This window comes from Hydra vulgaris, chromosome 03, assembly GCF_038396675.1.
Source record: "Hydra vulgaris chromosome 03, alternate assembly HydraT2T_AEP".
NCBI classification, from domain to species: domain Eukaryota; kingdom Metazoa; phylum Cnidaria; class Hydrozoa; order Anthoathecata; family Hydridae; genus Hydra; species Hydra vulgaris.
This window is the reverse complement of record NC_088922.1, coordinates 17,551,735-17,695,913: the sequence shown is the minus strand read 5'-3', so window position 1 is coordinate 17,695,913 and position 144,179 is coordinate 17,551,735. Positions and strand designations below refer to the sequence as shown.

The following is a 144,179-nucleotide window of genomic DNA, read 5'->3' as shown; positions in this document are numbered from 1 at the left end:
CCGCTAGCTTTCAGGTGAGGGCATTAAAATCCCAACCCCATGCTAATCAATACATATACATAAAAGCTGCTCAAGTGAAGAAACACTTGGTAAACGCGCTTTAACGGGAAAAATAGAGCATATACTTTGACGGCAAACACATTGGTGGCTTCGAATATTAGGCAGTGGTCCTCAAGAATGAAGCAAAAAAAATAAGTTGACGTCGCTCAATGTTTGAAGAAAAAGGTTGCCACAAACCCAAGTTCATCAATTATTAAAACCATGTGCTGGACAACATTCTTTGCGTTGTCATGGACGATGAGCTCAATGGATTGATTAAATCACCAAACATTGAATACTTCTTTGTGTAAGATTTGATGATAAACTAAAATCAGCCTTCAGCCACGGTAAAAATAAAATTAAGGAAATCTCAACTGAACACAAGCTTCACATAAGTCACTTATGTGACTTATGTGAAGCTTGTGTTCAGTTTTGTAACTGTTTAAAGTGACCTCAAAAATTAGGCGAAAAAGCTAATAAATAAAAAATTTTAAATCATTTTGTGACATTTTTTTTATCAAATCACCTTGAAAGTAAGATTTTATCAAATCACCTTGAAAGTAAGATTTTATCAAATCACCTTGAATGTAAGACTTTATCAGATCACCTTGAAAGTAAGATTTTATCAAATGCTTAATATCTTTCATAAAGGAAATTTTTAATCTCTTTCATAAAGGAAAAGACGAATAGCAAAGGTTATCTACTTAGTATGAGATATATTGAAGGTAGAATCGACTATGATTGTGTTGTAGATACCATTCTGGATTTCTTCGACAAATGCACTTCAGATGACTTCACCAATTCTTTAATGAACTTATTTTGAGATGATGGAGAGAAGTAAGGGCTCTCATTCCGGAGCCCTCTTGATGATGATGTCTTATATTTTCCAAATGGGATGTAATGATTGGGTTGTGGCAACCAATAAGCTTTATACCAGCCAGAAAGTTTTCATTTATCATTCATTTCTCATGTGTTATTTCACCTGCAAACATAGTTGTATATAACAATTATAATTAAATTATTACAATAGTTATATAAATTATTACAATAGTTGTATAAATTAAAATTAAATTAAAATAAAGTTAAAATTGATATTGAGAGAACTTTATAATAAGTTTGCTAGAAAAGTTAAATTCCGAGAAGCCAAGAAAAGAGTAACATCCGAAATTCCACGAAGAATTATCCTCCATTTAACAGTCCCAGATTTGATTCAATTCTCGAGCTCTGAATATACACCAGTGGAGCTGGTATATATTCCAGAGCTCCAGAAGTGAATACAGGCATACTGAATGTATGCCTCTTTTCAAACCATGTAGAACTTTTGGTGCCACCGACTGGATTGATGCTGCTTCACAAGATCTTTGAGTTTCCTCCATTGATTCCTAGCTAATCCGTTCCAACGAAGAAGGGACAATTACCCGCATTTAAATAATGCTTTTGTGCCGGGGGTCCCTTTAAAATAACTACGGCTCAATCTTTTTGACTCAAAACATCTAGCCACAAAGAGGTATTAGCATTGATTATATCAAGTCAGGTCGAATATCAAATTATCCATTATTAGATAAAATTTTTCCTTCTGACTCTGATGAATCACTTTGAAATTCATTTAGCTCAGCTTCAGGGGAATTGTTTGAGGCCCCCAATGATCTACAGTCCTTTGAATCACTCATTTCGAGTGCAGAAAACTACACATAATGAGTGCAGCAAAGATGCAAAAACTCAAGTATTTAATAACTGGCCGGGTCCTGGTAGAGGCAGGTAGCTTACTTGCCTAGGTAGCTTACTTGTCTGAAAAGTGCGACGCTATGAATCTCTCTTTTGCTTCATCAGTTAAATACTATTTGTTAAGTAGTGCTCATCCATAGTACGCACTACCTAACGAAGTTGTCAGTGCTATCAGTGTCAACTGCTTCAATGAGTTAGTGTTGACTGAGACAGCTACCATTATAATTACTACAGCGCATCATCTTCCGTGCAATCGAGCGCGAGCTAGCATTGCTAACTGTTAATTCAATAAAAACTAAATTATTTATTATTTTTGTAAAAAATAGTTTATAATAAATAGAACATAAAATTTAAAGTATTTTATTCATGCACATTTTTATTCCGAATACAAAGTTGAGATGATTTCAAATACAAAAATTAAGCATATTTCACGGTGTCAATCATTGAAATGTTTTCTATTTATTGTAAAAAAAAAAAAAAGACCGGCGCCCCTTCAAGTTTGGCACCTGGGTCAAATTGCTCTCTTTGCCCCTCCCTCTCAAAGTGATTTTAGCACTGATTTTAGCTCTGTATTAATTCAGCTTTAGTCACGATAAACTATGAGTGTTTCTATTTATACATGTGCTGGCCTTGCCTTGGTTTTAAAAGTTAAGTCTTGTTGTCTTGTCTTAGTGTTAAAAATTGTCTATTATTCACTGGTAACTCTTTGTTAATACATTTTTTGTTTTTTTACTTTCTCCAAAACAAAAAACAAATAAACAAAAGAAATATGTACCAACAAAATAACTACAGCAACAACAGCAAAATAAATGACCCATATGTACTTACATGTACCAACATGTACCAATGTACTTACATGTACCAACATGTAACTATATATATAACCTAAACAAAAATCTAACTACATATACTAACACTTTAAATATACTTTCACTCACAAAGAAAAAACAATTAAAAGTAAAAAAAAATAAAAAAGTATAAAAATTTATTTTTGCTTTTAACCATTGTATTTGTATTGTATTAAAAGTTGAAAACCTTTTTGTATTCTTGTCTTAGTTACTTCAATCAATAAACATTTTTTTGATTAAAGATCTTGTTCTTTAAAGTTCTATTTGACTTGGAACAAGTATTATGGCTTTTCATCTGTTAGTGTTGTTACTTTTTTGTACAATTTTTTTTTGAGTCATTTATTTATAGTGAAATTTATGCAACAAATATAAACTTAAAAAAGTTATTTCTCTCTATGGATAATGTAATCGAATACCTAATAATATCTATGTATAATGTTTGTTTAGAAATACATCTTAATTATATAACCTTTTTTTTCCTTATATGTAAATATTACAGTATTTAATTTGCTATGACAACAAATGCAAAAATATATTTAAATATTAAAAAAGACTACGATATTCTAAAACTATTTTGATGCAATAAATAGAAATTAATGAAGTAATAAAAAAAAAATTGCACAAACGAAAACATGACATTTGCGTTTAGTGTTAAATAAGTAATATAATATTAAATTTCTTTTATTAAAGAAAGTTTTTTTAAAAGAGCTTGATTATAAATATTCTTGTGTTGGTCCAAAATATTCGTAGTTAATTTTTTCTGCCGACACATTCATTTCCTCTAAAGCACCTTTAACAAAATGAAGGAAACGCGACGGACCACATATGTAATAATTATGATTTGAAGGCACTGATACAATAGATTCTAAAACTTCTTTGGTCAAATGGTTGTTGTGCGTCTTAAAACAAAAAGAAAGATTTTTACATTGTATGTAAATAAGTTAAATTATGTAATACATAAAAACATTACTTTATATATATATATATATATATATATATATATATATATATATATATATATATATATATATATATATATATATATATATATATATTATATATATATATATATATATATATATATATATATATATATATATATATATATATATATATATATGTGTGTGTGTATATAGCAAGGACTATAACTAGGACTAGATGCAGTCAGTAGATGATCATCATTAGGACTAGATGCAATTACATTTTAGCGGATTTACATCAACTGACTGTAGATGTAAATCCGCTGAAAAATAATTGATTATTTTGATCCGGACACATTTCCGTTTTTAAAGTTAAAATTAAAATCATTTTTTATCTAACTTAATAGTTTAACCTTAAAGTTATAGTGGGAACAATTTCAAGAGTTTTTAGTAGTTTAAGTGCTGGACATCAAATCCAAAAATCTGGAACGCAAATCTGGCTTCATTCATAAAGCGTTGCAAGTGAGAAACTCATTTAGAATTTATGTCATTGAAATATAACCAAAACTAAAATTGGAAACTAAAAAAACTAAAATCGGAAACTAACTAACTAAAAAAGGGTAACTAAAACTAGTCGAACAAATTTTTAGTTCAAAAAAAAAAAATTAGCTAAACTTTATTTTCTATGTTTTATGTTGCCAAAATAAAAGTCCTTATACGTAGAAACAAAACTGAACTCCTACTTAATGTATGTAATTGTGGTTAATTCAGATATGGTAGCCATATAACATAATATTATCCAATTTTGTATAAAATTTTTATAACAACTCTGTCTATTAAAAGGAATAAAAGCATTCTCATAATCATTTTATAAGATCTTCAAAGAATTCTTTTGTATGTATGCCACAATAACCCAATCAGTCATTTGGCGCCAAAGTAAAACGTTATAATAAGCTGTGTAATTGTATGCTATTTTAATTACGATTCAGTATTTTATAAATTTTCTCTTAATTAACAACTTTTATTAAATTTTATGTTACTCTTTAGCCGAAATAGTCTACGAAATTATCGAACGTTCACAAAACAAACTAGAAATTAGCGAACTAATTAACCAAATATCTTTTGTTAAACTAAAAAGTCAATTTGCTATTATAAGTTAGCTAAAAAGTCAATTGGCTATTATAAGTGAGACAAAAAGTTAGACCAGTAATTTTAGTTAAGCAAAAACTTATTAAAAGACTTTTTCCTTGGTGAAGCTCAGTGGTGTGACCGCAATGGTCTTCATAGATTATCCTTGATAATATTATAATTTTCTTTATTTCTTACTGCAAAAAATGTTTTTCACAATTTAATTAGATTTTGAGGGAGGAGGAGATTAATTATATACTTTAAATGTTTTATTTAATATTTTACATTTTTTACTGTCTAATTAATATGACTCTGTTTTAATTAAATTATTTCTTTTTGTTTTTGTTAAAAATATCTGTAAACTATTTTCACAAAAAAGTTTATTCTAGGTATATAAGATAGAGAAAAAGGTATAACAACAGAGAAAAGGTAAAAAAAAAGAGCAATCACTTAGACTATATAGTGGCTTTTTTTCGGTTTTGAAAATACGTCAAGATAGTGATCTGTAGTTGTACAGATAGTTTTGTAGATAATCTATAGAATCACCTTTGATAATCAAAACATATCTAATAACTAATCAAAGGCTGTATTTTCATCATTTATTAGTTTCTTGTATAACTAATTACCGATTATTTCCTTAATTGGATTCTCTGATTTTATCGTGAGTTAAATGTGAGTTGAAGCTTGACAGTTTTTTTTATTTTAGTAAAAAATGTATTTTCTTTTCCGAATAGACAAAGAAGCAGGTCATATGACTTATCAACGTCATGTAATTGCAATACTAGATTCGAATTACCTCTGTTTTTTTAAAAGAATTTAAAATTGTTGAATGAAGTTTTCATTAACCTTTCACTTGATTCAAGAAGATTATTATCAAGTATTACATTATTAGTAACTAAGGATGTAACTAAGGATGTAGGAGAATTATATATAATATATATATATATATATATATATATATATATATATATATATATATATATATATATATATATATATATATATATATATATATATATATATATTACTAAAAACGTTTTTTAAAGATGGAAATAATAATTTGAATTAAATAAATATTGTCTTTGTGTTAATAATCCAAAACAAACATTTCAACGAAGTTTACAAATGTTATCAAACATTTAAAAAGTATCGCCAGCAATTAAAAGATTATGCATATGCTAAATAAAGTCTGGAAAAATCATCCTACAAGGTTTTGTTTTCCTGACTGCGCACGACCATGTTCATTAAAATTGGATTATTCATGTCAATTTAATACTTTTGATTATATGAATTTATTATTACAATTCCGTCAAAATATATACATCCTATTTAGAGTCATCAAATATCAAGGGAAATAGCTACGTTTTATCATGACGATGTAAACTTTTTTGATAAAGATACATTCAAAAAAGGCTAGACGTCGATTAGAAATGTTTTATCTTTATGTGGTAAAATTACAAAAACCGCAATACAAAGTCTAACAAAGCTTAAATTCATCAAATATAAAATTTAAACTTTCAAAATTTTTGTTTAAACATTGAATAATAATGTTTAAAATTAAAATTGCTTTTATTTTTTCGAAAATATTAGGATCAAAAATTGAGTAGCATTTACTTTAAAACATTTTTTGAATAAAAATTAGTTCATTATCACTACGGAATTTTGTCAGAAAGTTCGATTATAAAGTTTTCATCCATTTCAAGTTTTCATTTATATTTAAAATAATAAAAATGAGTACAAAAAAATAAAACGAAAACTTCTCAACCCTTTCACTTCTTTTTTTTTTATGTTTCGTTCTGTATTCATGAGCAAACTTTCCCAGTTGCTGCTCAGCTGTCATCCTTTTTTTTTCTAAGTCTTTTCTAATTGGTTGTTTCAGAGTTTTTGGTTTAGGAGTTTCTGGTTGTTTCGGAATATTTATGAAAATTACTTAAATAGGCTAATAAAAATATTTTTAATTAAATTAAAAATTTTAAAAATTTTAATTTACTTTTTTTAGTCTAAAAGTATTATTTTTTCTTTTCATTTCCAATGTCATTTTATATACCTAATAGTTCTTTAATTTATTTATTTACCCTACTTTTAGCCCGCGCAGGTTTCATTTTCTTTTTTTTTTTAAAACCAATAATGTTGTTTCTTCTGGATCTATCTTCCATTTTTCATTCTCACTCTTTTGTTAGGTTAGCTAACACAAAAATAAATAAAGAAGTTTTTCCCAACATGCATATTTACAATCGCTGTGAGTAACCTAGATAAATAGAATCAACGGCTAGATTACACATTAGTTAAGGTACAATTCTTGGTTGATGTCCATTTCACTTAATCTAACTTGGATTTTATTCACTTTTTGATGAAATAGATAAGCAAGAACTTTCAGCTCGTATTTTACATATTTTTTACATATTTTTATATATATTTGTCATAATAATTAACATCATTAACATCACTACCATCATTAGGTATCCAAGTATTCAATAAATAAAGTCAAGACCAGTTTGAAGTAAATCGCTCAATGTGTAAACGCCACCAACAAACTAATATTTTATAATTTAAATTATTTTGTAATAACTGCTTACATTTTGATAAGCTAGATGTTGTCCAGAAATTCTGTTTGTTCGTTTTTTTTATTTCGTTTTCAGTAAAATTATTCATAAAAAATAGTATATATAGTAATATATATTTATATATATATATATATATATATATATATATATATATATATATATATATATATATATATATATATATATATATATATATATATATATATATATAGTAATGTATATTTCATTCATATTTTCTCAATATTCCCCAAATGGTTTCAAATGGTTTCAACGGGTTTTTGAATAGGCTAAAAGTAAGTTTTTTTGCAGCTTTTATTTCCAAATATTTTAGCTTCTAGTTGAACATTTTTGAAATTTGAGTCCTCTACTTTAAAGCTTTAATTAGAGATATTTAAGTGCTTCTTTTTATTCTCTCAAGTAATTTTTTTAATTCTCGGCATCGAATATGTCTAAAAATACTTGATCTGAAGCAACTTTACTAGAAGCACTTTACAGAAGTGGGCGGTAATTAGGTTTAATTTTTGTGCAAATGTTTATTTGACATACATAAATGCAAAGTTTATTTTTTCAATTGGTGCAAGTAAATGTTACTTGTAGTAAGTTAATCTTAAGATAAATTATACATCATAAATTGTAATATTATTATAAGTTATAATAAATTATAAATTACTCATCTATACGAATAAAGAGAAAGCTTATCTTAATAAAATTCTAACACAAAATTACAAAAGTATTAGTTTAAATTTAAAAGTTTAAATTACTTACTATTATTTTTGATTCAAGCTCTTTAACTTCGTGTTCTTTTGAATAGAATACATGAGTAGTCAACCTGGTATTTTTGCATAGTTCTTCAACGTGTTGCTTCATTGCAAAATGAGCCTCGCTTTTTGCGCAATGAATAAAAAGTATTTGATTGTAATTATCGTTAGTAGAAAGCAAAGTTTCTATCATACTGATCATTGGAGTTAATCCAACTCCTGCAGAAATTAAAATATGAGACGATAAATCTTTTTTTAAAAAGAATGTTCCGCAAGGGTTTCCGACCTAAAAATAACATCTCAAAATAATAAGTTTACATAAATTGATATTTTATTGAGTTCCATAAGCAAACATTTTTACTTAAAAAGAATAAATTGGTTTTGATTTAACATTTTTGGATATTTGAATGTGAACCCTGTTACTCAATAGAAATAAATATTTTAAAGTCACAACTTGTGACGGACAAGCAGCGGCCGTGTCGCAATGGGTATAGCTCTTGCTTTAGAAGCAAAAGATCCAGGCTTCGAAGCGAGCTCTGGACATACTTTGCGCCATCGGTAATGAAGAAGGTGTGAACTTCCTTGTTAAATGCTCTTTCGCGGTGCTTTATGTCAAAACCGTTAGATTTTTTTGGGGCACCTAAACAATAATTTGAAGGAAAAAAAAATTTATGACGATATCAAAACGCGCTATAATGAAATCAAAGATAAATTGTATATTGTTTGAAACCAAAACGCATCCGACCAAAAGTTTATATTAACAGCTCGCCGAAGCATAAATTGGGATTTAAAACTAAAAACCCAGTTTGCAAGCCAAAATTAATTGGAGTCTTTAAAAATAGGGAATAAATAGCTGTTTATGTTTGAAAGCCATTAACAATATTCTGTAGTAGTGTAGTGTTTGCGTACTTGTTTTACAAACAAAAAGTACTCGGTCAGTGCCGTCCCGAAAAGGTCTTTAATAAGGGGTGGGGGGAGGTGTTTTATGTGTTTTTTTGCCAACTAGAAAAAATAAAAAAGGTCCTCAGTATTTGCAATTTTCCAACTATGGTTCATAACTTGCTCAATGTGCCAACTTATATATTATAAAACGGGGTTCGGGGGTGGGACACCCCCTACCCGTTCGGGACGGCTCTGGCTCGGTTTGATTCCTACCACGTCCCTGGCAGTACTGAGTTCAGCTTATTTCTTTACACCGCAGTCTTGTTTGTCAAAGTTGTTTCAAAACTGTAGAGTGGAAAGAGTTATAGAATGCAGAAGAAAATAGGGTAGAAAGAGTTGTAGAATGCAGAAGAAAGTAGGGTAGAAAGAGTTGTAGAATGCAGAAGAAAGTAGGGTAGAAAGAGTTGTAGAATGCAGAAGAAAGTAGGGTAGAAAGAGTTGTAGAATGCAGAAGAAAGTAGGGTAGAAAGAGTTGTAGAATGCAGAAGAAAGTAGGGTAGAAAGAGTTGTAGAAACCAAAAGAAAGTTGCTACAATTATTAAAAAGTTTGGTAACTTAGTTGCACCAAAACATTCAGTGCAATATAAAAACAATGCGGTACATGTACGTCACGTATCAACTCGAATGGAATTTTATTTATGTTTGTAAAAAGTAAATTGCTAAATAGTAAAATAATTGTAATATTACCATCTTAAAAGTAATATTCATGTCTTTCTTTTTTTTTTAAACATTAATTATCATTATACTTTAACATGTCAAATAATATTAACTAGTTTATATACTAAATTTAATAACGTGAAAAATATATAAAACAGTCTAAATAATTGTAGGTATCTGTATGAATCAATTTGTCAATCAATGTGGGTTTCTATCAATCTGATTCTGTCAATCGGAAATAAGAAATCTGAATAAAAGTTAGTAAAATTATAGAATTGCCATGGTTACATGGTTAAAAAATTAAGGTTACAATTATATATTGGTATTGCTAGTGGATTAAATCTTATTTGAATAGACAAGTTTTGAAAAAAAAAATTAGAAATCAATAAAAATGTGTTTTAAATTTTACCAAAACTTCATTTCCAACATTGACAATATTATGAAAGTAGGCTGATGCAATTCCGTCAGGTGAAAGCAACTTAGATGAAACTTCTTTTTTTATTGATATTTTAAAGAACTTGCGGCAACACATACTTGATAAGCTATAGTTACGAACAATGTCATGTTCAACTTTTTCAATTTTTCCATTAGGAATTCTTTGAAAAGAAAACAATATTTTAGAATTTTTGTCTTATAAAACATATATTTGAATTTTAGTTTGTTAGAATAAAAATTCTTGCCTGATGGAGATATACTGCCCAGAAAGGAAATCTGGTAGATCTTCTCCATTTGGAGCTTTTAAAATAAATGAAGTAATATCTTCTGTTTCTTTTATTTTTTCAGACACAATCAATGGTTTAAAGCCAACCCATCCTCCTAAATTTTTTAATTAATATATAATTTTTATATTTTTAATAAATTATATATATATATATATATATATATATATATATATATATATATATATATATATATATATATATATATATATATATATATATATATTGATATTTAAGCCTGGGTGTGCAACAGTTGTCTATTCATTTCAGAAATAATCTGGAAAAATATCAATGCTCTAGGAAATTATCTTGAGGTGCCTCAAGACCTTTAAAATTTTAATGGGTCCCTAATATTATGTAAAAAAAAAATACTTTTTTCAAAAGTATGTCATGTTGGGTCTCAAATGAAGCAAAATTTTATAAAAATTTCAAAAATAACAATTATTTTTTAAAAAAATTATTATTTAGGATTTTTTTGAAATTATAATTTAAAAAAATAAACTTTTTTCATTTTTAGTTTAAAAGGTCATTTTTTCTGCAATAAACTATAAAATAACAATTTTTTTTTTTAAATAATTGTTATTTTTGAAATTTTTATAAAATTTTGCTTCTTTTGACACCCAACATACTTTTGAAAAACTTTTTTTTACATAATATTAGGGACCCATTAAAATTTTAAAGGTCTTGAGGCACCTCAAGATAATTTCCTAGAGCATTGATATTTTTCCAAAGTATTTCTGAAATGAATAGACAACTTTTGCTCACCCAGGCTAAACGAATTGTAAAAAAAACTAAAATTCACTCCACCCTAATATATATATGTATATATATATATATATATATATACATATACATATATATATATATATATATATATATATATATATATATATATATATATATATATATATATATATATATATATATATATATATATATATATAATAGTAGGTATGGCGGTTCTAGCATTTTTTGATGTTTGAGATCAAAAAATGCAAGATCCGCCATACCTACTATTTTATATTTATAGTTTGATCCCCACCACCTTCCTGGTAGTACCGCGCTAAACTTGTTTCTCTGCGCAGCGGCCTTGTTCGTCAAGTTGAGAGACAGTTGTAACCACAAAACAAACTTCAAAGGTTTATGTGTTTGAAGTTATGTCAAGTAAGAATGCTTTTCAAAATATGCGATGATTGGAGTCTGGGAACAAAAAAAGCCCTATTATGACTATATAAAGTTTGAACCCTACTAAAATTATGACTATATAAAGTTTGAACCCCTCTCAATTAGAGGGGGGATCTCAAACTTTATGACCTTAAAAACGATGGGTCCGCCCCTACATATTGCTAGGGATGTTTCAAGACAAATTTTCTTTATTTAATGAAATTTAATTAATTATAAAAGTTGTATTATAAAGTTAAAGAAAATATGAATTAAAATATCTATAAGCTTAAATACAAAAACGTTTACATACATAAAAAAAAGTACTTTAAACAAAATATAAAATTATTAGCATGTTTATTCGATTATAAGCGTTTTCATTCGATTATTTGCGTGTTTGTTACTAAAAGTTATAAAAAAATTTATATTAAAGATAATAATGCAAAATGATTTTTGTTTGTGATTTTTCTTTGAAGAGTTGCATTACGTAATAGATGATCCCATTGTGTATCTTTGTTATATAACAGCTTTTTATCAAAGTTTTTAATATATATACAGTGGTGGAAAAAATAATAAATACGCTATCTAAACATTTGAAGAAATGCGTTTTATTCACAGCAATTGACGTTAACTGATATTAATTTTTATGTTTTTAGAAACTTTATTGTTAAAAGTTATATTTTTTTTAAAATTAAGAAGTTTTTTTCAATTTTTCTCATGTTACTAACAATTTTGTTTAAAGTAACCTGATATTAATTGGAAAAATAAAATAATAATTACGGTAAATAAAATAATAAATAACAATAAATACGGTAATGATTAACCTTTTTGTTTTCTTTAACTTTCAACTGTTATTAGTTTTCAAATATGTTTGACTCCGGTTATTATTAACACCTTGTAGAAAGAGGATTTGGAGGGGGTAATAGCCTCTTTCCCCCATATTTATTCAAGAGGAGAGTCACTTCTCTCGCCTTCCGTTTCAAATCTCAAACCCTGGCTGTTTTAGTCACTCCCCCTCAAACTGATATGACCTTTCCACGCTACTCAATGATATTTTACTTTATATTTTGAAACATAGTTCAATAAGTTTTCTATGTATGTTCAGTTAATTATTTACAGTTTACTAATATATATCATAATTTCATATAATTTCATATAACTATCATTTCAGTTAATTAATTACAATTAGAGTAAAAAACATTGCTGAAGTTGAAGTTATTGCTTTTTACTTTTCATCTGTAAGTATTTTAAATATTTAAAAATATGATATGGTGGTATTAGTATGTATATTAGTAAATTAATTCATAAAACAGTTTTAACTTAGGATATTATGATTAGAAAGTCACATTTTCATAAATATTCTGCATGGACAAATAAAAAATAGGGCTCAGTTTTATTTCAGATGAATCTAAATTTAATATCTTTGGATCAGATGGTAAGCAGTTTGTCCGCAAACCACTAAATAAAGAGTTTGACCCACATCCCAGTGGGCACAAGATGTAAAAAAGACGTCTTTTGAATGTCTTTTGAACGTTTTGGACGTCTTTTGAACGTTCAAAAGACGTCTTATTTAGGTCCTGTGCCCACTGGGATTACACTAAAAAAACAGTTTAATTCGGTGGTGTAAGCATTATGGTGTGGGGATGTTTCTCGTCATCTGGTATTTGTCCTATCTATTTAATAACAGATTCTATGAAAGCTGATATTTATACTAATATACTTGAAGAAATGATGCTTCCTTATGCTGAGGATAACATGCCGCTGCTCTTGATATTTCAACAAGATAACGATCCAAAATATACAGCTTCTATCACAAAGAGATGGTTCCAAAATAATGTTATGAGACAATTGGACTGGCCAGCATAATCGCCAGATTTAAATCTAACAGACAATTTATAGAAAAATTTAAAGAATGAGGTAGGAAAACAAAAGCCACGGAACAAAAGGGATCTGTGGTAGGCTGTGAAAACATCATGGTACACTATTCCAATATCAACATGCCATAAACTAGACAACAGCATGCCCAAAAGACCAATCAAAGTGAAAAAAAATAAAGGACATGCAACAAAATATTAGACAATTTTTGTAAATATTGTATGAAGTGATTGATAAACCTTTTTCAGAAAAAAAGAAACGTTTGTTTTTGTTCTTAATTGGTTTTAATTATTTTTGCTAAATATTTGTTTTATAAACATTGAATTTTCTTGATTTTTTCAAATATAGAATCAAATTAACCATTTCTGTATTTATTATTTTTTCCAGTAAATTTCCGGCTACTTTAAACACAATTGTTAGTAACATGATTATATATATATTATTATTAATTTTAATATGTTTGCATTATCAATAAAAAATTGATTATTTCAACCTAATTAAAAATTACTTGTAAATACATTAACAATTGTTTAAGGTTTTTGAAAAACTTTATTTAAAATTGATTTACGCAATCAGGATAGATTAAAGTATCAAACTCACTCAATGTTTAATTAGAACAAATTCCTCTTTCTCGATCAACAGTTCTACGCAAGAGATGCAATATAAATACAAAGGTGTTTAAAGTGCAATCTTTTGATACAACTAACCTTGCGGGCACTAGATGTTTTAAACACGTCTTGTGTCCATGTGCAATTCTCTCTTACCTTAATAACTCTCCGCATTTCTGCAAACAAAATTTTGCAAACTATTTCTTATTTTTGAGCCGAATAATGATTCCTTAGATTTTTCAAAAAAAAAAATCTTTAAAAAGTAACTTGTGACATTTTGTTTGGCTCGTCTACTACAGGACATTGCAATCTTTTTTGCACAATTTATCCCAATTTAACCTATCAATCCCTAATAAAAAGTGGTTTTCTGAGTGATGGGTCGAATTTTACCTTCCTTTATCTAAGTTTTCATAATCACATATACTAACACTATCCAGTGAACACGGAACGTAAAAAAGACGTCTTTTGAATGTTTAAAAGTCTTTTTTAGGTTCCGTGCCTACTGAGTAGCCAACATGGTATAAAATGTATAGAACGGTATAGAAATTGAGTTAAAACTACATTTACCAGTATAAGAATTATTTTTACAAGGTTGTTTAAAACATTTTGGTAGAAAATCATTTTGGGTTACCAAGGAAACCAAATGTAGTGTTAGTTATCATTTTGTATTTTTTATTTTTCTCACTTATTTTTCTCACTTATTTCTCTGGTTTTCTAAAAAAATTTTACTTTTCTCACTTGTTTTTATATTTTCTTACAGTTTTTACGTTTTTGAATTTATTTTATAATTCACTTTTGTCGTGTAGATTTTATTAAAAATAAACCAAGAAATTTCTACTTTGGTTTATCTGATTCCTTTTTTGGTGGAAAATATTCGTAAAGTTGTATTGCACTTTTTAAATATAAAAAAGTATTGCGTTCAAAAAATATCAATGCTACAGTCATAGGGTTTATGGTGAAAATAAAAATCACTATCAAAGTTTACTAAATGGTGTAACAACACGCACGATAATGAGCTAAATTTTGTGGTAATTTGATTTAAATGACGTTAAGTGTCATGTGGTTGAACGCAAAAAAATTTTCCCAGTCTTTTCTTTACTGCATATAAACAGCAAGAATTATAAGATTTTAAAGCAGTGAGTACTGAAGTTTATCAAAATACCGAAATGCACATTAAATTGCTTAAGCCAATTATGTGTATAGTATGAATTACACATTCTAACATCTCATGCAATGTCTTTCCGCTTTCTCTATCCTATCTTTCTAACTCGACTTCTTCTGACTTTCACTTTAACTTTCTTCGTTCATCCTGTACTCACTTACTCTTGGTCAGCAAAGCGGGTGATGATGCTCTTTAGTGAGCTGAACTGGCCCGGGTATGTGGCCTCTATACGGCAATTAGTCGGAGGATAAGTCACAATACCAAAAATATCGAAAACACGTTTTAAAAATGTAAACCCAGCCAGAACCAATAAGTCTTTTTGGAATCTAAAATGTTAACACCTTTTAGACGTCTAAATTCAGATAACTATAAGACATCTAATTGTATTTATCTTTGAGACAACGAATAATAGCTGTCTCAACCCGTCTAAAAAATGACTACTATTCGATGTCTTATATTTATCTGTTTTAGACATGAGATGTTGACATTTTAGATGCGAAAAAAAAACGTCTAAAAGACGTGTTTGTGCCGGCTGTGAAGGACTATTTAATCACCAATTACTATTTTTAAAATTCTAACGATATAAATGAGGCAATAAAATGATCAATTTACTTATTAGGCCTGGTGAATAAAAAAAAGCAATTACTTTTGGTCAGTTTTACGTGAACAAAAAATTCAGCAATTTTGCCTAAGTTTTTATTCAGGTAAAGCTGAGCAATTACTGAGTAAATTGCTTAACTTTACGTGAATAAAAATTTGTGCAAAACTCCTGAGATTTTTATTCACGTAAAACTGACCAGTTACTGAGTAAAAGCAATTGCCTTTTTTTATTCACCCGGCCTATTGTTTCGTAAATCTTCAGCTTATCAAAGTAACCAACAAACACGCTATAAATATATCTTCCAATATATCAAGGAGGTATAACAGCTTAGCTATGATAACTCCTTATATTATATTATATATTATCCTTATATATTATATATATATATATATATATATATATATATATATATATATATATATATATATATATATATATATATATATATATATATACATATATATATATATATATATATATATACATATATATATATATATATATATATATATATATATATATATATATATATATATATATATATATATATATATATATATATATATACATATATATACATATATATATATATGCATATATATATATATATATATATATATATATATATATATATATATATATAATATATAGGTATAATAGCTTAGCTTTGATTACTCCTTAAATATATTTAGTTTCAGAAAAAAAAACTTAAAGAAAATAAAGAACAAATTTTAGAACTTTTATTTAATTATAGACGAACAAACGTTAAATTTAAATCTTTATTAATATCCAATTATTTTCAAATGATTAGCAAAACTGTTTTTAAAAGCTTTTTTTTTAATTTTTTTTTAAAGCATTATAAGTGGAAAAAAAAATTTTAGAATTTTAATTTTATTTATTAGATTTTAGTTTTTGGTTTTATTCCATTATTATTGATTTTTATATGTATAAATCATATAATCATTTCTTAGGGATCATCCATAAATTACATAACGCGAAATTAAACTTTAGACAAAAGACAAAGGAATAAAAATTTTCCCTCGCAGTGTTATTGATTAAATGAAGTATATAAACAGCCTTTAAAGTCCCACAAAAATCGCCTAAGAGCAAAATGATCTCTAACTTAAATTTTTTAATAAGTCATGCGTTGCGTAATTTACGGACGATCACTTATCACACGACAATGACTTCTAATAAAAATTAGTCGTGCCATTAATAAATAAAATAATAAATAAAAAAAATGAATGATGGTTTACAGTGTAATTATTTATGATACGGGATTTTTTTATGTTTGGAAATTTTTTATAACAGTGTTGATATTGTAAATCTCTGGCATATCAAAAAAAATAATGATGTTACACATCTACTGCAAATTATAACACATTTGTTATAAAGCAATTTTAAATACAATATGTTTATTTGCATCAGAAACTTAAATGAATTCTTCTATGATTCTTCCAGTTTTTTCTATGATTAAAAAAAAAATAGTAACTTACACGTTTTACTAGCAAAACAACTAAATCATATTTTAACGTAGTTATAATATTTTAACGTAGTTATACATGATTATAAATGATATATATTATTGATTATCATGCATATATATAGCTGGGCTCGAGGAATTTACCAACATAGAGGTCGTCCATAAATTATGTCACGGAATTCTCGACTGCTTTTAACAGTCTCCCCCACCCCAATCCCCTCGTCATAATATCGTAATACTTTAGTAACAAGTCTCGTTTGAGTCGTTACAAAACCACTAACCCTTTCCCCCATAGCGTGACGTAATTTATGGACGACCCCATACCTACTATTTTATATTTATAGTTCAGTTTCCAACACGTCCCTGGTAGTACCGCGCTCAACTTGTTTTTCTGCGCAGCGGCTGTGTTCGTCAAGGTTAGTGTTTCGGAGGTAAATTAACATAAAAAATATATATATAAAAAGTATCAATAAAAGTATTATTTCTAAAAACTTGTTGAAGTGTTTTAAATATAGTATGATTAGGTGAAGCAACTTACTAGAATTGTTTGAAATTGTGGTGGATGGGGGGATGGGGGGAAAGGGAGGTAAGGTAAGTATTACTGTTTTTGTAAGTTTTGTAAGTTTAAAGTGTAGCAACAGTTGCGTTGCCAACATTTCGGAGTCGTAGAAATAGTAAATACATTGAAATTCATGTTAAAAAAATTAAAGAATTAGATATATAAAAAAATTATAAACATTTTTGAAGAGAATGTCTGCAAAAGAATAAAACAATTGAATTGTTTTGCGCGATACAACATCATTATAGTAAAATTAAAATAATGCCAAAAAAGCTTTATTTAATATAAAGCTTTTTTGCCATCTTTAAACTTAAAAAAAAAACTATTATATCAGGCTTTTTTCTAGAGATTAAATGCCATAAACTATTCTAGAATTTCCTCTAACGAAGTTCATTTGTTATGTGGTGAAGATGTTTGCGCTAAAAATAACAAATAAGCAAAAAAACTTTTAGTGAAGAATTGAAAGAAAAAATTAGGTTTTTTAAAAATTTGAATCTTTTATGGAAAATTACCTTTGTGAAATGTTAAAAAAGAAAATAATTGTCTTCTATTGACATAATTGTTCATAAAAGTTGAATGATTCATCAAGATAAGGCTAACCATTAGTTTTGATTTACTTAATATATTGTTTATTGTTATATATTGTTATATATTAATATATTGTTTCAAAATTATTAAAAAAATTTTTTATAGCATTTTAGAATTTTTATCTAAATTAGCAAAACTCGACGCAAATACACAAATTGAAAAGACTCATTTTTTTATTTAAAGTTTGAGTCTACTTAATGAAGTTTCTTACCTTTCATTTTGTTTTGTTCTTTTATATCATTTTCCATTTCAATAAACAAATCTGCCAAATAGTCGTAGCCTTCCCGCCAAGCTTCCATTACTTCATCAGTTACTGCATCTTGAAGAACATCTTTAATAGCTCGAAGAAGACAGTTTCCAACTATTGGGTAATGTTCAGGTAGTATGTTAAAACTGACATGTTTATGAGCTATTAGTTTTAACATGTCTTGAAGTGCAGTAAGATTGTCTGCGTTGGCGGCAAACCGAAATACAGCGTTTGCTAATGCTTGGGCCTAAAATATAATAAAGAAATGGAAAAAAAAAAAATATACGAGCACCCAGACATCAAGATGCAACTGACGTTGTACTGAGCTGTACTTTTGTTGTATTTTATTTGCACATTTGTATCGTATTTTTATAATGTTATGATAAATGCTTTGAATTGCAATCTTTGAAATCAAAAATAATAAACACCTACTTGAGGAGAGACTGCGTTGCTACCACCGTTCATATGAATATGAGAAGTATTAAACAGGTTTTTAACAATCGGATAATTACTGAGCATAATTTCATACATCCTTGAAGTCACTTTGGTGCCTTCAGTTGACAGGGTAGCTGATGTTGATTTTAACAACCTTATAGAAGATTCGCTGAGGCATCGTGGAGATTCATTGAGATGCTGTGACATTATCATTCAGTTTTTGATATTTAATATAGCTCGTTTTTAGTTACTTGAATTAATTCTAAAAGAATTTTTAAAAAACGCAAGTTTGCTTTTAAGAAATCTTATAATCATATTATATAAACAAAACGATGTTAAAACAAGTGTTTTATAATTATTACTTAAATAAATATTTACGTACGTAAATAATTACTTACATAAGTATGACGTTAAAGAGATAAATGTCGTGTTAAATCTAAAACGGTAAGTTTAACACCCTAAATACTTTCCGTGTAAACCCTTAAGCTTTAATAAGCCTTTTGTCCGCCAAAATAATTTTATAGATGGTTAATGAGTTTTTCGAGTATGTGTTCAAAACAATGCTAGGTTTTTATAAATTTTTGAAAAATTTAAACCCTGGATAAGTTTGTTAAAAAATAAGGGGAAGCATAAAATATTACTAAAAATTATTGTAAAAGTTTATCGTTGACTAAGAGAGCACGAGAGTAAGTCAAATCGGGGAGAAAATAACATAGCATGCGAATGAGATCGAAATGAGTATTCGAAATGTTTTTTTTTGCTTAACACAGTTCATAAAGTTCACTAAACATAAAACTTTTAATATTTTGATAATTTTGTTAAAAAATAAAATGCAAGTTTCTTTGATACATTAAATAAAGTTTAAATATTGAATAAAATTAAAGTTTGCATTTCAACAATTGAACTTAAGTTCAATTTTTGAAACGTAAACTTTAATTTTATTCAATATTTACTGAATATTTTGAACTGATATCAAAAATATTCAAAAAAGACGAAAAAAATTTAACTGTGACAAAAAGTTTATAATAGAGAACTTTAATACTTTTTTAGGCAAAAGAACATTTTAGTAATAAACAGCAATCAATAAAAGAACTTTTGCTTCATTTGACAAAAAAGAAAAAAAAATTCCTTAATTCATTCATTAAAATTACTGCATTAGACAAAAATATTTCATTACTACCGCCGTTTCCTCTTTTAAAAAATTAAGTTCGTAAAAAGGTTTAATAAGGTGCATACGCAAACACTAACAATATGTTTACCTGATAAAAGAACATGCTGAGATATCTTGCTGTAGAATTAAAATGAAAATGCAACTTTTAACAAAAATGTCATTAAAGTTACCATAGTGATTGTGTTTATATAGTTATCTTTGCAACTGAATTGATCTTGCTTATCTACCTAAACTTTTTATCTACCTAAACACAATCAACATAGTAGCTAAGATTAATAAACACAATCGCTACTGAACTTTTAATATACTACCTATGGGTTCGTCCAGGATTTTTTTATGTTTGGGTTAATTTACAGGTGTAGTTTAAGTTATTTTAACATTCTAGAAAGAAAAAATTCCGAATTCAAAACTAGCCTTGCTAATTTGTAGTATAATTGTAGATAATTATAATAATTGTAAAAATTTTAAATAATTATAGTAAATAAAATGCAAAACTACAACAATAAAAAACTAGTTATTAAATGATTGGTTGAAACTACACTTTTTCAAGATGTAATTAAATGATTGGTTGAAACTACACTTTTTCAAGATGTAATTAAATGATTGGTTGAAACTACACCTTTTCAAGATAAAAGTGAGAACTTGAAAGTTGAGATAAAATTGAGATAAAATTGAGATAAAATTGAGATAAAATTGAGATAAAATTGAGATAAAATTGAGATAAAATTGAGATAAAATTGAGAAAGTTGAGATAAAATTGAGAACTTGAAAGTTGTAATTAAGAAAAGTAAGATGTAATTGAGAAATACAACATGCAATTTATGTAATTAAGAAATGTAGTTGAGAAACCCAATATGTAAATAAGAAATCGCAATATTTAATTAGAAAAGCAAAAGTTGTAATTAAGAAATCGCAATATGTAAATGAGAATACATTATTTGTAATTGCGAATTCACAATGTAAGCCTAAAGATCATTATAAAAGATCTTTTTGGACATGCATTTTAATAAGTTAATAATATCAAATTTAGCATTTGTATGCACCAGCAATACAGTAATACAGTAATGGAATTGAAAGATCGTTGTGTTATTTGTCAATCACTATGAACAGAAAGTCTGTTTTTAAATTGAGTCTGTGCAAGCATTTATTTCACCAAATTTGTTTACATCCACTTCTGGAACAACCAGAACCATCTTGTCCAATTTGTAGACATGAAATACATAAAACCGAACAAGTTGAAAGAAAACATTATGTTTTATATTCGTCGAATGGTAAAAGAAGAGTTATAGAATGTGCTGAACGAAATGGCGATTGGGTGACTCTGCTACAAATTTTAGGTGTCAAATATAAGACAGCATACAATTGGGTCCGCAGCGGAAATTTAAATATCATCGGAAGAGGTGTAGTTACCTCCAAAACCACAAATGGCTTTTTCATCATTTTTTTATTTTATTAATAATATATTATTATTTATTGAAAACCAACTCATATGGCCATCTTGGCCAAATTAGGATCCAACCTAAAATTACATGGTAAACTAAGGCAACAAAATTAAAAATACATGGAACGAACCCATAAATCTTGGAATATTTTAACACTATTTCCAAACTTGATTGTTTCTTTAGGATTCCTTTCAATATTTCTCAATAAGATTTATTGATTATACTCAGGAAAGTTATGTGGATTAGCATCCTTCAGTCAAATCACACCAAACCGAAATAAAGTTGACAATTTATGTATTTTAATTAGAGACAAAAGTCATTTTTCCAAGTATTAAGTTGAATATAGATCTGATGTAAATGTTTGATTTTTTATAAAAAGAGATCTTTTAAAAAGATTATTTTAAATAGCCCGCTTTACAAAGAACTTGCAAGCGAATGTTTTGACTTGAATATATTTAGATGTGTCCGATGCTTTACAATTTTTTGACTGGAAATAGTATTGATTACCTGGAGGCAACGACTGATCTTTTTTACAGTAAGTTTCATGATGCACAAATTTTTATCGTCCAAAATGGTTCGGACGTCCATTCGACGTACTATATGAAACGACTTTCGTTCGTCCATTCGGACCTCTAAAGCACGTCCTAGGACGTCCAAAACAGTCCGTTTGGAGATCCACAATAGACGCAATTGGACGTCCGACGGACGTTAAATTTTGTTCGTTCATTCAACGTTTAATTTTATTCAACTCATTCTCATACCGACTCCATTTCTAACAATTATAAGAAATGGAGTCTTGATATATGAAATGATGTCTTTTTTTCTCACAGTGTCTAAATTAAATATACACGTATTTAAGGATTCAATACGTGTGGCAACCCTCATTAGGATAATAATAAGATTATTGCATAAATAATTAAATCCCAGTATTGACACAAATCATTGCAGAAAAATAAAAAGAATAATATTTTTGACAATATTAATATATAAATACAATCTCGCAAAAACATTACTTTTTTGCTTCGTTTTAATATAGCACCAATAGCAACCTCGATGTTGCTTGCATCATAACCAACTTTGTCACCAACAATAGTATCTAAAGAAATAATATTTATCACATAATTGTCTGTCAATCATAAAGCATGTTTTAGGAAATCAAAAATCAAAAATTAAATTCAAAAGCAAAATAAAGAAACTTTGCTTTTGAATTTAATGCCAAAAAGTCAACAAACTATCGACAATAAATATTTATATAAAAGTATTTGCTATCAGTTTCGGAAGGTCATACAGAAAGGTAAAGTAAAATGAAAAGCAACCACAAATGTATTTGCAAACAATGAATAGAAGAACATGAGCAATGTACTTCTGTTTTATGTTCTGCTATTTACTGTTAACAAAAATATTTCAGTCTTATATAAGATGCAATAGCTACAAGCTCGGATTCAATGGTCACCTTTGATGGTTTTTTAATGAGCAGTGCTTGTAAATTTTCTTTTTCCTTTTCTTCCATCCTTACTAAATAATGCTTGTATACCGTGATAGCATTCAAAAGATTTTAAACTGTTTTTCGTGGAGTCGCTTCTTCCACTCCTCTCATTTGAGTAACCATAAAAATTAATAAAATAAATTAAAATCATGATTAAATATTTAACCAAATTTAAATGCCATATTTAAATACAAATTGTGAGCTCATATCATTGTGATCTTATTCTACAAGTTTTTATTAGTACTATAATATATATATATATATATATATATATATATATATATATATATATATATATATATATATATATATATATATATATATATATATATATATATATGTATATATACATAACTTTTAGCTTTTAAGTGAACACTTAACTTAAACACCGACCCTGGCAATCATGGCCGTTGTGGTTCTCCAACTCCTTCATTTTAAAATTATTTTATATTCACGCATGCGTAAAAGTAGCACACGGAGAAGAGAATAAATCTCCTTTAGATGCGAACGTCTAATAGACATCGAGGACGTACTATTTTGGACTAGCACATTTTAAGACGTCCCTAGACGTACCATTTTTGACTTGGACGAATGGACCTAAACAGTACGTTCTACGGACGTCCATTGGCAGTAGTCGACGTTTTTTTTTATCTAGTCATATAAATAATAGCTTCTCACTCGTAATTTTTTTTTAAAGGTGCCCCAAGAATCCTTACGGTCTTATCACAGAGCACCGTGGAAGAGCATTTAATAGGAAGTTCTCCACCTCCTTCCCAACCGATGTTGCAAAATTTGCCCAGAGGTGTTATTTGAACCACGGATCTTACGTTTCTGAGGCAAGTGCGCTACCACTGCGCCACGACTGCTCATTTCATAAACGATTGATCTTAAAGTCTTATCGTATAAAGGGATAGTTGCTCTTTAAAATAGACCTAAAGTGAATAATAAATAACCCCGAAATTTAAAAATATCGATCACTGGACAACATCTTAAGATTGACGTTTTTGTTCTCCAGTATTCGACACTTATGAACTTTTTAAAAAGTTAGGTACTTCTTCAAACACAAGTACTTAAATGACACGTAGCAAAACAAAAAAGTATGTTTTTTATAATTTAGAACGTAAACTATAAAAAATATACTTTGAAGAAAACATTTAAAAGTCTGTTTCTTGTATTTTACAGCGTAAGATAAAAACTTACAATTTAAACTAAGTTAGATTATTTTTATTATTTTTTATTTAGTTACATTATTTTTCAGCTTTATTTTTGTGGCTTTCTTGGCATCACAGCTTATCTTTTATTTAACACTATCCGTAGGTGTGTTTTTCTTTTTTCTCTTCAGTTGCCAGTCGTACTTGTTTGCGATTTTCTTTGACAGCATTAGCTTCTTTCTTTTTTGTCAGATATTCCCAACCATGGAAACTATTTAATCCCTTGAGTAATATGAGAAAATCGGATTTTCGCGCATAACTATAACAAGTTACAAAATTAAATGAAATAATTCTCTTATTAAAAACATTTTATATTCTGTAAGAAAATTTTCTGGCGCTTTCTGGATTCCGTGCAATCCTTAAACTACTTTAACATAATATCAAAAGAAAATATTTTGCCCGAAAAGCCTTTTTAATATTAGTTTTATTGCTTTTATTTATTTAATTATTTACGCTTCATTTATTAAAACTTTATATTAACTTTGATGGCTATTAACTTTGTATAAAACCAAAGAACTCTAATTCAGTGTGCTTATTCTTTATAATTGATTTGATAATAAAATGAATTATATTCTTATATATATTTTGAATTTTCTTATTTTGATCAAAATTTATTTAATTTGTAAAACAACTAGTATATTTTAAGTAATTGTCATTAAAACTATTGCTACAAAGGTTATACCAACAAACTTTAGCTCTTTCATTTTTCAAACCGCTTTAAAGTTTTTTGCTTTACCAAAATAGCATGCACATTCGCTTACGATAAGTCGGAAATTTCCCGTACTGCTCAACGTTTTTAAACAAAGCCTGGCTGATTCTTTTTTTTTTTTTTTTTCTTTATTCTTTTTGTACTTTATTACAATAATTATCGCCAAATTTAAGATAAAGATAAAAAAAAAATTGCAAGTAATATATCGTAGTACACGCTTATTTTTAGAGTAAATGGTTCTGCGATATCGTAATATCGCGGAACCATTTACTCTAAAAATAAGCGTGAACACGCTAAACCTATAATGAATGATACGAAAATGATGGATATTCTTGAAATAAATATCCACCAGCATTTAACTTTTATAGAAATGAAAACTATTATCTAAGAGAAAATATAAGTAACATATATAAACTGCCTCAAAACGTTAATAAATAGGGAAAGTTGGTGTACAGTGGATCGAGGGGCACAGTGAATAAGAGGCATTTACTCAAAGTTTAGAATTTTATTCGTTTTGATAATATAATCATTTTATATGCTCATATATCAGTAATCTTTATTCATAGATGTTACTACATAATTTTTGACTACCGGTTTTTGGCAGGTGATTTTTGTTTTTAGCTAACTAAAGTAAATTTTCTTACCTCCCTTATGTTTATTATGGAGATCATGGTTGAAATAATTTTAAGAGCTGAAGTTTTTCATTCGGATTATTAATATTTATGCTTCCTTTCAGTAGTTTAGCTTTTCCTCTAACAACACTCATGTCCCAAGAAATTAGACTTAAACTTAACTCGTTATGGTGGGGCACAGTAAATCGGGCTACAGTGAATAGGTTAATTACGGCCTATTAATGATCTTAAAGATTAAATTCATGCATTTTCAACAAATAAACTACATAAAAATGAATTTAATAGTTTCAAGTTATAACTAATAATATTTGAATAAATTTTTAATTTTTTAATATTTTTATGAGTTTTGTTACAAATAAAAAAATTTTTTTTATTCTCAATTTTTAAAATATCAATTATTTCAATTTTATACTAATCTAATTGATAAAGGTATGCCAAAAGTATAGTGTACAGTGTCTTTACTCCCTCTGCCTCAAAGTTATTTGGCTATATCTCTATTCACTATTATTAATTCACGGCTGTTTTCATTAATTCATTGTTCCCCAGTTTAAGGGCACAGTGAATCACGTAACACAACTCACTTTAAACCTTTCTGTTTTCTGTTATATTTATTACTGTACCACATTACACGTTAATGTGGTACAGTAATAAATATAAACAATTGGAGCCTAGGAACAACAACAAAAAAAATGGAGCCTGGGATCAAAAAAAGTGACCCTATAGTTTTAATAATTATGATGAACACTGTGATAAGGCCGTAAGGACTTATCACAGAGCTCATGGACTTTATTTTTTATGGTTATTAAGGACTGAGAGTAGGGGAGACCATGACTAGTTGCAACAAAATTAAAAAAACTGCATTTATCTCCTTAAACTTTAATATTTTCGAAATTTTTTTTTCAGGGTTATGAAAAAGATCTTAGCGACATGTTAATCCAAGATTGATAAATATAATATAAAACTTAGTTATTACGCAATAGTGAAACAAAAATGAAAAAAAAATGTTGCAACTTACCCCGCGTCGGGGCAAGTTGCAACAGTGAACGGGGCAAGTTGCAACACATTACTTTAAAAGAATAAGCCTTGTAGAGTTCACAGAAAAATTACTAGTCAATCTGTAATTTCTATTTGGCAACAAAAATTTTATAATTACAATAAAAGAAAGTTGTATTTTCCTTGAGTTGCAATACATTTATTATGCTAGACTTCACATATACCTGACTTGTTTAGTAAACTAAAAACTGTTTTTGAAAAAAAAAAGTTCTCTTGGTCAAATAAACAACAATTAAGTTTAAAAAAAGACAAGAGGAGTTTTTAGGATATTTAAGTTCTGTTTTTTTCTGTTTTTAGGATATAAAAACACAATAACAATTTGTTTAAAAAACAACTTTGTTAATGCAAAAAATTAAATTAACTCCATTTTAATTCACCTTTATGTTTTTCTTTTTGATTGTTGATGTGGAAGTATTAGACTTTCTCTTTTTAGAACTAACTTCTTTTTCAGCCATAAGTCGCTGTTTTACTGGAGTATCTGTAAGAATTTCTGCATACTTTCTCTTTGATCTAGTGAGTATTTCTTTCCTAGGTTGTGCTTTTGGCAGAAGTCTTACATTCTCTGGGGAAAATTCTAATGATGCCAGAGATGGAATTGCATCTGAGATTGAAATTGATATACTAATATATCAATACCTGCTTTAGATTGAGTTTCTGGACGATCAGTAACAAATGATGGAGCAAAATCTGCATCTGAAAATATATCTTTATCATATGGGAATATTCCTGCCACTCTAAAACCAGATGTTATGTTTTGTTGTGTAAGAGAATGCTGTAAGGCTATTTTTGCAATTCCTGGCAAATCATATATACTCATTGTTTTTCCTGGCCATTGCTTCATCCATGAGTCTTGTGCATTAGCTACGTATTTTTTGAATGGTCCGAATACAGATCTATCTAGAGGTTGTAACTTATGTGGGCAATGAGGAGGGAAGGAAAGCAAAACTATACCATTATCTTTACACAATGTTATAAATTGAACAGATAAATGAGACTGATGGTTGTCTAAAAGTAATAGCACATGACTTTCTTTTGTGGGCTTGACATGCCGAATAAAGTGGTTTAAGTAAGTGTCCCCCGTTCTTGAGATGTTAATGCTCCAACTTGCTTAATACCTTTACGAGCAATTACCTTGTTTGGTTTTTGCACAGTGGTGATACCAGTCTCATCAACATTGTAAATATTAGATGCAGAAAAATGATTTCTATCTAAAACATCTGATAATTTTTGAAAAAATACACCTACATTAGCACGACTAAAACTAGTTGCTCGTGCAAAACTTGTTGCTTCTGGAGTTCTGATAGACAATCCTGAATGTCAATTTAAAAACCCTTTCATCCAGTCAGGACCAGCCATTGAAAGTTTTAACCAAGATTTTGGAAAATTAAGGTTATACTTTATAGCACATTCAAATGCAAGTTTTCGTGTTTCATAAGGTGATAATCCAAAATAAATATCAGAAGCTGTTGATATATATGAAGCAATAGCTTTTTCTTGTTCTTAATTGAAAACTTGGCGTGACTTTTTATAACCAGGAATAGCTAGCGGCATTCCCATATTAATAGCTTTTTTTACTTTATTTATGTAACGAAAAAGAGTTGAGTAGTGGATTCCATACTTTTTTACTGATGCTCTAATCGATATTTCTTTTCCATCAATAACATGGTTTGCTGCCTCTATTACCACTGCTGTTGGATAAAGTCCTTTTTCAGTTTTTCTCTTATAAGTTCTTATTTACAATTTTTACTTAAGCACAAAATAACAGTTTATTCAAATTAAAAAAAAAAAAAAAACATTAACGTCATTTTACACAACTTAACCTACATCATTATTTATTTATATATGAATGATTAATGTATCTTTGCATATATGTATACATGTATAAATATATATATATATATATATATATATATATATATATATATATATATATATATATATATATATATAAATTTATATATATATATATATATAAATTTATACATAATACACATATAACATATATATATATATACATATATATGTATATATATATATATATATATATATATATATATATATATATATATATATATATATATATATATATATATATTGTATATATATATAAATTTAAAACAAAATTTTATGATAAAAATAAGTTTAAAAAAATTAAAAAAAATAAATAAATAAAAGCTTATATAAGTTTTATATGTATATATTATATATGAAGCGTATTTATATATATATATTTATGTATTATATATTTATGTATTATATATTATGTATATATACATATATGCTATATGTATATTATGTATATATATATATATATATTTATATATATATAAATATATATATATATATATTTATGTGTGTATATATATATATATATATATATATATATATATATATATATATATATATATATATATATATATATATATATATATATATATATATATATATATATATATATATATATATATATATATATATATGTATATATATACATAATATGTAATACATAAACATATATACATATATATACATATGCTTTATATATATTATATACATTTACAATTTATTTAAACTTATCTTCATCATAAAATTTTTGTTTTCGTTTATATTTGTTTGCGCTGTTACATAAAAAAAGCGTCCATTATTTTAGAAACAACTAGTTAAGTGCGTAAAATCAACAAATCCCGCAGCTAATTTATGATTCAACTTACCCTAAGCAATTTGACGCAACTTACCCCATGGGCATCATTATCATTCTAATCATTGTATATAATTATTTTTATTGAAATTTTTTTTTTCTTTTGACATATCGTGTTTGAAAAAGATTTTTTTAACTTACCATAACTTTATTATGGTCATATACCTCTAAGTTTAAGGTAAAACCCAAAAAAACTTCAAAAACGAAATTTAGAACTTTATATCGAAAAAAAAAAAACATCAATAACTTTTGAAATTTTTATTGAATAACTGTAAGTTTTTTACACCTGAGGCGTTAAAGTTATAGTTATATTATTTAAAAAAAATTTAGGAAAAATATACAAAAACCATTCTTTAAACCGCATTGTTGCAACTTACCCCTGTTGCAACTAGCCCCGGTCTCCCCTACCTTAATAACCATACAAAAATAAAAAAATAAAATAAAAAAGTCTCTAGAGTATTTTAGGCTCATTGGTATAAAAATTATATTGATTTTTATTTTTTAAAGTAACCAGATGTGTTATAATAGTTGAAAAAGGAAATCAAAATAAAGCTCGGTTTTTATATTAAACATAAAAATAAGCATTTGATATAAGTTAAGTTTTTCCAAGTCCTATAAATATCATTGATATAAATTAAAAACAACAACGGTTCTATGATTGGTTCCTAAGCGATCCTACGCTCAATATTGAGCGTGGGGCCGCCTTATTGCAATATCAATCCTTATTGCAATATCAGAAGTACTTGACTTCTTTTTAACAAATTGCTTTCTATTTATCAACTTGTTTTTTTGCCATTCATACATTAAGTTTTTGATTTCATAATGATTTAATTTTGATACTAAAATACCGTGATCCACTGAATCAAATATCATTCAAAGATTTTTAAAAACACCCAATTTCAATTTTTTTGTTACCCTTAACAAAAAAATTGAAATATTTTGTTTGTGAGTCCAATTATAGCATGCTAAGTAAAGAAACGTTTTTGAAACCAAATTAATTTTTATATAAAAGTTTTTATAAGTAAGTATGTATTATTATGATTACTTTCCCATAAACCTTAGAACACAGGTAACCCTAAATCTTAAACCCATAACTTAGAACACAGGTAGAATGGGACGGTAAAATTAGAACGCAGATATAACCTTTGAACACAGGTAGAATGGGACGGTAGAATTAGACGGTAATTGGACATGGCATAGCAATCAACATTTTTGTAAGCAGGATTAACTTCAGCTACATTTATTTTTTTTAAAAGCGTTATGCCTAAAAGAAGATGTTATCAAGTGTTTTCTAACGCATTTCATTCAAACAAGGGTTGCTACATTAATAATATTGCCGTTCTACCCACACAATTTATTTCGCTTTATTTTACTATTTCTCTATAAGATATTTGTTTGATATACAAGATAGAGATTTGTCTCCTATAAATTCTTCAAATTTTTAATTGGTTTCTCTATTTTTGTAAATAGACTGGGTTCAAATTTACAAAGTATGAGTTGATTTTATGGTAGATTTCTTTTTCTTCTGTAATATACTCATTATTATTTTAATAATAATATAATAATAATATTACCGAATACCCAGTAATATTACTGAATACTCAGTGGATACAAAACGTTTGAAACGTCTGAAAAACTTTTTTAGTTGTCTTAAACTCTTCTATGTTAAAGATTTTTTATTTCTTTACCTGTTACTTTGTTTATAATTGACCATACTTTCTTTTTGTCTATATTTATTTGACTGATGAAAAAAATATATTATTTTAGCTTGTCTGATATCTTTTTGAAATAATTTTTTCAGGCTTCGCACTCTTTTTTTGTAACCTTGATCCTTTGAATTTAAAAATTTTATGTAGTTGTATTTTGTTTTCATTTAGATGATTTTATAATTTTATTTAGATAGCATTCTCAGATTTTTTTATCTCTTTTTTTTTTTTTTTTTTACTTTAATTGCTTTTGCTGGAGAGACAGTATAAAAAATCTAATAAAAAGAAATAATAAAATTATCAAGTGCTCGATTTGGATCCATATGCAAGTATGTTTTACCAAAACTGTTGACCACTAACATCTAGTGGATGCAGAATGTGACAAAGGAGCTAGTAAGTAAATTAACAAGATATTGTATTTAATGCAAATAAGTACAACCCAATAGACAACAAGTAACAATGGGCAATCTTTTAAAATATGAATCCATTGACTAAAATATGTTTTTAACCTATAGTTTAATCGACTAAAATTAGATTTATTTAATAAATAATTGTTTAACAAAGCCCCATTTACCAAATTAATATTAGCGCATTTTTTTTAACTTTGTAGTTCAACGTTTCCGTTTTTAACTCATAACCTCGCCATTTTTACTCGTAACACCACCGTTTTTAATTCATAACCTTACCATTTTTAACTCGTAACATCGCAGTTTTTAATTTATAACCTCACTAATTTTGACTTGTAACATCACTGTTTTTAATCATAACTTCACCGTTTTTATCAGAAATAGTTAAGGTAATAATAACCGGAGTAATGCTCCGTTATTATTACCTTCTCTACCACAACTATGCACTCAACATTAGTCACACATACTACTTTAGGTAGCATTATTATGAATACTGTTTTCGAATGCAAGATCATATTTTTAATGTAAGTTCATTAGCAATAACGTCACGATCGATAACATCTGTATCGATAGCATGTTAAGAAGCAGCAACACTTTTAACAAAAATCGTTAGTCTTGAAAACAAGTACCACCTAGGACGCGTGCATGCCTTGTAATGTAGACTCTAGAAGTTATGATGGCCTCGCTTGACGATTATTAAAAGATTAATACATAATATATTTTTTGATGTTGCATTGTTTTCAGTCTCATATTCTGAAAAATCATTATCTATATCAAGTTAGAATCATCAAGATCTATATCATTATTGCTATATAGCTATAACTTATTTGTTTTCTTCAAGTCTAAAATCTAAAATATGTTAAACCTATTTGTTGTTATTTTTTTAAATTTTTTAAAGACTTTTCAAAAAGTGATTTTTAGTTACATCAAACATTCTAGAATATATTAAGAGCGCTTATATTGTAAACTTAAACATATTTTAGCTTTTTGTTAATTTTTAGCTGTTTCAAAATCCTTACCGTGATATTGCATGTATATATATACTGCATAAAGTAAAGCAACAGTATAAACTTTTCAAATATATATCAACCTATTTTGATGTAAAAATTTTAGAGTTTTCTTAAAAGTTATATTGACCTTTCCCAGAAACCTGCTGTAAATGTAATGATACAGTAAACTTGAATCTCATTTTAGAGAACTTGGAGATACAAGTGTATCCCGGTTTAGAAACTATTATGCCTGTAACTTTGGAAATATACCAGTTGCATTAATAAAAATGAATTTATGAATATGCAACCTCCTATGACTTTAAAAAACTTAATTTATTTGGCAATAAAATCTATGAAGCATTGGAGACGTTGCTCTTTATAGCACGACCAGAGCTACTACTTGGCTAAAAGGTAGACATCAACTACAAAATAGAATTCTCATTTGTAAATGCTATTTCAAAAGAGAATGCTTAGATGCTATTGTTCTTTCCGAAAAATGCAGAGGTTGTTTTTTATTGAAAAAATAGACCACCTGAAGCCTCTAAATAATTTTATTAAAAATCTAAGAGCTGCTAATAATAAAAACTGCAGAAAGTTTTATCGGGGTAATGGTACTATAATTTTGTTTGTTATTTATCAGGGTAATGGTACTATAATTTTGTTTGTTATTGAAAAGTAACTTAAAATACACTTCATATATTGGGGATGGTGACACCTTGTTTTGTGATGTTATTTTTCTCAAAACAAATTGGTGATAAAATATTGGGAAGCTTCAAATATTGAAGAGTGCCAAACAAAAAACAGTAATGAAAGAATGAAAGCTTGAAAACTGATATTTGGGAAATATGCCTCTAGATACATATGTTAGTAAAAAATCTTTAGAATTCATTAAATTCATTTTAATTCATTTAATGATGGCGTTTAATTGCGTAGTCTAAATAAAATACTCAGATAAAATAAAATACTCAGATACGTAATAGTATAATAAATGTATCATATATTGACATATAACGAATCTTAAATATTAAAATTAAATAGGAAATGTTTACCCAAATGCAATAAATTATCAAGAAGTTTCACTAAAAAACGACATTTTTTTTACGATAAGTGATATTGATATCAAACTAAAAAAGCTTAAAAATATTCTAACATCATGAATAACAATAATGATTCTCAATAATAAAAATAGAGTTAAATAAACCTATAAAAAATAATATCAAAAACATTTAAAACCAAAATTGATAAAAATATTAAAAAACACTTTTGACCAAAAAAAATTAAACGCATGAGACAAATATAAAATTTATACTTTCGCCATTATTAAATTAAACTTCATTTTTTCTCAAGTCCGAACTTGCTTCCTCGATCAGACTTTGAAACAATTGTAACAAACCGCATAAATGCATATACTAAAAGTATATTATACCGAATAAAAGAAATATACATTTGGTACAACTAGAAAAAACAACTATCATAAAATATACTGTAATAAAATAAATCAAAATTTCGAAGGTATTCTTATTTCAGGAATGTGGGACAAACTTTTGCATATTACACTCAAACCTCTTTTTATGCAGTCCTTTTTTATGCGATACTTTATTTGTGCGCTTTGTTTTATGCGATTTTTTCTGTGCGATCTCATATAATTTACAATTTATAAGCACAATAATTTCAATCTCAACAATTAAAATGTGTAATATGTATGTACATACGTCATTATATAGTTACTGTTATGAACATGCAACCACAAATTGCGTTACAACGTTAACTTTTAAATATTTTTTATATGAGAGTTGAATTGAATTTTTATGTAGCAATGCAAAGAGTTTTTTTATGCGGTCCGTATCTAACCGCATAAAAAAAAAGTGTTTTTAATATTGTTTCGAAAACTATTTATTATAGGTACTCCTGAAGTTTTATGTGATTTTTTTTAATGCGTTTTCTTTTATGCGGTCCCTACCTACCGCATAAAAAGAGGTTTGAGTGCATAAGAAAATTTTTGCCGGTTTTGCCGAAAATAGAAAGAAAAGTTTTTATTTTGATTACAAGCGTCATTATTTTGATTACAAGCGTTATTGTTATTTTGATTACAAGCCTTATTGCCAAGGCCTGTCGACTCACGTAAGAACAAGTAATTTGTTTACAGAGGATTGTGGAATGCCCAGGTAAAAAAACATTTAAAAACAAATAAATATTATGTTGTTATAAAAAACCAAATGCTGTCAGTGATTACTCTCAATTCATTTTGTAAACTATTTATAGAATTATTCTTTTTTTTTATACTATTTTGAAAATATTTAAAAAAATTCCCCATTAGAATTATTAAACATTAGTTTCATTAGAATTAGGTTTCTTGTTCATTGTTCAAAAGAACAGCAATATTAGCAAATTATTCCTTCAAGTTTCATTTGAAGATCATCAAATAGACTAACTATTATGATTCGATAAGTTTTCTTAAGACATAATATATTTATCATTGTCCATTCAAGTTTAAACATACATACGTACATATATATATATATATATATATATATATATATATATATATATATATATATATATATATATATATATATATTTTTTTGAAAGATGACATCTTGTATGAGAGTATATTATATATTATTTTAAAACATCAAGAAATACAGTTTCTCTCAATACAAATAATATTATTATATAAGAAATTTTCGCTGGGTTATAGATACCATCATCATCAGCTTGTAAAATATTACAATAATTTTTAATCGTTATAGTTTATATAAAACTGTTACTATTGACGTCAGCGGTTGAATGGCTTCTTTTGATTTTTAAATTTTAAAAATGGCGTCCAAAACATAGTTTTGACATATTGGCCTTCATCAAGGTTAATTCCGCCGTTTCGCGCAGAGCACATGTTGTTTTGTATTTCTAACGCCTCTCTAATTTTTCTTTCAAACTTTTTATTTTCTACCTTTAACGTTCTTGTTTTTTCCCAAATAATATTTTCTTTGCAAAAGGTTTTATGAAATGCTAATGCAGATTGATTAGGCTTGTTTTCATTAATGCTCTTCTGATGTTGATGCATCCGCGTACTTACCTGCATTTTTGTTTCACCTATGTAAACTTTGGAGCAGTTGCATTTTATTATATACGTTCCAGGTTGGCTGTTACTTGGTAGTTTTGTTTTGTTTTTTGATGTTAATAAAGATCTTAAATTTGGGTTTGATTTAAATACTGCTCTGTACCCTGCTTTCCGGAATATTTTTCGAAGTTTTGGTGAAAGGCCTGGTACCCAAGGTAAAGACACTACAGGAAGATTGTTGCATTCTGATGGAATTTTGTTTTTATTTTGTCTTTTTTGATGGAATTGGTGTGTAATATTCCTCAATAGCTTTTCATCGTACCCATTTTCAATAAACATGTCAATTAAAAAATTTATTTCGTTTTGCAAATGATGTTTACTACAGATGGAGTAAGCTCTGTGGAGAAAACCTTTAAATATAGCTGTTAAAATATAAATGATTCAAAGAAACGATTCTTTAATTTTATGAATGATGTTAAAAAACTTCAAAACTTTCTTAAATGTAAACTTGATGAAGAAGACTATATTAAATTAGAACAAATTACTGAATATTCAAGGGAAAGCATGTTTATTAAATCGAAAGAACGATTAATAAAAAAGTTTAACATACTTCAAAGTGAACATGCAAATGGAAAAGATATTGCGAGAAAAACAACAAAATATAAAAAGGACGCAGTTTTAAACCTTTGCGATACCGATATTTCCATAAGTCACAATGATTTTCTAAACCTTGGTCCAAATTTTGTACCATCTTTAAAGTCGATACCATACATGGATATTATAACAACAACAGAGTCTTCTGCGTTAAAATTAGAATACAACAACAAAGTAGAAAACACACAAAATTTAAGGAAAAATATTTTAAGAATACTAAAAATGGAGAAAAAAATAAATAACAATCTGACAAAAGAACAGAGGATATCTTTTAGAGAAATAAAAAACGATGAATATACCCGTTTGACAAAGGAACAGGTTTTGTAAGAATTGAACATTCTAAAGCCTTAGAAAAAATCCGTGAACAAATTGGTCTGACAAAAATTATTAGTGAAGACCCTACTGCCAGTTACGCGGCAAAAATTACAAGATTTCTTTCAAAACTAAATAAAAAACAGCGTTTTTCTAAAGAGGAATACTAAAAAATATATCCAAGTGATCCTATCCCACCTCGAATGTATGGAGTAATAAAAGCTCATAAACCAGAAAAATCGTACCCTATGAGAATAATTATCTCTACCATTGGCACACCAAACCACGGAATATCAGAATTCTTAGTTAAGATAATACAACCAGTCTTAAATGAAAATCCGACACGATTAAAAAACTCTTTTGACTTTATAAAAAAAGCTGAAAATTGGAATGTCGCCAACAATGATATTCAAGTGTCTAATGATGTTGTAAATTTGTACCCGTCAATTCCGTTAAAAGAAGCCACCGTTATACTTTTAGAACAATTAAGTAACAATTTATCATATAAAAATTTAACAAAACTAAGTATACCTGAAATAAAGCAACTCATAGAACTTTGCTTATATCAATGTTATTTTCATTGGAACAATTAGATTCACGTAATGGAAAACTCAGGACCAATCGGACTTTCTTTCATGGTTGTTCTCGCGGAATCTTTTCTACAATTCCATGAAAATAATGCAATAAAAATGGCTTTGACAATAAATCTTACACTTAATCTAAAATCATTTTTACGATACGTTGACGATAGTCATGCAAGATTTCCTAACATCAAACAAGCAAAACAATTCCAAGACATTTTAAATCAACAACATCCTGCTATACAATATACAATTATAGTTGAAAGCGAAACAAAAACGCTTAACATTCTCGATTTAACCATTATAAATAACACATAAGGAAAATATGAGTACAAAGTATATCGAAAAGAGGCAATCACTAATATTCAAATTAAACCACATTCAAATCACGATCCGAATATTTTAACGGCTATCTTTAAAGGTTTTCTCCACAGAGCTTACTCCATCTGTAGTAAACATCATTTGCAAAACGAAATAAATTTTTTAATTGACATGTTTATTGAAAATGGGTACGATGAAAAGCTATTGAGGAATATTACACACCAATTCCATCAAAAAAGACAAAATAAAAACAAAATTCCATCAGAATGCAACAATCTTCCTGTAGTGTCTTTACCTTGGGTACCAGGCCTTTCACCAAAACTTCGAAAAATATTCCGGAAAGCAGGGTACAGAGCAGTATTTAAATCAAACCCAAATTTAAGATCTTTATTAACATCAAAAAACAAAACAAAACTACCAAGTAACAGCCAACCTGGAACGTATATAATAAAATGCAACTGCTCCAAAGTTTACATAGGTGAAACAAAAATGCAGGTAAGTACGCGGATGCATCAACATCAGAAGAGCATTAATGAAAACAAGCCTAATCAATCTGCATTAGCATTTCATAAAACCTTTTGCAAAGAAAATATTATTTGGGAAAAAACAAGAACGTTAAAGGTAGAAAATAAAAAGTTTGAAAGAAAAATTAGAGAGGCGTTAGAAATACAAAACAACATGTGCTCTGCGCGAAACGGCGGAATTAACCTTGATGAAGGCCAATATGTCAAAACTATGTTTTGGACGCCATTTTTAAAATTTAAAAATCAAAAGAAGCCATTCAACCGCTGACGTCAATAGTAACAGTTTTATATAAACTATAACGATTAAAAATTATTGTAATATTTTACAAGCTGATGATGATGGTATCTATAACCCAGCGAAAATTTCTTATATAATAATATTATTTGTATTGAGAGAAACTGTATTTCTTGATGTTTTAAAATAATATATATATATATATATATATATATATATATACATATATACATATATATATATATATATATATATATATATATATATATATATATATATATATATATATATATATATATATATATATATATATATATATATATATATATATATATATATATATATATATATATATATATATATATACCTTGCCTAACAAAGAAAACACAAAAATTTTGAAAAATTTATTTTTATTTCTCAACATAGTCCCCTTTTAGCTCGATACACTTTTCCCGGCGTTTATAGCAAGTACCATCGAACTCTGCTATTTTGCAGATTTTTTGATTATTTTGCTATTTTTCGATGGTTCGATGACCCCAGACTCTACCTCTTCGTTTGTAAAAAATCTTCTCTCACCAAGCCATTTTCAAGTTTGGAAAAAGAAAATAATCTGAGGGGCCATATCTGGTGAAAAGGGTGCGTGAGAAAGCAATCCAAACTTTAATTCATTAATTTTAGCCATGGCAATAACAGATATGTGAACCGGTGCATTGTCTTGATGAAACAACACTTTCTTCATCGCCAAATGCGGATGTTTTTCATTTCAAATTAAATTTCACAGTTAAGCTTTCAAAGGTTAAGACTTTCAGCCATGGTTGTTTTTGTTTTTGTGTTTTCTTTGTTAGGCTAGGTAGTTCTGGGATAACCCTCGTGTATGTGTATATATATATATATATATATATATATATATATATATATATATATATATATATATATATATATATATATATATATATATATGTGTATATATATATATATCGTGTATGTGTATATATATATATATATATATATATATATATATATATATATATATATATATATATATATATATGTGTGTATGTGTATATGTATATATATATGTATGAGTATATATATATGTGTCGTGTATGTGTATATATATATATTGTGTATGTGTATATATATATATATATATATTGTGTATGTGTATATATATATATATATATATATATATATATATATATATATATATATATATATATATATATATATATATACATACAGAGGTGTGAAAATTTTTGGATTAACTAGGTTTTTTTCAATAAAAATAGTTTTTATATTCTAAAAAGAATTTATTGAGCAATTTAAAGTTACATTAATACTTTGTATGCATGCCTTTAGTATTTAGTAACTTGGTAACCACGCATAAGCTTGGTAGGTTGTCAACACTGCTATAAACATAAAGGTGGTCAATCAGCTGTTGTAAAAAGAATTTTTACTGTAAATACATTCATCAAAATAAAAGCTGAAGGTGAGTTTAATTAAATCATTAAGGTTAACCATTAGCATATTAATGTTTATTAGCTACAATTCTATTTTAAAATGTATAAAAAGTCTGATTACAAATTGTTTTGTTTTTTTCTACAGATTTTGAGGTTATGGGGAGAACCAAAGATCTTTTACCTAGAAAAGTTGCTGTTACTAAAACATTGCTTGAAGAAAAAAAGTATTTATAACGAGAAATAGCTTCAAGACTACAAATTTCACAGAAATCTGTAAGCCGTATCAGCCAGGCTATTAAAAATGGGCAAGATAACAATTCTGCACAACAAGGAAATTGTGGACGCAAGTCCAAAGTGAGCCTGAGAACCCAACGCAAACTTATCCATATGGCTAAAGTGAATAAAAGAGCCACTAGTGAAGACTTAAAAAAGTCCTTGGAGAAGTATGGTGTTTATATTTGCAGTTCTACGATTAGGAGAAGGCTTATTAATGCAGGTCTTCCAGCACGTCGGCCAAGAAAGAAAGCCAAAATAACAAGGGCAATGGCTAAAAAAAGGGTAAACTGGGCCCATGAGGTTAAATCTCGCTTTGGAAGTGATTGGAGTAAGGTGAGTAACTTAAACATTTCAATAGTTTTTCTTACACATGCTTCTTTAAACAAAAATCTCTACCCTAACACCAACCAACCCATGTTCCTTTTTCTTTCACACTTAACCGTCAATTTTCAAGATCTTTTCATTACTCATCTGCCAATTCCGGTCAATACTCAGCTGTGTTATTGCAGTGTGTTATTGCAGTCTGTTATATTATCTGATTACAGGTTTGTTTCTCTGATGAATCCATGTTTTCGATATGTGATGAAAGCAGTCAATATGTGAGAAGATCTTCAAACGAAGAGTTTTCTGAGACTTGTGTTGCTCAGACTGTGAAGCATCCTACCACAGTTATGGTGTGGAGTATCATTTCAGCCAAAGGCACAGGGCGTTTATATATTGTTGAAGGCACAATAAATCAGCACCAGTATAAGAAAGTTTTGGAAACAAGACTGCTGCCCCAATTGAGACACTTATTTCCTGATGGAGACTGTATTTTTATGCATGATGGTGCATCATGCCATAAAGCCAAGTCAGTGACAAAGTTTTTGACAGAAAACCATGTACAAACATTGCCATGGCCAGGAAACAGCCCAGTATGAACCCCATAGATAATTTATGGGCGGTTGTTAAGAAAAGGGTAAAGAAAACCAGCATTACCACAAAAGTTCAATTGATTGAACAACTTATCAAAATATGGCACCATGATGAGGAAATAAAAAATAAATGTCCAGTTCTTGTAGAAAGCATACCAAAGCGTATAGAAATGTTACTTAAGGCTAAAGAAATGCATACAAAGTATTAATGTAACTTTAAATTGTTCAATAAATTCTTTTTAGAATATAAAAACTATTTTTATTGAAAAAAACCTAGTTGAGTCTAATAATTATATATATATATATATATATATATATATATATATATATATATATATATATATATATATATATATATATATATATATATATATATATATATATATATATATAGAACCCTTAGATGTTGTCCGAAAGTTTTTTCCATATTTTGTTGACAAAAAGTAAAAATTAAAATGCAAGACCGGAATTTTTTTTTTTTAATAATGATAGACTGCCTGCCCAAACCAAACCCTCAGTCGATGTAGCAGCACTCCCTTGCGGGTCAGGCTATTTGTCAGTCGATGTAGCAGCACTCCCTTGCGAGTCAGGCTATTTGTCAGTCGATGTAGCAGCACTCCCTTGCGAGTCAGGCTATTTGTCAGTCGATGTAGCAGCACTCCCTTGCGAGTCAGGCTATAAGATAGTCGATGTAGCAACACTCTGCGCATGATTTACAGTAAAAAAAATAAAAATAAAAACATTTTATTAAAAAAAATAAAAATAAAAACATTTTATTAAAAAAAATAAAAATAAAAACATTGTTTATATTGTTAAAAACATTCAAAATGTTTTAAAAACATTCAGAATGTTTTTAAAAACATTCTGGTCAATTAAATTTGCGTTTTTGTGGTTTTTTTAAAAAACGATTAATTTGTAATTAAATTAATGGTTTTTACTTTCGTCCAACACGGAAATGTTGGACGAAAGTCAAAAGTAATTAAAAGTGACGTATATGTTGGCGTAAGAATCACTTTTTTCCTTCTGCTCTTCCCAAAGCCAACAAACTTTAGATCTATATATATATATATATATATATATATATATATATATATATATATATATATATATATATATATATATATATATATATATATATTGTGGAGTGGAGAATATATATATATATATATATATTGTGAGTGGAGAAACTATATTTATAAACAGAAAATATAAGTTTTTGATGTTAATTTTTGAAAAAGATCAACCCCATGCTGAAAGTAATTTTTCTTATCTTTTTAGTGTTATCTTGATGAGTTATAAATAACATAATAGACATACAAAAATGGCTAAAAATGGTCTTGCTTCAGACAAGAATAAGAAAGTTTGTAAATTAAATTTAGTGAGCTTTAAAAAAGCTAAGACTTTAATAAGATGTGCTGTTGTTAAAAAATATTGGTGAAATGAATAAAATGCCAGCAGAACAGCATATCATTGATTTAAAAGTTTTTCGTCAAATGCGAAAAGCAGAAAGGAGAGAGTTGCAATTTTGGCTAAAGAAACTAAACTACTATGGAGAAAGTTGAATATTCCAATTCTGCAAGGGAAATCAGCATCAGAAAGAAAAATTGAAAATATATTGAAAAAACTTGACAAAGATAGTCGAAAACCCGGAACTCAAAATTTTACCTAATTGTTTAACATAACTGATGAGAAAGGTGAATGGTTGTGTCAGAAAGATAAAGAATGTTATGGTCTACGAATGTTAACAAATGGAAGAGTTAGATACTGTACCACAATTGAAGATACTGAAGGTATTCATACAAGAAAACTAGTGTTGATAAAGAAACAAACGTCCATCAGCCAAGACCAAGATTTTGATGAATTAGCTAGTGAAGGAGGTCATTTTGAAACTGAAGAGTCGTGTTCCACCAATGATACTGAAGCTGAAGATGTCGAAAGTTTGTAATCATCATCGAAAAGACGAAAAACAAATTTGGCTGTGAATTTAGTGATTTCTGCGAAGATTAGTACTGAAAAAGCACATAAAGTTTGCAAAACTCTATCAAAAGGTTGAATTTCTATTCATACACCAACTCAAAGTGGCATCTACAAAGGTGTCATGAAAGAAGGAGAAAAGTTGAAAGCAAATTATATAGAGAACTTAAAAAATAAAAAGTTGTCTTTACACTTTGATGGAAAGCACATAAAGAAAATGGAATATCAAGTAGTTGTTTGGAAAAATGAAAAGAGAGAGGTTAGACTTGTTGTTCTTGAGCTGATGAATGGAAAAGGTGAACAATATTTAATGGGATAAAGCTTGTGCTGGATGAATATGAGCTGTGGCCAACTATAAAAATGATTGTATCTGACACAACAACTGCAAAAACCGGAATAAGAATTTATGTAGTAACACTGTTACAGAGACATTTCAAAACCATTGGACTAGAAAAGCCTACTTTTATAGGATGTCAACACCATACTTTAGATACTCTTTTAAAACATGTCATGAATGATCTTTTTGAAAGATCAACAAGACCACCAATTCTTCATTACACTTTTGTGACAAGATTACTGCAAGAGTACGAGAACCTGAAGTTATTATTCCAGGAAATCCTTTGACGAAAGTGAATTGCACACACTGGCAAAGATGACATGGACTTCCTGCATCACTTAATAGATTGTTTTAGAAAGTTTAAAATCACAGGTACCTTTCCAAAAGTGAATTTCAAATCACTTCCTGCTATAAGCAATGCAAAATGGAGCTCAAGAGCAATTTTTGTTCTTCTTGCTTACATTCTAATACCAGACTATCAAGAATCGAAATCTGCTCAAGCAGCATGCGACTTCATCGCACGCTGCTTGTGGTTTATGGGGTGATAAGTTTTAGTGATCACTACTTCAATCCTGCAGATTTTGTTAATCTATTAAAAGCATGCAATGAGCATCCAAAAGCATTAAAATCATTGAAGACGTTTTGGTCCAGAGCCAACACCGATTCCAATACAACAGTCAAATATATATGCAGAACATGCGGTAAAAGTGATGCAAGATTTAGTGCCTTTATGTCATGGCATAGAAAAACTTAACATTAAATACTTATTGTCAAATACACTGTAAATTTATTTTAATTATTCGCGTTTATAGGTTTTCAGTAAAGTAATGGAACATGTATTGCAAAATTACATTTCTTATATTCCATAAATCTTCTTTTTAAATGGGGGTGAACTTTTTTGAGATATAGTATAAATGTTTGATATTTTCTTGATTTTTGCATAAAAACTCCACTAAATTGAGTATGGGGATACAGGGTTGCAAAATTGTCATACCCTTAATATATATATATATATATATATATATATATATATATATATATATATATATATATATATATATATATATATATATATATATATATATATATATATATATATATATATATATATATATATATATAAACACACACATATATATATATCTGTTTTTTAAATAGTTTTCTTTATAAGAACTGTAACAGTAAACCTGTTAAAATGATTTTTTTTGTCAGCAAAAAAAAAAATGATTGTTTAAATAAAGCATTATTATGCAGTACAAAGCTAGAATCTGTTTCTATAAGAAAATTTATGCGGTAGTGGTGTAGTGATAGAGCGCTCACTTCATAAGCGAGAGGCTCCGAGTTTGATTCCCACCAAGTCCCTGGTAGTACCGCGCTCAACTTGTTTCTCCGCGCAGTGGCCTTGTTCATCAAGGTTCGTGTTTCGGAGTTATAGAGTTGAGAGAGGGTTATAACCACAAGTAGCCTCCTCATCTGTAGTGGCCTTCTCGGACTTGGGGAAGTGAATTATAAAAAAAATTTAAAAAAATTAAAAATTGTTTTTAGACCTGCTAATTTCTATTGGCAACAAGAATAACGCATTCAGGTAAGCTAATTCAAAATTGAAAAAGTCTGTCTGTCATTTCAACCTTCTTTGCTCTGAATAGTTCCAATCAAACTTTCTAAACATTCTTGCTTAAAGTGACTTTCAGTATACTAGTTATGTAACATTTAAACCACAAAACATACATTTCTTAATCCAAAGTTTAAATAATCTCAACAGTAACATGTTATTTGCTATTGTTGTTACATCACATTGAGCAAATTTATTAGCATGAAACTTTTTTGAATTTACTAAATAAAAAATAGTACCAATTTTATCAACTAATTAGTTGGTCAATAAAAAGTCAGTATAACAGTTGACAGTAACATTCATTTAAAAAAATGCTCCAAGATCAAAATGTCAATCATCAATTTTGGTGCAAAAAGGATAGAATTATATTTGTCTATCTTATACAGCGCCTGAATGTGATGTCATGAGACTATATTTAGAACTTAAATACTGTAGGGATGAAATTATGAAGAAGGCATTTTCCCCCAATAATTGCTAAATTAAATATTGAACTTTTAAAATGATTGATTCACAAACAATAACATAGGCCAACAAAAAAAAAAAAATTTTCTGATGCCAAGCAAACAATTTGTTTTTTGGATTGCATTTCACATTTTGATTTCAAATATGCAATTCATTTTTTACCATCACGTCAAGTTGTAAAGATATTTGGGTTCAGATCTTTAATATTTGGGGTAAAGTCCCTAATATTGTCAAAAAAAAGTTGTTCAAAAGTATGTCAACTTGGGTCTCAAAAAAAGCGTATTTCTATAGAGATTTTATAAAACATAAAAATTTTTCCTTAAAATTTTTTGGCAAAAAAATTATTTGAAAAAATGCTAAAGACTCTCAAAAAAATGTTAACAAAATGTTTTTTAGCAATAATACAAAAAATACTTATTTTTATTACAAACGAATAACATCTTAAAATCTCTATGAAAATACACTTCTTTTGAGACCCAGGTTGACATACTTTTGAACAACTTTTTTTTCGACAATATTAGGGACTTTACCCCAAATACTAAAGATTTGAACCCAAATATCTTTACAACTTGACGTGATGGTAAAAAATGAGTTGCATATTTGAAATCAAAATAAGAAATGCTACATAAAAAACAAATTGTTTTCTTGGCACCAGAAAAAAATTTTGTTTTTGTTGACCTGTGTAATCATTGTTTAGCATTTCAATAGGTTTTCCATCAAGATCTCCTTTTGACCTGAAGAAATAAAAACAATATATAACTTTTATATTTGGATAGTGAGTTAATCATTGAAGTAACTTAATAACTTGATAATTTTCATTAGTAATTCCACTCATACTTGTGCAGTTTATTGCAGCACAGTATGAAGGCATTTCTGAACAATGAAGAGTATTATTTATTAAAGAATCAACATACAAAATCCAGCTTTTTTGACCATGGCAATCAAAAAAGCACCATTTACCTTGGCATTACCTTGGCAACATTTTAAAAATTGAATTAAAGTTTTGCGCTTTTAATAAACTATTTTCTTATAAATTTCATGAATGAGATTGAATGAAAAATGGTTTTTATTACACAATATTATATTTTGTTTTTGAAATTTTGTTAGAAAAGTTCTCCTTTTCTTAAAGTTATCAAAACACTAAAAAACCTTCGACATATGCCGAATGCTGAGGTTAACTTTGGGCGCTGTACACACACACACACGCACACACACATACACACAAACATATATATTGTGGAATGATGTGCATAATCCCATTGATCATTTGATCAAAGTTGAGAAGCTAAATTTTCTCAAACAGGTTTTCAATTTCGTATTAATTTTAGATTACAATCCAGTATTAAAACAAAAAATACAGTTGTTATTTTTTTAAATAAAAAAACTTTTATAATACGCAAAAATTAATAAATTGTTAAATTAAGCTTCCCAATGTTTTTAATACTTAAAATTTAAAAAACAGCTTACCAACAAAACAAGTTACAAGGATTGCTAAACCAACAAATCCAATTCCAAATACAATGACACAATAACTTATCCAAGAAATAATAATAAGGCCTACTAGAACATTAACAGCTGTAAATAAAACTAAATTGTTAATTTTTCTAGGAAGTGGAACCAAGGTACCAGGAAACTTTCCTGTCTGCAGAAATGTCTCATATAACACATCCTAAAAATATAAACATTAAGTTGAAAAGAAACGAGAAAAATATATATAAAGAAAAATATATACATTTTCAGTTTATTTTAAATAAGCATGAAGCATGATCCTTGAATTTAATAGCTTTGCATTATTACGTGATATTTTCATTATAGAGCCTTTTTTATTTCAAAGTTCTATATTCTTAATTATATATAAATTTTAACTATATATAAATTACCATTTAAATGAACTTATTATTTGTTAAAAGTAAAAAAAAGCTCCAAAAAAAAGTTTTCTTTCATTTTTTTAAAAATCAAATGTTTTACTTGGATTGTCAATATAGTAGACTATGCATTCTATTGTATTATTTTTAAATATGGTATGGCAATTTCATTCAATTTAACATTCCATTTAATGCTGTTGAAAATAAAGAATTTAAAAAATTGGTGAGTTTTTTAAAACCTGGTTATGATCCTCCTAACAGAAAGAAATTTTCAGCAGAGTTGGATAAAGTTAATGATGAAGTTATTTTATCAATGAAAAGTGAATTTGCAAGCAACAGGAGTACTACTACATTGATACAAGATGATTGAAGGAATGTCAGAAGTGATCCAATTATTGCTCTTATATGAAACGGAAGATCCCAGATTTAATCCTCTGAATATTGTGCGAAATTAGCTATTCAAGCAATAAAACACATCAAGAAGGTTTATAAGCAAGATGTAAATAACACTGCACTGTACCATAGGAATTATTTTAATTTGAAAAAACCTAAAAATAACAGTTTAAGAAAACTTGATTGTCTATTTTAAACAGATCTATACAAATGACAATTTGAACAAAATAAAAAAAAATAAAAGAAGTTATCGAAGATGTGTATGTACATATACATCCACATTTGTGTATAAAGCCTGTTACTCAAATTTAGTTTAGAACATGTGACACCAAATTTTCTGCAAATTTGATTGAAGTTAATAAATGCTTTAGAAATCATCACCAAAAATATGTAATATTGTTTATAATAAATTATTGTATGGTCCCTTATACAGTTTAAAATGTCATTGCTCTTCTATTAAGTGAATTTCTGTCAATATATCAACTAATAAAGTTAGTTCTAAATTTTAGGGATGATAGGAATGAAGCTATGCTGCAACTTCCCAAATGATCTACATTGGAACTCTTAGATGGACTGCTTAAAAAACTGCCTATATTAAATTGACTACTACCATGATATTAGAGAAAACTACAAAAATAATATTAAACATAATATCAAGAAAATAATTGATAATGCTAGAATTTTCTGAGAAGCTAAAAAATTTTAAATTTAACTGGAGAAATATGAGGTAGCTTTAAATTATTTTGTAGCTTTACTAGATAAGTCAAATTATTATTCATTTAAATATTGTAAATTATGGCTTCAATGCAATGTTAAATGATGTTTGAAGGAATTTAAAAACCTATTTACATTTATAGCTTCAAAGTGATTCAACATCATTGTCAGATCCATTTGAAATTTGGTTGTCTTTCCTGAAGGATGAAGATTTGGAGCAATATTATATTGAAATTGAATTAAAATTTGATGAAGTAATAGAAATCTTTTATTTTTTGTTAAGTTTTACTGATCTCATTTATAAAATATAAAACAAGAATATACCTTACTTTAATTTTAGGAAAATTTCGAATATTGAACAAGAAGCTGCTGCAGAAACTTAGCTATGTGACAGACATAATGAATACTTGGCTGAATAGTATGATTTAAGGTTACTATGGATACTACGCTTTTAGGCTGAGAGTAATACCTGGATATAAATAATCTGGAAAAACTTTTCCACATGTTTAATGATAACTTTATCCCTAACATTTCAAGTGAAAGATAGTGGGTTGTAATAGATATGAAGGGAAGGCGGCAGCAAAAATCTTAATCACTACCAGAAGGGTTGGCAAAATTTTTATCAACCCCTATATAGTTGTTCTGCAAGCAATGGCTCCATAGCAATAAGTTTTTTGTTTTGTTGAGCAAAAAAAAAATGTTAAAGCAGATAGGGACAGATAGGATCATTGCAATCTTTTTATAGGGCCCCTTATTTTGAGGGATGGAGGATGTTTTTTCAGGGGTGGCGGATGTTTTTTTCTAATGGAACAGTAAAAGAAATTTAAATACGAAAAAAAGAAAAGTAAAATAAATATTTGATGAGCAAATAGAAAATAAATAAAAATAAATAAATAAAATGAAAATAAATAGAAAATAAATAAAAAAAAAAAAAAAGAAAGAAAAGGAAAAAGTACATACTTTCAATAAATAATTTCAAAAATAAAGAAAAAACGTTTATGAGTTAACAAAAGAATTTCGAATTCAAAAAAGATTTAAACCATTCAAAATAATCAATAAAAATCACAAAGAAAAAGAGAAGTAAAAATTATCTATTAAAAAAGAAAAAGAAGAATTTGATTAAATATAATTTTTATTTAATCTGATTTTGTTGTATCTTATTTTATTTAATTATTTTAATTTATTACTAGTATACATTATTATATATATATATATATGTATATATATATATATATATATATATATATATATATATATATATATATATATATATATATATATATATATATATATATCAGGGCTCGAATTAAGCGTATCACAATTACTTTTTGCACCTTCGCGATTAGTTTTTTCTTAAAATTTGTTTTTTCGCGATCTTTCTTTTTTTCGTGATTATTCTTTTTTTATTTTAGAAGATTGATACTCTATTCGCGAATATTTAGTGTTCTTTTACAGTATAAAACTGCAGTGACTTCTGTAACGATAATTTTTTTTAAAGCGGAGCATAAATTAAAAGAAAGAAAAATAAAAGATTTAGAAAATCAATTAGCAAAAATGTTCAAATGCAGGAAAAAGACCGATTGTTTAAGGAAGGAATAATTTATAAAAAACAAACGATTAAATACCTATTTGAATAAAGAGTACAAGCTAATTATTGCAAATATTATTATATGTATAGAAAGCCGTTTTCAATCTCTCCAAAAATCACCATTGTTTATACATTTGGTAGCTTTACTTAACGTTTATAACTGGCCGTTAAATGTGAATGATGGAACTTTTGGCGATAAAGAAGTTGTTGATGGAACTTTTGGCGGTGAAGTTGTTGAACATTTTTCTGAACTTTTAATTGGTGTAGGATGTGATTTGAATAATATACTTCATGAGTGGATCATTTTAAAAGCATACATGTTTCCCATCATAAGTAACAATCAAAATGAGTATTATTTGAAAATTTGGGAAATTGTTTTTTCCAAATCAAATTTGGTCAAAGAATGCCGAAATATTCTTGATATTTTTGAACTATTTTTAATTTGTCCTTTTACAAATGCGAAAGTAGAATGAATGTTTTCATGTATGAATCGTGCAAAAAATAACTGGAGAAGTTGTCTAAACGAGATCTCTTAGAATCTCTACTTCGGATAAGTGAAGAAGGTCCTGAGATTGACAAATTTGAACCTGATACTGCTATGGACAAATGGTATAATGATAAAGTTAGACGATTGTCAGCAAATTTTCATTGCTATCCGAAAAAAAGAAAGTCAGGAAAAACAGACATTGATATAGCGACAGTTACAATATCAGATTTGGAAGAAAATGATACGATCTAATCTTCTTTAAAAATTCTTGTTTGTGATTGTGCGGGTTTTCGTGAAAATGTTAAGTTTTAACATTTTATCATGATAAAGTTTTCATTATTTTTAATAGTTTTTTATAACTGTTTCAAATTTATAGATTGTTTTGTTAGAGTTTTAAATAATTTTTTTTATTGTTAAAAACTTATAGAAAATTAAATATTCTAGTTGTTTTAAACAGTTTAAAATATGTAAATAAAATAGAAAATGAAATAATTAATTAAAAGAAGATTATATCAAGTTCATTGATTTTACAAAAATACAGCCGTTAGATTTAATGCAATATAATAATAGTAATAATGTAAATTATAACTAAAGCTACTTTACAACCGCTGAACGTAAATGTTATGACATCTTATGCAAAAATGAGACTTATTATATATGTTACTATAAATAAGTTAAAATAAATAATGCCCCCTCCCCTCTGGCAGGAGTGGAGGAGGGGTTATGAGCAAGAAAAAAATGGCGATTAGATTTTTTTATGTTAATTCATAAAAAAATCTAATCGCGTATATATGTATATATATATATATATATATATATATATATATATATATATATATATATATATATACATATATACATATATTTTAATTTTATTTACTTTTGTTTTATGTTATTTCTGTTTTCGTTTATAATATATCTATAATATTAGATAAATTTTAATACAATTTTCTATTTAATTTTTATTTTTTTATTTAATTTATAATTAATTATATATTCTTATTTTTGGTTAGTAATATTTTGGTTACTTATTATCCTATTGTTATATTATAATAACTATTATTTTTTTATTTGTTTGTTCATTAATACTGCTTAATTTATGGTGGATATTAATATTATTATTACTATTATGATTGTTGGTATTATAATTACTATTTATAATATTGTATTGTTATTATTTTTCATTGTTATTTTCATTATTATTTTCTTTTCTTCTCCTTTAAAACTTAACAACTCCAAGCTTTCTTCTGAATTTGGCAAATTTTTTTCTTTTATCTTTCTCATTAGTTTTACTATGACCTCTAATTTTTGGGGAGTATGCACTTCATGTACAAAAAAAGTTAGCATAAGTTGCCGTGCAACTCAATATGATGTATGTTTGTTTTGGACTCATTCAAAATGTAGCAGGCTTTATGATCATGTGTACAATTTAACACATTCAAAACGTTCAACATGTCTGTCCTTCTCCAAAAAATATCTACTGAAATAAATCTGTCTTTCTACTTGGTAATTTTAACATGGATCTGGTACAGTCAAACTCTGACTTTGCAACCTCTGAGTTTTTAAACTTCTTTATTTATTTATACCACGCCATCATAATTTATACCGCAGGAACTTTAAAAACTATAATAAAGAATCATTTAAATCTGAATTATTAAAAGTTGAGTGGAATGCCATTACCAATAAAAACGGTATTAAATCCAGTTTTAAAGCATTTATTTCTCAAACAACATTGTTGTTAGATTGTCATGTGCCACTCAAAAAAATTTGTATTAAGAGCTGCAAGCTCTCATGCAAGCTCTCATGCAAGCTCTGCAATCATGGAAAACTAAAAGAATAATAAAATCAATTTAAATTCGAAATCTTATTCAAAGGAAAATGTTCCAACAAATATAATTAAACTAAAAACTATCTTTAAACACTATAAATTATAAACCATAATTAATCTAATAAAACTGAGTAAATCAAGAAATTTAAAAAAATTCTTTTTAAAAAATGCAAAAAATCTTTGTGAAAAAGGAGAAGGCATAAAAAGTATAATAAATGTCAAAAATGTCAATAATGTACCTCTAAATTGCTTACAAGTTAACAAAACATACATAACTGAACCAACTCAAATCTGCGAAGAATTCAACAACTTTTTCACAAATGTAGCTCATAAACTTAATTCTAAAATTCACTCATCTTACATTAGCTATAAAAAGTATTTTAAACATCTTCATGATATCTCCAACAAACCATTCTGAAATCTCATCACTTATATATAAATTGAAATTATCTTGTGTGATTCCAGTATACAAAAATGGCTCAAAGCTCTTGTGTACTAACTATAGACCAGTTTCAATTCTATCTAACATTAACAAGCTCCTTAAAAAACTCATGTATTCTAAATTGTACTCATTTTTGAGTTCCTTTAACTGTTTAAATGATTTTCAGTTTGGATTTCGATCAAAGCACTCTACTTGCCATGCTTTAATAAGTATAACTGAAAAAATAAAAAAGGCACTGGATACTGGTCATTTCGTTGGTGGTGTTTTTATCGACTTACAAAAAGTGTTCGATACTGTTAATCATACCATTTTAATTTCTAAACTTGAACATTATGGAATCTAAGGAGTTGCTTGTAATTGGTTTCAATCTTATCTTTCAAATCATAAGCTGTTTGTTAGCATTAATGGTTACAAATCAAATAACAAAAACATAGTTTGTGGTGTTCCGCAGAGTTCTGTTCTTGGCCCTTTATTATTTTTAATTTATATTAATGATCTAAATAACTGTCCACTTCTCATTAGTCCATTTGTTTGCTGATGATATTAATATCTTGCATATTAATAAGTCTCATCCTTCCTTGTGTAAGAATATAAACTTATATCTAAAAGGTTTAGTTTATTGGTTTAATGCAAACCTAATTTCTCTGAACTTGGAAAAAACTGAACTTATATTTTTTTCCAAGTTCAGAGAAATTTTTATCTCCAAGATAAAAACTTTTATACAACAACCTTATAACTAAAATTAAAATTGATAATAAATGTTTATATCCAACGCATGTTGTTAAATATCTTGGTATTTTTATAGATTCGAACCTCTCATGGAATTTTTATATAGATGCACTCTGTAAAAAACTTAATCAAGCTAATGGCATGCTTTCAATAATTCGCCATTACGTTGATAAAACTACTCTTAAGAATCTGTATTTTGCAATTTTGCAATGTCTCATCTCAACTACTCTTATCAGGTTTGGGGACAAATTGGCAACTGTAATATTAATAAATTGTTATTAGCTCAGCGCCAATCAATCTGAATAATAAAGTTTTTAACTCCACAATACAGAAACTTCAAACTTCTTCAAAAAACTTAAAATTCCGACCATGTCAGCGCTAGTTAAATTTGGTAATCTTCTTTTTGTTTTTGACTCCCTTAACAAAAATTTACCTTCCTCTATTACAACCTTCTTCACTGAAACTCGATTTATAGATTCTTATTTAACTAGAAACATAAATAATGGAAAACTAAATGTACCACTCTATAAAACTTTGAGGTATGGTAAGTATTCAATTACACATCAGTGCATCAGTGAATGGAATCGAAGTCTTGTGTGCATTGTGAATGAGTTTGAAAAATTAAAACTCGACAAAAAAAAAAGTTTATCTTCATTTGTTTATTTAAAACAAAATAAATTAAAAAAAATTCTAAAAAAAATTTTATTTTATCATTATTAACTTCTTTTAGTTTTCTCATCATTACCATTTCTTCATTCCCTTACAGCAAATTTCTTCAGATAGCTCGAACATTTTGTATCGGAATTAAAAATATTGAAATCATTCCATATAAAACATAAATAACTGTAACCTAATATCTTTTTATTTTTTCGTGCCATGTTGCGCATGGATGGTGTCCCTGTTGTGGCCACATAAAGAACCCTATGTTACGACTTAGGGTTAATTAACAGGACTGAGAAAATTGCATAGCTCAATAATTGGGAGGACGTACTCTATCTAGAAATGAGTCAAGTTCTCTTTAAACTTAAATTATGCCTTACGTTTTAACTTTATGTTTTTTATGTTAAATATTCTAAATAACTTAAGTAAATCAAAATATTAAGCATAAAAAACAATCTCCATTACCTAATTGTTTTAATATATCTTTTACTAATATTCATGGTCTGCAAAGCAACCTTCCATCAGTTGAATCTAACCTCTTGCAAAATTCACCAGACTTGCTTGCTCTTAGTGAAACTATTTGAAATTCTGCTACTCCTTTTTCTGATCTCAGTGTTGATGGCTACTATCCTTTGATTGGCAAAGACTCCAATAGTCACATGCTTGGCCATTTCTCTCTCTCTTTACCCCTCTCGCTCTCTCTCTCTCTTTACCCCTCTGCCAATATTGTTGTTATTGGTGACTTTAATGCTCATCACACTGAATGGCTTGGCTCTAATGCCATTGATTCTGCTGGTACTAAAGCTTATTACTTCTGCGATTGCTCTTACTCATTTTTCTGACAACCCTATTCATTTACCTTCACTCCTTAATTTATGTGAATTTATTCTTCTTTTTCTCCCTTAGTTGGTTCGGACCATGCAAGGATCTCTTTCAATCTTTTATTTCGTACTTCATTTTCGATTCCAAGTCAAGCCTCATTCTACTCCATGGTTTTCACCCTCTAGTGCAGCAGCTATATCTAATTTTTTCATCTTTTTCAAAAGAACAACTCTCTTGAGAATAAACAGCTATTTATTATTGCAAGAAATCGATGTAAAAAGGTGTTATCAGATGCTAAGCTCCATTATTCTCAGTTCACTAAATCTCTTATCTTATATCAGAATTTAGGCCCTAGAGACTTTTGGAAAATCTTCAACAGTGTTGTTACCAAAGGAAGGCCTAACACTCCATCTCTCATTTGTGGGACTGATCTTATTACATCTCCCAAGGATCACTCCAGCTTCTGTTGCTAAAGTCATATCTCGATCAAACTTTTCTACGGCTTGTGGTCCAGACAACATTCCTGTCAAAGTCTTACAAGATTGTTTTCCAGAACTCTCTTCAATTTTCTCTAAACTATTTACTAAGTGCTTGACTAAGTCTTGTTTTTCTGCTTGCTGGAACATGACATCTGTTGTTCCAATTTTCAAAAACTCCTAATTAAGCTATCTAGCTTAATTGGAATTTTATTCAATTAAACAGAAAAATAGACCAATAATATTATAGTAGCCTTTATACTTTATAATATTGTATACACTGTAACTATAGTAACAATGTATAGCTAATCGAGTTTTTTTTGACAACTTGCTAGTACTACTACTAACATTATATAGCAGAGTATTTGTGTATATTTTTGTAAAAGCTCAATACACTAATAAGTTTACATTCTATGGTGTTCTTGCTTTGCTACAATGTTGTCAATGTTGTATTCTTTTATTTTTAAGTAAATTTGTATTGATTTCGACAAATTTTGTTACTCTAGAAGGGCATTTTCCTCCAGTACCTCATTTTACCCAAGCCTCTTATACATATATACATATACATATATATATATATATATATATATATATATATATATATATATATATATATATATATATATATATATATATATATATATATATATATATACATATATATATATATATATATATATATATACATATATATATATATATATATATATATATATATATATATATATATATATATATATATATATATATATATATATAAGGATAATGCGTTTATTATATCATATTTAGGAAAATGCTTGACATAAACGCGGGAATCCCACATATATTTCTAACCTCACTTTCTTATGTATATTGTGTTGTTTGCTGGTGATGTATAAACAAGTTTGTGCGTGTATTTATTTGATTTTTTATGAATACTTTATTCTAAGGTGTGCAAAATAATAAGTAATGTATATTTAAAATTAAATTATTTACAATAATAATTTAATTTATTTAGTTAAAAGATTAATTTTGTTAACAGTTACTATGAAATTTATTGAATTAAAATGAAAATATTTATTTTTTTAGAAGAAACTAAAAAAAAAAGGATAAAAAATAAAAGAAAAATGGGATGTAACATACATTGTTCGGAAGATAAAAGAAATTTAATAAAAATTTTACAAAATCAAGGTAAAACTTTGAAAGAAGTTTCAAATTTAATGGACTGTTCAATTAATATAGTATGCAATTTAAAAAAAAATATACCTGAAACACATGGTTGAAGGAGGAAAACATCTAGAAGAGATGACAAAAATATTGTTAATTATTCCAAAAGAAATCCTTTTGCAATATCAATAGAAATAAAAACTACTCTTGGCCAGCAAATTGATGCTTCGACAATTAGAAAAAGACTTACTCAACAATATGTTAAAGCCAAAGTACCAAAGAAGTATCCATTTTTAACACCAAATAATATTGAAAACAGGAAAGATTTTGTTAGGAAACATGTGGGCTGGTCTTCAAAATGGCGAAATACTCTTTGGTCAGATGAGACTAAAATTAACTTGTTTGGGTCAGATGCACTGAAAAAATATGTCAGAAAACCAAAAAGAAAAGAATATGATCCTAGATATACCATCAAAACGGTTAAACATGGTGGTTGAAATATTAAAACATAGGGTTGCTTTTCATTTTATGGAGTAGGTCCCCTTTTTTGGATCAAAGAAAATATGAGCAAAGAAACATTTAAATATACTGCAAGATGTTATGCTACCCTTCGCAGAAGAAAACCTACCTTTGATTTGGGTCTATCAACAAGATAATGACCCAAAGCATACACCAAAGGTAGTAGAAAATTAGTTTCATAACAAGAAAATTTGGATTTTGAAGTGGCCAGCTCAATCACCGGACATAAATCTGATAGAAAATCTCTGGGCACACGGAAAAACCTTAAATACATTTGGAAAAACATTCCAATAGGTACATGCCAAAAATTAGTTGATACCATGCCAAAAAGATGTGCAGCGATAATTGCGAATAAGGGGTATAAAACCAAATATTAATAAACCATAAGTAAATAAAATTTTTACTTATTATTGTTCATTATTTCCAAGAAAATATGTACTTAGTTTTAATTTACATATTATTTTGCACAGTAGATATTTTAAAAAATAATCTAATTATATAGGCTAGTAAACAAATTTTGTTTTTTGATTATAAATTTTTTTTTCCTTACATTAAAAATATTAGTTAATAATTGAATTAATTGCAGAATAACTAATTAAATAAATTAGATTACTATCAAGTACTAATTTTGTATGAAAAGTCAAATTATTTAACAATTACCTATTCTTTTGCACACCACTGTGTGTGTGTATATACATACATACATACATACATATGTGTGTGTGTGTGTGTGTGTGTGTGTGTGTGTGTGTGTGTGTGTGTGTGTGTGTGTGTGTGTGTGTGTGTGTGTGTGTGTGTGTGTGTGTGTGTGTGTGTGTGTGTAAAACTTATACTGGATGTTCATATAGAAAATGCAAGGGAATGCACTTTTTTCATAAATTAGATTTTCAATTTTATTTAACTTTACAAAACAAATCTAAATAAAATTAAAAAAATTAAAAACAAACAAACAAAATCCATCCAAAGGTTTCAGAAAAAAAAATTAAAATAACTTTTTAAAGCATTATTTTAAAATTTTGATTAAATTTTATGTATTATAGCAGTATCTAACTATTAAATTTACTATTATATATTATAATATATAATAGTAATTTACTATGTGTTATAAGAATATATATTATAATTATTTATATGTTGAAATATTTATCATAAAAATGAATTGCGGATTTTCAGTATCAAAATTAAAAGGGTTTTTTATTATTACTCTAAATTAAAATGAACAATTGTATAAAATCAACAAAAAAACAAAGTTAGTACTCCTATTCATTTTCAATGTAAGCAAAAATAATCCCAATATTCAAATACAAAGTTACCTTTTCTCTATAATGCTGAATAATATATTTTGAAAGTTCATCTTGACTTTTTGGTAGATTGCACATTGGAATTCTTCTAAATATTGAGTAACAACAGATAAATATTGAGTAACAAAAGATAAATACTGAGCAATAACAGATAAATATTCAGTAACAACAGATAAATATTCAGTAACAACAGATAAATATTCAGTAACAAGAAATTTCAAGAAAAAAAATCTAATAAGTAGTCCTATACAAAAAACTCATGCAAAATTTTTTAAAAAAAAAAATACCTAAAATGAAGTAACACTTCTATTTTTCCTCTGTTAAAAATATTCATCAGAGTTGCTGACTTAGGATTAGGGAATCCTAGTTCAAAGTCATATATTGCAGGCACTAAATATAATTTGGGTATAATTTTTTATAATACACTACACAAAAATTTTAATACATTATATAATATTTAGACAAACAAAAAATATATAAAATAAAATGTAATAGAAACAATTTTATTCAAAACATTTTCAATATTTTGTATTTATTTCTATATTAGACAAAACATTTTAAGAAAAATTAGTTTCAGGATTTAATTTTTTTAGCTTACATTTATAAAACTATTTGGTTTTTTATCTTTTTAAACTAATGTTAGTTTTTTCAATAGTTTGTTAAGAGGCATTTTTTAGGATTGGTTTCTTTGTGTTCTGACAAGAGTTATTTGATGCAGAATTTTTTCAGATAAAACTGACCATTTGGTCAACAAACGTGTTTTCTGACTTCATTGTCAGACACTCCAATGTATAAGTTTTTATGGCATGCTTATAACAGTTACCATAAACGTCTATATTGCATCTAAGCCACAGAATACCTTCTAAGGTTTGATGAGAATGTGATTAACAATTTTTTCAAAACATCTTTCATAATAAGAAAAGATACGCTCTGAATCTGCATTTAAGTTACTAATTAAAAGGAGATTAAAACAGATCATCTAATTTAATAGATAAATATTAATCATTTATATTTTTTATTTTGATTTACTGTAAAAAAAGCTGCAAAACTATAACTTTTACTTTTAATTTAATGACTTTGAACTTTGACTTTGAATTTAATTTGAACTTAAGAACTTCATGCAAATTTGTTTCCCCTTTAAGCATTTTTACTTTAAAAGTAAAAATACTGAAAGGGGACTAAACATCCTTAATTTTACTCTTTGAATTATTTGTAACCCTTATCATTTTTTTCCAATTTTATAAATGCTCTTTTCTATTTTTAAAGAACAAATACTCTTGAATAAATAAAAAAAACGTGCATTTAAAATGAAGAACCCCTTTTAAAAAACCCCTTTACTTTTTGGCCCCATTTTTGACTTTTAGCACATTATTTGGATTTTAGAAAAGCTCTTTTCTATTATTATAAAACAAATACTCTTGAATAAAAAAACAAATAATATTTTATATATAAATACATAAGTAATATAAAAATAATAAATATAAAAAAAACATTTATAAAAATCAAACCTAATACAGCAATTCAAAACTTTTGTTACTTTTGTAAACTTTGTAAATTTTGTTTGTAACTTTTTTTTTTAATTCATATAAAGTGTAACTGATTTATATGCAAGTAAATCAATTTTTGGCTAAAACTTTTAACATTGATAGCAATAATAATAAAATAATAATTATTGTTATTATAAATAGATAAATTAAAAAATAAAAATAAAAACTATAAATCATATTAATAAATATTATGTTACAATAATCTAAATTTATATATAAATTATTTTTTTATAGAAATAAAGAAGTGAAAAAATCAATTTAAAAAAACTTATAAATAAGTTTGCCAGGAAGAAACAAGCCTTTAAAAACATCTTATATAATATTGAACCTTTAAAGACTTATTCAGCATTCTGCAACATAAAAACTTGTTCAGCGCTATGAAACATATAAACAGTCTTAATTTGAATAAAAATTAAACAGATTGGGTACATCTTTCATAAATAAGCAAAAAGGTCTAGACAGAGGTTATAATGCACCTTTTAGACAAAATATTATAATTGACTAGGTCAAAATAAAATTTGAACAAGATATTTATCTATAAATTAATTTATCTGCTTATATATAGATATATTTTAATTTTGATTCACTTCAAACAGAGCTGCAAGCAACCACTATTAAGTTGGGAGTTACTAGAAGAAAAGAATATAGTTATAGAGCAAGGAAACGGTTGACAGAAGACTTGAAAAGTTGTAGGTTGTATGAGTTAGATTAGTAGGTTGTATGAGTCATATTAAAAATACCTTTATCGTGCAGTCCTTCTACTATAAGAGAAAAACCTTTAGTTCTTGGTAACAAATGATGCTTTAAAGGTACTATTCCATTATTTAATGAAAATTCCTGGCTTGCTTTTAACTTCTCATCAGTTCGACGTGTTCCTTCACAAAGCAGACCCATCTGTTTAAAATAATAAGAGATTTTTTAGAGCAATGCATTATGGATTTATAACTTAATAAATGACGCTAACCATTAACTCTATTACACACAACACGCTCAAAATAACACCATAACACCCTCAAAATAACACCACAACACCCACAAAATAATAACCATAACACCCTCAAAGTAATAACCACAACAACCTTAAAATAATAACTACAACACCTTTAAAATAATACAGGCATCACCATCGCAGTATTAAACCCACTTGGCATCACATAAAAATAAGTCAATTTACTATTAACATTTTGCCTTGATCTTTTCAGAATGTAATTTTTTAGATCAAAGTTTATATTTTATTTTTATTTGTCTTTGAAAACAAATATAACTTAAAATATATATATATAAATATAAAAGTTAATTACATTAATAAAAATAAAACATCAAAAATGTGTATTAAACTACAGAAGACTTTAATTTAAAAATACTGTAAAATGAATTGATAACTTTTATATAAACCATATTTTAAATAATATATATTTTGGTATATTGAAAAAGTAATTTGTTGGATTACTTAATATACATTAAATAGTCTAAAAAATAAAATTTTAAATTTGATGCCACTGTACTTTAACGCTTGTAAAATTACAGTAATATATAAAAGGCAAGGATATAGATGCAAGGTGGTGAAGTGGGATGAACAAGGTGTTAAAGGAAAAAGCCTCTATACTAAATGTAGACAGCAAAAATAAGAGATAAAAAATATTATTCATTTTAACCCAGTGCAAAAAATTCTTGTTATTTTTTTTTTTTTTTTTTTTATATTACCAAAAAGAAAAAAAAATTATTAAAATTTGAAGTCTTTACTTCTAAAATTTTAAAATTTCCATATTTACCCCAAATTGAGAATTTATTCCTAAATGTTGAGAAAAATATTTTCAAAATACTAAAGTGCTTTGGTACATTGCCAACTTTTTTTTTTTTCTTAAACTATTTTAAATCCTCTGAATGAATGTTGTTTGCACTTGCATTTATCTAGTAATTAATCAACAAAACATTTACAGATAAAAAGATCAAACATCGTAGAAATCTGATGTTCAAAAGCATACTGCACATTTATTAGATATGAGTAACCTGGGTATTTCCTAAACCGATATGTAATAAATATGCGATACACATGGCAAATAAGAATTTGAAAAAATGATATGCGCCTATATTGACAGTCTAACTCTTTTATTATTTATTTTTAACTTAATGTTACAATTAAAATCCTGTAGTGGTAGAGCATTTTGTAAGCATGAAGTTCCGAGTTTGATCCCCACCATGTCCCTGGTAAGACACTTGGCTTTTTCTCCACACAGCAGCTTTGTTTACGAAGGTTAGATAGAACCTATTTGCAATTACTTAATTATAACATCTATTAGCTTATGAAAGTTATTAACTTTATTAAAACAACACTCTTTTTTAAATAATAGTTGCATTGACAGTAAAGATTATAGTTGGGTACTCCCTCTAGCCTCAGAGGCTAGGTAAATTTGTCAGTTACACATACACCTATCTTATGATACCAAGTTAAAAGCATTTAGATAAGAATTGACAAAGTTATAATAATTTAAGTTGATAAAAACTTTATTTTGATCATAGTTTTTTCAACATATTCATAATTTAAAAGATCTGCACTTAAAACATCAAAACTTTTAGTAGAATGATTTTGATAATTTTTAAAATATTGAATTGAAGCTCTTTTCACTGATATATAACAAACTAGAGTTCAATCACTTTAAAAATTTTATGTCAGAAGTTTTTGACCATCATTTTTTTTGATTATAGAAAAATAAAACAATTTAAACCAAACATTTAATACTTTATTTAAGACTTTAGTTTAATGAAATGCGAGTATAAAAATTACCAACATTACATAAAACAAAAATCTTTCAGCTGTAATTTTGTAACCATAACACTTTATGCACTACACTTTTGGAGTTTGTGCAATATATTAGAGAGTCAAACTTTAAAGCCTGATGATCCGCAAAAGAATGCAAAAAAAAAATTAAAAATAATCTTTTAATAAAATACAATTTTAATTTTTTTATTTTGCTTTTAACTCTCAATAACTTTTTTCATTTTTCATATTATTATTATTATCATATTATTTCATATTATTATTGGCATATAACTCTTATTCTTCTAGTTTTTTTTTCTCAAACATCAGTTCTTTGAAATTCACTACCTTTTTCTTGCTTTCCCAATTCATATAATTTGCTATCTTTTAAGTCATCCGTTAATTGTTATCTTGCTCTACAATCTTCATCTTTTCCTTTCAGTAACTTCCAATTCTAATAGAGGTTGCTTGCAGGCTTGTTGGAAGCGAAGATATTAAAAAAAAAAAAATATTGTTTCGAATTTTTGTTAAAAAAACTTTGTTTTGGGTGATTTTTGTTTTGGGATGAATAATATGAAAAAATAATAAAAAGAAAATCTTTCTAAAGTTTTACTTTTTTCTTTGCGAGTGATTCAGATACTTATTTCTTATTAAATAAACTGTCTGTTGTATTTTTCCTGCTTCCATTTTATAATTATAATTTGTTTTATTCTTTCTATTTAATCAATTTTATTACTTAAAACTAAAACAATAACATCGCTCTGACGTTTAATGATCTAAAACTTTTGAGATGATTAAACAATTCAAGTGAAAGTAAATAGTTGCTTAAATTCTTATGATTACTTTTTTTATTATTTGGTCTTTTAAAGAAATGTCAACATTTCCAGTTATAATTTCAAAATCATTTCATTTAAAAAAATTTAATTCATTCATAAAAACTTAATAAATTTTTTTTTGACTTTATGTTCAGAAATTAAAATTACGATCTCAACCAATTTTTATTCCACCAATTAAAAATATTTGGGGTTTTTTATTTTATCATTCTACATTTTTGCTTTTCAATAATGATTTCACACTTTTTTATACTTTAAACTATTTTTATTCTAATAATCAAAAACACTTAGTTGCTAACTATTATCTTAAATTATGTCCAAATAATGAACGAGTATCTGAAGCTCCCTTTGTTGGCATCATAAGGCAGTGGGCATTTTTCAGTGGCAAAACTCAAGATATCAGCTCGACTAAACAATTAACAATTTATAGATTATTTCAACATAATGGGAAGATCATTTTAGCATTTTATTGTTATTTTACCAATTAGTTAATTAGTTGGAACAACACTAAGCACAGCAAACATCATGAAAGTGTGGATTGAATTCTTTTAAAATATTAAGGTTCCAATTGCCAACTGTTCCTGTATGGACAACACCAATGTTAATTCTTTTGAAACATGTATTCCCATGTCAGTTTGATGTGGGAATCATAAGCTTGCTATTTGCTTTCAACATTTGCTTAAAGCATTTTCTGCAATAAGTGATGCTGCTGAGACATTGGCTATTTGGAAGTTTTTTCATTAAAGTTGCTTGCTCTCAATTTTCTCCAAGAAACTACAAATATCTGTGAAGATGCTGTAACACTAGTCAGTACACGTGTAACAAGATGGACAGCCTGTGAAAGACTATGTAAAGCTGTCTATGATGAATATCAACAATTGTTAGGTGCTCTCTCTTTCAGTTTGAATCAAAGACCTAAAAATGAAGCCATGGGTCTGTTTGCTTCCCTAGTCTCCAAAGAGCTTATGGTCACATTACTCTCGCTTCGATATGCATTCTAAGCAACATCTCCCCTACATTACAAAAAAGTCACATGTTTTTATCCCTGTCAAATGTGAAAACTTATCTTAACACTTTTAAATTATTTTTTGATAAACTTCTTTTCAGGAATTACCCTTGATTTGTAAAACCTCATTCCGTAGTTTTGTAATGGTATAGTACTCGCCTCATAAGCAAGAAGTTCCAAGTTCAATTCCCACCACGCCCCTGGTAGTACCGTGCCCTACTTGTTTCTCAGTGCAGTAACCTTGTTTGTCAAGGTTCGTGTTATGTTTAAAGTTATGGAGCAACTGCATTCAGCCTCTGTTAATGATTTCTATACTTTGTGCTGATTGCGTAAAATGTCTTTTTTTTTAAACCAAAACTTCTAAAGACTTGCCTGTCTTGAAGCACTTCTCCTTATCTCCTCTGAAACAACAAAAGAATTTTCAGACAGTGTATTTCAATATTTTCAAAAAGCAATAACTGGTAAGCAAAACATTTCTGTATAAATAATTTCTTTTACACTTAGTTAAAAATTTTCAATTTTACTTTTTAACTTTTTTTGTTAAAGGCACAGTACTGAGTATGAGTTTCTCAAGAGGAAGGAAAAACATATATATATATATTTTTATATATGTTTTTCACTCTTATTCTAAAAACTTGCAACTAAATTTTTTGGAAAAAGAATTAAAAAAAAATAACAATAAAAGAAAAGATTGCTGCCCCTGCCAAACCCTCAGTGATGTTAGCAACACTCCTACTGGCACCAGGCTATAAAATAGTCAATGTATGTACTAAAGCCCTTGCAGCTACCTCTTGTAGTATGACGTCATCAGTGTGTGTGTGTGTGTGTGTGTGTGTGTGTGTGTGTGTGTGTGTGTGTGTGTGTGTGTGTGTGTGTGTGTGTGTGTGTGTGTGTCTATATATATATATATATATATATATATATATATATTTATATATATATATATTTATATATATATATATGTATATATATATATATATATATATATATATATATATATATATATATATATATATTTATATATATATATATGTATATATATATATATATATATATATATATATATATAATATATATATATATATATATATATATATGTATATATACACACATAAATATATATATGTATATACAGGGCGGGACAAATCGACAAACGTCCGAACATTTCCCTACTTTTACTTAAGCAAACGTTAGCATTCACTTAAAATTTTTAAAAACGAACGCATAACTTCAGCAATTTTTTTTCCAAATAATTAATAGTTTGATATTTATTATAAAAAAAACATAGCTATTATAAAGAAACAATAAGTTAGTAAAATTTAAAACGCATTTTCAACGACTTTAAAAGAAACCATGGTAACACTTTTTTCAGTAGTGTTACTTTTAAGTATGCAACTAAAGAAAATAAAGTTTTAGCATGGTTTTTACATGAGTTTATCAAAAGATGGGAAATTTTAGTTGAAATGAATGCATTTACAATTACTTTAAAAGAAACCATGCTAAAACATTGCTTTCTTCAAAAGTGTGCTTTTTTTTAATTTTCTTATTATCATTAAATTAATGTTTGCTTGCCCTTTTTAAAGTTTTGAAAAAATTGTTTAAGATTTGCAGAAATATATATAAATTAATAGAATATATAGAACTATTATCTTTATTATAGTTTTTATTTTTTACTGTGTGTTTATATGATATTTTATTATAAAATTCTTAACATTATTATAAATATAATAATATCATATTTAATAATAACTTATTAAATACTTAATATTATATTATAATTTTTAAATATTTTAAAAAAGTAATGCCAAAACAACTTTTAGTTTATTTTTAGTTTTCTTTTATTTAAATTTCTTTAAGTTGATACGTTTTTTTATAAGTAAATAAATCTTTGGTATATCTAATTATTTATTAAAATTATTATATATCTGATTAATAATAATTAAAATGATTATATATCTTATTAACTAGAATAAAAGTTATTTGAAAAAACTCCCTTAAAATTTAATAAAAAATTATTTGAATAATAAAAAAAAAAATTGAAAGAATGGAAAATAAAACTGGCATATTCATGGCCAACGACACGGGTTTCGAAGTGGAGGTGCACAACCATCGATTTCTAAAAACAAGTCCTCTATATCTAGAAATTCTCTTTAAAAAAAAGTGCCTTTAGAAAAAAAGTTGGGGGATGGGGGTATCCCTCTCCCCCATGTTGTCGACCCTGTTATTTGACACACCTCTTAAAATAGACATTTGTCAGTAAATAAAGAAACAAGAAATCTCTTTTTTGGATCGCTCCAGTTTTTTTAATGAAAGATCAAGGTCTTTAACTGTTTGTTCTTTTTCTAAAATTGTGTTTCTAAAAAAATCTGTCAACATCAGATTTGAGAATTTCAATGCACTTTCGAATACTTTCAATCATTGACATTTCCTGCTTACTTCATCTACCTTTAACTGATCCTTGTTTTCTTTCAATACTGCATTGTAGCGATTGTATTCCAGCTTACAACTTTTTAAAAGATCGCTGGGGAGCTCATACTGATGAATAACAATGTCATGAGAATTGATGTGATCATAAACTATTCTTTGAGAAATACTTAGGTCGTTAGGAAAGTTCGTAGAACTCCCCTATTAAAAAAAAAAAGAGTTTTTTTAAATTTTATTTTATTAAATGTTCAAAATAATGTCCATCGTTACCTATACAAAGTTGCATCCTTTCAAGCCATTTGTCAAACGTTTTTTTATACTTTTTATATATCTTTGGGTATACTTTGAAGTAGCTTCGTTATGCGAGTTTTTTGACTTTCGACGTCAGTATCGTCATCAAGATTTTTTTTTTATCAAGTCAAATAGCCAATAATCGGATGGAGCTAAGTCTGGTGAGCATGGTGGGTGGCGAATTATTGTAATTCCAGCTTGGTTTAGACAATTTGTGACGGTTTCAGTCACATGGGGTCGAGCATTATCATGGAGAAATTTGAAATTTTGAGTGCCTGTTTTAGGTCTTTGCTTATTTATTTCGCATATAAGAGGTTTCAAACAACTTTTTATATAATATTTGCTAGTAATGGTGTCTCCCTTTTCAAAATAACCCAAATGAACAACACCTGTTGTTTTGAAGAAGATTTAGAACATGTTATTCGGCTGAAACCTTTCGCATCTTACTATAGTTCTTGGACTTTCACCTTCACCGACCCAACTAGCATTAGCCAACTTGTGTCCAACTTGTCTCAAATAAAACCACGACTCATCCCCTGTAATAATATCACATAGTCTCCATGGGTTGTTTCTGAATAGGACTAAATTTTCCTTACATGTCTCAACTCTATTCTTGCGATTTTGATCGGTTAACTCGTGGGGTATCCAACATGATGTTAGTTTTCTTTTTTTAAGTGCGTTGTGAATGATTTCATTGATAGTAAAACGATTAATCGATGTCAGGGCTTCAATTATATCATGTGTTGCATGCGGATTTTCTTCAATAATGATTCGCACACGTTCAATATTCTCAGCTGTATACGTGGTTCGAGGGTGCCCTGAGCGAGGATCATCTTCGAGACTCTCTCTACCATCTTTAAATAAAGTAGCCCACTTGGCAACTGTACTATATTTTGGAGCTTGGTCACCATGAACTAAAACCAATTCATCAGGTATGGTTTGTGCTGAAACTCCAAGTAGAGCACGGGTTTTAATATATGCTCGATATTCAAATTTTTCCATTTATAAATTTTTTTAACATATATAATAAAATTTAAATAACTTTTTAATAAACATTCAAATATTTCAACAAGTACTTAAAATGTTCATAATTAAACACAGTTTAAAATGATATATAAATATTTAGTTATTATTTAGATAAAGTTCTATGAACTTTCCTAACGACCTAAGTAACAGATCTCTCTTGCAGATTTTTGACCAACAACTGTTTGTTGACACTGAATCCTTGTTCTATGTAGATTGGCCATGAGATAATACAAAAATGATAGCACAGACTTTTCACAATGTTGAATACTTCAGAGTTTTGTGTAAATAGACAGCAAGAAATTTATCAACAGAATCAGTTAACTTGTTAAAAGGACTCAAACTTTTCATTAAATTGAACACCTTCTGCACTAACAAATTCACCATATTGTTGTTTTGCATCATCTGCATCATCTGCATCATCGGTTGAAAGCCATTTTAATGCACTCAATCTTTCAGCTAGACCCTTGAATTTAACAGTAGATATTTCCTTGCTTTGAACCATTTCATTTGGAGACAGAGAAGCATTCCTCACTAAAGAATATTTCAATGGGCATCTTTCTTGTAATTTTTGTAATAACATTATGATAATCTGCTTACATTCCATAATAAACTCTAATTTTCTTCTGGTTTACAATGAAGAGAACTTAACATCTGTTTTAGTGTTGTTCCGAATTCAATTTTGTTTACATCTAGTTGGTTGTTTGATTTACCTACTTCAATCTTAATTAAACTATATGCAGTTGCAGCTTCATTTAAAATGTTTGGTTTAAAAATCATTTTCATCAAACTTCGCACATGCTTTCAAAACTGTTAGATAAAAATGCAACCATAAGTCTGTCTGTTTGAAATAGAACTAGAAATCCTTTCAATTTTTTAGCAAGATCTTTAAAAAACTGCATTCGCAAAGGTACAAAATTGTGAAGATGATGATCTACCAGAACTTCATAGCTCTTATTTTTAGGACATCTACTTTTGCATAGTGATTCCCAATATTTTATAATTTTAACCATGTTTGGCAATACAATAATGCCTCTAGAAGCCGCACCTTCATCTTCTACCCAGCGAGTTGAGCAGAAACTGTGAAACAATAAAATCCAAAAATATAAATGCTAAAATGCTCTTAACTTATATATAAATATAAAAGATAAGATAATTTATTATTATATTTCTTAAAGCAGATCAGTTTTGCGAACTCTAATATATTCATCTATTTTAGCTGATGACTAAAGTAGATGAATATATTAGAGTTCGCAAAACATTGGGAACTCTAATATATTCTAATATATAAACATGGTCATTGAAATAACTATACATTGCATGAATTATTTTTTCTAACTCCCACTTTTGGGAATTTATTGCAGTCTGTAGGGCACCATGAACAATATGCAAACTGCAACTGCCCATATTAACTATATCAGAATATTGTTTTTCCTGTCTATGTTCATCTAACATTTTTAGACCCTCCCAATTAACATTAGGACCATCCATTGATACTTGAATTAGTTTTCCAAGATCAAACATCTCTGTTGCTTCAATGAGTTTGTCAAATAAAATCTGTGAATTAGGGCGTCTGAGGAATTTAGAATCAATATATCTAGCTTTTAAAACACCAGAATTTGAATCCCAGTATCTAACTCCACAGTCCATTTGTTCATTTTTAAAGATTACATTCATACTCTCATTATATGGCAAAACAAAGATGGGTGATGCTCTGACTTAAGATATAAGTTGTTCTAGATAGTATGGTGGTAAACCAAAATTTATGAGGTAGCCACATTTTGTTTTGCTTAATGCAAACTTTGATGCTATTGTACTATCAAAGAACATGGATTTGAATATTTCATTTAAACTTAAGCGTGATCTTAAAAAAAATGTGACATTACAACATTTAAGGTCCATATAATTTCTGCCTTGGTAACCAGAGCTGGAGATTGAAGATCCTCTATAGTAGGTTGTGCCATTTTGTCATTTAAAATGTTTTTTGAATTAGGAAAATGTTCTTGTAAGTTAACAAAAGCTGCTTTATTGCCAGATATTTCTGTAGTAAAATCTAGGAACGAAATGTGTAAAAAAAAAATTAATATCGGTAAAGTGCACAGCTAATCAATTTGCTCCAAGCATTCCAAAATTCAAAAACATTTTTAAGAATAAAAAGTAAAAAATCAAATCAAATTACCTAAAAACTACCTGTAAAGAATATATCAGGTGCATTATGTGTCCTTGCATGCTCTTTATGCTTCTTACCAATTGCATGAGAATCCAAAGCAGATACTCCCATTAAAGAAATATTAATACCTGTTTGACACCAATTACATTTTGCTTTCTTTGAATTTGAAGAACAAAATTTTACCCAAGAAGAATACTTTTTATTGTATAGCCTTATGCAAGAGCCGTAAACTGCAAACGTAAACCATTTTTGGGGAGTGTGGGCAAGAGAGTGTCGGCAGGAAGCTAGTTCTAAAGCTCTTGCTTCCCACCGATATATATATATATATATATATATATATATATATAAATATAAATATATATATATATATATATATATATATATATATATATATATATATATATATATATATATATATATATATATATATATGTATATATATATGGGCAATTCCATTTTTAACTTACATTACAAGCGCAAAACCGTATCAAATATTTGCCTATTTAAACTGTAAATTAAACTTTTAGCTACTTTGTATGAAAGCTGTTAGTCTAAAATAAGCTAAAAAGTTTTGAGTCTGGGCAAAAGAAGGCGAACTTTTTACTGAAAATGCCATTTAACTTATTTTACACATAAGGTGAAAAAATTGCTTCAACTTTTAGGTCAGATTTCAGCGAATCAGTAAAGTGGTTTGTATTAGAAACTTTTACAAGATGTTGAGAATTCTATACCAATTAAATAATAATATAAAAAATAATTTTTTTAAATATATTTTATATGCTGAAATGTTTGATAAGGACTTTTTCAGATTTCTTAGAAAAGAAGCTTGAAAAATGTATTTTAAAAAAATTAAATATTCTTACCCAAAAATAATTTGTATTATTTCGCATGCTTTCTATAATTCTGCTGATATTTTCTTTGTCTTGCTGCCAATTTCTGTTTAAAAAACCAAATTCAGCAAACCACCAGGACCAACCAATAACAGGAACATATTTTATGGAATTTTTGGAAATTACCTTAGCTCTCTAAAAAATTTAGAATTCAATTTTGATTTAAAATTATTTGAATTAAAACCATATAAAATTTCAAACAATACGTGATTTAAAGCATTCTTAAAGTGTTCTGGAATTTTGCTCAATCTTGAAAGGCATTTTTATTATGCCCTTTTTAGTAATTTATGCATTGTATCAGTAACTTATTTCTTAGTAAATTATGTTACGCAAAATAAACAACAAAACTGGTTTAAAATTAGAAGACAAGCTTTAAATGATTATAACTCATGTTTTTGATTCATATACCCTTATCAAAATAAAAAAACAACAATTTTTTCACTTTACAAGTTGACATTTAGTTATCCCAAAATATTTCTATTTTTAACTTTAAAGCCTTTCAATTTAAATTACAAATCAGAATGCTTTTTTTATGCTTGGTTACAAAGAAATACATCAAAAATATTTTTAAACATTAATAAAAACTTAATAAAATATATAATATTTCATTTAGCATTAAAAAAACTTATAATAAATGGTATCGGGTTTGTCAATAAAACCCATACACTACATTGTTAAATCCACTGTAAATGTAAAAGATAAAAAAAAATAAAAGTTCTTACACCACAAAAACCATTGCGATCAGAAAATATCCATGAAGCCAACCAATCAATATCACTATAGTGATTGCATATAATTACAGAACTTTCTTTACCCACATGTTTAAAGTCCTCTGTACTTTCAACATAAACTTTTAAATCCATGCCAGCCCACCATTCACCCAAAACTGTTATTTCTACAAGTAAATTAATATTTTAAAACTACTTTTTACTTTAAAAATCATACTTAACAAGCATCATTATAGGTTTGGGCAGGAGCAAATAAGTGCATGAACTATGAATAGCTTGTCTAAAATAAACTTATTGAGTTATGCGTGCCACCTGCCTAAATAGTCTTGCACCCATTTTTTTGAGAAATTTAAATTATTATGTTTTGATGGAAATTTTTGATATTTCCACTGAACTTTAATTCTTGATATTAAGTAGTTTTGAGGTCCATATTTAGACATAATGCTATGTCATATAGAACTTTTAACTTTTTCTATTTTGCTAATTTTGTTTAGAGGCATAAAGCAAATGGGCAACTAAGGTTTTATTTCTGAGCCTGTATGTCCAGCTTAATCATAATTAATTATCGACAAAACGAACAATGAGAATATATATATATATATATATATATAAATATATATAAACATATATATATACATATAACATATATATATAATATATATATATATATATATATAAATATATATAAACATATATATATATACATATAACATATATATATATATATATATATATATATATATATATATGTATATATATATATATGTATATATATATATATATATATATATAATATATATATATATATATATATATATATATATATATATATATATATATATATATATATATATATATATATCAGTGCGTACACTGGATTTTTAGACGTTTGAGTTTTGACACTTGAGTTTTGACTACAGGCATTGTGCAAACTCCAAACTTTTGTATGTTTATGCTTATATCAAAAAATAATGTTTTGCAAAGAATTGGGGTGATTGGAGCTTGGGAACAAAAAAATCTTAATTTTTGGGCCTACCCAGCCCTTAACGTGGGGAGCAACAAGTTTATAAAATATTTTCTTTACTATTTTTATCTAAATTTATATTCATCAACAAATTTCAATTTTCATGCAATAATCTCATATTTTTCAAAAACTATGACTATATAAAGTTTTAACCCCCTCAATTCGAGGGGGCTGTAAACATTGCAGGGTCATAAAAACTGAACACTAAGATATATATATATATATCTTAGTGTTCACAAAAATTGTTTACAGTTTTATGTCAATTTTTTTGTCAACCTTTTTTTTCCTAGTTTTAAGGCCTGAAGCTTGTAATTCCATGTCAAATCAGCAGAAAAAAAATAAGAAATGTCAGCACATGTTTTGGATTATGCTCATTTTTTAATATGTTATAGGGTTTATAAAAATTAGGAAAATCTGAAATTTGGAACCACCAACTCTTTATGGTTCTTGAGATATTCAGGATTCAATTTTTTTTTTTTTTATGCTGACTATGCAATTTTTTTCTTTTTTCTCTTTAAATATCAATATTTTATTAACAAAATATAGTATCATCCTGAAATTTTGTACATAGACAATCTTCCACATGGCGGATACAAATTTCAAATTGAAAATTTTTTTAGAACACCTTAATTACATGGGAATCGATTGATAAAGTCAAATATTTGGGGGTATTTTGACGATCAAAGTGGTGATGTCACCTTGATAATGTTTTTTAATCATTGTTATAACTTACATTATAGGCATTAAACATCACTAATAATTAAAATTATGTTACTGTATTTTCAACTTTTCTAAATACAGCCTTTCTAAGTAAAGCTTAAATGGCAGAGTTGACATAAAATTTATTGCCCACTCAGCCAATAATAAAAACAATAATCGGCATAAAATTTATTGTATTTATGACAAAATCAGCTATATCTTAATTTAATGTTGTAAAAAGTTATTAGTAAAGTTTTATTGAGGGCAATAATAAATTTTTTTTTTTTTTTTTTTTTGTGCCTTGTGCTTATACTTTATTTTTTTTTTTGTTATACTTTATTTTTATTTTTTGTGGGGGTGAAGGGGTATTACACTCCCCCTCCCCCTCCCCAAAATTTTTTTGTAAATTTGTTATGCCAATGAAAATGTTGTTTTGTAAAAAAATTTTCTTTTAAGCTTTTTGGAGGTCTTATGGAACAATAATAAGAAATAAGAAATTTATTTATTGAAGCTAATTTTTTAGTAAAGGACCAGAATTTTTTTAAGTATAAAAACTTTACTAAACTGTAATCCAAATGCATTTATAAAAAGACATTCTTTGTAAAAGCTTTTATTAACAAAATACGTTTTTTTGTCTTTTACAATTGAAGCTGTTTATTTCCTCATTATTTTATTATTGCTTCTGTTTAGATTTCATGTTGCAAATATTATTTACTTAACTAATGAATGTAATATGATTACTATATGATTGGTAAGTAAAATAAAATTTAATTACTTTCAATCACGTATAAGAGGAAGTCATATAATATGGCACATCCAATCAAATGAAATGTATAAATATTTTACAAAAAAAAAATATTGTTATTTAAATGTTAAAATGTTATTAGTATTTCTAAAAAAGACTTTTTTTGTAAAATATTTCAAAATTAGATTTTTTGAATAAATTGAAGCCATAATAAATGGATTAGAATGTAATGCTGACTGCCACAAACAAGGTTTAACAAGAACTTTCTTTTTACAAGTTAACAATTACATACATTAACAATTACATACATTAACAATTACATACATTACCAATTATTTAACATTTACATACATTAACAAGTTCTTTAGTTTTAAGTTACGAAATTTTATAACAATGGAATGTATGAAAAGCAAACTTTTTATACATTCCATTGTTATAAAATTTTGTAACAAGTATTTAAATTGGTGAGCTTTTTTTTGTTTTGAATAGTAATAAGAACCTCATAGAACATTACTAAAGCAGAAAAAATCTGCTCCCATTCTAAAGATGTAATCATTAAGGAATTTTCATAACTTCTAGAGAAAGATATATTTAGTTTTAGATGTTTTCTATTTACGGAGATCCGAGATAGCTTTGAACTAGAACAATTAAACATTAGTCTAGATTCTAATGACACTTTGAAGAAAAATCTCAGGAAAAGGTACAAGGTTTCTACATGTTTGGAAGATATATCTAATGTCTACCTCCCTTACTCAAAAACAGCTTTACAAAGATTTTACTAAACTAATCAATAACTCGAAAATAATTAGTGAATAAATAACTACTCATGTCAAAGAAATAAATGTCCTGTTGAATTTAAAAAAACTCAACGACCGCATAAAGACATTGTGTTTAGATAACATCAAAATTTGGAAAGATCTTCGCTTACTGCAAGTAAAATATGACGAACTTTGTGAATCAAATACAGAAATAAAAAAAAATCAACAACAGCTGTCTCTAAACTGCGTCACTAAATCATCAGTTCTTCAAGCACCTATAGAAAATTCTATTGTTTCAAATTCAATAAACTACTGCACAACTTAAAATCATACACAAAGTAAAACTACTCCACACTTCACTAGAGAAGATATCAGCAAAAAATTAAAAACACTTATGCACAAAAAGTTAAAATAAAACCCAAAATGGCATACCATAATAACCTAAAAAAAATTGAAAATAAAAGTATCGATCAAGATTGTTTTGAAGAAAAAAAACATTTTCATTCGCCACCAGGTACATTTATACCAAGAAAAGAACCAATCTGTGGAAATAAAATAGCTAAAAACAGAAACTCTATTACAAGAAGCCAGATTATTTGAGAATTTGATATATTTGTCAGAGGCATTTGCAATTCCATATCAGAAGATCTTATGTATGATTACTTAAAGAATGAAATAGGCGTCAAACTGATTGCTATTAAACTCAACCAGGCAAATAAATATAATCAATCCTTCAAAGTAACAATAAAAAGTTACAAAAAACACATCATTCTTAAACCTGAAGTTTGGGACAACAACATTATTGTTAAACAGTTTTGAAAGTCTCGTGAAAACTTAAAAACTGTAATACCTCAAAAAACATTCACCTGCTATATCTCTACCTTAATTAACTCTTTTGATATAACATTTATATCCGAGCATAAGCTTTCAAATGCTGAGTGTTTTATTTTAAATGATCTATCAGCTCTGACACACCAATTATTTTTTCACTCTACCGAAAAAAAAGAATATGGAAGACCTTTTGGGGAAACACTTTTTTAATTCATAAAAATTTACAGCTGTCTCAGTAATACACGAGCAATAAAAGGTTTTCAGTCACTTCTGGAAAATATATATGATACGGAAGCTCGAAACAATAAAACACAAAATTACTTTTCTAAGCATTTAACCAATTTTCTCGAATTAAATCAGCTTTACATTGCCGTCTTCAAAGAATCATCAATATACTTTACTGACTGTTATGTTATTCCTTCTTCACATCTAAATATGAGTGATTACTTATCCATCACTACAACTATTAATCTTTAAAATAAAAGTCTATCGCCAGTTGTAAATAATATTCTTAAAAAATATAATACAATCCCAAAGTATGCATGGAATGATAAAAACTTTATTAAAATTTATCAGAATCTCTCTGATTTTTTCAAAGATTACACCATTATTGGAGAAGAAATAGAGAAACAATCTCAAACAACATACGAAAAAATAAAAAATGCTACTATTTTAGCAATGGAAAACTCTTTCCAACAAAAAGGATCAGGAATTTACTCTAAATCATGGTGGACACCAGAAATTAAATTGTGCAAAGATATTCTCTCTTTCCATTTTAAAGAATGGTAAAAAAAAATAACTACAGCAGATTGCAGGAATGCATTTAATTTAATAAACACAAGCTAACTTGTAAAAATTTCCGCAAAATTGTAAAAGCAGCTCATAACTTAAAAATCAATAAAATCACCAAAAATATTGAATACTTTCGAAAAAGTAATCCACAGTTTTGGAACAATATCCATTGAAAATCAAATCCAAACACTTGTATTTTCACTATTAATAAAAAACAAGACAAAAAAGAAATTGTAGAAGAATTTAGAAAAACTCTAGTTCTATTCTCAACACTCCCACAATTACCAACAACAATTACAAACACTGTCATACTCCACAACTCGTAGATGAGCCTAATAAAACACTCATATCAACTTCTGACATCAAGACTTGTATTCTTAAGCTTAGATCTAATAGATCACATGATTCCTGCGGAATTACTACAGAACATCTTAAATACTCCTATAACAACAACCTACTTACATGATTTTCAAAGTTTTATAACATTATCTTCAATAATGGAGCAGTGCCAGAGTACCTATCAACATCTATAACTGTTCCAATAGTAAAATCCTATAAAAAAATCTCTTGATAATCCCGATAACTATCGCGGAATTAGTGTCACGCCTATTTTGACAGAGCTCTTTGAATGTATTATTATGGAATAAATCTGGAAACATCAAATAGCCACTCTCATCAATTTGGCTTCAAGCACAATAGCTCTTCATGCAGAGTTCCTTTTAAGTGAAACAATAAAATACTACAATAATAATAACTCATATATATTCGTAGTTTAGATGCAAATAAGGTTTTCGATAGCTGTAACTAGAATTTGTTGTTTGAAAAACTTTATTATAATTAAAAAAAGTTACTGCTCTCAGTAGTTCGCGCACTATACTTATCAGGTATTGCTAATATATCATACCTTGGGCATAAACCAAATCATATCCGTTTATCTCAACTTATCTCAAGACGTGCGAGAAGGACCAATTTTATCGCCACATTTATACAATATATACACTCAAAGCATATTAAATCAAATTGTTTCAGATTGCAAAGTTGGAACAACAGTAAGTGGTGTATACACTGGTATTATTGCCTATGCAGATAATATTATCTTACAAAGTCCTACTCTCTCTGGTCTACAAGAATTGGGTAATAAAGTTCAATCACAATGCCAAAAGCTATATATTAAACTAAACAGCGAAAAATCAGAGTTTATTATATCCGGTAAAAGTCCAATTACAAAAAACACAATTCAAATAAAAGGCTCTTCCCTACACCTCAATAATAAACTGAAACACCTGGGATTCATATGGGATAATCAAAATCATACTCAAAATATAGCAACACATCAAACAGCAAATGTAAACGAAAATATTATTCAGTTTCAATCAATCTCCAGAGCTCTTACAAAATCTGGTATTTCGTTTTTGTCAACCATTAACTATAGTACATTTGTTCAAATCTCTGGCTGTGCCAAATCTATCATATGGCTTAGAAATTTGTTGCTATAATAATTCACTTCTTAATAAATTGGACGCTGTTGGAAGGTCAGCATTAAAATTCCTCTTTAATATATCAAAGTACAGCAAAAACTACCTGCATCTCTTCTTTAAAATTAATGATATATCTACCATCCTCATTCGAAACAAATTAAACCTGTTTATCAGACTACTGTAGAATCCGACTTGTTTTTCCTTGATTTTGACTCAGATATCTGATGTTACTAAAGATAACTTATATATCAACAAAGTAATAAAAATGTTCTGGAATATCAGAGAACAAAGACTAATATTTACGAACTTGATGGAGGAAAATATTCCAAGAAGAATTTAAATTAGACTTTAGAATGAAACTATAAAGTATTAGTTTTATACACATGTTTTATACTGTTTGTTTTACCTGTAATTTGGGTGATAAAAAGAATAAATAAAAAAATTTAAAACCAAAAAAAAATTTTTCTATAATTTTAATAGAAAAGTGAAAAAAAATTAAGAGATAAAATAATCTTTGAGCGCTCATTCTTTTCCAGCAGTACTAAAACATGTCTGGGTTCGTCCTGTTAATGTATACTTTGGCTACCAGCCAAGGTAAATTTGTGCCTGATGGAATTGGGGGCACAGTATAACAAATAACTGCACAAGCCAGTTTGAAAAAGACAGTGACTGGACAGATTTTAGATGTAGATAAGATGTATGAATTTTGTGTAACCAATATAAAAAACATTCAATTCATTTCAGTTTATAAGACAGGAATAAATGAAGTTTTATTATCATTACAACCAAAGTTTACTATGGGAAGAACCTTGCCAGGAACAAGATGCTTTCACTATTTTACACCAATTAATAAATGTACAATTTCTTTTGAAATGATGAGTCAACAAACTGATGTTCAGACATTTAACCTTATGCAGATACCAAGTGAGCTGGTTTTGCAGCAGGTTATTTATAATCATATGGATTATGTAGCTTGCAAGTATGACAACTTTTGGTGGATTGGAAATATAACCAAAAAAGATGAAAGAGAAGGATATTATAAAATTTAATTTATGCATCCACATGGTCCCAGCCCAAGTTTTATTTTATTTACTTTTATATTATTTTTTTTTACATTCGCAAGTTATTTTTTTGAATATAGTTAAGATATAACTTAATGCGAGTATGTGTAATTGACATAATTTGGATACTCAAAAAAATTCTCCTGGTCACTTATATTTATGTTTTAAACAAACAAAAACAAAAAAAAGGAGGTTGATAAAATGCCTTTTTGACCAAAAACCATATGCCTTCCCAAGACACACAAAAAAAAAAAAAATAGGAATGAAGTATAAAACTATGATTGCCCTCAAAAAAAACTTCAACAATAACATTTTACAACATAAAATTAAGATATAGCTAATTTTGTCATGAATAAATTAGCAATAAACTTTATGCCAGCATATATATTAGGTTTCCGTAAGGAGTTGGAGGTTTCAAACTTCAGATTTTCCTAATTTTCATAAATCCTATAACATAAAAAAATTAGAAAAATCCAAAACATCAGGTGACATGAGCCTGCTGATTTGACATGGAATTAGCCTTTTATAATTTTATATTTATCGAATATAAAAATATATTTTTTGCATGTGGAAGTTTATAACCTGCAGTTTAAAAAAACTCATTATAATGATTTTTTTGTATTAAGAAAACTTCTTAATTTTTTACTTTTGTGCGAGCCAAAAATAGCTTTAGGAGAGTGTGGACAGGAGCAAGAGCTCTCCACTTCAGTCTCCTTTGTTTAGCAAGCACTTTCGGGCTCAAGTCTTTGCGTTTGCCAAGTGTTTTTTTCAAATTGTACAAAACTTTTTGTTCATCAAATACTATTAAAAAAAACTGTGAAAACAGTTATATTTATAGGTTCTTTTATTTAGAATTTAAATAACATTCATTTTGTCATTCTCAATGAAACTATTTTATTAAGAATTTCAATAACTTGTTTTTTATTACTTCATCTAAAATTAAAAATATATATATATTTTTGTTTTGCCAGGTTTTTTTTAAATTACTTTATTTAGAATTTAAATAAAATTTTAGTCTTTACACTTTAATTTTAATTACTTTGTCTAATATTTATATAAAATGTTTTTTATTTTTTATTTTTTTGCTGTTTTTATTTTAAATTTTTAATTTAGAATTTAAATAAAACGTTTGCTTTGCCAGTTTTATTAAAATTAATTTATCTAGTATTTATTCAAGGCATTCTTTTTGCTGTTTTTAATTTAATTTTAATAGCAGAAAAAAATTAAATTCTAAAGCCATGCAGGCCAACCTAAAAATGACCATCTGCGTCAGCGCTTTTTTGTGCGCTGACATTAAATTTCAAACAAAGAAGACTGGATAAGTGTTTTTTACCACTCTGTTCTATAAGAACATTAGACCCTCTTTTTATAGAATACACTAACATATATATATATATATATATATATATATATATATATATATATATATATATATATATATATATATATATATATATATATATATATATATGTATATATATATATATATTTATATGTATATATATATATCAGGCCTTGTTAAGAAGCGTTAGGTAGATCACATTTTGCCTGCAAAAAGGAATTTGCCTATGCGTTCAGCAGTTTTGTGCTACGCAAAAACTTTTATCTTTTAGAATATTTAAATTATCTTTTGATGTCGTTAACGTGACGTTTATTCAGAAGAAATAAAGTCGTAAGTAAAAGCATTTAACCACAATTGTAAACTAATTGATTTTTTGTTAAAGAAACAGTTTGTTTAATAATTTTTTTTGTTGTTGTTAAAAATTAGTTTAAAAAAATAAAGTGTCTTAAGTTTTATCTTAAGGAATTAAATATATAAATTACTTTTAGGTATAAAAATTATTTTTTGTCATAATAGTTTAAAAATGCACGATTTATTTTGATGTAAATATTTTATTAATAAGATATTTTGTTTTTTGCTGATTCAATAACGTAAAGTTTTAATGACGTTCGTTTAATTTATGAAAATAAATTATGATCACGAATATGTTATCGGTAACTGATAAATAATAAAAAAAAAACTCTTTATTGTTTAAAAACATTATTAAAAAGAGTTCACAAAATAAATAAGAAAAAATTTATTTTAACAGTTAATAAAATAACCAAAATCCAACTGTAAAATTATAAGAAAATAATCAAATATTATTTTACATTTTATGAAAAAAATATTTTTTTCAAAATAAAATTTAGTTCATATTTGGAAAATATAATAAAAATTATTTTTCAAATAGGAACTTAGATTTTATTTGTAACTTTAGTTATAGTGAGAAAAAAAAGCTGTATGATTTTTAATGCGTTAATAATATAACTTTAATTGCAATGCAGTACTTGAAAAGACGCTTGTGACGCATACAAAATATATTTGCCGAGTTGAGCTACTTAGAAATGTGTTACGCGTTTTCGTTACACAGAGAAATCTCGTAACAAAGTCTGATATATATATATATATATATATATATATATATATATATATATATATATATATATATATATATATATATATTTATATATATATATATATATATATATATTTATATATATATATATGAATGTGTGTTTACGTATTTTGGTTTGCATATTGGATATCATACTTATACAAGAAACTATTAATTTTATTGCACAAAAATCCCAAAGAATCATTAAACAAAAAAACGAACTAATATCCAAGTGTCGCCATGAGAACAAATTTTGGTTTGTGGACAACCACAAACCAAAAGATTAGATTTTTCTAATGCATTTTTTCTTGTACTAAATTATTTTTCCACAAGAAAAAATCAGATTTTTTACCTGATAATTACATCTAGTATAAAACTAAAAGTTGTAAAAAATATGTAGTTTTATTTTTTTTTAATATATATATATCAGACGTAGACAGGAAAGGCGTGCGATCGCACTCTATTCCTGACCATGCATTTATTACTTTTTTGCAACAACTTAACCATGGCTTTTCAGATTTTAGAAAACGTTTCAAAAACTCTCAAAATAAAGTATAAGGTAATGAAGTGAGAAATTGCTTTTAACGATTGTTAAAAGCAATTCCTCACTAATTTAAATCTAATTCTATAATCTAATAACTTAAACAAAAATTTAAAAAAAAAAAATTATTTAATTTATTGAAAGATACAATATAGTTAACAAGTACATTTTTTATGATGTAAATTATTTTAAAACAACTTGTATGGTTAATTTTATAAACAACAACGAAAATGATTGTTTCAATAAATTTTTTGATGAAACCATAAATTTAGTAGTCGAAAACATTGCAAAGTTATTTTTTTGTTATTGTTATGCGTTGTGTAAAAACATTTTATTAGAGAGTAAACTTTCTTTTTTGAAATATTTAAAACAATTTGTAATCTTAATTTATAAACAACGATGACTATCAATGTGTTTCAATAAATTTTTGATAAAAAACGCATTAAGTTAATATCATCGAAAATCTTTTAAAATCTTTTTTTTTTGCTGCTTTGTAAACTTTCTAATTTAATGTTTTTTTACTACCCTAAGCACTTCTTATAAAATTTACAAATTTTAATGATTGTTATTAATAAAAAGCATTATACATTAATTAAAAGAATACTATTAAAAAAATTGTTTTATTTAAAAGTTTGTGTATTTTATTACTATGTTTGAATGCAATTAAATATCATCTTTGATAAGTCTTAATTGTGTAAATTAAAATACTTAAAATTTTATCGTTTTACAATTTGTTTAGTTTAGACCTATAATTTGTACTAAAGTTTGCTTTTAATTAACAGATGTAAAAAACATTAGAAAAGAATAAAGTTTTAAAGCTATTCAACCTTAACATAAATATGAACATAATTAAAAATAACTTTCTAATAGAGTTTTAGTTTTCTTTAGGTTAGATTAGTTGAGTATTTTTATTTTTTTAATTTCTTTTAAATATTTCTTTTGTTTTTTATAATTTAGCTTGTTTATAATTTTCTTTCTTTTGTCGGTTTTTTCAGCCTGTTTTCAAATAACTAAAAACCCGTGGTCAAGCTTTCAAAAAAAATAATAGCGGGCATATTCAGGAGTAGAGTGTGATCGCACGCCTTTCCTGTCCACGTCTGATATATATATATATATATATATATATATATATATATATATATATATATATATATATATATATATATATATATATATATATGAGTTCCATGCGGTTACATGCCTTTTATGACCATGCATATAATATTTTGTTTTAACAACTTGGCCACGGCTCTTTGCATGTTAGCACATTTAAAAAATGCACTGAATAAACAGATATAAACTTAGACTAAAATTAAAAATAAATAAACTATAAACTTGAAAGAGAGATAAATACTAAAGAAAAAAAAAACTAATTTAAAAAAATTAAAATCTAAGACAATAAAACGAATACAACAAAAGCATAAAATTATTATATGATTTTATCTTAATTGAAAAGTGTTATACTAAAATATATTCAATTCATCTAAATCAATTTTCTAAGATGCCCTTTAAAAAAGTAGATTTCAAAATTTTAAACTAAAATTTGACACTAATAAAGAATATAAAAAAGCCAAACAGAACTAGAAATGAAATTTGGTTCAACACCCCATATAGCAAAAATGTTTCCACTAACAGGAAAAGTGTTTTTAAAATTGATCAATAAGCGCTTTCTGCCCTCTAATAGACTACATAAAATTTGTAATCAAAATACAATTAAAGTTAACTACAGTTGAACAAAAAATATGGAAAGAATTAGGTCACAATAATGCTTTGCTAAACAAAAAAGAAATCTTAAATAAAAAAATACCAGAAAATTGTAATTGTAAACAAAAAAAATAATTTTTCAATGAGTGGAAAATGTTTATCAAAAAATGTGGTATATAAATGCAAGCCTTCCCAGAACATGTGTGCGATTTTTCTCATTTGTCCATGCATAAGTTTTTTATTTAGACATTTTGGTCACAACGGTTTGCATGTTTTACCATTTTAGGTGTTTCAATACTGTGAGGAAAGAACTAATAAGTTTCAAAAACAAAGAAAACAAAATAACAAAATAGGAAATTAAAATATATATCAATAGATAAAAATAAAAAAAATTAATAATTTAAATAACTTGTGCACTGTTTTTATTTTTGTTTCTTTAGGGTGGTTGTTATTTTCAGCAACGAAATTGGATAAAGCAAAGCAAAAAAAAAAAGTTGTCATCAAAAAGACTAATTTTCCTATATTTGATTTGATTTTTTAAAGAGGAAAGTGAAAATCTTTTGAAGTACAAAATTTAATAACTGTGTTGTTTCCTCCAAGAATATTTCTGATAAACAATATATTGGCTTAACAGAGAGTGAATGAAAAAAAAAGGTTTTACCAACCATAAACAATTCTTTAAAAACAAAAAGTATTCCAAAAACACCATGCTATCAAAATTCATAAGAGAATTGAAAGATAAAAATATTTATGATTTTATATTGAATTGGTCAATCTTTAAAACAATACCTGCGTATAATAATATTTCCAAAAAATGCATATTATGCCTACAAGAAAAACTTGAAATAATTACACATGCGAACCAAGAATGTTTATTCAACAAAAAATTTTTAAAAAAAATGCAACAATAGTGTTATTTGCAAATACAAGGACAATCCAAACTCACAAATTTTTTTGCAAAGGATTAAACCAGCAAGTGCTTATGTGGTCAAAAGAAAGTTGCAAAAAGTAGACATTTATGGTGGATTAACAGAAAGAAAACCTCTTTTGTGGGCCATTTATTAGAATAAGAACATGCAGTGTCAAAACAAAATAAGAACTAATAAGATTTTGTTGCATAACAGAAAAGTATAATGAAAGTAAATGTAACTTTACATTTAATATCAATATATATATTTACATATGTAAAATTTAAATTATAGGATTTTAAAGTATCACATTGTAATTAAATTCAATTTGAAACCCCGTTAAAAATCATTAAAAGTCTTTATCTTTATAAATCATTTATGAAAAATCTTCAAATTAAACAATATTGTTATAAAAAATGAGGGAGCTATTGTTCATGGGAGAAATTCTTAAAAAAAAAATCAAAAAAAAAAATTTTATTATTATTTTGGCATAAAAGGGATCCCCAAGTGCCGAGACAAGTTGTGTTTATATCATAGATAAACATTAGAAAATAAGTTAAAAGTTAATTAAATTTTCCTAAACAAATTATTGAATGAGATATTAACAAAAAACTTTTTTTTTAACACCATTTTGTTTCTGGCGAAGGAAAGTTCTGGCTCATTGACTATTTTTATTTTTTAAATCAGGTCTGATTAATGCGCTTATATTTGATGTCAATACAAAAAGTGTCTTTCGAAAAACTGAAATCAAGTTTAAATTGCAGGGGTTTCTCCTTTGGCAGTTAAACAAAAATATAAAATATAAGTTTTTAATATCAATTTTATATATATCTAAAAAATATATATTAGATCATTTTAAAAACAATTTCTTGGGTTAGAAATATAAATTATTATTAACTTAAATTAAAAATATATATGGTGTTGTATATAAAAAAATTGATTACTAATTTTCTAAGAAAAACCTTGATTTCAAACACTCTCAAACACTTAACAATACATTGAACAAAAAACAAAAACATGCTACAGCGAACATTTTTTATAACCATCGCAGACTAAATATAAAGGGGAAAACCTAATCTGATTGTGTCAAACTGAACTGAGTTTAAAAAACTCTGCAGTGAGCAAAAACATTCATTATTGAAACCAGATGTTTTTTTTAAAAACTATGCAGATTTGAGAGCCTAAAGTTAGGCTCTCAACCAGAAGTATAATGGCAAAACAACAAATGCTTTTGTTAATATCTCATTCAATAATTTGTTTTGGAAAATTTAATTAACTTTTCATTTATTTTCTAATGTTTATCTATGATTTGAACACAACTTGTCTCGACACTTGGGGATCCCTTTAACAGAATCTTTGCATAAACTTATTAATCATTTCTAATCGATGTGCATTCTATGATCAATCTAAAAAATAATGATAATGGAAAAACTATAGCTAAAAAACAACTTTAAAATTAAAAATACCATCTTTTCATAAAATTAATATATAAAGTTTACTAAAAAAATTCTATTAAATAATTTTTCCTAAAGGCTTGATTATGGTTTATTTGGCAATGCATTTATATACATTTATAAGTGCATTAAACACTTTAGTATATTAGCATTTTCGTAACTGGATGTAAAAAGAATATTGATTTGAAACTATAAATAGACAAAATAGTCGAATGTAAAAAAAATGTTAAAGTAACTTGAATTAATTTATTATTAAGAACTTTCTTTTCTTTAACATAGTTTTGAATTTTAGCAGTAAAAAAAAATTGCAAAACTGAGTGTTTTGAATTTTTTTTTAAATCTAAATATAATAAAATAAATTTAGATTTATTAATATTTAATAAATTTAGTTTAAATATAATAAAACAAATTTAAATTTTTTTTAAAAACAGAAAATAGAAAAAAATTTATTCAACTATCTGTTTTTTTATCTAAAAAAAAACTATTTCACAATTGCGGTAAAAATGATTTTTAAAACAATTACTGCATAATGCAAAACAATTACTGCATAAACTGTTTACAAAATGTAATTGAAAAAAGTTTATATAAAAAACATTTATGGACTACTATTGGTAAAAAAATTAAATCAATTTTTTTGTTAGAGGAACTTATTGAACTCGGAGTCCTTAGGTAAAATGGCGGCAAAGACATCAGGACTCTGGGCATAAAAACAATATGTTTCAAGTCAAATTTCATGAGTATTTTATATATAGCAGATCATAAGACAACCAACATGTTCAGAGCTTCTGGAAACCAGAGACCAGGAAAAAGTAGAGATATAAAGCCAGGGATATAAAACCAGGGATGCGGAGTCCTTTTGGGACTCCGCATCCCTGGTAATTATAAATTAAAAAACTAAAAGTGAAACTAATAATAAATATACTAAAATCAACTAACGACTAAATATCCCATATGACAATGCCGGTATGATATTGTGGTACCAACTTTTCTTTATCCAATATAATGGCAAAACCAGGAGCTGCAAAAAGTTTATAAACAAACCACTTATACAAAAAACTATCGCAAACCAAGAAAAAAATATCGAAGAAACTAGATTCATGTTCCCTATAAAAAATGATTTAAGTTGTAAGCATTATATTTCTTTTTTAATGACATTTATAAATTATTATATGTTAAAAAAATAAATTACCTCTGATAAACCAACTTAGGTATGAAACAGATAATTACATGCAGACTTACAGAAGAGAAAGATACAGAACTTCAAGTTTATACCTTTAAAAAAGATACCTGTATAGTAATTTTTTAAAGTAATGTGCAAAAAATGACTACACTAAAATAAATAACTTTAAAACTCTATAGCGACCAAAATTTTAAAATTTAATGGTTATTTTTAAAACCAAGAGTATAATCTTGGTCTTTACTTTTAAATCATTTAATTAATAATGGTAAGATAAATAAAATCAACCTCTATTATATTATTATAAAACTACAAAATTAATATATATATATATATTTATATATATTTATATATATATATATATATATATATATATATATATATATATATATATATATATATATATATATATATATATATATATATATATATATAAAATACACCATGAAACTATATATAAGCATTAATTTAAAACATATAACTGTAAAAAGACTTTTAGATAACTAAATATCCAACAATATAAGTATAAAACAACATCTTAAAAAGATTACTATTAAATAAATAAGCTGATTAATTTAATTTAATCTGTTTTTAAATTAAAACATACATTAAAACATATTTTTAGAAACCTCTTTCCCATAATCAAATATAAGTTCAAAAAAACTAGAAGTTAAGAGTTTTAACTAAAATAATAAAATATTATTTCAGTATAAACAAATTATATTCTATTAAGAGTCTAAATTTATTACTATTTAATAAAAAAAAAATAGTTAACAACAACAATTATTATTGTTATTAACTAAACTTGTTTTTATTAAATAACTATTATTATCATTATTATTGTTATTATTGTTATTATTGTTATTATTATTATTATTATTATTATTATTATTATTATTATTATTATTATTATTATTATTATTATTATTTTTATTAATGCTATTATTATTATTATCATCATCATTAATTTTTTTAATTATTGTTACTAATAGTAACTATACATCCAATATATTATCAAAAAAATTTCAAAATATAAGACAAAGTATCTTCATATATAATAATTTATTTTATTGGATAAAGATATTAATAAAAAGATAAACTATTCATTGAAATCTGAAATAAAAAAAACTATTTCAAATAATAAAGTTATTTTAAATTTAATGTTTCCCTCCTAATCTCTCAATATTGAGAGAAAAACGAGGGTAATACCGATTACATTGTCTATATTGCAATATAGACAAAGTACTCGTTTTTACCCTCAACAAAACTAATTACATCTAATTTAATTTCCTTCATATATTATAGATCTATATATAATAGATACATAAATATCATGATAACATCGAATGACACAAGGTCGAATCAGTATCACATGTTAGAAATTTATTACATTAATTCTTTAAATGCCGCCAAATAATTTAAAGTTTGTTGCCGACCTTTAATTACTTTTTTTTTTCCTTTAATAATGGTCTGTCACGGAGAAAACTGTCCGTCGGAGTAAACTACTCCGGAGTAGATTGCCATTGGAGTAAGTTGTCCGCTTTGTTGAAGATTGTGCATTTGAGTAAGTTGGAGATTGTACATTGGAGTAAGTTGGAGATTGTACATTGGAGTAAGTTGTCAGCTTTGAATAATGTGAAATTTCATCAGACAAAATAGCTTAAATAAGATTGCGGACGTTTTGAAGTAAGACGAATTAAGAACTTAAAGAGAAACTTTTAGAGAACAAGAGGTTTTATTTTGTATTTATTTTGTATTTATTTTGTAAAGTTACTTTTAGAAATATTGTCACCATAGTTCTTATTCGTAAGAGTGTTATTATTGTTAGTTTCTGAATTTAGTTATTATTATTATTATTATTTAATAATAGTATTTACTACAATAATAATAATATTGTAATAACTAATTTAATTAGTTTTAGATGGAACTAGATATGATAGCTCCTTTCAACAGTGATATACTGCATTAAAATAAAACATACTAGTATTTAGTAATTAGGCAAATATGTCGTTTTTTTCCCCGCACTTCAACCCTTTGTAACTCTCCCATCTTCCTGACTCATACAACCTTTAACTTTTTTAAGTCAACCGTTTCCTTGCTCTATAGTTCTATTTTTTTCCAGTAACTCCTAAATTAATAGTGGCTGCTTACAGCCTTGTTAGGAGTGAATCAAAATAAAATAAATCTTAGTATATGAAATATACTAAGTATATTTCATATACTAAGTTTTTTTTTAAATATATATATATTTTTTTACATACATATATATATATATATATATATATATATATATATATATATATATATATATATATATATTATATATATATATATATATATATATATATATATATATATAGTTTACAAAATTTATTATATATTTTATAAGGCATGGTGAATTAATCCAAATGTTCAAATTAATAAAACAAATTGGCGAACTAAATTTGCTTAACCAAATTGAATATTTTAATACTAATTGTCAAGCAAGAGAATAGTAATAGAATTGTAAATGACTGGAATGTACTAACACAAGAAATCATAGTCTCCAAACCTAAATCGAATTAAAAACAACATTTATAAATACTTTAAAATTTAACCTCAGATCTTATGTATTGTTTTTAATCCTTGTTAACTTTTTTGGCTGTTATAAACTGAAATTCAATGTAATTTCAGTTTCAACTCTTATGAGTTACACCACCATTTCTATAAATTCTATAATAAAATATCTATTAATAATTTTGATTATATAAAATTTTAATATATAGTTACTACTAATAGTAGTAATTGTAATATGATTGTATTTTGATAAAGACATGAGTCATATCATAATAGTATTATGATGTTATTTTATTTATTTATTTTTGTATCTAGATGTATGCGTGTGAGTTACATTTTCAGTTGTGAGTGTCATAAAGTTTTATATCAGATTTAAAATCAAGTAATCATTTTCATTGTACTACAAATGAGATAGTTGTTTGATTTTACACATTGTAGTTAGTTTATAATAAATAAGCTAGAAATTTAGGTTAAATAGTAGTATTAGCTTAAAGAGTAGTATTAGTTTAAAATGTAGCATTAGCTTAAATAGTAGTACTAGCTTAAAGAGTAGTATTAGTTTAAAGCGTTATTGTTCTTCTTTATATTTATAATTATTTTGTCTATAATTTTGTTTATGCTGGAGTTTTATTTGTTTATTTGGATTTATTTATTTTATTTATGCTTGGAGTTTGAAGAAGTTTTTTGTTGTAAGATTTCAAAGACTTGAAGTTTTTGATTTGTTTTTGTTATTAAATACTTATTTTTTCAAAAAATGATTTTTTTTTATTCCTTTATTTCATTGATCTTATCTTTTCCATTATTTTATTTTAGTTTGCCTACTGTTGAAATATGGTTTTAATTTAGTAAACTTCCATGAATTTAAGTTTACTTTATTAATCATTCACCAACAGTTAAGGAAAAATTGAATTCAACTCAATAAAGGTAGGGTTAGTTTTATTTTCAGGTAACATTGCAAAATATGATTTAACTGTAGTTAGATAATATCTTATTGCTGTTTTGTACCATTATTTATTTACATTTATTTTACATTTATTTACATTTATTTACTCTAATATAATATTTCTGTTGTACTATTTCTTAAACCCCACAAAGTATACCTTATCTATTCAAACAAACATATCATTGTTGTTTATGCAGTTGTGTGTCATTAATGGAACGGTTTATTTAATAGAAGAGTGACAAACTAAAGCAGTTTCCAACTTCTTTACCTTATTATTATTATTGTTTAAAAATAAATACTGATTTTTTTTTTAATTATAAAATTATCTTATCATTCTTGTAATTGCTTTAGTTGGTTATTTTATTTTTATCATTGTTATTTGTATCATTAATATTATTAGTTGGTATTTACTTAAACTTTTCGTAAATGACCTACATTATTAGGTTTTTTTTGTCAAAATATATAATTTGGTTGACAAAGTCAACCAGTTTGGTAGATGCAATTTTAAAAAAAATTTACTTTAGTTTCTTAAATAAAATGGATTAAGTGAATGATGAAAAAGTAAAACAAGACTTTCTCAATGTTAATATTTACTTAACTAATGGGGTCTATCCCATTAGTTGTACTCCCAATGAAAAGAGAATATATGTTTTCCAGGTTTAGAATGGAAGGTAATCAATTAAAAAATATGACAAACGAGGGTTTATGGGTTGAGATTATTTTTAGCAAAGAGCAGAGAAAGTAAATTATTTGTTTTTGTCATAGTAAACATCTTACTTATCACCTTAGAAGAACAAGCACCACAAGGTTTCAGAACGTTTTTACTGGCCTGGAAATTTTTGCTAAAAATTTTTCTATCATAATGGCAGATCTAAGCAGTTAAAGCAAAAATAAAAAATCCATTTTTTATTTAAGATATTTGTTCAAAACTTAAAATATTATCATGAGTTTACTGTGATTCTGCTACAGTCCCTCAAGTAATTGTAGTAGAGTACACCCTGAAAATTTCAAGTTTTCATTTTCAATTTTATGTTTTGTACAAGATCAAAAAAAAGGAATTCTGTTTAAAACACATTTAAAAAATATATATTAGTAATATATGTGGCAAAAGTTAATTATGTACTACATAAATTGAAATAAAGGTTGAAAAAGCAATTAGGCACTAAATAAAAAATTTAGTTTACTAAAAGTCAGGAAATTGCCCTTGATATGGGCGTTGCAATAGGAGCTGAAAAAACTTCACTTTAAAAAAAAATCAATTATTCTTATAATATTGAATATATATATTCTAATAATATAAATACATAATATTATAATAATATAAATACATATATATATATATTTATATATATATATATATATATATATATATATATATATATATATATATATATTCTCAGAGCCGTAACTACCGGGGGAGCCTTGGCCCCTCCAAAAAATTTTTAATTTATATTTATTAGGGAAAAACATATACGTAAAATAATTTTACAAATTTTTTATTTCCTTCCTCCTTTAAGAGAACCCTAGGGCCCCCTAATATCAAAATTGTGGTTACGGCTCTGATTCTGAATCTAGAATAAATTTCAAACAAGGTAACATAAAAAATAGAACTTTTATTTTTTTACTGTTTTTAACTTAAACCTAAAACGAAATATAAAGTTCTAAACATGTCAGTGTTGACAGTTTTTTAAACTTTTAAACCGGTAAAAAATGACCTTGTGAACTAAAAAGCTTCAGGTTTATTTGTATGAGTTACATGAGACATAATATTACTATGTTAATTATAATAATATTATGCTTAGTATATAAAGTGTTAAAGCTTTCTTTATACCGCAGAATTATGCGCGAGTTCTCAAACCATCGTTTAAACAAACGCTAAAACGCATTGCTTGAGTGGTCCGAAGTAAATAATCCGCAAAAAAGTAGGACAGTTTACTCCAACGTAGGACACTTTGCTCCAGAATAAATTGTCCTAGACGGACGGATAGGACAAACTTTCTACTCCGGAGTAAAATGTCCGACCGGACTACTTACTCCGCGGACAGTTTTCTCCGTGACAGGTCCTTTACCGACGCTGGCCTTCAGGTCCGCGTGTATGAAAAATACTCTTTTAATTGCAAGCAGTTGCAGTTGCCTAAACTTAAAACTTCAGTCAATATATGTATACTCAGTGCGTCTAATCCTATTTAGTAATGCATTGTGCGTATACTCCACTGCGCCTATCCCTATATATCCCAACTTACCTAATACCTATAAATCTAAGTTAGAGGACACAAAGGACGCTTAACATTGGAAGAGGATGTTTGAATAAAGAAACTGCCTAATAATAGTGTTAGTGCCACCGATCTCTATAATAACTTAAATCTCGTTGCACTCTAATGCTATACTCCAGTCATATTCTATTCTTAGAAGGCTTTGAGTAAGAGCATATCTAATCGGACCCAAAGATAGTGAATGCTTGAGTAGGGAGAAGCCAGATAAAACCCTTAATGATTATTATAGAGATCAGTAGCTGGTGCTCACTCGTGCATTTTGACGCGAAGTTGAAAGATCCATTAAAGAAATTATTTTTAGCGTTTTTTTAATATCAAATAAAGGACGTTTATACATATAAAAATATACATGTATACAGTGGCAAAGGAAGGTTTTTAAATGTTTGAAAAACTAACTTTTAAACCAAAAGAGTATTCCAAATTTTTTTACGTTCATATGAATGACGAAAATATTCTTCACAAAATAATATTACTGTGAAAGGAGAATGGGGACAAAAAACTCTAAAATCTAAGCCCCCTACCCTAAACGTGAGGACAATGAGTTGAATTATTTATTTTTTCATATATATAAACTAGTTATATATTCATCCAACGATCTCAATTTGAGGTGGCCACAAACTTTACAAGTTCATAAAATGTGAACACTTAATGATTTAATCATAAAATTTGAAATCTGTCGATGAATAATAACTAGTTTATATTTATGAAAAAATAAATAATTCAACTCATCGCCCTCACGTTTAGGGTAGGATGCTTAGATTTTAGGGTTTCTTGTTTCCATTCTCCTATCACAGTAGTTTTTTTTTGTGAAGAATCTTTTCGTCATACATATGAACGTAAAAAAATTTGGTATATTCTTTTTGTTTAAAAGTTGGTTATTTCAAACATTTAAAAACCTTCCTACTGCACTGCATGTATATATATATATATATATATATATATATATATATATATATATATATATATATATATATACATTGTGGAAAGTGAAAAATTTACTTATAAGAAATAAAAGTCTACGGAACTAGTGATACATTTATGAAATAGTACAAAAGCTGTTTGTCAATTAGGAAGCACATTGTTTCCAATTGAGATGGTTTTTAAAATAAAAAGTTAATTGAAATAAAATATGATTTCCCACGAGGTTATATATTGAATATTTTTTAAATGTTTCTGGCGACAAGATCCTAGGGATTTTTTTTCAGACAAAATTTTTTTATTGTCATATTGTAATCAGTGATTGTAAACTGAAATATATTAAGTTATATTCACGGATCGTGCACATCATATGAATAAATTTAGAAACTTTTCTAACGAATAGAATTTTTAACGAATAAAGTAAAAAAATTTTCTAAGGATAACAAATCTTTTTTATTTAAATTGTTTTGCATTTAAATTATTGACAAGAATTAAAAAACACAAAAATGTGGAGGTTTAAATCTTTCGGAGACATTCAGTTTAAGGGACAGATAACAGCATACTTAACCACTAAACTTTATAAGTTTACATGATTATGTAAATAAAAAACTGCTTATAAACATTTTACTACAACAGTAATTCGATTAATTAACTCTTTTTAAGCGGGTATTACAAACGAGTGTAACTTTGCATAGCGGGTATAATTTACGAAAACAAACAAAATTGACCAACCAAATATTAGAAAAAAAAAAGAAAGAAAAAGTATAAATAAGTAAAAATATCACATTTTTTTTCAAATTTAATAATATCTTATTGAAACCTCATAATTTTCAAAAAATAAATAACCTTAAGTAAAAGTATAAAATATTTTGGGTTTTTAGATTTAAACGTTTGCTTCTCAACATAGTTGCGTAAGCTATTTCTATTTAAATTGAATTGAATTATTTAAGTATAAGCGTTAAAAGTCAGAATTAAAAAGATAATGCGTTAAAATTATAATTATATATCTACATTGAATTAGTCAAAAGACCTAAATAAACCTTACTATTAGTTCTAACATATACCTTTTATAAATCGATTGCTACGCGCAAAATTGAATCACCAACAATCTCTATGAATAACAAAATTGTTTTATCTGCACTATCCACCAGGTATATTTTTAGACTATTTGCATTCTCAGGGCATTCTAATTTTACATCGGATGGTTTTCTGCGCTACATAATATATGATTTTTTTGTAGCGCTAACTAACTAACAAGTAGTTTGTAATGATAACGACAATGCAACTTAATAAAGTGCTGTAGTTGCTTTAGGTACAAATCCGGCTTGTTCTCTAACTGCTTGGTCGACTCGGTAATTGACAATGTAGTAGGAAAGTTTGTTGCAAAATGCGCTTATAGAAATTAATAGAAATTATAAAAATTCTATAGAAATTTTATAAAAATTCAATAGAATTTTTATAGGCCATGTGTTTCACAAGTTTATAGAAATTCTGTATAACTTTTTTTCCTGGTATACCACAGCTTATGTACTGTTTGACAAAAAGTTAAAATTTTTGCTGAAAAAGATAATTTAGTTATTATTTTTTTAAAAAAAAGCAAATCAGTTTAAATAAGTTGTGGTTAGTTTTTATTTTCATAAAAACGAAGCTTTTTCCCAAAACTACCTCACAAGAGGGGGTAGTTTTGGATAACATTGGTGCAGTTTAGAAAATATAATAAAAATAAATGTTTCTTAAAATTTAGTTTTTTTATAGAGCAGTTATTATAAACAATAAAAAGTAGTTATAGTAATTATAAACAACAGCACAATTATAAGAATTATTATTTTAAAATACTATTCACGTTTTCAACATTTACTGGAATTTTTCTGTGCACATTAAGTAAAGCTAATACGACTAGTCTGTTTTCTGTCATTCATGTTCTCACCCAATTTTTAATTCTTTGCCTTTGGTCACACAAATCAAAAATAACATATGTTGCTTTTTCGTGACTTGTTAGACCCTTGCCAAATAGTTTAGGAAACACCTGTAATGGTTGCTTAACTAGCATCTGAAGTACAACATGTTTGTGAGATCCAGCAGCCCGGTGTAATGAAAATAATGCACAATATATGCAGTATAGTCCCTCTTTTTTTATCTGAATGTACTAATCATCCGTATTTTTCCAGATGATAATGATTAAGATATTGCTTTTCTCGATTATTTTTTTTAATGTGAACTGAATGCGACATTTTGTAGTCAGTTAATGCTTTCCATGGCCATTCTAACAGGTTTTTTATAGTTATATCATCAATAGTTATACCGACAAAGTTTCAAATTTCATTAAATAACCCAGCATTTGAAATCTGACTTAAACATGTTCGGCTAATTTTAGTGGTTGCAGAGTCAGGTTGAGGCTCAAATAAAATCTGTTTATTTTCTGAAACAGGCATAACTATGTCAAGTGAGATATCGTTCTTTTTCTACCTTTCTCCATTTATGTCTTTGTCTTGTAGTTCTAATTTCTCATGTTCAATATGTTGAGTGGCAATATTAATGCTAATTTCCGGTGGTGGCGCTGATGCGGTTTTGAGTTCATTCGTTTTTTTAGTATAGCTTAATAGCAGCAGTAAAACTAGTTTTTTTTATTGTAAACTGATATTAAACTAATATTACAAAATTGTTTAATACTACTGATTTTGAAAGTAACTTTTTTTTACTATTTAGTTTAAGTGTCGTTTAAGTTAATAACATTTGATCAAAAACTTTACTTGATCATTCAATTTACTCAAATAAATCGCTGTTACCTGCTGAATAAAAAGCACTGGTTTCCATTAAAACAACTATTACATTAATTTAACAGGTTTGTATTAGGTAAATTATTCTTTCAAAATTGTAAAAAAACGATAAGATTAACTGAGATAATAGTAGAGATAACTATTTAAAAGAATTTTAGAGAACAAGACAAAAAAAGCTGAAAAAAATTTAAAAAAATAGTCTATTGCGAAACAAAAACCTTAATGAATGTTTCTACATTTCGGCTATCCCTAACGTTTAGTTTATTATGCCACTTTGAATATATTTGTAGCAAGCATTACTATTATCAAATTAATAATTAAGTATTAAATTGCGTCATTAATAAAAAACTAAATAAAAAGTAAAATAATAAAAAGAAAATTTGTCGTATTGTTTTATTTGCAAAAATAAAAAACATGGTAAGTAATTAAATAAAAAGAATTGAGAATTAAGAAATTCCTATAAATTCCTTTTCGCTTTTAAACTTTCAACGTACCTTTTAAAAGTGATTCAATTAAGTTGTGCCGCGCAAATTTTAAACCGGACCACTGAGATACCAATATATGACGTCATTTCATAGTTATACTGGTTAATTAGTTCATTTAGAATGAAAGATTAAGATTAAAAATAAAGAGTTATATATAAGTATTCTTATACTTACATACTCTTGTATGACAGAAAAAGAGTAATATTCAAACGGAAATTATATAAAAAAGATTTGTGGGGTTGCTGAACAACCACCCCTTCCCCCCTTACTTAATGGTCTGATCCGCCCCTGAATACACTTGCAGCTTCTCTTAGTTTTATTGTTTTATTAAAAACATGTTTTGCTACAATTTTTAAATATCCTTATTTAAATATCTTTCACATTTATTTTTACAGTTGCGCGCCATTTTTAAACTCTTTGTAATTTTTGAATTTTTATCTATTTTATTTCCCTTTAAAATTGTTATCAGACGCGCAGTACGTCCTAACGTGCCCTATAAAAACTGTCCAATGCTGCCTCAACCCTGATTTCAGAATACATGTCACAAAATTTTGTGAAAATTTTATGTCTTGCAATTGAACTTTTTGTTCAAATCATAGAACATTTCCCTTTCATTAAAAATATAAAAATTAATTTCCTTGGAGAAATAATTTCCTCAGTGAATTTTTACCTTTAAAAGTTAAAAAAGTTATATTAAAATTCTAAATGAATTAAAATTTTAATATAAATATAATATAATATAGTTTAAATCAAAATAACAATCAAGAACTGTATAACTCAAAAATATTTTAATATACTATCCTTTGAGAAAATAATACTCCTTAACTTATTTTAAAAAACTGGAAAAGAGATTGACAAATCAAAATTGGGCTAAACAATTTTATTAAAGATAAGGTGCTCGATAAGTTATACAAAGTTGATTAAACTTTGTTTGGCAAAAGGGTTCGTCAAAATAGCTATTATTATCCAAACTATATTTATTCTTTGCTTTAAGGGTGCATATATTTTTAAAATCATTTAATAATGGGTTATTCATATAACAAAACGTGAAACATAACGTATTATAATTGTTGCGTTTATAAACGTTTAAAACATTCATATCTTTAAATAAAGGTTTCGTATTTGAAAAACGATTTGAAAAATATATTGCGCTATTGCATGTTTCTGATAATGATAAAGACGTCGTAAATTAATTTTTAATATTTAAATGTCTTCCTGAAAAAAACTTGTGACAGTTACGTACAAAGGTGTTTCCAATCGACTTATATATTTAATTTGGTTAATTAATTTGTATTTTTTTAAACTTTAGTATTGTCCTAAACTACCCCTGTCTTGAACTGCCTAATTCTCTCCTAAATATTAAAAATGCTGTAAAATTACATTCAAAATTGTTTGAAAGTTTTTAGATCTTTTTTGGTCATTTGAGAACAAAGAGGAAAGAGATAATTTCTCGAAGAGGAAGACGAAGCAAAGGGAAAAGAGATTAGAAGCTTAGAAAAAGTTATTTACGGATAACAAAGTTATTAATCATGGAGGCAAAGGTAAAACTCATTGCGTTTTGTTATTTTAACTGAAATTTCAATATTTATCACAATTTAAATAAATAATAAAAAATAAATACAAAATAAAAAAATAAGAGTATTATTAATATGCAATTCATGTCAAAAGGTTTTTTTGAATATTTCTAAAACATAGTTCGAAATGGTGTTACAAAAAAATTGTTTTAAATAAATTAATAAACGACGCATTTATGAACGCAGAACAAATTATTATAAGTAAAGCATTTTCGCTTTTATCACTTTTGATTTTGATCAATCCATTGTTAAATGTTAAAAGAAATTAATATTGAACGACAACAAATATCTCATACGGAGCAGAATCGCATGTTAACTCATCTAAACTTCGTAACGCATGTTAACTCATCTAAAGAAGTTAGCGGTTCATTTAATGTGAAGGTAAATTTTTTTCAACTGTATTAAATATTTGTTTTAAATCATATGGGAACATCTTTTTTTCGTAATCTTGTTTAGGATGAAATGAATGGTAAGCAATAATCCCCTAAGAAAATAGAACTTAGTTAAACTTTCAAGGTTTGACATGAAGCTCTTGTAAATGTTTTACTAAATGACATTTAACACTTGATGAAAAATGATATTGGTATCAATCACATCTTAATTGACAAATATAAATTAGATAGTTGCTGGTGAGAATATGGACTCGTAACAAAAAAAAAACTAATTAATTGTCTTAGAGTTGATGGCAAAGTTAATCAAGCAACTTAAACAAACAAAGTACACTTATCTCAAGGAGAAATGCTCAATAAATGTATTGAGCCTGAACACCTTATAATTATTATTTATAAAAGTGGAAGTTCTACTTTAACTTATTTGACCCACAGGACACCTCCTAGTTCTGGGGCAACATGCTGAGTTCTTGCTATTGAGACATTAAATGTTTTAGAAGAACATGACAGTGCAGAAAGTATGCAGGTTTTTCTTCTTGATAATACTGCTACAAATACTGGACCAATAAGAGGTTCAGTGGTAAAGCTAGAAATATTTTTAAATAGAAATTGGTTACACACTACACCAAAAAGAACTTCCGTTAAGAGCTCTTTTTAAAAAACTTGGTGGTCACAGAACTGAACTAAAAACCTAAAAATGAGTAAACTACTTGGCAAAAATTGTACTGAAAATATTCAGGGTACAAATCAAGTTTTGTTTCAGTGTTTTGAAATACGTTTGATGGGTAGTTAATGGGTGTGAATTGCAATTAAGGACCGGCGATTATTCATTAAAATTCGGATTACGAAGTTTACTGAGAAGTGAAAGGTTTCGACTTCGATTTGGAATTGAAATTCGACTTTCAAGTTAGATTCGGTAACGATTGCAAAATTTCATTTAAGTTACTGTTAAATTCAAATAATTAAATATATTTCATTTTTTATGTATATGAACCTGTTTCTCCGCGCAACGGTCTTGTAAGACCGTTGCATTCTTGACTAAAGTGGACCCCTTGGTCTTGGGAACATGAACTCAAGAAAGAAAAAAAATTGATTTATTATTCAAGACAAACTCCTTAAAACAAAGCTTGACAGATATAAAATTACCAAAACATGCATCCAAATTGAACATGATCTAGACTCATTTGCTGAGGAAATTGACTCACCTTTTGTTTTAGAGAGAGTACCTATTAATGACGACATTGAATTCTCCTACAAAACTCTGGCAACTCTTACTCAGGATAGTCTTAGTTGCTGACCGAAATCCTAAAACGCTTCTGACATTCAATCAGACCTAGAAAAATATCTTTTATCTCCATTGGTAATAAATTTCAATATGAAGTGAATCGTTTTTCATTATCTTTGGACTAACCAAAAAAAAAATTTATCTTGTTTTTTATATTGACAATATTGAAGTCGACAGGTCTTATCAAAACAAAATATCTTATTCATAAATCTTATAAATGCTTTTGTGTCTTTTCTAAAAAAAATTTAATCACAATTTTAAATAGCAAAGTTAAAAAAAAAACTAAACTAATTAACTTTATTTGTTGAGGTTAAGCGACTTCCTAGGGAGTGTTAAAATCTCAACGCTAGTATATGCTACGTCTACCCTCAAAAAATAAAATAAAGTAAAGACTTACAACTAGAAGCTGGTGTCTCTCATCTATCCCGTGCAAAATGACGGAAAGAATTATTATAGATAAGATATGAAACACTGTGCACAATCTAATATCAATGTCTCAACATAGGTTTGTACATCACAAAGATCGCTTACAAACCTGGGTAAACCCCAAAACATTTTAACGGAAGCAGTTTCCGTGGATACCTGGTTGACATAATTTTTAATGACTTTGTCAAAGCATTTAACACAGTGTCACACAACGACTTCTTTATAAGATTCCGTCTATAACATTTGAGGCCAACTATTAAACCGGATTACTAGTTGGCTAGCTAACAAACAACAATTAGTAATAATTGGAGAATAAACCTCCGAGTGGAAAAAGGTGACAAACGACGTCCCTCAAGTATCAGTTCTTGCATCGCTGTTGTTTGTGTTTTTCGTCAATGGCTTACCAGATCGCTATGGAAAAAATTGTACCAGCTGTACATTAAACTACATCTAGAGTTTTGTATTTTGTAAATTGCTCTACTCAACCGTGTCCAACAACGCGCAATAGCGTTAATTTTAGTTAAGATTAAAAACTAAAAATATTTTAGTTAGGATCAAAAACTAAAAATACCTCATACTGCAACTTAAAATTAGTTGTTATTTGTAATTAAAAATGATTTTAATGTGAAGACTGTTTCTTTAGGATTCTCATCATCATCGCCCCTGATTCGAATTTTTTAACGCAATGTCAGTACCTGGCACAGAACGTGAACGTTTTAAGTAAATTAAAATTGATTTAAAAAAAAATGATTGTAGTGCCGCTCATAGCCTATTATATTTACGGCCGTATATCTGCATTTTTGAGGGAGAAATTAAGAGCCGGTTTTGAAAGTTTTGGACGCAAAATACGCTAAAATATTATTTTTTAAAATATTCTTTTTCCTGAATTTACTAACTTTAAAAGAATTTATAGTAAAAATGGTCAACAAATGTGCTGCGCAAAAATGTACATCGGGATACTTAAGCAACAAACACAAACAAATTGCATCTTTTCATTTTCCAACAGACCAAAACTTAAATCAGTATTGGATACGATTTGTTAATCGTTCAGATTGGACTCCAACAAAACATTCTGTTTTATGTAAACTTCATTTTGAAGATAAATATATAATTAGAGGTGATAAATGCACCCTGAATTGGCTTTTAAATCCTGTTCCTTCTAAGTATTCTTGTGAACTTTTGCAAAAAAAATCATCTTTACCAGTTTTAAAAACTTCTCGAAGTCCTCCTAATCTGAGAATATTCCAAAAATATCAGTAAGAAATATTTAAGAAAAATGATACAATTACGCATGGTTATAAGTTATTAGTAAAAAATCGCATTTATTGTCTCATCTGTTTATTTTTTTCACTATTCTCTGCCTACTGATTATATGTCTGTATTTTTTTATCTCTGGCTAATCATTTTTTAATTTATCTGAGTCTCACAACAGGTGTGATGGTGTAGTGCATTAGTATGTATCGTTTGGTCGTCTCGTCTGGTCTCGTAATGTTTTCGTATAATTATGATTACAATGTACATAATTTGAATGAAGCGGTAGCACCACCAGAGTTTCAATTTAAACGATTTAAAAATAGGTGTTGTATTTTATAATATAGTATTTAATGAACAGACATATTTTGCAACTATATTAGAATCAATAACAGTTGATGTAGACCTAAATGTACGTTTGCAATACAAAAGAACACCACTTCCATTACCAAGTTGGTTTGTTAAAGGACATAATGCAAAACTAAATAAAATTACTATGCTTGAAAATTTTCCTTCTTATATGAGAAACTGCACATTAGAAAATCATGACAATATTTTAGATGAAATTAAAGATAGAGAGCTTTATCAGCCACAAGGCAGGCCACCATACTCAGCAGAGATAATTCGATATGCATTACTTTTAAGGCATGCATCTTTACAGGCAAACAAACTACACTGTGGGTTCACTATGCGTGGTATAGTTACAGACAATTACTCCACTAACGTTAATGCATAATCATCATTAGTTACAAGGTTCAAGTCGGAACCAAAATATTTTATTATTCACCCACAGAATCATGGAAAGAAGACATATTTGTTTTATGATAGTGTTCATTTAGTCAAAAACCTTAGAAATAATTTATTAAATGGTAAAAAATTTGTTTTTCCAGACTTTAAATGCCATAATGCATATATCAATATTGATTGTCCACCAAAATATACTAGTTAGGATAATTTATTTAAGATTTAACATAATGATAATGATCTGAAAGGTAAACTTAGAAAAGCTTCAAAGCTTACATATGAGGCATTACATCCTGAAAATAATAAACAAAGTGTGCCACTTGCATTAGCAATTATACATGAAACTACAATTGCAGCTTCAAAAAGCTGTTATCCAAATCAAAAAGATGTTTCAAATTATTTTAACTATTTTTAACACTTGGTGGACAATTGATAATTCTAAACAAAGATTTCCACCAAATATTATTGGCAATGCTATTGTATTAGGAGACAATAAAATGATATTTTACCAAGATCTGGCTGATTGGTTCAATCAGTGGTATCTTTCACCTGCATTCAACCACACAACTCAAACTGCATCAGCATTTGTAAATACCTTATGTGCTCAAGCACTGATTGTTGAGGAGCTCCTGAATGATAAATATGATTACGTGATGACAGCTTGTTTACAAAGTTATTCAATTGAGAGACGTTTCTCACAATACAAATGAGTGGGAGACGATTTCTTGTAAGTTTAAGAGAAGTTTTAAATTCAGAAAGAATTTTGTCATGTTGTTTTTTAATTAAGGAGCATATAAACTTCTGGGAATAAAATTTTTTACCAGATATTCATCCTTCCTTGACAATACTTAATGCACTAATGCGAAAGTGGTGTAGTGGTAGAGCGCTCGCTTCATAAGCGAGAGGTTCCGAGTTCGATCCCCACCACATCCCTGGTAGTACCGCGTTTCTTAACTTGTTTCTCCGCGCAGCGGCCTTGTTCGTCAAGGTTTGTGTTTCGGAGTTATAGAATTGAGAGAGGGTTTCAACCACAATTAAGTAGTCTGTAGTCTGTAGTGGCCTTCTCGGCCTTAGGAAGGTGAATTAATGAAAAAAAAAACAAAAAAAAAAATGTTTAAAAACCAAATAGAAGAAATTATGAAAAGTTCCCTTGTTTATAAAATTCGAGAAGTGACAATAACTATTGCAGGCTATGTTGCAAAAAAATTGTCAAAAAGGTCTAAATGTGAAAACTGCAAAGCATGTTTGAAAGCTGGACACATTGATCTTGAAAATAACTCTCTAAAAATCTCTCTTGTCATGTGGTGGACTATTTGTTCCATTCAAACAGCTTCAGAATTTGTTTGTAGTGTATTTGCTATTTTGGATTTAATTGAGAATGAAATTTCATCTTTATTAATTTCAGTCATTAAATCATCAACATATCTGTTACATAAATACGCACCAAAAAGTAAATTTGTTAGTGAAAATCATAAAAGTTGGGGAATCACGTTTTCAACAAAAATTCAAGTTAATGTATTTTTTAATAACAAACAAAAACTATCGAAGGATTTGGTTTCCAATAGTAAATTAAAAACATTTAAAAAGAGGCAAAGAAAAAAGTGAAATCAAAATTGTTAGTATGTCAGTTTTTTTTAAACGTTAAATATACATGAATACAGATATATATTATAAATAAATATAATATATATATAGATATAAATGTACATTGATTTAAATAATTTCTGCGACAATTCTCCAACAAATATTACATTATAAAAATTAAGAATAAAGTTGCTATTTAAAAATATAATATTTTGCGCAGCCATTTTTTCAGTAAAAATCGGCCTCTTAATTTCCACCTCAAAAATATAAGATATACGGCCGTGAATATAGTAGGCCATGGGCCACTATAGAAGAAGAACAAGCAAGAGTGTTTTTAATAATAATTTCAAAAAATCTGTTTATTAATCCTAATCAGTGAATGTGTTGCATAAGTGTTATTAATCCAGATGTGGTTCTTAAAAATACAAATGCAAATTAACAGTATTAGAAATAAAAAAACAGCCATTAACTTGTATAATTGTACGTGCTTTAATTTGAATAGATGTATGCTACTTGGGGCGCCTAATTACTGCTATACCCTGTACGTCATGAAATTTCTAGTCAGCCCTACCTATAAATAATCTGCTCAGCCAACCTGCTCTGTTCTGCCGATTGTACCCATTCTAAGATGTTTTATGTCTTATCTTAAAAACCTTTAAAGTTAAATCTGAACGAAATTTTTGAACCATTTCTCTCTAATTTACAGAGTGATCTTGTTTACTAGTAATATCTTCTCTTATGCTATTTGTTTTTATGAGCCCTAATTTAAATAAAATTTATTAAAATTATGGGCAACAAAAAGCAGCAAAAACAATATTTAATGTCGTAAAATCGTTTTTAACCAAAACTATTTTTAATTTATAATAACACCCATGCTAAACCTGATTTTAGTTTGATGAAATGGCATAGGGTTGTGTCAAACCTTTTTAGAACTTTTAGAACTATGCCATTCAGGGAAAGTTAGTGTGAAAAAATTATAAAACTAATCTTTAAAAAATATTTGAGTTTATACAGGGGGCTAAATAGGTCCCAGACTTGGGCACCCCTCTGACCGATCTCAAAATCCATTACAGAGGTGCATGCAATCGTTGTACATTTAGAGGCGCCAATGCCGATCACTTTTTTCTTCTTAAAATTAATAGGAAAAAATAACATTTATTTCAGAAAGTATTTATTAAACATTAAATAAATGTTTTCCATTGAAACAAGCCACTGATTTTTTTAAAATACTTTGCGTACTTTTGATGGTTATCAGACACTTTGAAACGTTCCCATGCTTCCTTTAGAAATGAGTAGTAAGTAGCTTCCCCTGCTTATTTACTAAAGAAACCCAATCCAATGTCTTTATCTTTACAAAAAGGACCTACATGTTGAAATATGTGTAACTTCACAGTAACTGTCGATTCGTAATCTTCCACCAAGGTTGAATAATGATTCTTAAACAACCTAATGTCTTTTTCAAATGTTGGCCTTAAATTTACACCAAAACAACAGTGAGTAAGGTTATCCAGAAGTCTGAATGCTTCAGCCAACCGTTTTAATAGGACTGGAAACAAGTTATAGTACTTTACCCAGTTTTTAAATATTTTTCGGCAACCATTACCATTATATGACCCATTTCTTATTGATTTTGAAATATTTTATTTCAATTTCGATCTTTTTTAATAGTATTGGATCAGCTAACTTGTTTATTGCTTTAAAGATATGGTTCGTTGCCCCTTGCATCAAATGAAGTTCTGGAGGTGAAAGATGATTAACAACTAGGTCATTATCATCTCCAATTAAAAGAACTTCATCAATACAGTTAAAATATTCTTTTGCTTTAATTTTTTTTGATCCGCTCGATTTATACAATTTACTGCTTAATCTTAGTGACCCAAGTGTTCGTAGCTCAGTGCAATCATTTTTAAAAACCTCTGTTCTATTCCATGTACAAATATAACACGGATGAGTAGCCATGAAGCTTGGAGACATACCACACATGACTTGACAGAGTTTGATATCTGCCACACAAGTTAAGCACTTTTTTTTCAAACAGAGTTTGTTAAGCAGAACTTTAACATTATAATTTGTCTCTGGTACATCTGGTACCAGTGCTATAATAAATGATGCTTTCACAGATCCTTCCTTGAAATTTGATGATTTAATTCTCCATATTTTCTCCTTTTGTTTTTAAATGTTTCACTGGGATTCGATACAACATTTATACAAACCTAAATAATTTATAACAATTAACACTTGTTAAATTTTTAATTAGAAACAAAAGTGGCACAATACTAAATCAAATTACCTTAAGAAATCCTTGACTTCCATCGATGGAAATTTTTATACACTGGTTTTGAGGATATTTTTTATTCTCAAAACCAGTGTATAAAATTTTTTATCTATTATTTGCCACAGAAACTCATTTACACCTGTTGTTCTAATAAATGGGATCAGTTTAAACAAACTTTTTTCCTTTAGAGATTTAATATTAAAAGTTCAAAATTCTCAACAAAACAATCATCAAGTTGCTGGTCAATATGTTTTAGCTCTTCTTGCTAACCCTGATTGTACAATTTTTCTGTTTTGTGCTTTTAATCGTAATTCTTTTGCTAGCTTTAGAATTTTTGTGTTAATTAATTCTAAAGTTAATTGTATGTCAATCATACTGTTTATAGACAATTGTTGTATACTACTAGTATCATCAATGTTTCTTTTAAGTGTAAAACTAACTTTTTTACCACCGGCGGCAAGTACTGCATTACCTTTTTTGTCTATTTTGTCATTTATTACAGCATAAACCATTTGCTCAATTGTCTTGACATCATTTGCAAGCTTTTGCATTACATTACATTTAAGTACAACTAAAGAACATTTGTGGCAAATTCCTTTGCTAATAATTGAAAAGCAAGTTTGACAATATAGACTACTTACTGGAGGCTGTGCGTTACACTTACGTTCCTTTTTGAATGTTTTAGGTCTCCCTTGAGTAGATCCAATTATACATGTTTTGCATTTACATACAAAAATACTTCTAGTTTGAACTGGTATTTTCATTTCACTTTACATGTAAAGAAGGCTCTTTTCCTCTTCTTATACTGTTTTTGCATATTTCGCAAATAGCTTTAGGGTAGAATGAACTTTTAATGTTGTATTTAAAATTCACTAAATTTTTAATCCACGGTATATTAATATTGTTAGGTTTATTTGTTTTTTTGGCACAGTATAAACACACTTTTCTCCTGTTTTCCTCATGAGTACAGGTCTGTTTAAATAAACTCATTCTATCTAGAAAAATAAAATAATTTAAAAACATAGAGAAAATACACTTTATATTTTACATAAAATATATGGATTTATATAACATATAATAATTCTTTAAAAAATGTTTTAAACATTCTATACAAATATGCAAATATAACATAATATATTACAAATCTAGATGCTGACTATTGTAGTATATAGATTCCTTATTAAATGCCATTTAACATTACTTACAAGCTTTGTTAATTATGCTTCAGTTTTAAAAATTAAAACAAATAAAATGAAAATAGGCACAATTAAGACGTTTGGTTACACATGTGGTAATGATGAGTTGCGGTCTGTTTTGTTTAAAAGTATTGTTAAGTATAAAACTATTGTTCAGTATAAAACTAATGCTTAGTATAAAACTATTGGACAATATTTGTATTTTTTTTGCATTTTATCAATGTAAACATATTTGACTATATTGATAAAGTGATTGTTGATATTTCATTTATTTTGTTTCAGAATTATTAAGTAAAATATATTATTCATTATTTATACATTTTTTTATAAAGTTTAATAATGATTATAAACAAAGGGGTCAAAATAGGTGATGAAAATTTGGGGCCCTCTAAAGAGGGCAACTTATAACTAGTTAAATTATTTAACAAAATATAAAACAGTTGTTTGCCCCTCTTGGATGGGTTTCATGATCAACCAGAAGGGCGCCAAAGTCTGGGACCCGTTTAAACCCCTGTTTAAATCCAAATATTTTTAAAAGATTAGTTTTATGATTTTTTTCACTAATTTTTCCTGAATAGTATGGTTCTAACAATTCCAAAAAGGTATGACACAACCCTATGTTATTTCATCAAACTAAAATCAATCTGGTTCAGCATGGGTGTGTAATGTTGACTAAAATACACGTCCGCCGAAATTTCTTGACCCAAGACTTTGACCAAAAAAAAAAAAAAAAATGTCGAGTATGAACTTCGAGAACTCAAAATAATTTTTTACGTTCGTGCTCCACTAATTAGACAAAGATTTCTGCCTCAGGCTTATTTTACACTTTTCTTTTTACTATAAAAATTGCTGTATCCTACTCAGGTTGTTGACAAGGTTTTAGATGCGTTGCATGGAAATTAGGCCAAGATTATTAATAAAAAATAAAAAATTCATAAATTTCAAAGAACGCTCGCTAATTGCAAAGTAGTGCTCCGTATTTTAACTAAAGCTCGCTTTCTTTGATGAACTCATTTTGTGAATCTTTTAATAAATATTTTTTCAAATAATAAGAGCATTAAATATTTTAAGAGACTTTCTTTAAAAAAGTGCAGGAAGGAGTAGGATTCATTTTATTGAAAATTTTTTAATTGATCCTAATTTTTATTTTTACAGTTAATTTTTCGTTAATTATCAATATGGTTAGTATAACGATTACTGTGGAGCTCTACGGATACTTCTCTCTATACAATGGCTAATAGTGTCAAATTTGATAAGAGCATTGTTTTTGTTAACAATGCTGAAAAAAATTATTCGTTTATTATTTAATTGGAAAGGAACATTATATTTTATTTGTACTTTTGTTTACTTTTGGTATGTGGGCATGTCAAGTATATCTCCATTATTTTTTTATCAAGACCAAGACTCATCCAATTCTGAAAGATTTTTAGCAGATAGTAATGGAAATGAAAAAATTGCTTTACCTTCTTTTTCTACTGTTCATGTCAATGTAAATTTCATTCAGAAATTTAATGGTTTAAGTATAAATAATGAATTGTATGTACCGTTTGAATTCCTTAAACATTACTATGAAATTTATGGTATTTTTGAAAAAGTTGAACCAGGAGATCCTTTACAGTTTACATGGCTAAATTCTGATCCAAATGTTCTCAATCCTAATCAATTGACCTTTTTGCCATATTCTTTTCAAAGAACTTATCTTAATTTTCATGAATCTGATGTTGCTAATAGAGGGAGAGTAAAGTGTATCTGTGGAAAGTATGAAGTTCCAATTTCAACACAATGGGATAAAAAAGGTTATTATTATCCAACCCAAATAGCACAGTATGGTTTGTCACATTTGAGTAAGCACTATATTGAAAATCAAATTAAAATGGACCGTAAAGAATATACTGTTTTATTAAAAATAGGTAAGTTTCATAATACAATTATGATTGTATATGTTGTTAAATATTATTAATGAAACTCTAATGTAATATAAATTAGAGTTTCATCTTCTTTTGAAATGTTGTTACAGACATCCAGAAGCTGTTAATGGAAGTGAAATGACATTTGGATTATGTGGATGCATGAACTTTACTATCAAATAATATCAGAAACCATACCATGCCAGAAAAGTTTGTTGTATTTGGCAAATAAGTAGAATGACCATTGTCCTGGTTTTTATGCAGGAGAGCGCAGCACTAAACTAATTTTAACTAGTTTAGCATTGCCCTCTTCTATGTAAACACCAAGACAATGGTTACCCTACAAATAAGTATTGTGATAGTATAACATTGCCAATCTGAACACTGGTATGATTTTTTTTATTGAGGACGTCAAATGTTAAAGCAAAAACATCATCTTATGATGATAGTTTTGCTCTAATATTTTTACAAACTCTTTTACAGTGCCACCTATTCCATCCCAAAGTGATTTGTCATCAAGACTGCAAGCAACCACTACTAAACAAAGAGTTACTAGAAAATAAAGAATAGAGTTAAAGAGCAAGCAAAGATTGGAAGAAAACTTGAAAAACTAAAAGTTATATGAGTCAGGAAAACATAAAGATGAGAGAGTTTAAAGGGATAAAGGAAAAAAACTTGACAAAAAAGTTTTTAGAGCATGCAAAGATAGGTACAGTAAAAGGATGTGCTGAATGATGAGTTAAAGAAGAATGAGTTTTGATTGATGAAACTAGAGATTATAGCGTTTATGAGCAGCAACCATGATAGTATTTGTAGAAAAAAGAAAAAAATGCATATTTACAATGATGTGTGAAAGGCTCAAGCTTGGCAGATAAAGCAGGTCCAACTATGTTTACAATGCCTTTTTGGACCTTATCTAAAAAAAGACCATCAATGAAAGACTCATCAAAAGAAAGACCATCATGCCCAAATATGACAAGAGTATTCCATACAGGGACAAAAAGAGGTAGAGAATGGAATCAGGAGTAAGTTAGTGGCGAGCATGATAAATAGAACCAATCTTAGCAGATTCTAACTTTGCAATTGATTGTGTTTATGGTTTTCATTAGAGTTTAGTGAATGATAATCCAATCTAATCTGAATGATAAGTCCATTCATTAATATAGAATGCCGACAAGGCTTGTTGAAAAGAAAGTAAAGATGCAGCAAACAAAAAAATTTCCAGCATAGTCACTATGCTGAAAATTTTTTATTTGTTGCATCTGATAAAGGCAAACATTTTAAAAATTGAAATCAATTTTAAAATAAATTAAAAAAATATTTAAATTTTTTTTACTGTCCTGCACAGCCATTAGTAAAACAACAACAAAAATTAGTTTTTATATGAACATTTTTTTATTAACAGTTTTATGCATAACTCTATTGATAAATTCAACTTCATCGTTCGAATCAATTAAAATTATTCAAATAGAAGGTGCTGATAATTTTTCTTTTATGTAATAAATGACAAACAGATAAAGGCAATACTGCTTCTTGTTCCAATAGTAACTCTGTATCTCTGTACTGTATTCACTGTATCTCTGTATGTGTATTGTCTTGTACTACAAAAGTGCAGTTCTTTGCAAATTCTGCCTGAACAATTACCTTATCAAGAGTAATTGTCTCTTTGAGATTGTGATTTTGTGATAAATAAATCAGAAGTAATTTTATCAAGCTTGTCCCAGAAGCTCTTTGGTTTTATTTAGTAGATCAGTATTGTTAATAGTTCAGTTCTATCTGTTGTTGTCCACTGTTTAAAATCCACTGCCTGTTCATTTTCATCACTTTTATTTTGCTTTTCTGGAACATCATTTTGTGTCAGATACTGTTGTAATTTTTTTTTTGCTTCTGATAGTTTCTACTCTAGAACAACTATTGCATCAATGAATCATTCAAACGTTTGATTCATTGCTAAAAACAATCATTTTAATGATTTCATGGTAAGATGTTTCAGAGTCTACAGCACTCAGCATCAATTTCATATTTTGGTGTATTGTCCATATGCCAACAGAATGTGTACCTTTTAGACCAGCAATGATGTACCCTTTTTTGGTGTATTGTCCATATGCAAACAGAATGTGTACCTTTAGACCAGCAATGATAATATTTAAGTTAAAGACTGCATAATTTGGGAATCGAATTTTATTGTTTTCTGTACTTTAACTTATATTAATTTTCCTCAATTCTATTCTAGTCTTTTTTATCAGGTATTTGCTTTGAATACACATTACAGTAAAAACATTTTACAAGTTGTAAAGTTATCTTTGATAATTTGGAATAATACAAAGGAAACAATACAGAAAGCAATTGGATATAGACATTTATTTTTAGTGTGTAATTAGAAGTTACTACGCCTTTTTGTGTTTAAGTTGGCCAATTTTTACTTTAATTCAGCATTTTTTCATTTTAATTTGGCAATTTTCACTATAATTTGTAAAGTGAAAATTGCCAAATTAAACTGAAAAAATGCTAAATTAAAGTGAAAATTGGCTAACTTAAACGCAAAAAGGTGTATTAACTAGATTACTACCTAAATTAATTACTAATTAGTAACTCATTACTTATTAGGTAAATAGTACACTCATTACTTTATTAGGTAAATAGTAACTCATTACTTTTTAGGTAAATAGTACAAGGTATCAAGTAAAGTCTACACTTGAACTCAGCAGTTCTTATAACTTATATTTATATATTGAATATTAAAGTTTGAAGTTAAACTTTAAATTATATAAATATACAAAACACTTTGCTAATTAATAATAGCGTTTAGTAATTATTACTTAGTGAAAGAATAGATACATGGATTACGGAACTTGATTCACTTCATCGCTGTAATTTAATCAAACCTAATAAACTATAAAATTATAAAGTATATATTAGTTTGAACTTGAAAGTATAACAAAATAATTTAGTACAATGAGTGAATTTAATAATATTAATACAAGATATTAGTCTGTTACTAATTAAATCAGAATTATTCAATAAAATTAGACATAACTTAAAAATGTATTTTGTTTTCCATGCTGAAGCAAAAGCCTGTTTCTTTTACCTTCAAATTACAGATATAAAAAAATGTGCCCATGGGTTTTGCGCACATTCAAGTGAATTTAAAGTTGAATAAAAAAAATATATATTTATAGTTATGAGGGCAATTCTCATGTTACTTTGATTAAATATTTGTGCTAATTGGCTATGATTAGCTTAAGGGGAGGTTTCACCTTAAAACCAAAGTATGTCTTAAAATGGTACTACAGCCATGAAAGTTTCTAAATAACTTGATAAACACATAAAATGAATTATAAAAAAGTCAAATGTCAATTTTGACATTATTTATGATGTCACTGCTACTTGTTACTATAAATAGTAACATAAATTTGGGAACAGATTTCTCAAAAAGTATACAAGATTTTGAGCTGTAACTTTGCAAATATGTGTATACATATATTATCAACATGCCCTACTAAAATTATTATATTCTGAAGTATATTACTCTTTGAAAATATATTTTTTAATTTATTGAGTTTTTTTAAAGCAAAAACATCAAAATAAAATTTTATAAATGACCATAACTTAAAAACTTTACATTCAATTAAAGCCAAAGTAGTATGGAGTGATCAAAACATATAATTTTTTATATGTGCCAAGTTTCATGAGAATATACATAGAACTTTTTGAATAATGTGAATCAACATCAAGAAATTAGTCAAAAAAATTAAAACGGAGAAAAATGAAATATAAAGGGAAACATTCAAATTTGTAAAATGTCTACTAACTTAATGGCCTCCGCAGAGATATAATCATCAGCCATGGCCTGCTCTTTAACTTGTATTTTTTTCTCTTGTCTATCTGCTGTTACTTTGTCTTTTTCTGTGTTTTTGGACCCTTTAATTCGTCTTTCGTCCAACAAGAGAAATCCCCTTTTACAGGATTGTCCAAAATTAAGCCCTAATTTTTCAAATATTGAAGCTCTGCAAAGTTCCCCATCATTATACACAATTGCAGCATCCATTGCAGCAATGTTGACTCTTCCAACAAAAACAGTCTTTGGACACCTATTCCAGATTAAGTTGTTGTATGATTCATTGCCATTCTGCATACCACCATGAAGGCATTTTTCTAACAATGTGTCAGCAGACAAGTCTTAAAATACAGTTTTGATTTCATTCAAAACAAATGAGGTAATTTATTTTTGTCTTTTAGTGCTACATTTTTAGGACACCAATCACCACAGTCTTCATGAAAGCTGCCCCTATGTATCCATATTGCCATGATACTCTTTTTCATTTTTGACACAGTACTAAAATTCTTCCTGATTGCTCCGCCATAATGACCCTGAATTCTTTTGATTGCACGCGTAGTTAGCCGTCCTGCATTGCCAATCCCTTTATATTTCTTTCCATTATCTTCATAACCTTTTCCTCTACACTCAGCAACTTTATCCATTAATCTTTTACCCATCCTCTTCTGTATATGTCCGCAACACTCTAGTTTTTAATTTCAATACCATCATAAACTGGTGGTGTAGCTTCAGCAACAGTTTTAAAACTTTTGGAATCTCCAAGATAATTTACATATTTTAGTCCATTATTATTTACAGATCTATGAAATATTGCTAGCATGCCAGATAGTTCCCTTTGACCAGATGGACCATCATGATTATGTTGACAGTTTTTATGATCTTTTCTCCATTCGAGAAGTTTTTCTGCTGAAAGTCTCTTTTTAGCTTTGCTACAAGCATCACAATAATTTGACATAACCTCAACATCTATAACTTTACTGCCTTTATGTGGATTGATTGACAGAACAGTGGCTATTCCATTTTTGCTTACAAAACCCCTCCACTGCCATGTACGGTCACATGATGCAGTAATCTCATCTGTGTTCATGTTTTGTTTTACTTCATTAGCTGCTGACAACATGCTTTCTTTAGCAGTACTTTCAGTTGCATGCAGAATTCTGGTTCTATATTTACAAGATTGGGCTGCAGAAATTGGAGGGAGCATATTTATATTGGCTAAGAATCTCTGACTCTTATCTCTATTGATACCAACACTATACATAACTAGTTGAAACTCATATTTATATTTTCATTGGGAGAAGTTTCAAATAAAAATTCATCTTACTTGACAAGCCACATTTTTTTTCAGTCACAGAATAGTCTGGGGATATTGTGGTTACACATGATCTTGATCCTGATTTTATAATTGATGAACATGCACGACATGGTAATCATTGTATCAATGAAATAAGAGCTTGAATGTCAACAAATCGATATCCTTCAAAAATAGAACTTTCAGTAGATCTACTCTCCTTAGTTATTGTTACATTATGTTCTAGTTTTGAACTAGATGCAGAAACATGAACCGCTGTTTCATCAACAATATCACTATCACGATCGTCTCCTTCACTAGTAATAGTAGTAGTAATAGTAGTGTCATTACATTCAATATCGGTACTAGATCTAGTAGTATTAGCATCGCCACAAAGTCTAGATTGTTTTAAATTTCCAGTATATTTATTCCCTATAAATTTACGCTTGAGTGGCTTGTTTCTTCTTTTATTTGAACACACATTTATATTCATTTTATTGCAAGAAATAAACGCTATATTAGCTGTGTAAACAAAAATATGCGTGCTGAAATGTTTCAGATAATTTTTTGCATATTTAATGACCTAAATTAACCCTTTCCGTCCCAGACAAAAAACAGTAAAACAATTGTAAGTGAAATGTTCTCATTGATGTAAAAGCTATAAAATAAAAAATACTTGTCAGAATTTCACAAATGAGATCTTGTTTTGTTTGTCTGAAAAACGGCTGCCAAACTATCTTTTTTCAATTCTACTTTTTCTTAACTCTAGTTATTTGATCAAATGCTGTTTTTAGAGTGGTCATATTTACTAAAAAATGTCATGATCCGCTTAGCGGGTCACAGGGACTGAAAGGGTTAATAAGAATACATGATATTTTGTCAAAATTGTTTTAAAGTATTTTTAAACGTCTAATATAAATAAAAACACTGAAAAAGGGTAGAGAAATGAATAAATAATAATTTTAAGCCATATTTAAAAATATAAAAAATCATTAAGGGGAGGTGAAACCTCCCCTTAATGATTTTTTTTTTATGTTACAGACAACATGTTAATGTTTATAAAAAATACTTTTATTTTTCAAAATTTCAATAACTTTATATAAATAAATGATAATCTTTAGTGTTATGTGTGTGACAAATTTTGTTACACGTGTGACAAATTTTGTTACGCGTGTGACAAATTTTGTTACATGTGTGACACTGTACGAACTTTTATTAATTTAGTAAATTTGAAATAATTTTATTTTTATTTTTTTAACATAACTGAAATAAAGATTAAACTGAGTAGCAATTTTCAAAAGCAAAAAAGTTTCAACTTTTTAAGCTTTATTTTATCAGGGTACATAGTTTGATTGTTCTTCACAAGGCACCAATCATTAAAAGCCATTTCTGAAAATTGGGAAAATATTTCAGGAGCTTACAAGTCATAAATATAGTGTATTTAAAAATCAGATGACTTTGATTCACTTGTTTTGAAAAATGACTTGCATTCATTGAAAGCATTGATATGATGAATTTTTAATATTCCCAGTATTTTTTTGACTTCTAACCGAGATTTTTTGTTGTCTATTTACTAATGATTTCATCATTGCTAATATTAGTAGCTGTCATTAATGGTTTAAAAACATTGAAAAAATCCATAGGAGTTTATACACACACTTTCTTATTCTTGCTCATACATTTCATTCGAACAAGAGATTAAACTCTTCTTCCAACACCATCTGCAGCCTCTATTCTATGTGAAGTTGCTAAAAGTTTTTACTCAAACATTTTATTTTATTGCAAAGATTATTGGTTGAATAATTTATCTTAAACTTATTTTTAAATTCTGATGATGGGCCATTGGTGGAAAGAGTTTCAGTATTATTATTACAGTTTTCATACATAAGTATCTCATATAATTACCCAATAAAGCAGTAAACACTATCTTCGCCCTTGTCTCTAGTGTTAGAACAGATAAGATATGTTTTGCAATTATTGTTGTTGAAAGCAGTACTAGTAAACAGTTGAACAGTGTTTCTACTCCAAAGTGCACTTTGTACTTCATTTAGATATTCACAAATATATACCATTTCAAATTCCACCTGAAGAACTCTTTCTCCTGCAACCCTCTTGTCTTTTTCATATTCAGCTGCTTGAACTCTTTTTATATTCCTGAAATTTAGATAAAGTAAATAGTAATTCCTCTATTACTTCTCCTATGCACCCATTTTTGGATTGTTATTGAAGACACCCAATATGAACTATTATAGCTGTTGTCTATTGCTTTAATTAATAAGCGAAAGTTTTTATGCAGTTTTCACTTACACTGATCTGTGGGTGTTTCTTCTAAAAAAAGCATATTTTTTGGCCTAAGCTTAAAAAACGTAGAGAAAGGCATTATCTCTCCTAAGCCTCTCTCAAAAACATTGTCAAAAAATATTTTCTCAGCTTTTTTCTCGTTCCATTTTATCGAATCATTTTGTTAGTCTTTAAATTTTTGTCTACTAATTTTTTTTTTTTTTTCTTTATATGAATCCTTTTCTGCGCTGTTCATTTTTGGAACTTTCATTTTTCACAGATTCTTAATTCTTTTAATTACTATTGAACAGTATTCTTTGTCAGCTTTTTGTTTTCCTTTAAAGTTTTTCAATCTCTCAGCTCAAGACATTTTTATTTTTATTATATATTGACCTAAATTTAAAACAAGAAATTATTTAAACTTGCAAAGATCTTAAAATCAATAATTAATATAATTATTTAAATTCAAACTGAAATAACTACTATGGTTGTTTTCTTGTTGAGTTTATTAAAGAAATTGAGAATAATTAAAAAAAAAGTAATTTATCTCAATATTATATTCATGTTAAAAGCATTTATATTCAAAAAAAAATTTTATATGTAGTATTTATGATTTAGCTCCAATCCTTATCAATTATTTATTTTCTGATTTTTTAAATTTAATGATCTTATCTGTGTAATGTCACATATATATCATTAATTTTTAAAATACGTTACTGTGTGACCAAACTTTTTATAATTTTTTTTTAGTTATTTTACCACAATATCATTAAAATTTTTTTGTCATTTGTTTATTCAATTCTTTTTGCTTATAACTAAAAATATTTTCAAAAAAAGCATCTAGTTTGCTCACAAATAAAACTTTTCATTGTTTGTTGTTATGTGTGACATCACAAAAAAAGTATTTACTGAATTGTAATATATATGTATAAATATTTTTTCAACGTTAAGATTTTTTATGTTAACATATTAAAATATTTAAGAAAATGCTTTTATGTAATTATAAGAATATTAAATATTTATTTATTGTAATTAGAGTTCGAACTGTTGTAATTGTAATGAAAACAATAACAGAAACAATGACTATTGTTATTGTATTATTTTTTTTAGAAACAATAACAATATCTGTGATTTACAATTTTTGTAATATGGTAATACAATAACAATAAATATTGTATTGCAATTCATTTTCATAATACAATAGCAATATCTAAAAAAAAAGTATTATAATGACCCACTACAATGACAATAAATATTGTATTGTAATTCATCTTTATCATACAAAAACAATTTATTGTTCTTGTAATGAAAAAAATTATTGTAATGTCAAAACTTAGTCATGTTACCAGAAATAGAATCAATAATCATATATTATTTGTAGCCTATTTTAATAGGGTACAACTAGTCTATTTAAATAGGGTAAAACTAATATATGATTATTGATTCAATTTTATTTTTTGAATATCACTTATCCTAGTTGCAAGCTCTATATAGCTCTATAAAAGTGAGTATTATTTGACCAGTTTTTCTTTTACTACTGGGGGTAGATATACATAATCAATTCCTATCATTTCTTTCACTTAGTTTTTTGTTTTTACAACAGACACCAAATGTTTTCATAACACTTACTCTAGTCTGATATGTGATGAGTGATCTGAAAGTGTAGAAAAAATTGTTGCAAAATAAAAGTTCACATGTTTAGACATTATAATATATAATTACCCAGGTCAATGGTTCCCTGATTCAATAATGCTGTAATTTATTACTCATTAGCGGTTATTTATAATAATAAAAATAAACTATTTTCATGCGCTTATTTTATTAATCAATTAGTTTAGATGTCATCATCCAGTGAAACTTTTTAATATCAGTTTAGACAAAATTTTAAAAAAGTCAAAAGTTTCACTTCACATAGTAAGTTATTATCTAATTACAAACATATAATAAATTATATATTTGTATGACTTTGAATGAGTATTATTGTGTTAATTCTAAATAAATTATTATTTAAACATTTATATTATTGAACTCAAAATAAATCAAAAAATTATATGTAAATGGTTGCTAAAAATGGGTGCCATGAGCGCCCCTGAATTTACTATTTGTTAAGCATATGTAGAATATATACTTCCTTGGCTAAAAAAAAATTATATATGTAAATGACTGTTAAAAACAATTTTCATTTTTCATCCTCTGAATTTTCTAGTGCCCAAATAATTGTAAATTTGTGTGAAAATGAATCTAAATACTTTAAAATACAATAGTTATTGAACTTTGAAATAGTAATACAATACACCACAATATTTATTGTAACTGTTTTTCATCAAAACATTACAATAGTTATTGTAATTGTTTTACATCACAGCAATACAATACAAAAGTTTTAGGATTTCGATGTATTGTTAGAATAAAAATGATACAATAGTTATTGTAACTGTTTTTTATCACAGCAATACAATAACAATAAATGTTTTAATTACATCTCTGGTATTGGAATACAATATTATTGTCTTGTAATGTGTATACACTATACAAAAACTTCTAAATGTATTTTAAAATGTAAATTTAGTTTATTGTAAAAATATGCAAAAAAATTGTAAAAATAGTGTGTTTGAAAAATTAACTCTCTAGTTTCACTAATTTGAGAATCCCCCTAGTGTGTCAACAAAGCAAATTAACATATATCAAACTTTGAAAATATTTTAGACACGTTTTCAAAACTTTTTGAAATTTTAGAATATCTACTTTTAAAATACATCCTTGTTTTTTTAGAACCTTATTTTTCATATAATTTATTTTTACTTTCCATATCATCACATTATATTTAGTAACCACATCATATTTTATAAAACCTTATTTTCCATAATTCTGTTTTTTTTTTTACTAGTCAACCTTGACCAGAATTCTTATCGTTGACCCTCTTTATTTTTTACGCTGAATGATAATATTGCATTTAATCTCATTAAACTATCAAGACTAAGAGACTAAGGACTAAGGGGTTAAACTTAATAAATAATATAGCAGTTGCTTAAACTTGCTGTTTCTAAATGTTGTGGGAAAGTTGTTCAACAGTTGCACAACAAATATGTTTTACAATGGATACTTGTGTAAGTTATGCACCTTAACATCGGTTGTATAATGAATTTTATGTTGTAAAATAATTGTTGTGGAAATAGAAACAAATTGGTTCCTGCAAAAGTTGCTGTACAACAAAATTGCACAACTATTTTACGTTATTTCTACAATTATTGAAAACCAAGCTTAAGTAATTTTAATTACCAAAAAATAATTCGGCGAAACTGTAGATTTGGCAAACATAACCCCTGGCTTCGGCATGCTGAAGCTAAGTTTTTGGTGCATCCCTAGATCAAATATATATTTTATTATCTTAAATATTTTTTTTTAAATACATGATTTTGTTTTATACTTCTAATTTTTTTTTAACGTTATTTCTATTTTATAATTATAATTATGCAATTAAAAGGATAACTTTTATGTACAAATATTTAATTTTTTGCACTTTTTTATTACATATAGGAACAGTTGGTCATCAAAGATATCAGCTATATGATCAAGGTTTAGAAATGTTTATAGTAAAGCTAAAGTTCATTAAATTGTTTTCTTCTTTTGAATTAAAAATAGTTGCTACTGATTCAAATGAATACCTAATGCAATATATTCTTGGTAAGTATTATTTATGTATATATATATATATATATATATATATATATATATATATATATATATATATATATATATATATATATATATATATATATATATATATATATACACACACATATAATTATATACACATATATAGATACATATATATATATACACATATATATACATATATAAAAACAGGGACTCTCAGTACATACATCAACTATCTTCTAGTCTGCTGCCGCAAAAGAGTGTTGCTACATTGACTAAGGGCAGTTATTGTTTACAAGGAATTTCTAGTATGCAATAATTAAATATAAACCACATTCGGTTGTGACAAAAGTTTAAATTACAAATACATAAAAAATTCTCATTATTTACAAATATAATAAATTCAGATAAAATAAAAAAATAAAGCTTAAGTTTTTTTAAAACTTACTTTTTTATCTAAATATAGAAATAATAAAAATATTCTACAGCTACTGAAGAAAATGTTGCCTGTAATTTTAAATAAAACATAAATAAATGAAAAGTAAAAAAAAAAATTAAAAAAAATTTAATCTAAACAAAATAATCTAGCAAGCATGTGAATATTTTTTTAAATAGTGTTTTATAAGTTACATATGTTCTGGTATTAGAAATACAGCGACGACCGGCAAAAAAACATTACTTTAAAAAACTCTATTTTTAATTTACTTAGCTTGATTCTTAATGTTTGGTCGTTTGGTTTCTATATAATGATTGAATTTATCACTTTACAGACATTGCGTTTATTAAAAGCATTACACTTAAAATAAGCTAGCTTATATGTACAAAATATATTTCTCATATTTAACCATGTAATGCTTAGGTTTAACTTAATTGATTTTAAATTTTAGCAGCACCGTAATTGGATATATATATATACATATATATACATACATATATATATATATATAGATATATATTTATTTATTTATTTATAGGGGCTATTCTAGGGAAAAAATTTGGGTGGCGGAAAAATAATGCGGAAAATCAGTGTTTTTTCGTAAAAAAGGCAATATTTGCCATCAAAAAAAATAAAACTTGTTTATGTAACAAATTGTTACCCTATTTTTGTTACATTATTTATACAGTGTTTTCAGAAAAAGAAGATAAAAACAAAGAATAATGAAATAAAAGTTGATTATGTACTGAAGCCCCAGGCAGAAGGCTATATCAGTTTTTATTTCTATTAATTGTTTGGCCCATATCAAATCACTTGATATATAAACACTGTCTTTTTCTAGTTTTGTTGTTTCCATTAATGTATTGTTTTTGTTCATAAAATAGGAATATTCTTTATTATTTGAACCAAAGTGCATAATTTTATATTTTTCAAAATTTAATGTTAGATTCCATTTTGTATACCATTTGTTAAGTTTATTTATATCATTTTGGAACAATTGTAAATCATTTTGAGAAGATATAGGTGCAATAATCTTTTTATCATCATTATATATGCCACATTCATTTATAAAATTTTTTGGTAAATCATTTATAAATACCAGAAAAATGAGAGAACTTAGAACAGACCCTTGTGGTACACCGCTAAGTACACCAACCCAATCCGTCATACTTTCACCTAAAACTACTCGTTGTTTTCTGTTAGCAGCAGAAAACAAACAAGTGGTTTTAGATAACAGACTATCCACTTAAGAAGTTAACAAGAAATACCAGAAGTCAATAGCTCGGATAATAACTTTTTTTCATAATTTTTTCATGTATTGTACACATACTTTATTTCAGTCTGTGTACCAATCTACCAATGTTGTGTCTACCAAATGTCTGTGTATCATCTACCAATGTTTCATTATGAAATGCATATGTTAAAATGATATTGAGGAGTTGCATTCTTTTAAAACATAAGAATGAACAAAATCAAAACCGACCAATTTCAAATTATTAAGTGTTTTAAGTTTGAACATCATTTTGTGTTATGTAATGTAAAAGGCTTTACGTAATAATAAATTTGACAGTATATTATGCAATTCAATAATGCTTATATCATTATCATCGACATACACAGAATGAAAACATTTATTTAGTTCAGTAGCTGTAGTGGATTGATCAAATTTTTTAATTAGTTGATATTTTTATATTAAAATGTTTTTGTTTTTTAACTTTGTTTAGATGATGTTATGATAGAAAAAAGAAATTTAAACCAAATAGTTCATGGTTTGGGTAAAAATGTTTTCCGATCAGAAATTACACGTGACTTGAATGTTGATTTGGTTAAAGGTCTTTCATCAGGCAAGCATTCAGGTGATACATTTAGTATAAAAATACAAAAAATATTAAGTCTTGACATTGACAATGTTCAATATGTAAAATCTGTCAAGTTTGTTTATGAAGATCACATTGCCAAGTTTATGGCAGCAGCTGATTGGCTGTTGTATTACCAAGATGACCAAGGTGGATGGAAAACTAATGTTTCCAGGATTGTAATTCCAGAAATTAGGACTGATGCTGGTTGGTATAATGCTATGGGGCAGGGTCAAGCAATATCTTTGTTATGTCGAGTTTACTTTTACACAAAAGACACTAAGTATTTAAATTCAGCCCTTAAAGCAACGCATTTGTTTAGGATACCTTCTGCAAAAAATGGTATTTTAGCTATGTTGTTTGATAAATACCCATGGTATGAAGAATATCCCACTGTGCCACCTTTATATGTTTTGAACGGTTTTATTTATTCTTTATTTGGATTGTATGATCTTTTTAATATTGCCAGTTCTAAAGATGCTGCTGAAGCACAATATTTGTTTTATCAAGGAATGAATTCTTTAGAGACAGTACTTCCATTATTTGATAATGGTCATGGATCGTTCTATGATTTGCGCCATATTTCTATACCAGGAAGCATGCCAAACAGAGCTCGTTGGCAGTATCACCGCGTACACATTGAGCAATTGCATGCTATTGTTGAACTAACAAAAAATAGTGTTGTTAATAGAACCTTGCAAAGATGGATTGGTTATGGATGGGGTATCCTTGCTAAGCATAACTAGTTAATTACTGATGATGCAGTTAATGTATGATTGTTTTAAACTTTATCTTAAAAGTAAATAATGTAAATAGAAATATAAAAAAGACATTTTTCTGATACTTATAATATTCCTTATTCTTTGTTCATTATTGTTATTTTACTTTCTTTTTTTTTTACAAAATATACAAGCTGAGTTCCATAATTTGTACAAACTGTTGTTTCAGATCTTTACAAAAAATTACAAAAAGCACAAAAACTTTTTTATTTTATAAAATATTTAAAATCTATTTTTTTTTTTTTTTGAGTTCTTTGTTAGATTTTGCTTATTGTTATTATATTATTTATTATCATACATAGCCCAAAGTATGAATTATGTTTTCAAATTAATTTTTTCAAACTTTTTTACTGTATAAATTAATTTTTGATTTTTTTAAAAATCCTAAATTAGTTTAAAATTTAGATTCGGATCTCAACCTGTACATTTAAAAATCAACTCTTTTTCTCTTACTTTTGTGCTTATATTTTTTTAAGTTATTTTAATTGACTTAGTTTATTGGTTATTTTTATTGGCGCAGTTTTTATAAGTTTCTTTTTTTAAAGTAATTTCTTGGTTTATTCTATTACTTTTATTTGTTGGTTTATTTTTATTGTCTCATTTCATAGATAATTATAACTATTTTTATTTTAAGTTTTGAGAAAATATTAACTAGTTTGTGTTTAAAACTGATATATATTTATTTGAATTTATATTATTTATAGCAAAAGTCTTTATGAACTTAATTTTTATTTTTAATAAAACAGTATAAAAAAACATCTGTTAGCTAATCTTGGTATTTTAAGTTGACCATTTAAGATCACAGAAACCATTAAAATATTTGAGGAAGCTAATTAAAGCCACAAAAGAGCAACTTTATGGAATAGATAAATTTTTGTTTATAATTAAAAATATTTTTGTTTTCATATTTTATTACTTATATTGTTATTATTTTTTTAACTTTTGTTTTATCAGCTGATTTTTTTAAAGATAGCCACAGTGTTTATACATTGGCTGATTTATTCATAAATACAGTAGAGTGTACATTAGGGTTATGACTTTTTTTCAACCCCATGCTCCTTTACTGTAGTTTGATGAACTAAAAATGGTGCTCTAAAAAGCACGAAATAAACTATTATTTGCATATCTTTAGAAAAAGTTCACCCCCCCATTGAAAAATTGATTTTGACATAAAATAATGTACATACATACAATAAATTTGCCATAGACACAGCCATCCACTGATCATCATGTAAATCATGAAATCATGTAAACTGTTCATAAAATCTTTTTATACTAATTCAACTGTGCTGATTTCAAATTCATCACCCACCACTTTTTTGAAATATTGTAATTTCTTCTGTATGGCATGTCAAGGACATTGTAATTTAATTCTGTGCATACACATCAATTGATCCACCTACTTGTTTTATAAATTGCTTATTATTCTTCACTTTATAAAAAGTATAAAAACTTTTAATTTCATTAATTCTGTTAATTTTATTCTGCTATCTCATCATTATTGTTTGTGCATTGTTATGACTTCTCCGGGTGGATGAATCATCCTGATAGCGTGTGTTTGGGCACCACGCATTTGCTGTGTGAGATATTCATCAGGGTTGTATACTTGGTTTAAAAGTGGATGTGGAACTCCTTTTGCAATATCCGTGGTATGGCAAAAACAACATGACCATGTATCTGACTGCTACTTTTGTGCCTTCTTGATCAAAGGAATGAGAAGAACAAGAAATATCTTTATTATCCTAGCATATCACTTTATCATGCTATCTATTGACCAGTTTCAAATTTCCTCCAGTTACCTATGTCTTTACCACAGACATCCAGCACCAGTTCATTATTGGCATCAACTGTAACAAAGGCAACAGTGATGAAGGAAATATTTCATAACGGGTGATGCGGAAGTTATCGGACAAAATAAAAACATCAATAACTTATTTATAAATAAAAAAACAAACTACTATTATATTTTTTTTAAATAAAGCATTTATCTTTTAATAAAAATATATTTTTTATATGAAAAAACACCACCATCTGCAATTGATCTCAATTTTGCTCTGACGCCTTTCATATGGGACTGTAAAAAGTTTAAATCAATTTCTTGTAGTTTTAGTTTAATGCGATCAATTAAAACTTGCTCTGTTGAAGTTTGCCAATCTCCCTCGTAAACCTTCTGTGTCAAATGTCCCGAAAAATTTTCAATTGGTCGTGCTTGAGGCACATTTGGGGGATTGGATTCTTTGTCAACGTAATAGACATATTGGTCCATCCAATTTAGAGAATCTTTAGAATAATGAAAACTTGCTAAATCTGGCCAAAATAAATCGTTAAAGTCTCCATGATATTTGTGAATAAATGGAAGAAGTTGTTTTTCTAAACATTCATTAATATAGATTGATGAATTGATCGCTACAGCCTTGGAAGTGCGAAACAATGGCTCGGACATACCACGGTCAGATATGGCTATCCACATTAATAATTTTTTTGGAAATTTCTCTTTTACTATAAAACGAACACTTTTGGGGCATGTCTTTTTGTTGTTTTTGTAGTATCCAGAATTTCCAGGCATGTTGTCCCCTGGAAAACAAAAGTATTTTTCGTCATCGATGACTAGAAGCGATTTTGTGTTATAGAGTTGGTTAACTAGTTTCCTGCTTCTTTTCTTTGCCTTTATTTGTTGTTCTATAGTGTATTTTGGAGTCTTTTCACGTTTTCTATATTTAATATTCATTTTTTTTAACTGACGACCAATTGTCTATTGATTTACACTGAATTTAATACCTATTTTTCTCTGACTGACCCCTTTTCGATTGTTGACAAGTCTCTTTAATTCGGCTTTCTTTTCGGACAACCAGGGTGCTTTCTATCAGAAAACGATTGAACAGTTTCAAGTCTTTTTAGGTTATCATATATTATACTTCGAGCAAATCCTTCCTTTTCAAAATGATTTACGATTTTTTCTTTTTTTATATTAGGTTTGTTTACAAAAAACATTTTTAGTCGCTTTCGAAAAGATTCTTGTTCAGCTGCATTTAACCTCATTTTACCACAAAAACTGATTATTATGCTCAAGTAATAATCAGTTTTTGTGATAAAATCAAAGATAAGCTACAAAAACTAATTATTATGCTCAAATAATGAAATTAGGATTTGTCCGATAAATTCCGCATCACCCGTTATGAGCGCAGTGGCACATTATCTGCACCTTATATTATAACGACAGGTAAGTTAAATGATCTAGATCAAAATCTTCCACCAACAAAAAGTGAGCTACTGGCGTCTCAACTTCAAGGATGGAATTTGTTAAACACTGATGCCAAAGTTACATTTTTTTTGAATGTGAACTGCTGACCTGATATCTTTATTTTCTATGAGTGAAGATTTGCCTAATGACAGTTCTCCTCTGTTCAAAAAATTTGGTATTGAATATGAAGAACAGAGACAAGAACAGCACCTCTTCATTGATGCATCAAAACCCACCATAAAATGTGTTTTTCTGTCCCTGTTGCTCAATTTATCATTCTCTCCCTGTTGCTCATTTTGTCACATGAGAAACCTACTATTACTGTACAAAATCTGAAAGAAATTGTAGAGCAAATCCGCTTTGATGAAAACATTTTGGCTGTCTGTGTTGACTTCAATGTGATCGCCATTTTCACAGGACTACAGTCAGGATACACAAAATACTGTTAATTTCATCGCCTCTATGATAGTCAAAATTGTTTCTAGCACTATACAAAAAATGTTGAATCTTATTTAGCAACTTGTGAAAAGAACTTGTCAAACTGAATTTTATTTAGCAACTTGTGAAGGGCCTTGGTATGGAAAGTGCAGCATTTAGATACCCGGTTCAAAAATTTCCTGCATTGAGAGAGGCCAGAATTAAGGAGGGAAGTTTTGTGGGGCCTGACTAGGTATTAAACAGGTTGAGCAGATCACTAATGATCTTCAATTAGCAGATTGGAAAGCATTCACAATATGCAAAAAATTCCTTGACAACCATCGTTCTCTCAACTATGTCAATCTCATTCAACAACTGCTTCACCCATACGAGGTTCTGATATGTAAAATGTCCCTTAAGCTCCATTTTCTGATGTCACACATTAGTTTTTTTGACAATGTTAGTAGTGTAAGTGATAAGCAGTGAGGGCTATTCTACCAAGATGTTGCTGTAATGAAGAAAACAAAGGAAAATAGTCACCTGCATTTCTAGTAGACTGCTATAGTAAAAAAATATTTTAAAAATTTGAGATTTCAAAAAAAAAATTCTCAAAGTCTTAAAAATTCACATAAAAAATTACGATTTTTCAAAGTGGTGCATAGTGGAGATAAACTTGGATAAACTGGATGGCCAACCAGGAAAACCTGGAAAAGTCAGGAAATTCTAAACTATGCTAAAAATTCAAGGAAAAGTCAGGAAATATTTTTAATTTTCCAAAAGTCATGTCAAAGTGAGGGAATTTTGATAGATTCAGTAACAAAATATATTTTTTAGCGTATTAAAAACTGAAAACCTTTTATTTTATATGTTTTAACATTTATTTGTTGGTTGCAACTGCTGTTAATATTTTAGAGAGTTTTTATTTTATTTTGATTATTTTTATTGTGAATTTTAATACATAACAAAAAAAAATTTATTTTATTATGCGGAAAGGAAAAAGAATATTTTTTAAATTTTATTATTTTTGAAAGACTATATGTGTTTACTTGATATGATTTACTTTTTTATTTTATTAATGTCATTTATTGAGAAAACTCTATATTTTTCGTGACTAAATGTTTGTGTGTAAGGGGGTGACACGTTTTTATTTGTGAGTATTATTGAAAATTTGTTGTTTGTTTATTTATTGTTATTTTTTAATGAAATATTTATACTACTTTTATTTATATGATTATTGATATCAAGATTATTATATTTATTAAAACATTGTTACTTTTTTTTTTGCAGTAATTGATTAAATTACATGGTAGGCTGTTACGTTTTGTCAGTACATAACTGTTTGTAACTTTCCTGTCTGTGCATTATATTCAATTGTTGTTTTAAAGTTGATATTGATTTATTATCATATAATTTTCTTATTATTCTTATAATTTATCATCATTATTATTATCATTGTTATTTGTATTATTAATGCTATTTCATGGTATTTACTTAAGATTAGTTTTTAACTATTTGTAAATGACCTCAATTGTAAGATCTTTTATCGAAAAAAAAAAAATTTGAAAAATTGAAATTGAAAATTGATATGGCAGCTACACCAGAAAGCATAATTACTTCTGATGCAATACAAACCATTGAATGCACTTAGTTTAGTTAGTTTTTTGATAAATAATTTTCATAGTTTTATGATGAAAGTGGTAATATGTCAAGATAAAACAGCAAAGCAATTTGTTGCAGCAGCTTTTTTTTTTTTTTTTATCTATTTCAAAAGGGCTAAATGTGTGAAATTGAACAAAATTTTCATTTTGTCATATTGTGTTATTAGTTGGAAAATTAGTTCAAATCTATCACTGAAGTAATTTCTGTTATAGCAATTAGTCAAATTCTATAAATACACATTGTAATTATTTAAAAGTAACTAATTTAAGTAACATGAGCATTCAGGCAGTAAAAAGTCATGAAAGAAGTAAAAAGCCAATTGTGTTTGTATTTGAACCAGTTGCCAATCTATTTTTTATTTAGTAAACATCAAATCTAAGAATTGGCTTTAAACTGTTTTGTAAAAGATACAAATCAATTAAGAACAGTATTATTTCAAAACAGTTTATGCGCATTGAGTGATGTAAGTCCAGCAATCGTTTAGAAAACAATTGATAGCTATGCTATATGAGATGAAGTCACAAAACCAGAAATTAACTGGGCTTTACGAGTTGTATCTCTCCATGAATCTTATATGGGAAAAAAATTCCAACAAATATTTTTTCTCATCATGGAAAAGATTGGAAAGACAAAGATTGCCTATAACATAACTCATAGTATGTCCTCCTTTCCATGATGTTTTTCTGCAAAATATTTCGAAATGTAATTTTTTGTGCATAATGTTTGATGAGGCACTTAATAGAGTAATACAGCAAAGCCAAATTTAATGCTATTGCTCATTATTTTTTATCTACTTTTTTGGGGCATGCAATTGCTAAAACTGAAAGACAGCTTTAATGGAGTGATTGACGACATGTTATTGCCAAAACTAATTCAAGTTTCTATGGATGGACCCAGTGTGAACAGGAAATTTTTTGATGCTCTAGGAGAAAGTCATTTAGCTAAATTTGATATCCAGGTAATTAATATCGGATCGTGTGGCCTCCATTTAGTTCATGGGCATTTCAGAAGTGGCATTAAGTTCTTTATATAGACTTAAAGATAGTCCTGCTTGCAGAGCAGACTATTTAGCAATAAACTGTGGTAAAGCAATGTTTCTTTAATAATTTTGTACAATGAGGTGGGTGGAGATTGCTATGGTTGCAGAGAGAGCTCTTGAAATTTTTGACAATGTGAAAACTTATGTAGAAAGGTCATTACTACTGATGGCTATAACTGCACAGAATGTTATTAAAGCTATCATAGATCCTCTGATCAAAACTAAAATCTGTTTTTTATTTATTCTGTTGCCAATGTAGTAGAACCATTTTTTAAGCAATTTCAGTCACCAAGTCCTTTAGTTCCTTTCTTATATGATGAGTTATATCATCTGATGTCATGCCTCATGGAAAGATTTATCAAAAAAGAAGTTTTTACAAAAGCTGATAATTACAAAAGTTGTGGAAGATAGGTCTCTAGAATAAAAAGTGCAATTGAAGAGACATGGTAATTGTTTTTGGAGCTTTTTTGAGTTAAAGAATTGTAAAATAGTTAGTAGTCAAAAAATTAAATTTCGAGAATGCATTAACTTTTTAATTGCTGTAGTCACTAAATTAAAAGAGCGTTCTCCACACAAAGATTTTATTTTAAACTCATCACTTCATGTGCAACAGTCTGTTAAATATGCTAAAGTTATTCAGGTACATCAATCACTTTTATGACTTTATGAAGGAGCACGCGCTAAAATATGTTTTTGCTCCTAGTTGTTAATTACATTTAGTTCTTAATTTTTATGTTTGCTTCCATGATTAAATTCTACTATGATGACTGTTATGTAGTTTAGCAAACTCCCCTACGAAAAAAAAAAAGAAAAGTATGGTAACCCTAATATATATGTGTGTATATATATATATATATATATATATATATATATATATATATATATATATATATATATATATATATATATATATATATATATATAAAAGTAGCACAATGTTAATATCTACCAATTTTATGTAAGAAATGTAAACAAAAATGAACTAATTTTAAAAAATTTTCCGACTCATTACGTTATTGTTTGAAAATTATTAATTACGTTATTGTTTGAAAGCTATTTTTATTTTTTATATTTTCTTATTTTCAGTGACAGAAACCATTTTTATCGATGCTACGTTCAAAGTGGTGCCAACATCTTTTTATGGTGGACAACTCCTCCACCTTTTAACTGAAGTTCAAGAGTAACTCTGTTAATTTGTCATATTCTCATGTCTTGCAAAAAGCAGGGATTGTATGTTGCTTCACTAAAAAAGTTAAAAGAACTTGTATCCCGTTTTGTACCTAAAATTGGAATGTCTGATTTTGAACAAGCAATTGGAAATGCATTATCGTTTTTACCTATCCCTTCTTTCTGCCCTACAAGGGTAGGGCAGAAAGAAGGGATAGGTAAAAACTTGCAGAGAAGCAGGCCCTTTATAAAAGTAGATTAAGTTCTGGTGAAATAATTCCAACAAAGTTTTTTGAATCATCAGCATATTTGTTTTTCAATTTAAAGATACCCACAGATGAGGAAGTCAATGAATTTGTTCAGAATGAGCTTTCCACCCTTGAGCCTATAGCTTTCCACCGTTCAGCCCCTAGCACAAAATCCAACTTAAGAACCACCAATTGACGGTCTTTGTAAAGTTTATTGTGTCCAAAGACTTGAAGTTTTAATTTTACCATGCTGACATTTTGCGTTGTGCTCACAATGCAAAGAGATTCTTTCTATGGGTACAGATAAAAGGTGTCCAGTTTGCAGAACTGAAATGATTGACTTTGTTAATGTTTTTAATTAAGAATTTTTCCCCAATCGAAAAATGCTTATCACAAAATCCTTATCTCTTTTAAACATAGTAACATACTTCTACTACTTGTATGTAGTAACTTGTTATCACTGAAATTAAATGATTTATTCGCAATTCTGTTTTTTTTTTTTTTTTTCATACAAAGAATTACTCTAGTTTAAATATATTTTTGTCAGTTGGTTTTTAGTTAATTAATTTTTTAATATTCGGTTGTAAATCAATTTTTCATTAGAATGTTTTAAATGGATATTTGATTAGTTGATTGTAACTAAATTTTAATTTATCCTGAACAAAGTCGGTTCTACTAAGGTCAGTGTATCATTTGTGATTTTTTATGACATGATTTTTCAGCTTTATTTTTTTACTTCATACTTTTTTTGTTTTGTTTTGTTTTGTTTTAAAGTTTTTAAGAAACTTTTATTATTTATGTAAAGTTTTGTGAGTTTTATTTGTTGCCTTTTTATTGCTACGTTTGTTAAATTTATATCGGTAAGTCAAAAAATTTTCATGTTAGTCAGGGAAAATGAAATCAAAAATTGCCTGGCCACCCTGACAGATTTTAAATTTGAAATCAGCACATTTGAATTAGTGTAAAACAGATATTGGGTTTTGTGAATTTTTTTGGTGTTGTGCAGTGTAATTTAATAATTTTTTAAAGAAAAATATTTTTTAAAGTTTTTTAATCCACCTCACTATAATGCAGTTATACAGCCCTCTCATTTTTGGGGGTTGGAAAATTTGCATGGTCATAACTTTTGTAATTTACAATATTTTTTTACAAAATTTAAAATCTGTTGATAAATTTAAATTTAGTTTTATATATTAAAGTTGAAAAAACTTTTCATTTTGGATGATGTAGGGCTGGGAACAAAAAAGCATTTTTGGGCTTTTTTGTTCCCAGCCCTACATCATCCCAAGTTTTTACAAGGCCTCCTCATTTGGTATAGGTATGAGCATACTTAAGTTTAGAGTTTGCACAATGTGTGAAAGTGTCCTATCTGAAACATCAAAAAATCCTGCGGGGGCCCAGGCCTCCAATTTTAAATGTAACTAAATCCTAGACATTCTTTCAAAATTGTCTAAAAGCAACTGGTATTGATCCTCATGATGCAACCATGGTATCCTTTTCATATCAATCATGGTATCCTTTTCATAAAACATCTTGATGCTGTTTGTCTCAGCACACTCAAATTTGTTTAAACAAACCATACCATCCAATTACAATTGAACTGCAAAAGAATGATAATCCACATTTCACTTTCTTTAATAATTTAAATTTGACTGTGAATTTTCTTAATCCATGTTCTTCATTATATTTTATTTTATTTTTTAAATTTGTTTAAAAATATAACTGCAATGCTTTTGGTTAAATTTTATATAGAAACACTTGACTTGCACTATAGTTGTTTTTTTTATTTGTCAAAAATTATTTATTGAATAATATTTATTAATTTATTATGTTATTTAAATAAAAATTGTATGTGAAAACATTGTTTTTTTAACTTCAAATAATATAAGAGTTTTTTGTAAAATTATATTTAGTAAAGAAATGAATTTGTTGTCTACTATTTGCTTTACTTGGTTTATGGTTGTTTTCTGTATTAGTGGGCTGTTTATCAATTTCTTGCAATTATTAGTGCTACCATTATATTGGCTCAAAAAAGATTGGTATCATAAAATTATTCCTGGTCTTGCTTATCTTATTTATTCTCGTATGATATTTATTTGTTTTTATATTTATAAATTTATCATATTTAGCTAAATATATTGTTTAAAATGTATAATGCTAAATGTTAAATATGTATAATGCTAAATGTATAATAAAAACAATTCATTGTAGACAACTTAAACAATTTAGTCAACAAGCTACAAAACTTTTGTCTCATTAATTCTAAACACACTTTTTTTCCTGACTGGTATAAAACTTATTTATTGAAAATTTTGATGTTTACATGTAAAAAAATAAACATTATTTTACATGTAAAATAACTTAATATGAAATAAAAAACATTTTTATTTATATATAACAAAAGTTAAACTTCTGTGCTTTTTTTATGCTTCTGAATTCATAAAACTATGAAACACAATCTTTGTTCCTGGTTATTCTTTCTAAATATCTAAAGCCATTGTAAAAACTACTGTGTTTAGCACAAACTTTAGGAGACATTCTGCATATTGTTTTTAGCCTTGTGGTTATCTAGGAAACCATGAACAACTGCAATGAAATCATTTTGAGCTTTTTTGTCTGTTGCTCTCTCCATGATTGAAATCAGTCTGTCGCGAAATAGTCCTTTTTCTAATAGTGCATCTTGGTATCACGGCTGTCTAAGAAGCAGAGGAAAAAATAAAATTTTATGTAACTGTCTTATAGGCCTAACAGGATTGACACCAGCTGTATTTTAATTTAAGTGTATTTGTCTCCTTAAGGCCATAGGATTATGTAATCAATCCAAACTATTTTTTCAATTATTTTTACAATTCTTTTACAATTATATTTAAAACACAATCCATGACAAAAAAAAAATTCAAGTTTAATGTTTCTCTGTGTAACAGAGAAACAAAAGTAGTAATACCAGAGACATGAATAATTTGGGACATGCGTGGTTTCATCTGACAAGTTACTCTGCTTGAGTCTAGATGTCAGAAGCTCAACACTACACTAGACTTGTTAAGCCTAAGGTCTCAGATTGTTAGCTTTTTGATTAGGAAGTTTGGCCATTCATCCTAAACTGCATCTGTGATATTCTATTTACAATTTTTTCCTCACTATGTTACTTGCTGCTGCCTCCTGACGATAGCTGATTGATTATATATATATATATATATATATATATGTATATATATATATATATATATATATATATATATATATATATATATATATATATATATATATATATTTATGTATATTTATATATGTATATATATATGTATATATATATATATGTATATATATATATATATATATATATTTATATATATATATATATATATATATATATATATATATATATATATAATCAAAATTAAACATAAACACTATTTTTTTACTTCTTCAGTTCATTTATCTTTTTAAAGAGATAAAAAATATTGTAATATGCTTTGTAAATATTAATTTATTAACAATTGGCAATTGATTTTTAGAGAAGATAGATCTAAATAACAGATTTTTTTAAATGACTTTTTTAATGATGATTAATTGTAATGAAACATAAACATTGTAAAATTTAAAATGAAGATTAGAACAAAGTTCCCACTAATTAATTGTGACTTTTAATAAGAACAACAAAAGACACAAAATACTGATTAAAATATTTAGTATAGTGATTGACCGAAGTTCTGTTTTGGTATCAGTTTTATTGAAGTATCGATTTGAACCGAAACCAAAATTTCTGTTTCAGTACTTTTTATAAATTTGGTAAAAAGCAAAATTTCAGTCAAAGAACATATCGAGAATCATAGTTTAAATTTTGTATTATTTTAAATTTTTATTAATTTAAAAAAATAGTAATTCTTGACAATTTCCCAAAAAAATGTTTCTAAATAAAAGTTTGAAGCACATCATTCACAAATTACTTAACTTGTTAGTTAGTAAATAGCACATACACATCTGCTTCCTCAAAATGTGAAACATAATGCCGCAGACATAACATTATATATATATAAACATTTTGTTTGAAGAAAATAATTTTGGTTTAAACAGTTTAAATAGAATGTGAACAAGGATAATATTTTAATATGTAAGCTTTTAGTTATGTTTTTATCTGAGTAACTTTATTATTTATTATTATACTTATTTATTTGACTATTATTTGAGATGTTGTAGTGGTGTAGTGGTAGAGCGCTTGCTTCCTAAGCGAGAGGTTCCGAGTTCAATCCCCACCACGTCCCTGGTAGTACCGCGCTCGACTTGTTTCTCCGCGCAGTGGCCTTGTTCGTCAAGGTTCGTGTTTCGGAGTTATAGAGTTGAGAGAGGGTTATAACCACAATTAAGGTGCCTCCTCGTCTGTAGTGGCCTTCTGGGCCTTGGGGAGGTGAATTAACAAAAAAAAAAAAAAAAAAAAAAATTAGTTTACTATTATTACATGAGATGAAACAAAGTTGTCAACAAAATAAACAAAAAAATGTGAAAAAACAACAAATCTAAACTATCAACAAATGTAAAATTGCATTTTTAGATGCAATTTTACATTTGTTGATAGTTTAGATTTGTTTTAAAGTACATTTTATAAAGATATTAATTTTGTTTAACCAAAATTTTAGTATTAGCCGACATGGTATAGTTGTTAAAGGACGACATGGAGCACATAAGAACTTCTTGGAGCACCTAAATAACATTAAAAAAAAAATGTTTGCGGAAATGCCAGTTTCAGTTTTTGTATTGAGCTAGTGTACCCAAATTTTTAGTTAATTTAGGATTTGATGTATTTCCTGTTTCGGTTGATAACTAATTCAGTAGTTTGTCTTTTGTATATAGCTTTGAATTTTTTTTCTGTGCTTGGTTATTAAATAACCTAAATAATCCAGCAAAAAATTCAAGCTTTTTTTTTTTACCTAAAACTATAACAATTAAAGAGTTAAAAGTATTTTTTTTTTACAATTAAACTATAAAAGTAAACATTAACTTTAACAATTTGTAAACTAGTAAAGGTTAACTTAAGGTTTTACCAACAACGTTTTTTTTTTTGAAGTTTGTAAAAAATTGTGGAATACACTTTTCATTATGATAAAGTTTGTTAAATTAAGTAGTTTTGTTTTTAGAATTTACTTGGTTGGGAGAATGGTGGAATAAAGTTGACTTTAAGCTTTACGTAAGCAATCTAGATGATATTAAACATTTTGGAAAGGAAAATTCCCTAGTAATCTCAAATCACTATAGCGATGTTGATTGGTTAACTGCATGGATATTTGCTGAGAGGGTTGGTCTCATAGGGGTATATAGTTGCTATTTACTATTTATAAATTTCATAAAGCAATTTGTTTATAAATGATATTCTAAAAAATCATTATGTTTCTACCGAAGAGAACAAAAATAATATCAAAAAGTGAAACTAAATATCTTCCCATTATTGGTTGGTGCTTATGGTTTTCTGAGTCTGGTTTCTTGAAAAGAAATTGGCAAGATGATAAATCAAACATTAATAAGTTGATAAACAGTATGAAAAGAAATAATAATACCTTTGCAGTATGTTATTTGTCTTTTTATTATTTATCTCATATTAAATAAAATGAATCCTTTGTATTGCAATATTATAACTGTTAGTTTACTTATGTAGATTTTTGTAATGTGTGAAGGTACACGTCGAACTGAGGAAAAGCTGCTTGCAAGTCAAGAATATGCTGTGAAAAATAATTTCATTCCTTTAAAACATCATCTGTTTCCACGAACTAAAGGTTTTTCACTCCTTGCAGAAGCACTTCACAGTAAAGGTTAGTTAAATTGTTACATTAACGAAAAAAAAGCTTTGATTGTTTTTAACAAATACATATTAAAAAATGAAACTAAACAGTTTCTTTTTTATATTACTACTAATTTTCTTACATATGATATGTGCTTTAAAATGTTATTGAAGTTTGTTAAACATGTTATTTAAGTTTTTGTATAACATTCTTTGCTTTGAAGTGTGTGTGCATACATATATATATATATACATATATATATATATATATATATATATATATATATATATATATATATATATATATATATATATATAAATATATATATATATATATATATATATATATATATATATATATATATATATATATATACATATATATACACACATACTAGGGCTTGTGATGAAGCGAGCGCGAGCGCGTTCCGCTCGTAAAACGCGCCCGTAATTGGTATTTTCAAACGTTCTAGGCGCGATAAACAACGCTTGTTCAGCTTATAATGAGCGTATAAAATAACGCTCGTCCAATAGTTCGGGATTATTTTTTTATTTTTATAAAATATTTAACAAAGATTTTTAATAAAGATATTCTAATATCAAAGCACTGATATATAGTATAAAAAGCACTACGTCATTCTCTTTTGCACTAACGTAATGAATGAGCAGTTTGAAGTCGTTAATAGTCACTAATTTCAATCGTGCACGGGGAAACACAATGTGAATATAAAAATACGCAAATAAAATAAGAATAGAAAATTAGAAAACCATTATAAGAAAATTGAAACTGCAGAGTATTTTTAATCTTGTGAAAATATCAAGTAAGATTTATTTGATTTATTGTTTGTAATATTCCACACATCGTTTGTAATAAAAATAAATATTAATAATAGAGCAATTTTTAAAATTAGTTTTTGTTCATAGTATAGGTTTTTTTATTAACTATTATTTATTTTAACTCAAATTTAAAACGATTCTGTTGTTTAGAATGTTCGCAATCAAGGACGTTCGAAAAGGAAACAAAGTAATAATGTCAATATTTATTAAATAGAAAGTTATTATTCTTATTTATTATTATTTCAAATTATTCTTGTGTTATTTTTTTAAGATAATAAAACGTAATTTAAAAAAGAAATTTTAGAATAAAATTAAATAATTAATTTGAATAAAAAATATCAAGAAATATAAAAACCATTAACCGTTAATTAAGTTTACAGAGTAACATTTTAAAATACATATATCAAAACAACGAAGCAAAACTAAGTCACTAAGTTATACTTCAATACTAAATCAATAAGAAGTTGCGTTTTTGTTTGATTTTTTTTTTTTATGACAAATATTTAAAAATAAAATCGCGATCTGACAATATACAAGAAGTTTGGAAGTATAAAAATCTACTTCGTTGAAGTAGTTTCATGAGTGTGATACTAATTCAAACATTTTTTGACGAAAGAATTATGTAACAAATAAAAAAAGATATAAAAAATAAAAAGCTTTTTATGAGCATCGCCTTCAGCAATTTTCATGATCGCGCTCGCCGACGTTATCTCGAGCGCACATAATCATGCTCGATAAAAACATATTCTAATTTTACGAGCGCGATATAACACGCTTGACGATTTTCTTCATCACAAGCCCTGATATACCATTGACGGGATATTTGGATAAAACACAGCCATAGCCAGGTTTGTGATTGGGGCTGAATAAACTTATACATCCTAAAGTCAGGGTGTTAGCCAGCCTGATGGCACCACATATAACGCGGTTTCCCACTTGGTTTAAAATTCCTAAAGGTTCTTAAGATCATGATAAAAAAAAAAATTAAATCTGTTTCAGATTTAAAGTGTTGCGCTAGGCGAGTAAAAAACGCAATTAGTACGCACGACAAGGAAATGAATTAAGATTTAAGATTTTTTTCAAAAGTTGAAAAAAAAATTATTTTTAATTTTTAATTGACGTCTTGCTGTTTATCTTAAGTTAGAAAAGTTACAAATAAAATTTGCATATTAATAAATATTATAATTTAAAATAAGGTAATAACGTTTTTATATTAAAAGATTTATTAATAATTTCGGTAAAATAAGTTAGCTGGTAAAGTAAACCGAAAATAACAACAAATAAATCAAAAATAAAACATGCAATGAAACGTATTATATATTTTATATTTGCGTAAAACATAAACAAAGATAATTAAAAAAATTATTTTTTTAACAATATTTACAATAATAACAAAAAATTTTTTTTTTTTTAAATTTACAAATACAATATTTAAGTAGATATTTAATGTATATCTGTAAATTGAAAAAAAAAAAAAAAAAAAGATTAGTTTTTGTATTTAAATATATTTTTTTACTTAAATACCTAATTTACTAGATAATTAAATATGCCGATTAAATGCCCTCATTTTAAAATACTATAGCGTCTGTATGATATTTTGTTGACTACGACATATTTCTGTTAAATGATCAGGTCTGTGAATCATGAAAAGACGAAAAAAATAAAATGATAAATTTTGCGTTATCATAAAATATAAATGTTTAAAGTGAAAAAAACTCAGACCGTAGACTCTTTTTTTTTTTAAATCTTTTTAAAATCCCAATCGCTTTTCCAAATTCGAATAAGATTTTAAATAAACATGATTTTGAGGTAAAATGAACATCATAGATTAAAAATTTGATCTATTCCGATCGTTTATTGGCGCTTGTTCTTGATTGCAAGTTCTTTTTTGGTCGGAATTCTTGTATTTTTTTTAAAAATTGATAGAATTCTTGTATTTTGACAACTATATAAAGCTAATATAGGTCAGAAACGATTAGAACTAGGATCTATAGAATATTAAGGCACTTTTTGAAAAGATTTTTAACTAAATTTAGTTAACGCCGATGAGCGAAAGTGATCTAAAGACTCCAAAATGGTATTCTTTAAATTCATTATTATGGGTAGTAAAAAGGATTAGAAAATTATATAAAAAAGAGAAAAGTTTCTTCAAATATTAAAAAAATCTGAAGCGAAAAAAAATATAATATCTAAAGCTTTTGTTTGGACATAATACGCTTATAAAATCATGCTAATTTCAAATAAATAAGTTTATAAAATATAAAAATATTCCTGAAATATAAAATAGAAAAATATTCCTATGAATAACCAAGTAAAATATAGAAAATTTTTATTGAAACTTAATTGTTTTTAAAAAGTTGTATCTACTTTTTTAAATGTCAAAATGTAATGACCTTTTTTTTTTTTTTCTGGCTAACACCCTGAAAGTATATTTATTTTTATTCAAAATTCATGTTATATTTTGTATATATATATATATATGCATATATAAACATTATGATCAACATGTTCATCATAATCATCATTACCACCATCATCATTGTCATCATCGTCATCATCATTATTAGGCTTTAGCCTTCTTTTTTATGCTCTAACCATGGTCAATGCTCAAATGAGCTATCATCTCTATTATGATAAACAAAAACTCATTCTTGGCTTCTTATTCAACAAGTTGCATCCTTTTACTGTATCTGTCTCTTCATGCTATAAAAACTTTTATGAATCCAAATTTTTTCCTTGCAAATCAAAAAAACCTTATAACTCTGACCCATTTTCATATTTTTCTTTTTTTATACAACTTACAACTTTTTTAATTCTTCAGTTAACCGTTTCCAAGCTTTCTAACCTATCCTCTATTTTTGAGTAACTCATAACTTAATAGTGGTTGTTGGAAGTAAATTAGAGTTTAAGAATATATAAATATATGCCAGTGTCTTTTATAAATAGTAAATGTAAGTATAAAATTAATATTTTAGATTAATTATTTTTGAAATTTTTATATAATTTTGCTTCATTTGAGTACTAGGTTGACATATTTTTGAAAAATTTTTTTTTTGAAAATATTAGGGACCCATTAAATATTCAAAGGTCTTGAGGGACCCCTTAAAATATTTTTTATTCAAAAAAATTTTAAATCTAGTGTTTTTGTATTAGATAGAACACATTAAGGGGGTCTCTGCATATATTTTTCAAAAATGTTGTTTTTTGGGACACCCTAATATATATATATATATATATATATATATATATATATATATATATATATATATATATATATATATATATATATATATATATAGACTCTTACGCCAACACTTACGTTATCGACTTAGGGTTTGGTTGGGGCAGGCATTCTATCAATTAAGGAAAAAAAAAATTCCGGTCTTGCATTTTAATTTTTACTTTTTGTCAACAAAATATAGAAAAAAAACTTTCGGACAATATATAAGAGTTCTATATATATGCATATATATATGCATACATACATACACACAAGATAAGAGATAGCGAATTGTAAAATCTGGAAATATTTCTGTTCATTAAATTCTCAGTTTCTTAAAAACCGTGAAACACTGTTTTAATAATCATTTTTAATAATAATAAAAATAATAGTAATAATATGATTTTATGATAAGATTTTATATCATAGTTCAAGAACCATTGATATCATCATCAATATAAATATTTTTTATTAAATAACAGCTATAATATATAGTATATAAGTTTAGTGATCAAAACAGAGTTTACAGTTTTTAAAAAGCTAAATATTTAAAGACAGGAAGCATTTCCAGATATCACAATTCACAATTACTTAATTCGAGCCCTTGTATATATATATATATATATATATATATATATATATATATATATATATATATATATATATATATATATATATATATATGGGCAAATCCATTTTTATATAACTGTAAATTAAATTTTTAGCTGATTTTTTATGAAAGCTGTCAGTCTAAAGAATAAAACAAGCTAAAAAGTTTTGAGTCTGGCCAAAAGAGGGCGAATTTATTACAGAAAATGCCACTTAACTTACGTTACGCAGAAAACAAGGTAAAAAAAGTGTTGCAGCTTTTAGGTCGAATATTTGCGAACCATTAATGCGGATCATGTTAGAAATTTTTACAAGATGTTGAGAATTCAATACTAATTACAATAATAATAAAAAAAATGATCAGAGGTGACCGTCTAAGAAAGATATACTAGTTTTCTTGATACTAGGTTTTTAACTTATGTTACATCACTTACGCTACCTTGCGATTATTTTCGTGGAATTTTTATATCTATTATTTTATGTTAGATTTTTTAGAGTTATGTAACAAAAGAACGGCAGTTGTATTAAAGCTCATTCATTCAAAGTAATTAATAAAAGTAATTTTCAATAACTGGTGACTCTCTACTGACAGATTTTTTTGTTGATATTTATGAAGTTTTTAAATTGTTAACACTTATTTTCCGAAGTGCAAGAGCAACTTAAAAAATTACATTTGGTATGACAACTTTATTAATTTTTATTGAGTTATTCAAATAAGAAAATGTTACAGTTATTCGAAAATTTAACTTACGCTTATAAGTTTTATGCCGGCTTAATTTTTTAAAATGCTGCTAACTATTTATTCTCCCCTGCTGAATAAACGGGAGGGGGTGGAGGTCTTAATAAACGGGAGGGGGTGGAGGTCTTAATAAACGGGAGGGTCGGAAATTTTTCTAAAATCTAATAAACTTTAATAATAACGTTTAAAAAAACGGGAGGGTCAAATTTTTAAAAAGCTTAAAATATTTTTATTGGTTGGTTGTTCATATTTTCATCTAATATTAAGAGAAATTTTTTCTCAAAGTAAAAAAATATGAAAATATTTTATATTGCTTCAAAATTATTAAACGGCGAGGGGGGGTTGTAATAAGCTCCAAGGATTCGGAAAAAAATTAAAAAATTAATAAACATCCCCTCTTGTTTATTTGGCTGGCGAGAGTACATTCAAATCTTTTTAAAAGATTTTGATGCTAAAACTGCTCAAACAATTTTGAAAACACCAAAGTGGATAGAATCAAAATATTTAATTTCATTTAGTTTCAAGAACGTGAAAAAAGGTTTGTTTGCTGTTGGTTGTTTTGTGTTGTTGTTTTTTTTTTTTTTTGGGGGGGGGGGGGTGCTGAAATATGCGACATACTTTTAATGAGAGAGGGGTGCATGTATATCTGATCGTTTGTGACAGGAGGCAGGGGTCAAAATTGACAAATATTGGGTGACATACTTTATGGATGCCCCCTTTAATTCCATTTACAAACCATTTGTTTTAGGAAAACAAAAATATAAAGTGAATAAGAATATAATTTAAAATAAAAATGGTTACATCCTTTTATTTGTTTTAAATACTAAATACGTAACAGTGAAGTTTTTTCCGCTATGATCTGGCTCTTACCAACATAAAAGTAGGGGGATTTAGAGATATCTTTCACTTTTTTGGCTTGCTGGATAATTTGAGATAGTTTGAGTGCACAATTGCGCAGTGACTATTTTTCCTTTGACAAATATAGAACTTTGACATTTATGTCTTGAATAGCATTCACAAAAT

The 144,179-nt window shown here is 27.1% G+C and overlaps 4 protein-coding genes across 6 annotated transcripts in view; 2 read left to right on the top strand and 2 right to left on the bottom strand.

Moving 5' to 3' along the window:
- Window positions 1–3,173: 3,173 nt before the first annotated feature.
- Window positions 3,174–20,330, bottom strand: LOC100205490 (flavohemoprotein). 2 transcript variants are annotated; one of them, XM_065792518.1, is made up of 7 exons: window positions 20,279–20,330; window positions 19,017–19,281; window positions 18,549–18,831; window positions 10,262–10,397; window positions 9,991–10,177; window positions 7,990–8,268; window positions 3,174–3,511 (listed from the first exon to the last, which is right to left on the bottom strand). In XM_065792518.1, the coding sequence occupies exons 2-7, from the start codon at window positions 19,230–19,232 to the stop codon at window positions 3,326–3,328; spliced, it is 1,287 nt and encodes a 428-aa protein (XP_065648590.1). In that variant the 5' UTR covers window positions 19,233–19,281; window positions 20,279–20,330; the 3' UTR covers window positions 3,174–3,325. The 2 variants fall into 2 exon arrangements, with proteins under 2 accessions (XP_065648590.1, XP_065648589.1); XM_065792517.1 differs by lacking the exon at window positions 20,279–20,330 and adding an exon at window positions 19,418–19,450.
- Window positions 20,331–33,407: 13,077 nt separating this feature from the next.
- LOC101238717 (1-acyl-sn-glycerol-3-phosphate acyltransferase delta) lies at window positions 33,408–87,596 on the bottom strand. 2 transcript variants are annotated; one of them, XM_065792515.1, is made up of 9 exons: window positions 87,503–87,596; window positions 87,250–87,417; window positions 71,878–72,050; window positions 71,129–71,290; window positions 60,501–60,654; window positions 58,501–58,603; window positions 58,226–58,301; window positions 46,711–46,912; window positions 33,408–33,932 (listed from the first exon to the last, which is right to left on the bottom strand). In XM_065792515.1, the coding sequence occupies exons 2-9, from the start codon at window positions 87,410–87,412 to the stop codon at window positions 33,856–33,858; spliced, it is 1,110 nt and encodes a 369-aa protein (XP_065648587.1). In that variant the 5' UTR covers window positions 87,413–87,417; window positions 87,503–87,596; the 3' UTR covers window positions 33,408–33,855. The 2 variants fall into 2 exon arrangements, with proteins under 2 accessions (XP_065648587.1, XP_065648588.1); XM_065792516.1 differs by lacking the exon at window positions 87,250–87,417 and having other exon boundaries at window positions 87,503–87,588.
- Window positions 87,597–109,127: 21,531 nt separating this feature from the next.
- On the top strand, window positions 109,128–124,329 carry LOC100207938 (D-glucuronyl C5-epimerase). Its single transcript, XM_065792513.1, has 3 exons — window positions 109,128–110,076; window positions 121,020–121,166; window positions 123,300–124,329. The coding sequence occupies exons 1-3, from the start codon at window positions 109,443–109,445 to the stop codon at window positions 124,175–124,177; spliced, it is 1,659 nt and encodes a 552-aa protein (XP_065648585.1). The 5' UTR covers window positions 109,128–109,442; the 3' UTR covers window positions 124,178–124,329.
- The window catches only part of LOC101238541 (1-acyl-sn-glycerol-3-phosphate acyltransferase delta), a 53,063-nt gene continuing 32,953 nt past the window's right edge, over window positions 124,070–144,179 (top strand). The window contains exons 1-5 of the mRNA XM_065792514.1: window positions 124,070–124,201; window positions 133,895–134,064; window positions 137,114–137,286; window positions 137,376–137,537; window positions 137,629–137,782. Coding sequence (XP_065648586.1) covers window positions 124,188–124,201; window positions 133,895–134,064; window positions 137,114–137,286; window positions 137,376–137,537; window positions 137,629–137,782 — 673 coding nt within the window. The 5' untranslated portion in view covers window positions 124,070–124,187. The remainder of the gene's footprint in view (window positions 124,202–133,894; window positions 134,065–137,113; window positions 137,287–137,375; window positions 137,538–137,628; window positions 137,783–144,179) is intronic.

Bases quoted from the DNA above. Each gene is read 5' to 3' on its own strand.
- LOC100205490 (XM_065792518.1), bottom strand. From the start codon at position 19,232: ATGATAATGTCACAGCATCTCAATGAATCTCCACGATGCCTCAGCGAA. The intron at 10,398-18,548 runs GTAAGAAACTTC...TAAAAAATTTAG, and splicing joins AGAACAAAACAAAATGAAAG to GAGGATGGGTTGGCTTTAAA. The intron at 8,269-9,990 runs GTAAAATTTAAA...TGTTATTTTTAG, and splicing joins ATGTTGGAAATGAAGTTTTG to GTCGGAAACCCTTGCGGAAC.
- LOC101238717 (XM_065792515.1), bottom strand. From the start codon at position 87,412: ATGAATCTAGTTTCTTCGATATTTTTTTCTTGGTTTGCGATAGTTTTT. The intron at 71,291-71,877 runs GTAAGAACTTTT...TAAATTTTTTAG, and splicing joins ATCGCAATGGTTTTTGTGGT to AGAGCTAAGGTAATTTCCAA. The intron at 33,933-46,710 runs GTAAGCTGTTTT...ATATACTTTTAG, and splicing joins CCTTGTAACTTGTTTTGTTG to TATATGCATTTATGCGGTTT.
- LOC100207938 (XM_065792513.1), top strand. From the start codon at position 109,443: ATGCTGAAAAAAATTATTCGTTTATTATTTAATTGGAAAGGAACATTA. The intron at 110,077-121,019 runs GTAAGTTTCATA...TATTACATATAG, and splicing joins TACTGTTTTATTAAAAATAG to GAACAGTTGGTCATCAAAGA. The intron at 121,167-123,299 runs GTAAGTATTATT...AACTTTGTTTAG, and splicing joins CCTAATGCAATATATTCTTG to ATGATGTTATGATAGAAAAA.